The sequence below is a fragment of the Maniola hyperantus genome, chromosome 5, assembly GCF_902806685.2.
Source record: "Maniola hyperantus chromosome 5, iAphHyp1.2, whole genome shotgun sequence".
NCBI classification, from domain to species: Eukaryota; Metazoa; Arthropoda; class Insecta; order Lepidoptera; family Nymphalidae; genus Maniola; species Maniola hyperantus.
In genome coordinates, this window is record NC_048540.1 from 8,574,132 (window position 1) to 8,705,267 (window position 131,136).

The 131,136-nt window shown below is 36.6% G+C and overlaps 9 protein-coding genes across 18 annotated transcripts; 6 read left to right on the top strand and 3 right to left on the bottom strand.

Annotated features, from left to right (window-relative positions):
• Window positions 1–278: 278 nt before the first annotated feature.
• Window positions 279–8,315, top strand: RanBP3 (ran-binding protein 3). 3 transcript variants are annotated; one of them, XM_069498931.1, is made up of 6 exons: window positions 279–327; window positions 793–921; window positions 2,152–2,525; window positions 5,036–5,179; window positions 5,959–6,201; window positions 7,540–8,315. In XM_069498931.1, the coding sequence occupies exons 1-6, from the start codon at window positions 291–293 to the stop codon at window positions 7,915–7,917; spliced, it is 1,305 nt and encodes a 434-aa protein (XP_069355032.1). In that variant the 5' UTR covers window positions 279–290; the 3' UTR covers window positions 7,918–8,315. The 3 variants fall into 3 exon arrangements, with proteins under 3 accessions (XP_069355032.1, XP_034824978.2, XP_069355033.1); XM_034969087.2 differs by having other exon boundaries at window positions 5,039–5,179; XM_069498932.1 differs by lacking the exon at window positions 279–327 and adding an exon at window positions 410–694.
• Window positions 8,316–10,969: 2,654 nt separating this feature from the next.
• Window positions 10,970–14,928, top strand: LOC117982707 (odorant receptor 82a-like). The gene is made up of 8 exons (XM_034969088.2): window positions 10,970–11,149; window positions 11,295–11,424; window positions 11,979–12,183; window positions 12,665–12,934; window positions 13,513–13,612; window positions 13,722–13,826; window positions 14,243–14,398; window positions 14,868–14,928. Exons 1-8 carry the CDS (start codon window positions 10,970–10,972, stop codon window positions 14,913–14,915), a joined length of 1,194 nt encoding a protein of 397 aa, XP_034824979.1. The 3' UTR covers window positions 14,916–14,928.
• An 806-nt stretch (window positions 14,929–15,734) lies between these two features.
• On the top strand, window positions 15,735–45,470 carry Pkcdelta (Protein kinase C delta). 4 transcript variants are annotated; one of them, XM_034969083.2, is made up of 13 exons: window positions 15,735–15,993; window positions 19,321–19,427; window positions 22,733–22,934; window positions 23,684–23,813; window positions 32,523–32,633; window positions 33,764–33,841; window positions 35,763–35,899; window positions 40,335–40,508; window positions 41,667–41,821; window positions 42,550–42,688; window positions 43,119–43,307; window positions 44,034–44,174; window positions 44,849–45,470. In XM_034969083.2, the coding sequence occupies exons 1-13, from the start codon at window positions 15,901–15,903 to the stop codon at window positions 44,996–44,998; spliced, it is 1,806 nt and encodes a 601-aa protein (XP_034824974.1). In that variant the 5' UTR covers window positions 15,735–15,900; the 3' UTR covers window positions 44,999–45,470. The 4 variants fall into 4 exon arrangements, with proteins under 4 accessions (XP_034824974.1, XP_069354643.1, XP_034824973.2 ...); XM_069498542.1 differs by lacking the exons at window positions 15,735–15,993; window positions 19,321–19,427; window positions 22,733–22,934; window positions 23,684–23,813 and adding an exon at window positions 28,517–32,292; XM_034969082.2 differs by lacking the exons at window positions 15,735–15,993; window positions 19,321–19,427; window positions 22,733–22,934; window positions 23,684–23,813; window positions 32,523–32,633 and adding an exon at window positions 28,517–32,292.
• On the bottom strand, window positions 45,288–50,980 carry LOC117982541 (uncharacterized). Its single transcript, XM_069498544.1, has 7 exons — window positions 50,516–50,980; window positions 49,685–49,883; window positions 49,505–49,588; window positions 48,929–49,085; window positions 47,915–48,201; window positions 47,314–47,450; window positions 45,288–46,498 (listed from the first exon to the last, which is right to left on the bottom strand). Exons 1-7 carry the CDS (start codon window positions 50,669–50,671, stop codon window positions 46,292–46,294), a joined length of 1,227 nt encoding a protein of 408 aa, XP_069354645.1. The 5' UTR covers window positions 50,672–50,980; the 3' UTR covers window positions 45,288–46,291.
• Window positions 50,981–52,360: 1,380 nt separating this feature from the next.
• LOC117982708 (pre-mRNA-splicing factor ISY1 homolog) lies at window positions 52,361–59,173 on the top strand. The gene is made up of 7 exons (XM_034969089.2): window positions 52,361–52,560; window positions 53,374–53,396; window positions 54,043–54,206; window positions 56,723–56,926; window positions 57,281–57,430; window positions 58,319–58,410; window positions 58,975–59,173. The coding sequence occupies exons 1-7, from the start codon at window positions 52,558–52,560 to the stop codon at window positions 59,137–59,139; spliced, it is 801 nt and encodes a 266-aa protein (XP_034824980.1). The 5' UTR covers window positions 52,361–52,557; the 3' UTR covers window positions 59,140–59,173.
• LOC117982704 (uncharacterized) lies at window positions 54,244–56,644 on the top strand. The gene is made up of 2 exons (XM_034969084.2): window positions 54,244–55,728; window positions 55,819–56,644. Exons 1-2 carry the CDS (start codon window positions 54,396–54,398, stop codon window positions 56,436–56,438), a joined length of 1,953 nt encoding a protein of 650 aa, XP_034824975.1. The 5' UTR covers window positions 54,244–54,395; the 3' UTR covers window positions 56,439–56,644.
• Window positions 59,174–59,898: 725 nt separating the features above from the next.
• Window positions 59,899–95,503, bottom strand: aux (cyclin-G-associated kinase). 2 transcript variants are annotated; one of them, XM_069498578.1, is made up of 20 exons: window positions 95,199–95,503; window positions 92,943–93,347; window positions 92,744–92,841; window positions 92,290–92,515; window positions 91,118–91,273; window positions 78,689–78,917; window positions 78,491–78,608; window positions 77,498–77,716; window positions 76,797–76,960; window positions 76,138–76,221; window positions 75,285–75,390; window positions 74,670–74,827; window positions 73,611–73,819; window positions 70,851–70,886; window positions 69,391–69,680; window positions 68,699–68,858; window positions 67,896–68,121; window positions 67,043–67,250; window positions 66,608–66,769; window positions 59,899–64,040 (listed from the first exon to the last, which is right to left on the bottom strand). In XM_069498578.1, the coding sequence occupies exons 1-20, from the start codon at window positions 95,329–95,331 to the stop codon at window positions 63,930–63,932; spliced, it is 3,498 nt and encodes a 1,165-aa protein (XP_069354679.1). In that variant the 5' UTR covers window positions 95,332–95,503; the 3' UTR covers window positions 59,899–63,929. The 2 variants fall into 2 exon arrangements, with proteins under 2 accessions (XP_069354679.1, XP_034824971.1); XM_034969080.2 differs by lacking the exon at window positions 70,851–70,886 and having other exon boundaries at window positions 95,199–95,502.
• Window positions 95,504–102,762: 7,259 nt separating this feature from the next.
• On the top strand, window positions 102,763–109,094 carry elgi (E3 ubiquitin-protein ligase NRDP1 elgi). 2 transcript variants are annotated; one of them, XM_034968704.2, is made up of 7 exons: window positions 102,763–103,225; window positions 103,312–103,454; window positions 104,946–105,028; window positions 105,646–105,851; window positions 106,468–106,626; window positions 107,842–107,972; window positions 108,647–109,094. In XM_034968704.2, exons 1-7 carry the CDS (start codon window positions 103,136–103,138, stop codon window positions 108,783–108,785), a joined length of 951 nt encoding a protein of 316 aa, XP_034824595.1. In that variant the 5' UTR covers window positions 102,763–103,135; the 3' UTR covers window positions 108,786–109,094. The 2 variants fall into 2 exon arrangements, with proteins under 2 accessions (XP_034824595.1, XP_034824596.1); XM_034968705.2 differs by having other exon boundaries at window positions 102,764–103,225; window positions 106,468–106,623.
• Window positions 109,095–111,037: 1,943 nt separating this feature from the next.
• On the bottom strand, window positions 111,038–114,670 carry LOC117982599 (uncharacterized). Of its 3 annotated transcripts, XM_069498962.1 has the most exons (5): window positions 114,654–114,670; window positions 114,568–114,601; window positions 114,211–114,362; window positions 112,287–112,409; window positions 111,561–111,777 (listed from the first exon to the last, which is right to left on the bottom strand). In XM_069498962.1, the coding sequence occupies exons 3-5, from the start codon at window positions 114,343–114,345 to the stop codon at window positions 111,694–111,696; spliced, it is 342 nt and encodes a 113-aa protein (XP_069355063.1). In that variant the 5' UTR covers window positions 114,346–114,362; window positions 114,568–114,601; window positions 114,654–114,670; the 3' UTR covers window positions 111,561–111,693. The 3 variants fall into 3 exon arrangements, with proteins under 3 accessions (XP_069355064.1, XP_069355063.1, XP_069355062.1); XM_069498963.1 differs by lacking the exons at window positions 111,561–111,777; window positions 114,654–114,670 and adding an exon at window positions 111,038–111,227 and having other exon boundaries at window positions 114,468–114,593; XM_069498961.1 differs by lacking the exon at window positions 114,654–114,670 and having other exon boundaries at window positions 114,468–114,593.
• Between the last annotated feature and the right edge of the window lie 16,466 nt (window positions 114,671–131,136).

A 131,136-nucleotide genomic window follows, 5' to 3' on the forward strand; every position in this document is an offset into this window, starting at 1 on the left:
AGTAGTACATGGAAGTTCTTTGGTTGAACCGTACTTTTGAGATAGCAGCTGACCCATTGATTTGAAATGGAGCGTGAGGTGTCATTTTGTACGGACTATAGGTATACTTCTACGTGGGAACGCAATGTTTGAGATGTTTACAATGTTACCCGTTACGACTTTGAATTGTTCTTTGACTTTTATTTTTTTTATTTTTGACCACAATTTTTTTTGACATCCAGACATCTAATAGGTATCTGTGGTATCTATATTGTCATTTGTCAATGCTGAAGCCTGAAAATCTATAGTTTATGGTTAAAAATTTGATGATGGCAGATGCAAAGCAAGGTACAGATTTAATTACTAATTTTATATAATTTTGGCCCATATACCACCGGAAAATTTCGTCACCTCTAAAGCCTAGTTATATTTCGTACTTAAGCAGTTCATTAAATACTGATAAATGAACATTTATTGCTCAAAAAAAAGCCAAATAACCACACACTATATAAATACCTTGTTTAACTGCATCAGCATTTTTTTGTAGTATTCACTTATTTCTTTGGATAATACAAGTTGAAGTTTACCCTGTGTCTATTTTCTATAAGTTCTATAGAAGGATGTATTTCTTGTTTCTCTCGTCACACATAGTTTACACTTAACAATAACAAAAAGGTAGGCCACAATGGCCACAGCATTATAATGGATTTGAAAGGTGAAACACTAAATTGTAATAAAACTATATGATTCTATTTTGTTTGGTATTGTTTCAGCTGTATGTTACATGTAATTAATAGAAAAGTATTTTTTCAGGTAAAACATCTGATGATTTTTGTAATGGAGCATCACAGCAATCTCGTGTGGTCCTTGCAAAGCCCAGATTGGAGTGTTTTGGGTCCTCCAGTTTCGCATCTAGCTCAAGCAAAAGTTGTAACCCTTTTGGTGAGTAAAAATCTTAATATAAAAACAAAATCAGGAAAATTATATAAACATGAACAACGTCATATAGGTATGACAGATACAACTCTTGTATGAACCTCTTTCTAAAGGTTTTTTTGCCCATGACTGCGAACTCACCTGGTGGTAAGTGATGATGCAGTCTAAGACGGTAGCGGGCTAACCTGGAAGGGGTATGGCAGTTTTTATCAAACCCATACGCCTTTGGTTTCTACACGACATCGTACCAGAACGCTAAATCGATTGGCGGCACGGCTTTGCCGGTAGGGTGGTAACTAGCCATGGCCGAAGCCGAAGGTTGATGTACAATATTTCCTGGTGGCTACTGTACTTTATTTTTACAATTTTTATAGTGTTTTACTGTACTGTACTTTATTGTGAATAGTGATATGGAGTACTTACCTATGTCATAAAATTATTTTAGGACAAAAATTAATTTTGGATTTATTTTGTTTTGTTTTTAGTATGCATGATATTTTAAATTATTAGGGACCTTCAACAGGTTTGTCGAAGGGTCTCTGATGACTTGTGACAGAACCAAGACTATCATTATCGTGACACTGGGTGGGGACTATCATGAAGAAATGGAGAAAAGTTTACAGAATGCTTTAAACTTGAGTGTTGTGTAGCCTGCGAGTGATTCTCTAGCTCAGTGTCTAAAACTGAATTATAGCCACTGAGCTCATGTGAACTCAGTTGGATCTACATTGCTGCTTTTTTGAGAGATATTAAAATAATTTTTCATAGAAATAATACTGGAATTGAATAGCATTAAAGAGAGAATTCGCATTTTTGAAGAGAAAATTTCTGAAGGCACATTAGGCGAATTTGGGATGAGTAATAACTTCAAGGTTGCATCACCTACATGCTTACTTTTGGCTTTGTAAAGTTAATCTTAACTACTGAAAAATAACTGCATTCTAGGGATGATTTGTGGAAACACGTGGCTGGCGCGGGCCGTGGCGCGGTCGAGGTACGGATCAAAACATCACGAACATTTTATATGAAGCAGTTCATGCTTCACCGGTGGCGTCTGCGCACGGACATGTGTTGTACATAAATCATCTTTTTCTGTTTGTATCCAGCACCTTCTGGGAGTCGATTGATGTTGTTTGTGGACCATGTGTATTCAGCTGCAAAAGTGGCCATGCCAGCTCCTCAGAACCCCGATAATTAGTATGACTACATACATACATACCTATAATTTTATTGCAGGATCATCTGTTTTACGTCCGGCACAACTACTATCAGGAAATAATCCATTTCTAAAAGTTTCTGAAACAGACAAGTCTAATAAAAAGAAAGATGCAGAAGGATCTCAGGAAACTACACAAGAAGCAGAAGCTCCCAAGTTTGTGCCTCTTGGCACCACAAATGCAACACCAAGAACAACGACGTCAGTTCCAGCTCCTGCTCAGCCCCCAAGCACTTCCTCTTCAGGATTCATTTTTGGTCAGAATTTGAGTGAGAGGGTGGTCATTAAGGAGACAGTGAATAATGGAGATGCCTCAGTTGACCATAGCTCTTCAAATGGTACATCTGAATTATTATTTACAAGTGCTGCTGCATCTGTGAAAGAAAATAGTCAGGTTTGTCTTTCATATTAAATCATTTTTAACCAACTCCCATAAAGAAGGTGCTAATCAATTTCGCCCATTTTAAAATGTAAGTGTGTACACCGTTTTTTTCGAGGTTTTTAGATCAATTCACAAATTTGTTTTTATCAACAGGAGAAGTTTCCGTGGTGTCCCCATAAAAATTTCTGGTTCCAACTCTTTAATCCTGATGCTGCGGGGTTACTGCCCGCCTAAGTTATCAAGATTCAGGAAATGTTCTGAATAGGGAATTTATATTGTAGGTACCAAGCAACAACTTCATGCTTGGACTCTCAAGTCCCAAGTCCAGGGTGCAGGGTATAGCACTCCTAAACTATAGTGATTTAGGAACTGCTGATGTTTTTTTTTTTTTTTTTATAATTTATTTATTCATAATAATTTTACAAAGTTTCCTATATATCTATCTCGCCAAACTGGTGGGCCAGTTTGTTGGCGAGGTGGCGCTCTTAATACTAAGTACACAACTTACTACTATATTTCCTTAATGCTATTCATACACCTATATCTATTCTTATAATATAAAACTGTACTACATACTAATTTAAACCTACCTACTTCACTAAAAGATAAACTAACACAATTGAGTATACTAACAACTTACTAATAAATAACCAAAGAAAACACAAAAACAGAAATAAATAATTAAGAAGCATGATAGTCAGTTAGAGAGTCCCCAAGTAAGTGTTTCTTTAACCTCTTCTTAAGGACTCCCTCACTGAGCCTATCAATATCCTCCCCAGCCCAACCGATTGCATTAAATATTTTAGGAACTAAATATGCGCTTATTCTTCTACCGTAGTAGTTATACATTTTTGGCTCTACAAATCTCACCTTCCTATTTTTCCTAACATTATCCCTCATTTTAACCTTTTTTTAAAAATTTGTTGAGAAAAAATTATTTTTTACTATTAAGTATTCTACTTTCCTGTTAACAGGTAAAATTTTTAAGTCTTTAAAAACACTGTCATATTGCCCTTTGTATTTTTTCTTCTCTTTTTTTCCTAAAATATGTTTTAATAGTCTAATTTGTATTTTTTTAATTTCTGTGAGATAGGTACTAAATGTTCTGCCATAAATACTCAAGCCATAACTAATTACTGAGTCTGCTAACGCATAGTATACTATTAGTTTTGTCTGTTTACTTAAGACTCGGTCTAGGTGGTAAAATTTGCCTAGTATCATCTTAGCTTATTGCACACAGCCTCTATGTGAGATTTCCAATTAAAATTTCGATCAATGATCAAACCTAAGTACTTATAACTATCTACATATTGTAGCTGTGGACATACACACGAGTCCTTAGCACCATGCAAGCAATCATAACTGTGGCCAACTATACCAATATCTTTATACTGAACCATTTTAGCCCGTCTGTTGTATGGCGAGTATATATGCATGCCTTTCGTCTTTTCCATATTAATAATTATACCATTATCATGTGCCCATTTGATCACATTTTCAAAGTCTGACTGGATATAGTCACGCGCCTCGCTCACGTCCGTTGACGCGTACAGCAGACACATGTCGTCAGCATACATATATACTCGACATTTTTTAACCACATTTACTACACTATTAACGAGCATCAGGTAACCCACTGGCCCGTATATTGAGCCAGTCGGCACTCCTAGGGTTACATTCCACTCGTCGCCCTGAGTCCCATCAATATCGGTGCGTATGGTTCTTTCTGACAAATAATTGCGGAACCACTCATTGGTGGGACCAGCAATGCCACACTCCTGCATGGCCAAGAGTAGCACTTCCTTATCCAGCGTATCAAAAGCCTTCTTATAATCAATAAAGATAGCTAAAATTTGCCTACCATTATTTAAGTTAGCATTTACTTCGTCTGAAAACTGAGTGAGGGCTGTAACTGTGCTCCTGCCTCTCCTGAAACCGTGTTGTGCGTCTGTCAATATGTTATATTTTTCTAAGAAACTGATGCAATATTATTTTAATTACCAAGCCTAGACTACAATATCATTGAACTGCGGATCCCAATTCCTCAATCCTGATGCTGCAAAATACTGAACTCCTAAGCCATTGGGATTCGGGAATTTCTGATAGTGAATTGACATATTAGGTACCAAGCAACAGTTTCATGATTACACTCCAAGTCTGAACTCCTCAAACGTAATGATGCACAGCACTCCTAATCCATAAAGATTCAGGAACTGTTTGCAGTGAAAAATATTGTGAATGCTGAGCATAGACTATGTTATTGTATATTTATCGTTTTATTGACGTAGTTGTTTTGCAGGATGGTTTTCGCACAAATTATTATAGCGTATAACTCAGCTTGGAAAATGGATGCATAAGCACCCAGGTTACGATACAGTTTGACCCTGGGCTTCTCCATAAATTCCATAGCCTATGTCCTTGCTTGACTTTGAACCATCGGTGTATCATTTAAGACTGCCCGATGGCCAAGTGATTTTACATGTGGCTAAGTACACGAGTTTTTTTTATTGTATATTTCTTAGCAGGAAGATGCAGCAGGAGGGAGCGCAGAGGGCGAGGGGTTGGCGGCGGCGGCGGCAGAGTACGAGCGCTCGCACGCACGGCCGCCGCCCCCCGCTGCTTACTGCGCTATGACTGGCGAGGAGGACGAGACCAACGTGCTGCAGGTGTGTATATGCATGTTGCTTACTGTAGCTGCAGGAGGCTTCAACTTTAGGTATATTATACTATGTGCTAATAATAATCAAGAATTTTCAAAGTTTATAATAAAGTAGGTAGTAGGGGCTAGGACATTCAACTCTCGTAAAACTGCCATTTTGGACTCATTATTTCGTAAACACCACTTTTTTTGCAATTTTTTTGTTTTTAGAAATAAATAAAATAGCTGTAACACAGAAACGTCTATGTTTTACCATTGACCTTTTTTTAATTTATTACGAAATAGGCTTGCGGCTGAGAACAATCATGCCTGCAGCACGCTTGCCTAGAAAATGCCTATTTACTCTTGCATTGTTAATGGTTTTACGTGGCAGTCAACACAGACGCCGGAAGGGCATTCCATACCTTAGCGATTCGTATTAAAAACGTTATGCCACCGAGCCGGTTGGATGTTGACCACATATGGATGCCATCGTTCACGGTTTCTCGCCGGCTGGAAAGCCCCGCCGCAAATGCCCACACTTACATTGGTTGTCACGAGCCGCGTCCGAGTGGCTACGTTTAAATTAAAACCAATGGCGTTGCTTGATACCCTATTTTGCATTTGTCGACTCAGGCACGCTCAAGTGAGAGCAAATACGGGTTCGGTAATAACGCCACAATTTTTAAACGTATATTCTCGCACATGGCTCGTGACAGCCAGTGCTTGTGTGGGCATATGCGGCGGGGCTAAAAGAGGAACTAGGTTGTGAAGTTCCTGAGCACACAAACGGTATGCACTATGCAGATATCGTGTCGGCTATTCGCGTGGGAGAGCGGCAGCTGGCGCGAGCGCGGGCGCGGCGTGCTGCGGCTCAACGACGCGGCGGGCGGCGGCGGCGCGCGGCTCGTGGCGCGCGTGGCGGGCTCGCTGCGCGTCGTGCTCAACACCAAGCTGTGGCCCGACATGGTGGTGGAGCGCGCCGGCAACAAGTCGCTGCGCATCACAGCGGCCGATGCGCAGCAGCAAGTCAAGCTCTTCTTGATCATGGCGAGTATTTTTTTTTAAATTTCTTTATTTCAACCAAGTAATAATTGTACATTTTTCCGCTTGACATCCAGAAACTCTCTTGAGTTTATGTGGATGTTGCACATTCCTCTTATATATACTGAACTAAGCTAGATAATAACAAGGTACAAATCAAAACTGAAGATGAAATCGATGCAATCGTAATATTAAGTACTTAAACAGATACTTCATGATATATTTTCCATCTGTATACCATGAATTCATAAATATACCTGGATTGCTTACTCGTAATATCTACTTGAATGAAAACCTGCTTATCGTTATCGCACTTCACTGCCGAGCGAGAGCGAGAGGTCGGACCTGACTGCCGTAGCAAATAACCCCGGATATCTAACAAACTATAGTCTATTCATATAAAAAGACTAGTCCTGACTGACTGACTGATCTATCAACGCACAGTGTAAATCGTTGGGTAAAACAGTAATTTCCTTTTATGATGTAGGCAGTCACTAAGAAATGATTTTTGGAAAATCCACCCCTAAAGTGGTTAAACAGATGATAAAAGTTTGTTTGAAAATCCGTCATTATTCAAGTTATATCTAAAACAAAATGTACTTGGGCTTTCGGATATGTCTCGGTAAAGTTTGTTTGAAAATCCGTCATTTTTCAAGTTATATATATTTTTTTTTTTAAAGAATATTAGCCATATTAAATGACTAATATTCCCCTGTCCTCTCCAACTAAGCGTCAGGCTTGTGCTAGGAGTAGGTTGAGCTATTGAGGCTCTGAATTATTCTGGCTTATATTACATATATCGAAAAAACCGACCAAGTGCGAGTCAGGCTCGCACACCGAGGGCTCCGTACTATAGACGTATTTCTTCGACATTTTGCACGATAAATCAAGAACTATTATAATAAAAAAATATTATAATATATATATAAAAATAAATAAAAATCTGTTTTAAAATGTAAAGTCATAATATGACACCCCACCTGGTCTTACACCACCAATCTTACATTGAAAATTGAAAATACTAATTTTTGTCATCATGTCATTGTACATTTGTCATGAACACATTTTAATTTTTTTTTGTGATGTAGCAGCGTTGCTGTTTCGCGCAGCCCTCGCGCTAACCCGCTGCGGGCGAGCGCGGGTGACGTGCGAATGTGCGAGGCGTTTGTCGCCTCATACCCCGTTTGCCATCTCAACCTGTTGCGTACTATAATATCTAGAGGTCATTACATCTCCCCTACAACAAACTCTATACATGAACGTAACGTTTTACTAAACATCCTTTGTATACATATAAGTAAATAAATAATTGGCACTATATCAATGGAATGATTTTTTTTTTAGGGGGCTCCAGGAGATATCGTACAACTGTGCAGAGCGCTTATGTCGCGAATCTCGCTCAGCAAACGCAGTTCAATAAGCTCCAAAGAAGACGAGAAGTCCCAGCGATCTGCCGAGAGATTAGAAGCGGCGGCCGATGAAATCGATTACCTTGAAAAGTCAGTAGACGACTCTAATCAAGAGGATGACGAGGAACAATCTGTCGACGACGCTCCGGACAGCAGGCACGATGACAGATTAGAATGTATTGATGATAAGACTGAGGATGTCGATAGTACGAATCAGGAGGTAGCGGAAGACAAAGAAACAAATGCGTTAAAACGAAAAGAACCAGTCACAGACGAAACTTCACCTAAGAGACATTGCCAGGACAATCAGTGAGTGTGATATTCAGCCTCAGTGTAAAATTATGTGAATTAAACTTGAAAAATAGAACTTTATTTAATCAATTCCTTGCAAATCTGTATTTCAACGATGTGATGAGAGTAGGAATATTTATGATTAAATTAATAACTTTATCGTATTGCAGCATTGGGTTAGTATTAATAGATCGATTGATGTATTGTTATTTTTTCTTCGTCATTTGTAATATTGTTTGAGTATGGAAAGAATTGCAATTATAGAATTTTACAATACTTATCTAACAAATGTTTGGCTTTAACACATTCCAACGACTGTGGAGCGAATGCACTAAATATTTGATTCGGCTGGAGCTGAATACCAAATAAAATATACATGTGATTTATTTTCTCAAATATAAGCATTAAAATGTTCAATAACTTTTTTATTTTACCCTTCTTATCGATAAAATTTTAAACGACTCGGGTCTGATACATACCCAAGGACTGGAGATGAGTTGATGTACAGCGCCTTTTTTTTGTAACAACTTAGACAAGTGTTTGAAAGTATAATGAAAACAATATACGACTCAAAGGACGAGTGGTACGCCGCGCGTCCTCGCCTCAAAAGTAAATAAAGCTTACAGTTATATAAAAAGATTCCACCACTCTCCACTCTGCAGGTGTGCATTGCGGATAATTTGGATAAATTAAATTTTACTTTGGTAATGTAACTAATCTAAAGTGGTTATGTATGCATATTCAAGGATAGTTCGTAAAAATGACTCCTCACGCGCCATTTTAACTCTATGGGTCAACTGTCATGTCGAAAGTACTGTTCACCTTAAATAAGGACTAAAATCGTACTTTTGACATGAAATTTGAGACAAAAAGTTAAAATGGCGCGTGTGGAGTTAAATTTTACGCATTATACAGAGCGTGACTTCAGTATGTAAGGGCATGCGCAGACAAGGGACTATTGTCCGAGGAGGACAAGTCCCTCATCTTTTACTACGTTGTTTCGCCGTATACCAGCCAGCGTATATACTTGTATACTATTATTATTATAATTTGTGTCCATTTTTTATGAGGCCCATAGTTAGCGACCATGTCTCGGATCCATAATATATGTCATCACTGGCAAAACGCACTGTTCGAAGACTGGTCTTCAAGCACTGAAGAATTTCGAAGCTGATTTTGAGGAAAGCTCAGAGTCACTCAGCGGGTGATGGAGAAAGCTATGCTTGGAGTTTTTCTACGTGATCAAATCAGAAATGATGAGATCCTATGAGAACTGGAGTAACCGACATAGCTCAACGGGTTGCGACGCTGAAGTGGCAATGGGCAGGGCACATAGTTCGTTAATTCGATAGACGTTGGGGGTCCCAAGGTGCTGGAATGGCGACCTCGCACCGGAAGATGCAGTGTTGGAAGACCCCCCACTAGGTGTACGGATGACACCAGACGAGTCGCAGGGAGCCGCTAGATTCACGCGGCGCGGCGCAAGACCGTGGCGTGTGGAAGTCCCTACTAGAGACCTATGGTCAGCAGTGGACGTCTATCGGTTGATAATGATGATAATGTATCCATTTCATTATACATATCATTTCAGTGGCACAGTCCGTTGCCGTAAGTGCACTGCAAGTGCCCATTATGCACTGGCAGCTAGGTATTAAAGTGGGTTCCGCCCAGCGACTGATATACAGACAGAAACATAAAGCCAATATCAAACAGAGGCTAGGTACTTGGCTGTTAATTATTTACGAACATGAACAAGACATTTGTGGGGTGTCAAGTGCTTATTAACTTAACGATACATTAGCGAGAATTCAAACTGTCTGACGGTAATTAACTGCTTTCAATATAAACACCTCCAAAGTCTTTAAAAGCCTAATCTACAGGCTGTTATTTTTACTGACAACTGGCTCAACCTAATGGACAACCTAATACCGACTAGGAAAAGACTCAATTGACGATAATGAACATTTGAAAAGATCAGGGCTGCAGCGGTTGTTTACCATGTCTCCCTGTCTTAGCTGCTGCCTTGACAAGGTTCCACAAGCCCAATATTTTAAAGTCTGCTTCAATGGGCCTCCCCCAGGTGCTAATTGTACGATCTGCGGGATGTTTTGCTAACTCTGTGTGGTACACTGAATGATAGCCATAATATTTTAAACGCGAAAATGTGTTTGTTGGGTTGTCCTTCAATCACGCCGCAACGGAGGAATGGATTGACGTGATTTTTGCAAGGACAAACATTTTTTTTACGTCACTCAGAGGAAGTCGCGAGCATCATAGTAAATAATTATGGTTTAATAGAAGAAGAAGAAGAATAAAAAATATTGATTTTTAATGAAAATGTTTATTTAACAATTTATGGTGACAGGAGACTTCCTTGCTTAGCTCCAGAAGTTATTTTAATAGGGGAGCTCACTGCCCCATCGTGTACAATCCGGCAAGTACTACAGTGAAGTCGTTTTAGCAAGAACTCCTCGGCATTTTAGGCTTGACCACAAAAGCATTATTTACCAGTCCACGGTGTCTATAGTCCATAAATCAAGATACAGCTTGCTTTATCATTCGACACACTGCTCAATTAGAATCCTCAAAGTATTATGTGGTGAATACACGAATTCTTAGGACCTATAACGCAACCAAACTAAGAAAGGGAAATCGTGTCCGCTATATTGTGACATCCTAGCTAAAAATATATGTGGGTCCGTATATTTTTAATGGATTCTGTAGGGTCCACTGAAAATATACACAACCACACCAATTTCACATTTTGTAGTTACATAATTTTCACAATTTTATTGTACGTTTATATTTAAAAAAAAAACTACTTACCTACTTCACTCTACTCTGTCTCTTTGCGCTAGCCCTTATACTAGGTATAAGTAATATTTCTGACTTAACCACAACAAAACATTACAAGTATTGTTTTTTGGAGCAACCTGTATAATCAGTAAGTGTCATCAAATAATTCGGAGGCTATAAAATCTGCAGCTTTGATTCATTATATTGCGGCTTGCCTGTGCACCTTCGTATTTTATGTCTAACAAAAATAAGTAGGTACCTCACAATATTCTATTAAGATGTTTGAAACGTTCGAAGCATTTCGAACCCAGTTCAACACATTATCAAGAGTTGGGTATTTTAAAATCGTCACGCATCCTGTAACTAAATGGAGATATAGGCTTCATTACTGTTATCGCATCTTAGTATGGATTGCTGTAATTACTTACAATTTACAACTCCTACTTCTTTCTATTCAGGCAAGTCATAATTTAATAAAAATCTCCACAGTGCAAAAGAAATTTTGAGGGCGTGCTTGATAAAAGCTGAAAGTTTGTAAGGTGGTGTTCATTTCATACCTAGAAGGTAAAATACCTAGCTGATAAAAACTCTTCCTATTTGTAGAACCTGGACTGCACTGATCGACTCTTGGGAACCTTATTCATACTTCTGACCACTTTGAATACACTTGGAAAACAAGCTGCTTTTAATTTGAAAGTTAAACGCATCGACAATATTATTGACGTAGTTAAGGGTAAGTAGGTATCTAAGTATCTTTGAGGGAAAAAAGTGAGATAGCATCCTTAATGCTTTTGGGTCTTAAATGCCGAAGTACCTAGTTAATTTTAATTAGGTAGGTACTTGTCTTTTCCAATCACTATGGAACGAAAATTTTAAAGTATAGGTAAATACATCCTACCTATCTACCTACCTATCCAGGAATTTTCATTTTTATCTAAGAGACAACTTATATTTTACTTTCTTACATAAATCTTTTTCTAATGGGCTTCCGAGACGGCCAAGCGGCTTGACGTTAAGCACGTAGATTTTTGCTTGAACCAAATATTTTGACCGTTTACAATGTTTGCTTACTGGTTGAGTCAAGCATTTACGTGCTTAACGGTGATACATGCGATTTTATATTGTTTGCTTGACGCGACATTCGGACAGTGTTCGAGATATGAGAAAAGTGCGTGCACAAACACAACTACGTGCTTGATGCCGCTTGACCGTCTCGGAAACCCTTTACAGTAGTTTAGTTATACATTATCTACTTACTTTATACGTATCTACTTCATGATCTTTTAGGTTCATATTTTGCACCTAAAAATTCATTCCACGAAGACATAGCAAGGGCTAATGCAGTATCGATGACTCGCCTCCACAAACTTTACTGTATTGCTGTAAGCATTTGTGGTGTTCTATTTACTGCTTATCCTCTTATAAATAGAAGTTTGGGACAAGAAGATCAAGTTCCAGGATATTTCCCTTTTGACACGAGTAAGACACCAATGTAAGTTAAGTTATTATTTAAATGATTTAACGCATAGTTTCTAACTAAACGTGTGCCACCGCAAAGTAGGTAAATATTAAAACTCTTAGTTACAAATGTCCCTTCTATGTTACCTTACAAGTCAAATATTAAGTACTAGCTGATGCCTGCGACTTCGTACGCGTGGATTTAGGTTTTTAAAAATCCCGTGGGAACTCATTGATTTTCCGGGATAAAAAGTAGCCTATGTCACTCTACAGGTCCTTAACTACACCCATGCAAAAATCACGTCAATCCGTTGCTCCGTTGCGACGTGATTGAAGGACAAACCAACTGACCAATAAACCAACAAACAAACACATTTTTGCATTTATAATACGTATGGGTACTAATGTCTACTACAATGGATGGTCTCAATTTTTTTTACAAAATATTTTGTGCGTGATTAATAAATTATTAAGCAAGTATATCCAATTTTTAAAACATGTTGATTTTTTTTCAGATTTCATATAGCCGTTGTGTACATGAGTGTGCTTATTACTTTGCAAGCTTACGGCCATGTGACGATGGACTGTACAATCGTAGGATTTTACGCACAAGCTAAAACTCAGTTGCAAATCCTTAGACATAACTTTGAACATTTCGTGGATGAATTTGAATCTGAGGAGAAAACTATAGATCACTTTAAATATATTGACCAAAATGAAAATCATAAGCGAGCGTTGCAGAAGAAATTCGTGCACTGTTTGGATCATAACGAACTTATAGTTTGGTAGATATTTAGATTACCTGCATTGTTCACCCATATCTTACTTAGGAAGTACGTTTACATCATTTAAAAAAACCTCTAAACTTAGATAAATATGATCTCCACTGCGCTCCGACCGTAGCAGAGACCAATCATTTTTTTTCCTTTGTTTTAACCAAATGATAATTGTACATTTTTCCGCTTGACATCCTGAAACTCTCTTGAGTTTGTGTGGATGTTGCACAATTCTTCTTATATATCTAAAATACTGAACTAAGCTAAATAATAAAAGGTATACAAATCAAAATCTGAAAAAAAATCGATGAAATCATAATAATATTAGGGAATGCTTCTAAATAAAAAAAAATACAATTAGCGATGCTACGGCGGTGGCCCAATAATTAATAACTACCTACTTACATTGCCTACGAGCTCTTGAGCCATTGTAGCTTGTAGGCAGCTAGTGTAGATAGTCTACAGCCTCTACGGCGAGCTCTACGTATCAATAGTTACAGGCCTACGTTTTGTTCACGGTTTATACGAAAACTATAAAAATTAGCTTAGTCACTTTTAAATTAGTTTCCTGAGCTTGTCTGTTTCAGGTTCGCAAAGGAAATAGAATCTATTTTCGGTGAAGCGATGATATTTCAGTTTTTTGTTATGGTCTGGGTAATATGTATGACCACGTACAAAATTGTTGGGGTAACACACTCATCTTATGTACTTAGTATTATTATGTAGAGTATACTTAAATATACCTTTTTTTAACCGACTAATAATTCAAAATTGTACTTAATTAATTTCGTTTTAGCTTTCCGTAATGTCCGCAGAATTCATTTCGATTGCAATGTATCTTGGGTGCATGTTGGCGCAGCTTTATATTTACTGTTATTATGGAACACTTCTGAGGGTAGAGGTAAGGGTAATTATGTTTTTAGTATCCCGTTGTAAGTTCTCAACATCACTTTCTTACCATAAAACTTACGTGCAAAATCTCAAGTTTCTCTCTCAAGGAACTCTTCCTTCGTACAAACGTAACGCTAAAAATATGCTGCGTAGGTAGGTAGGTAGGATGCAGCGAGTAGGTATAATGTTTCGCAATGCGTTAAGCTTTGTGTGCACCAAAGAGCCCGGCACACTGTGTTTCGTTAATAGGTGCCTATGGGCTAGGTATACGTATAGGTCTCTTCATTCGTATTTTGTACGCTGCATTACGTTCACACGTAAAAAGAAAGAAGTACCTACCGACTACCCGGTATGGGGCATGTCTGATAGGTAGCCGATGACCAATAGGTAGGTAGGACTCTGAAACTAAAATTTTAACTCTTGCAGAGTGATCTAGTAAACGACTCCATATATCAGTCAGGATGGCAGTCCCTCTCGCCTGCGTTCCGTCGTCAACTGTACATGCTTATGGAAAGATGTAAACGGACGCTGGAGCTTCGCACCGCTTACGTCATACCCATGTCACTGGATACGTATATTTCTGTAAGCATGCCTAATTTTCATACTTCAACTACGAATTTCAGAGGTTTACGTTAAGGGCCCTCTCTCACTTTTCTAAGATTTCAAGCTCCAAATTTACCATCATAGGACGAACTTTCATATAATTGAATACATGTTTAAAATAAATCGATCTTTCGTAAATTTCGTTGATTTCGTTAATTTCGTTTTATGCGGCGCTCCAGCGTCACACTGCCTTGATTAACGCTTAGTATGGTGAAATTAAAAATGTCACTAAGTACCTACTTACCAATAAATGAAAAACAAGCTGTTGTACTTAAAATTCTTAACTAGGAACAGCGCGAGAGCTCTGTGCGTGCGTTTATTGTTTAGTTGTGATTTATATATTTTAGTTCTATTGCGTTAAATATGATATTAACAACATCATGAAACCCATCCCCATTGACTCTAATACCTACTTACCGTATTTTAATTGTTGTTTTTCGGTTTTCAGATTTTGAGATCATCTTACGCACTATTCACAATTTTGGATAGAAAATAGATCTAAAATACGAACAGCTGTATATCATGTGACACGTGTGATGTATAAGGTACTTTAATTTGTTGTTGAGTTTAATTAAATTAAAACAGATCCATAAAATTGGTTGTTGTTTCAATATTTATCCCAAAGATGTTATTATAGGTAAGTACAATAACATTCTAATAGGAAGTTCATACATACCTATGTAGGACCTATGTCCACATAATTTGACTGCGTGTGATTTGAATGATTGTTACTTACTACAAATGTAAATAATTTAAACATATTATTAAACAAAATTGTATAACATACGATGAAAATCTCATTAACCATTGGTTTTTTTATGACAGGCCTGAAAATGCTTCAAAACGTTTGAGAATCGGACAGGAACTGTACCTATCTACTGATAGGAGATGTACGAATATGACATAATGTTCTTTAAAACTTCGACACTCAGTTAATGATCAGTTATGATGATGAGGAATGATGATGTAGGTATACTGAACGCTTTATTCTTGGTTTTATTGCTTTAATAATATAAAGACTTCAAGCAATTTAATAACTTCTTCAATGTTATATCGTCTTATGTCGGAATCTGAAAAGAAATAAACATCTGGACGTAGCGTAGGTAGGTAGGTACATATCTACTAAAAATAATATATCCTTTATTCACCACTGTATTCTGGACTCTGGTACTCTTGTAATTATTTTAAGCGCATTTTTGTGTATCGCTTAAATTCTCGTAGAGCGAATGCGGCCGATGACTGTTGACTCACGGACTCCGGCAGACAATTCAGGAACCCACCTCTCTTCAGTGCTCCGTACGTCGTAAGTGCCGAAAGTCGTGTAAAAAGTGTATCCGGCCGCAAATAGCTCGCGTGGAATTTCGTTTATAAATACGCAATTACGGCGGCGCGGCGGTTAAACCGCACTCCGCTGCAGAGGCAGAGTTCGTGTCGGTTCAGGCAGCGGCGGCGGCGCGAGCGACGGGCATGCGCGCGCGCCGATGATATTTACGGGCGGGGGGGCGCGCCGGCGCACCTCGCCCGCGCCGCCGCGCACGCGCCCTCCCGCTTACCAGCGTCTTTATGCTGAAAATGTAAGTTTTTCGGATGTTTCAGTGTCTTAGTAGTTACCATTTATTATCTTTGTAGGAAACTCTTCGTAGCCCTGAGTAGGTAATAGGTATCTAAAGATAGATTCGAAGTACATAGATTGGATATGGGGATTTGCATAGCTTGTAAATAAGTATTTATAATAGTAGGTACTACGCTACGCGAGTATAGGTACAGCATAAGCATAGAAGTACCTATAGGTATTGTGTGTACCAACAGGTCTGATGTAAATATTTCCACAAGCTTTGTAACACGCGCCCGTTAACTGGTATAAATTATGACAACACATAGTACACGTACCTACTACATAATATTATATCTAAACTAGCATATGCCTGCGACTTCGTTCGCATGGACTACACAAATTTCAAACCCCTGTTTTATCCCTTTAGGGATTGAATTTTTAAAAATCCTTTCTTAGCGATAGCTATCTATCTGCATGACAAATTTCAGCCCAATCCGAGTCAGTCAGTCAGTCCGTCAGTCACATTTTCCTTTTATATATATAATAGATTATGCCACGTACTCGAATCTAGAGAAAATAAATTCACTAAATCTATTGTAAGTTATCAGCGGCTAATTAAGACCGTCGAAGGCCCGGGCGGCATTTTTAAAGTTAATTGCCAGTGTTTACAGTTAAGATTTTGTTTGTTAGTATTGTTATTGTATCCACCACCCCAATACTTAGGTAGATAATTGATGCTACCCAATTTGATAGAGGCTTGTCTTTAACTTTATCATCTTACTTTTCTCAAAGCAATAATATTCTTAGTCGTGACAAAAACTGTCACATCTATTCATAAGTCATAAGGTCCATCCCCTTTTAGGTAAAGCTTATTTGAAACTAAGGGTCATAAATTATATTAGGTACTATAATATAATTTATATCCCGTAGTTTAATAAGCTTAAGTAGTAGATATGTATATATTATAAAATATTCTTCTATAACTATTGTGATGCCATCTGATTAAGTGGAACAGTCGAGTGGAGAATTGGGTAAGAAACTAGAATCAAGGTTGAGTGGCGTATATCGAACAGTAAATGCATGGATATAAATAGAGAAACAGCACGCTTAAACGTTTGATGGGATCGTATGTAGGTATGTTAGGTATCTACTGTACCCTTAGAACGAGGTCCGAGGACGACATCATGATGGCGTTAATAGATTTCGAACATTAAAATGAAATGAGTGAGTGGGTACCTATGTAGTAATCATAACTTGTGAATCCGGCGACTAAACAAAGAGAGCCTATATCTTAGGGGCCACCTAGTGCCTTCCCAAACATTAGGTAGTAGGTACTTACCTATTTAGTAGTAGGTAAGTATTTAAAATTAATTTTGAAAGAAATTTTGAAATCACTACCCATATTATTCTAAAAGCGAAAGTGTACAAGTATTAAATAAATCCGCGACAGATGGCAATCGGCTTATGAGGCTTGGGGACGCCCCGCACGGGTTAGCACAGGGGCTGTGCGGTTGTGCGGGACGATCCCTCCCCGATTGCCATTTAGACCTGTCGCGACTATAGGTGTGGTCATATATACATATACATAATATGAATATCTATGATCCAAACACGGACGTGTAACGTACATAAATTGTATATGGGGATCACTTTTGAGGGCAAAACTAGAAGATTTAAAAAAAATCAGCAACCTGTACCTACCGTGTGACATATCAAATGAAAGGCCTTGTTGGGCGACAATACATTTCAGCCACTAGTGAGTGAGTGTCAGCCAATCAGAGGTGATTGCGATCGTAGGGATATCTACTCGTGTGGTCACACTATAGCTGTCAAACAACGGCGCGGGCGCGGCTCTAGCATCAATGAGCGTGGAACAACGTATACCGCGAGAAACAATTTTTGACCAAACCTTATATTATGCTAGCGGTAAACTTACCTTATAGAATGTAGAGATGGGTAGGTACATAGAGCTTTATTACGTTACATGAATGAAACACAATACTGCGAATGAGTCACGGATCGCATCGACGCAAACTACTCGCATATGTCAAGCAAATCCGCAATACGTCTTGTATGCCATTCGCATAAACCGTAGCAGATCGAATCGGACTCTTGCCAGAGAATTCAAGAAAAAGACCTTGAGGTGGCGACGTTTTCTTAGCGAAAACCGGCAACTAGTTGCTAATCTACGGTTGTAAGGGTGGCACATTATAAACAAAAAATAAAATAAACAAAAAGAGTGATATGTAATTTGGCGATGTGTCGAGACGTTTTCGAGAATGTCGACTTTGTTACGGGTACGTTAGCGGATGTCACTGTATCACAAGTCTTTTTAGATGTTCAAACTTTTAACTTATCATATTGTAAAACATCAAGAAGATATTATACCGAAGTTGGTATTATACAATATACATGTAGGAGAAACCGGCTTTACTCACGTATTTAGTAGACGTTAGCCCAACTACTTAGTTTCGAATCCATCCGAAGTTGGTATTTGTGCGATTACCAGGTAGGTACTTTACTTGGAAGCTGAATTTGCTCAGACTTGGTAAGAGATAGTTAAAATGAGACAAGTTTATGTCATAAACCTGTCTTATTTTAACTCTATGTATTTACCTAAAGTCTGATCAAAGTCAAAATAAGGTACAAGCTTAATTTCAGTAAGAATAATTGGCTCCATATTATACTTATTTTAAAATATCACCTCATTAAACAAGATAATAACTTAATTAGGAACTATAGTTATTATCTTTCTTTTAAAATGAATTTAATCTACTGGCTTTATCAATCACGTAGGGTAAAGAGCTTCCGAGACATGATCAGAACTGAGAATGTTGCTAGTTAAGAAAAACCAGCCAAGTGCGAGTCAGACTCGCGCACTGAAGGTTCCGTACTACAATCGTACACGGCATATATATCGATATTTTTCTCGATAAATCAAAAACTATTATGCCTAAAAATAAATAAAAATAAATCTGTTTTAGAATGTACAAATAAAGCCCTTTCATATAATACCACACTTTGAAAGTTGAAAATAGCAATATTTGTTCCATGACCACAATAATTAATTTTTTTGTGTCATGTAACCACAAATTCACGGTTTTCAGATTTTGCCCGAATGTCTGCTATAAGACCTACCTACCTGCCAAATTTCATGATTCTAGGTCAACGGGAAGTACCCTATAGGTTTTCTTGACAGACACGACAGACAGACAGACAACAAAGTGATCCTATAAGGGTTCCTTTTTCCTTTTGATGTACGGAACCCTCAAATTAGGGTTTTGGATTTATTCCGTGGTTTAACGAAGAATATAACGAATTTAACGTTTTGGTCGGGTGGTTTCAGTGGTTTCCGGGCGCGGGCGGCGCGCGCGACCGCGGCGGCGAGCCGGAAGTGCGCCGCTCGCGCGGCAAGCGCATTTCACAGCGGCGCGGCGCTATCAAGCACCTTAAGTAAGCTTTTTTGACATGAATTCCCTTCAAGCCATGAATTTCTTCAACGACTTAGAGCTTAGAGCCATTACGAACGGTCGACTAGTCGCCCGGCAACTCAGTCGATGGTGACCAATCCTCAAATTTAACGCAAAGTGCCGCGCGGAGGCAGCGCAGCTGCAGCGCTTTTTTATAAATCCATATAAATAAAAACGTGCAACTGCACCGCTACAGCCGCGCTGCGGTCGCGCGTCAATTCATCGATCGGAATTATACAAAACAGCGCGACCGTGCTGCTGTCGCGCTGCCTCCGCACGACCACTTTGCGGTAAATTAGAAGGCGTCCTTACATTTTACGTAAAAATTTATAGTCTTTACCTAAACATTCTGAATTAGACACATCCAAAAATGTTTGGTAAGTATATTTACAAATTCACTTTCAAGAGTCCGAGTATCCAGATCATCGAAAGCAAAATTAGAAGATTGAAACATTGTTTACATATCATGATTGAATGGTAGATATTTTTTACGTTCTTAATTTATTTTCAAACTAGATGATGCTAGCTGATGCCGCGACTTCGTCTGCTTGAATTTAAGTTTTCTAAAAACCACATGGGAATTCGTTAATTTTCCGCGATAAAAAGTAGCCATGTCCTTTCCCGGGATGTAAGCTAACGCGCTGTACCAAATTTCATCAAAATCGTTTAGACTGTTGGGCCGTGAAAAGCTAGCACAGACAGACAAACAGAAAGACAGACACATTTTCGCATTTATAATATTAGTATGGCAGTATGGATAGAGGTGCTTTCCTTGCATGCTTCTGCGTGCTTATAGGTACATCTGATCTGATTTTCAGTTTACTCACGTCTGATTTAGTCTTCATAGTAGGTACGTACTTTCAAAGGGATGAAGCCTAAGTATAGAGAAACACGGAGATACACTTGATGTCTCCCTTGATATTTCTAAGGCTTTCTACCGGATCTGGCATGATGGCCTTCTTAGCAAGCTTCCAGCTAACGGTCGCCTACCGCGCTTGTGTGACTGGATATCTAACTTCTTGAGTGAACGTTTCTTCCGAGTAGTCGTTGACGGATGCTCGTCGGATCTTATGGCCATTAATGCTGGTGTTCCTCAAAGGTTTGTCCTCTCCGCTACACCTTTCCTTTTTTGCTGCATATTAACGATCTGTTGCAACCAGGTATCGTTAGCACAGACGACAGAACTGTAATAGAGAGTTACATAAACAGTTCATGTGCTAGTAACTCAGAAATCATTCGAACTCAGAGAGGCGATGGTACAGCGGTTAAACTCTTTCTTGAAATATGTTTCAGAATGAGGGGATGTTAATTTAGTTGAGTTTAACGCTACATAAACCCAGGCGTGCCTGGACACAGCTAAACGGAGTCCTTTCACCTTGACTCTAACTTTCCGGGGTATTTCTGTTACCATCACCGATCATATTGATCTCCTACGTCTTGACATTTCAGCCAATATCAACTTCGGAAGTTCTATCGAAGCTAAAGTCAAGACTGCTGGCAAAAACCTCGGTATTCTTAACAACAAGCAGTACTTCACGCCCCACCAAATGGTTACCTTATATAAGGCCCTGGTCAGGTCGTGCATGGAGTCCTGCAGTCATCTTTTAGATGGCTCCGCTAAGTACAAACCAGCCGCTTTAGACACCGTTGATCGTCGAGCTAGGAGATTTATAGGCGAAGATTCACCACTTCTGGGGAAGCTTCAGAGTCATGATCACCGCCGCAAGGTTGCCAGCCTATCGGTGTTTTACAGGATACATTTTGGAGAGTGTGCTCTGGAGCTGTTCGATCTTGTCCCCCCTCACCTTTCTACCACCGTAGAACCTATGTCGTCAACATTCCATCTAAGCTTTGCGTCATCATTCCTTATACGCATGCCTAAGGTCTGGAATGCTCTTCCGAGATCAGTGTTTCTTGCCAATAAGGAGAATCTTTAAGACAAAAATAAATAGGCACTTTCTGGGCAAACGCGTCCTATCTTAGCCCACATCATCACTTCTCATCAGGTGTGATCGTGGTCAAGCGTGCGCCTATAGTGAGCAAAAAAAAGACATGTAAAGGTCCTATATCTTTTTCTACCTTCTTTAGTGGTATGTTCTCAGTGCAGTGGTTTCAATGGATGGTCTGGTAGAGATCACTTTAGTGATTAGGTCACCTTTTGTGAACCTATCTTATCATCATCATGATCGACCCATGGCCACTACTGAGCCGGGTCTTCTCTCAGAGTGAAATCAAAATCAAAATCAAAATCATAAGCCATAGTCTGCCACGCTGGCCCAATGCGGATTGGCAGACTTCGCACACCTTTTATAACATGGAGAGAACTCTCAGGCATGTAGATTTCCTCACGACGTCTTCCGTCACCGTTAAAGCAAGTGATATTTAATTGTTTTTTGAAAATGCACATAACTCCGCAAAATTAGTGGTGCGTGCCCGAGTACGAACCCCCGACCTCCCGAAAAGAAGGAGAACGTCTTAACCAGTAGGCTATCACCGCTACAACTATCGTATTCTTAATACCTACCCTATGTTATTCTAGTGACTTTTCTTGTTTGCAATGAGATAAATACCAAATAAATAATTACAAAAAAAAATAAAAACCGACTTCGTTACACAAACACTAAAAATTTAAAAATAATTTAATTTATTACCGAATATATTATGTATACAAGAGTTAATATAGTTCCATAATAATACTTTTTGGTGCCGGTGCCAATTAGCTTTAGCTGCGCGAATCGTCTAGACTTCATATTTTTATGGGACTCCACAATGGCACCTCATTGGCACCGACCCCAAAAAATATTATTATGGAACTATATTAACTCTTGTATACATTATATATTCGGTAATAAATTAAATTATTTTTCAATTTTTAGTGTTTGTGTAATGAAGTCGGTTTTTATTTTTTTTGTAAAAAAAATTTATTTCACAATTTTTAGTAGCCCCATGGAATTATGCTATGACTGGTTAAAAATCTACTGTTTACTAAGCTATTACACTGATCGCGAGCAATTTACTCTTATCCGTTGAGGAGTTCCAGTATCTATCTTCAAAGATGTTCATCAGATCTTCACCAAATTGAAATGGGACCAACTTTGAAGTATACCCTTTCAAACAAAAAAAGAATTTTCAAAATCGGTCCAGGCGTTTTCGAGTAATCGGGGAACATACATTAAAAAAAAAAAAAAAAAAAAAAAAAAAAAAAGATTCCGACGAATTGAGAACCTCCTCCTTTTTTTGAAGTCGGTTAAAAATTCTTTTTATTAAATTGTTAAAATTTTCTTGCAGAATCCATGAAGTCAACGGTCATCGTTTCGTGGCGAAATTTTTCCGGCAGCCAACATTCTGTGCATTTTGTAAAGAATTTCTATGGGGTTTTGGCAAGCAGGGATACAGGTGTGTCGTGTGTCAGACCGCAGTTCACAAGCGGTGTCACAGCAAGTTGCTCGGCAAGTGTCCCGGGTCTACCGCCTATTCGGACGCTACTGTGGTAAGGACAATGAACTTACCTCTACATATGGTTTTGTAGCGCTGAACTTGGACAGCTGAAATGTGATAACGACTAAATATAATCTAAGTATATAAATATAAGAGAGAAGATATTTTGTTTGTTTATCCATACTAAGTAATATTATAAATGCGAAAGTGTGTCTGTTTGTCTGTCTGTCTGTCTGCTAGCCTTTCGCGGCCCTACCCTAGGAATATAGTACCTATATCATGTTCCAACCGAGCGAAACCGGATGAATTAGCTAGTATAATATAGAGCTGTCACCTATTCTTTCACTTTTGGATCCAAAGTTTAAGCAAATGTACCTATACTTACCTATAGAGCCGTTGCCGGGAGTTGATTTTGGGGGTGATTATTTATTTATCGACAAAGCATTGTGCAAAAGCCGCGAATGAGATTATGCTCAGAATGATCTAATATATCTAGTAGTCTATCAACTGTAATCAACATCCTTAACGATATTTAAAAAGCAAAATGCCAATTTACCGTAAGTAATAGCTTTGTAGGCCGCAGGCACAGAATATTTATATATACACAGATACTTATAAATAATAATAGATACGTTTGCAGTTCATTTGCAGGTAAGGTAGCTAATTAGGTAAGAGTAGGTACTTATTTCGTAGCAGGTAGGTACGTATAGTAGTACCTACTATTGTGTTAAATTATATTGTGTATGAATATCCTAAAGCATATTTTTAAATATAAACTTATACTTAGTACATTTATTGCAGTATTTAAGGGAGAGGTTCAAAGTGGATGTACCGCATCGTTTTCGTCCACACCAGTTTATGTCACCAACATTTTGTGACCACTGTGGTGGTCTTCTCTACGGTTTCTTTAAGCAAGGCCTTAAATGTGAAGGTAATTATTTATTTATAATATTTTGTTCATAGTTAAAATTATGTACAATACCTACTTATTAGGTAGAGAAAATTGATCAGATATGGAGAGTCCGCGACTGATCGAGATTGCAATCGGGGAATGCGGCGGTGGGACGCCCCGCACACCTGCACGTCACCCGCGCTCGCCCACACCGGGTTAGCGCGGGGGCTGTACGGGTGTGCGGGGCGTTCGCTCTCGGATTGCCATATCGACCCTATGGTTACTCTTTCTTAACTGTTTGAATCGCTGGTTCAAAAAGCGAGTGTAAAATATTTTATAATATTGCCCAAGTGTAGTGCAGTTTTGACTAAGTTTGTAGGTTTGTATACTTATTGTCCAAGACCGGCCACAATCATAAGGGAGCGCTGAAATGTAGGAACTAGGAACATTTCAGCGCCCCCTTAATTTATGATGTTGCCCGATGCAGTTGCACCGCTTGGACCACCTCCAGGCCCACCTTGACTGGGTGAGCCGTGAATTGGTCTAACTACAGTACGCGACAGGTCGAGATCGCAATCGGGGTAGGGACGTGCCGCACACCTATAAAGCCCCTGCGCTAACCTAGTTTGGGTGACTTGCGGGTTTGCGGGGCGTCCCCTCCCACATCATATCCCGATTGGCATCTCGATCTGTCGCGTACTGTACACCACAAGGTTTGAAGTTTGAACTATTGTCAGCGAAAATGAGGCATGTGCATTGTGCAGTGTGCACAGGCATACTTGTTGGATAGTTAGCGCTTGCATCTAACACAAGTTGAAGCGCCCCATAATAACAACAGACAGATAGACAAACAAACACACTTTCGCATTTATAAGTAGTATTTATACTATGCGAACGTAATTGAAATTTATACGATAATTTTTTGGTTGTCTATACATACATACTATATCTGTCCTATATGTGTACAATATCTGTACTATATGTGTACTATATTATCTGATTAGTATTATTGCATGTAATCTTTCTGTTTTCTAGTTTTATGAAGCTACGTTTGCGTGTATTTTGTGGTGTCCACGTAACAAGTAAAGAAATTGTGCGTGAAAAAAGCATGTGCATGTTCTATTTCTGGCATGCACTAATGGACAGTTGACACTTGACAGTGTATGACATAAGTATAGGTACATAAGATTCTCTGTATTGCGTGTAAGTACTATCCATTCATCTAAAGTACTATCCAACACATCTTAGTTTCTCGTTTACCAAAGGTTGCCTGGGAGATTGCTCGGTGCAATAAGGCCGCCTTTGCATACAATTGTTTTTAGATTTTAGTTTCCTTGTTTTTGTCTTGTTTTGTTAAAGTTTTCTATCTATCTATCTATTCCATTTCCAAGAGCTCACTGCCACCTTGTGACGTGAGATGCAAGGCTAGAATTTTGTGGATACTTTATTGTGAAGTAAGAATCTTTCGTGACCTGGAAACCCGGTTAAGCGCGGTTGCAAGTTTACCCACTTAAATTTTGAAAATGTGATTATATGGGTTCCGTACAAAAAACATCCGTACCAAATAAAAAGAATATGGTGATATGGTGCGACTGTCCATCCGTCTGTCACACTTGTTTTATTCAGTAACTACTTTACTATTTTAAGTTATCGACTTGAAAGGAACCGTTTTAATTAATGCTTTCCCAATCTTATTATAGATGAAAGAATTCAAAAAATATTTGCAAAGTGAATAAGTGGGATAGACATTAGTGGCCCATGGCAAATCACTATTTTGATTTTTCCCAAAATTGCTGTCGCACCTTGAAACCTTTATAGATCGATGAAAGTCATTTAGATGACCACGAAATAAAAGTAAGTCACACTGGGGCCGATTCTCTAGTACACAATCTCTAAACTAAACTAAATTAACAGGTCTAAGTCTAGTGCTTTCCTTTTCCGCAAGCAACATTATGAAAGGGATAGCAATAGATTTAGACGTGATATTTTAGTTTAGTTTAGAGATTGTGTACAAAGGAATTAGCCACATTTTATGTTTAAACCACCAGTTTTAGATATAAGTTTTCCAAGTTAAAGATTTATGTATTGCTTATAGATTTTTGTTAAAACGTTAAAAAAACCATCGAATAATTTCTTATATGACTAATAAATAATACAATTCGTAGATATATTGAGTAGGTATGTACACACTACGATAGTAATATATTGTGTTTCATCTATAGCAATTTTTGGACAACAGCGCAGTTTGAACGACCGTCCACACGCTCAAGTAAAACCATGCTAAGTCAGAATTGTGCAGTCCAATCTTCAGCAGGTCGACGAAAGTAGAAGCCGCGCTTTTAGCTTGCCCAAGATACCGTGGTATCATCCATACGCACGCGCTTAACTGCGTAAACTGGCTTGTGCAGGTATTCGCGTAATATGGAGTATGTAGCTAGCCGGAGCTTAAGATATGCATATAAAAAAACTGTATGCGACAGTATTATAATCTGTATTCAAAGGCAGTCATAATATTATCTATATCTATAAAAGGAAAACCCTGATTGTTCTATCAACGCACAGCTCAAACTACTGGACGGATCGGGCTGAAATTTGGCATGCAGATTTGGCTATTATGACATCTGCTAAGAAATGATTTTTGAAAATTCAACTCCTAAGTGGTAAAATAGGGGTTTGAAATTTGTGTAGTCCAAACGGACGAAGTCGCGGGATTAAGCTAGTTTTGAAAATAAAAATGCATCTTGTATAATATGGTAAGTAATATTTTTACTCTGGTAAGTCTGCAGATCTTGAAACTCTAGAAAGAATAATTCCATATTTAATACCAATTCTCGCACACTGTCATAGCACAGGTAATATAATACAATACTTTTGTAATATCGCTGTCCTACAGCACGCGGGAACTTATATTCCCGAGGGGCGGAGAAAAAGTCATAATTTAATAGATAGATACATAAAATACCTATCTGCAAAATTCTAGCCTTGTTTACCTTGTCAAAATTGTAGCTCGTAGGCAGGGAGCTCTCACAGTAAAGGAGGAAATATGGAAAGTATTTGCAAAAAATAAACGTGGGCTACTTTGACTTTTAATACTTTAGTTAGTCTTTAAAATAATTACGTAATTGAGAGACCAAAATCTCCTTTATATTTATTTAGACGATTGTTAATAAAAATCGCCTTATTCCGTCGCGTCGTTCGTTAGTTTAATTCATTAGAGCCTTAATTATATTGCGGCGGAAAATATTGTACATAGACCTTTAGAAAAGGATAGACCGATAAAATGTCACATAGGTATGAGTGACAGAGACAACGCTATGAAAGCCGAAATCGCATTCTGAAAGTCGATGCACAATATTTCTTGTTGGCTACTGTACTGCCTACATTGTTGTGTTTTCTAATAAAACACAATGATGTTAAATATGTTTTTAATGTTTGTAATCTTTTCTAACGATATTAGAATATTATTTCGTCAAGTGAGACGTAGCAAAATTTTTAAGTGAATTCGAATTTTTCTAAATTTTCCAAAGAAATTCTAAAAAATCGATGACATCGAAGCTAAAGTTTGACAGTACGGAATATGCGGAATTTTATAGTACGTAGGTACATAGAGTTAGTTGCACTTCAACCACTGAAAATTAGCATTGTTTGCGTCTAGTAATGTGCGATCAGCCTAATAACATCAGGTATAATAACTATTCAAAAGCGCTTTGAATAAAATAATAAACAGTTTCTATTTCTTTACGTGGGTGGATGAGGAAGGCGGAGGATCGTGTGTGGTGGCGTGCTCTTGGGAAGGCCTATGTCCAGCAGTGGACGCAAATAGGCTGATTGATTGATTTCTTTACGAAACTTGTACTACGCTTGTCGCTACGCGGGTACTAGCTACGATCGTAGCACCCTAGTAGCACCTTAGTTATGCGTAGCGTATCCGTAGTCTCTCTCTACAAACTGCCTACGAACGTACAGAGTAAAATTGAGTATTTTTTACAAAATACTGCTGTCTCAAATTATGTCATATTATTCAAGTATTATATTAGTAATTTTAATATTATTTAATTAATACTCAGGCTTAGGACAAAAGCAATTTCCATATCGAAATATTCTTTGTAAGGATTATTAAAAAAACTGAAGTATTCACAGATGAAAAGCTTTGAGATAAATTGTTTGTGAATACAATTTTTGTTCAAAATTTGGCACAGAGATAGCTTGCATAGTGGGCCGTACATAAGAATCTTTTATCCGGAAAAATCAATTCCTTTCCACGGGTATTGAAAAATCAAAATACACGCGGATAAAGTCGTGGATGTAATATTAATAGTGGTTTATTGAAAACCTAAATATATACTAGGATCAACTTTTGAATGAAAACTTCATTGCCAAGTCATGTTTGTTTTATTAATAAAAATGTAAATTCACGAAGATTTATCTATTACAAAAATTACTATTTAAAATATCTATTTAAACTATACCTACTGCTGACGCTAAAAATAAAGATTTCGTGTTATGATTTATTTTCGTCTTTCTATACCAGAGACGAGCCAACAAATGCATTAAGCTGTTTTTAGATAAATAATAATTTAAAGCTAAACTTCAAAATTGATGACTCATTATTTTAATAGAAAGTATTGAGATTTCGATCCAGACATAGCAAAAAGTACTTACAATCGATATTTTTACGTCATCAATCAATCATATTAATGGTTAGCGAGGCGGGAATGAAGTGGGCGGGACGCAGGTGCGCTGGCGCACGCACTTCGATCAGTCTGAACCGCGCGCTCGCCCGACGGCGTCGTCGGGCTATTTCGCGTGTTTGTTATTTATCGCGTTACTATGCCTCTGTTTTCCGATCATAAAAGCAACATGTATTACAGTGGATCTTCATCTTATACAAGTTCACCGTATAGTTATAGTAGTGCAGCTTCTCCGTTCGGATCTTCGTACAGTGCTTCTTATCTCAACCCCGGTGGAAATTACAGTTCTCATTCATCTCTTGGAGGCTACTCTCGCACGCCGCTTAGTTCACGATGGTTAACGAGTGGTAGTCGTGCGTATTCGCCGATGTTAAGTCCTATCTCCGAAAAACGTACCTCAAGCCCGGTAAGAATAAATAGTCCTAGAAGGATCCCTATCTCAAGTAGAAGTTATGTGCCATCCACATATACCTCACGGCCTATTAACATTAATACTGCAGATATTGACGTATCTCGAGACAAATATCGTAAGAAATTGCTAAGTTCGAATTCGACTTCACCAACAGGGTTGCCACCAAGACGTGAAAGTCCCTTAATTAATAAAGAAAATGGACATGACAAACCTGATACTGGCATTGATACGTCACCTGGTCCTCGACGATCTACCATCAAACGCGATCGGGCAGTTGTAAGATTACACACTGTGAAAAGAAAAGAAAGAGATTCTCCACGCAAGCCTCTTGAAGCACCAAATAATGTCACTAATAATGATTCAACAAAAACAGAATCGAAAAAATGGAGAGAAAAATTAGCTGATGATTTGACATATAAAACACAAAAAGAAACGAAAACATTGGGAGCTAAGTTAGTAGAAAAATTTACATTGAAAGAAAAAGTTGAAGATGAACATAATAATTGTACAAAAATGTCTCCAAAAACTCACATAGATAATGAAAAATCTTCTGTTCAGTTAAACGATAATGATGGAATAACTTTAACAAACAAGTCTGTGGATAGACGTTGCTCGATGGAGCTTCTGGCAGAACAAGCTTCTTTATTGGATTCATTAATTAGGAGAGAGAATTTAAGTACTGCATCTTTAGATTTAAGTAAAGTTGGAGCTAATGACAATCTCACTACTGATATAAACTTGGAGCCTGAAGATAGTAAAATAAGAAAATTATCACACCAAGAAAATCGCTTAACCACAACACAATCAGATCACTCTTTGCATAGTCTCCTTACATCAAAAGACAATATGGAGCAAATATCTTCAAAAAGGAGGAGCTTACGAAAATGTTCCTCTGGTGGTAATATCCGTAAATTAGACTGTATCAAAGAAATTCCAAAAAGAGTGAAGGCTCCAAAAGAGGAAGGGAATTTACTCCCTGCTGAAGAAAAGATAGACATATATAAAATATTGAAACCTAAAATCAAAACAAAAATAACATCAACGGTAGAAATTACTTCAACAACTCCTCAATTAAAATTTATCGTTGAAAATGTTACTGTTGAGGAAAAGTCTCGGGCATGTAAAAAAGATATTATATTTAGTAGTAGAGTAGACGAAGCCCCCTTAAGTGAAATCTCAACTGAAATCGAAAGTCGCAGGAAAAGTGTAAAGTTAAAAAAACAACTAAAACCACAGGTAGATATCCAAGTAGACACAAGTATGGAAAAAGTAGACCATAACATTTGGAAAGATAAGAATTTACCAAATGCAAACGTTCAAATAACAAAAGGGCATAGAAAAAGTATAAAATCAAAAATTAAGGATAAATCTACACCCCAAGTAGATACTGGTAATTTAACATCCCCAGAACCTGAAGATGGAAACTTTTGGGACAAAATTGGAAAAAGAGAAACAATATATTTAATTAAAAGAAAACAAAACTTAGAAGAAGCTAAAGAACAGAGTAAACGATCATTATTTTGGTTCCCGGAAGAAGAAACTGATAATATTAAGACAGAAAAAAATGAAATTGTAGCTAATTCGCTATTTGAAGAGGTAACTAATGCGAAATGTGTAGAAACAATTAAGGAGATAAACGAAACTTCTACACCAATAAAAGGAAATGAGATTTTAAATGGACCTATAAATAAATTGGAAGAAAAAACAGATTCTGAAATCGATATTCATGATAAAAAATTGTCAAATACTTCCATTGTAAAAGATATGAATTATTCCGGAATCATTGAAAATACAGTTTCAACACATGTAGAGGAAAATGAAAATATTTTAAGCGATAATAAAGTTGTTGCTACTCCTGACCTTACAAAATCTGAAAACTCAATTACTAATATTATTATGTGTAAGATTAACAAATCAGACAAGAATAGTGAAAAAGAAAACACTTATGTAAATAATTTATTAGACATAAATAATCAGGAAATAGACTGCGCAGAAGGTATCGAGAAATTCAAAGTCATTTTTAATGAAAATACAGTAGAAGACACTACAAATGTCACAAAATTGATGTATAGTAAGAGATCCAATATCGGAGAGCAAAATAATAGTTTATATAAGGAAAGCATTGGTAAAAATCAAAATATTTCAGAACCACACGTAAATTTAATGAATTATTTAAAAGAAAAGACTAGCAAATCAGGCGACAATAGTAAAAAAGAAAATATCTATGTAAATAATTTAAAAGCCATAAATAATCATGAAATAGAATTAACAGAAGATATCGAGAAAACCAAGATTATTTTAAATAAAAGTATAACAGAAGACACAAAATGTGTCATAAAATCGAAAGACAGTAAGAAACCTAATATTGGTGAGCAAAAGAAGAATTTAAATAAGGAAAAATCTATCAAAAATCAGAATATTTTAATACCACAAGCAAATTTAAGGGATGCTGTGAAAGAAACATTAAACATAGGTAATGAAAAGGAGTCGAATAATACATCAAGTACTTCTCAACATAAACTCGCGCAAGACTTAATTATTACAATGAATTTAGAGCAAACACCTGTTATAAGGTCTGATATAGGCCACGAAACAAATTTTAAAGCCGAGTTTGAAGAAGTTCCTACAGTCCCGATTGAAAATAACGCTGGACTATTTCTTGATACTACGACAATCAATGTTTCTAAAAATTTAAACATTCTTGAGACTAAAACTATCGAATCTTCAATTAATAAATCATCAAAGAAGACAGATGAGGTTAGTCGAATTACTGAAATTGTTGAGATAAAAGCAGAGCAACCAGATGTGGTATCGACTTCTTCAAATTTACCAAAAGAAGCGAGTGTAATAATTGAAAATACTGTTATGGAAAATAAAAAAGATGGTAAGGCAGAACCAGCAAAAACAGATGACAAAATAAAAAATTTAAACTTGATAGTTGACCAAAATAACGAAATAAAACCAGAAGAAAGATCTATAAATATAGAAGAAAAAAATACTAGCAATTTACGAACACAGGAAAAGGAAACAACAGAGACAGAAACAAAACCTGAAATAACAGATAAGCCAATTTCACCTACGGACGCATTGAAAGTGTTTGCTAATAAGAAACCTGCTAAAGAAGAAAAGGCATTGAAAACACTTATTGCTACGCCACGCCCTCTTCAAAAACGAAACCCTCAAACAGTTCGTTCTTCTTCTTCTTCTTCTTCTGAATCATCTGACGACGATTCATCGGAAGATACAGATGAAAACGGGCATGACGATGAAGGTGAATCAAGATCGAGTCATGCTTCAGCCGAATATCACGAATGTGAAAACAATCCTGATGGAAGAACATCAACGGGCTCTGCTGACTCTGGCTTTGATTCTTCAGCTCCAACATCGCCATCAGGTTTTCTGCACGCTAAAAAAGGTAATGTCCAATAATATTATGTTTATTACTAACTTGTATATTAATATATATACCTATATGTATATACCTACTAATTTGTAGGTACACACCTATGCACGCATGCTTTGCACGGCTTTAAGCACATTATAGCACCTACACAGGAAGGGAACTAGCACAAAGCAAGCGTCCAAATATTAAAATAAAAGAGTCTAAGTAACTCTTAACCCGCAACATGGCTCTATTTGTTGTAGACTGCGATGTTAACTGTCATCGAAAATGTGAAAAATTAACGGCAAATTTGTGTGGAGTGAACCAACGACTTCTTGTGGAAGCTTTGGCATCTCGAACAACATCAAAAAAAGGTAGGAATGTTTGAAATATGTAACAGATATTCAATATTGTACAAAAACAAAATTAAATAATGATTGATTGGTCTTATTATGTCTTCTATGCGTATAATAATTTATTCCATAACAGTTTTGGATAAAACATGTTTGTTTATGTTATGGCGGGCCGCGTGGGCGCATTATGCGGCTGCCGCTCTCTGGATAGAAGCCAGTACCTTCCTGCTCACCTGTACTGTACAGAATTAATAGAATCGTTGCAACTGAAATTAACAAAGACCTTTCTATTTTTGCTAAAGCTACATACATTTTTACTTTCCAAATAATTACAATAATACTCAACTTAAAATGCAACCGTTTTTTAATGTATATGTAATTTAATGAATTTGTTTAGAATCATATTTTTATAAAACTTGGGCCGTAATGATATTCATTTCCATGCTACGAATTGGTCAGCATATTTTATGACACAGTTAGATCAATCATCGTATACAATCAATGCCAGCCCTTGTAGTTCTCGAGAGCAATCGAAAGTTACGATGATCGCCGATTTATTTGGCGGGGCTTCAAACATTAGGTACGTAGATATTTTTATCCATCCAGACTGTCGCTTCTTTGTTGGCATTGCTCGGTGGGAGTTTTGTTTTACGGCGATTTCGGGATGTTTGACTAGATCGTCGATAAAAAATCAAACATATTATTCAAAACAGTAAAAATACAAAGACCAAAATATTTTGTTAAAGACGCTATTGTCGGGTTACCTTGACTTAGATAAACTTTTTTATAATAACTTGATTTGAATAATGTAATTTTTTTGTATGATTCTGTTGGTGGTTCAATTAAAAAAACTTAAGACTTAAGAGTTAGAATTTATGAACAGTTTACGTAGTCTCACTATGTCCATAACTATTTGAGCTTATGTTCATTTGAAGAGTGTACCATTTTTTATTTTATTCTAGAGCCAATGTTATGAGTATCTCAATTATAATAATATCTAGCTAAATACTTATTATACAAGTGCTTAAATAGTACTTAGTCGTCGTAAGTTGTAACAACGATCTCCATGTAACGCAGGCATGGTGATTATGTAATAATTTGTATGCCCTTAATTGTCGTTGGGCAGTTAGTTTTATAGTATTTATCTGCAGGTGGAGACAGTCCCAGTACCTCGGCAGGCGCCACAACTCCCCAAATATTTACCCACGACGTCTTGGAACAAGAGTTGGGTAAGAAAAAATACAAGTCGGAGAAATTTGTCTCATCTGGGTGTCCTTTAACTCTACATATTTTCTTCTTGCAAATGAGCTTTGCTTACACTGCCGCCTTAACTCCATAACACGTCTCACAAAATTCTATTATTCTATTTAACAATTTACTAAACATCGCGCCATCCAATTTTATTTAAAAATCTCTTTATATAGGTACCTAAGTATATTTTTCTATTTCTGTGAAACGTCAGGTTTATTTTAGTACATGCAAACAAGCTACTCGATAAACTCTATTTTAAGAAGAACTTTTAGTTCGTATGTAATAAATTTATGCTTCCTGACACAATTGGCAAAAAGCAAATTGTATTTCGAAAGCGGCTAAAAATAAAGACGCTAACAGCACTTTCTCTTGGGGTGCTGCTGTTTCTCATACCACATCATTTCCGCATTCCTAACACTGTTGTGAAATTAAGTATAAGTAGGTATCTAAGTTAATCTAAACTAATATCGTAAGAAAGTTCAAGTATATACCGACATAATTATATGTTTGGTATACATAATAGATATGTTAGGCACTTTTATTAAAATAATTTTACTCTCTATTGGAATGAAGTCGCAAAACAGTTTTTTTTACTCAAGTTGACGTAGGTACGTACTTTATTTTCATTGGTTGCAGTTTGCACTACCTAGGTAACTTCGTTTGTATTTAAACCAAATATACAAACGAAATAAAGAGCAAGGTTTTGTGAGAGCGATCGGAACTGAAAATGTTAAACACACAATAGAATCTGCTTTACAAATTTTCGGTTGTAGTCATGGATGTAGGAAGTAATGGGTAGAGTTACCTATAGTTATGATGACGTAGCACCACCGTAGCACACATTTTAATGGCATTAGATGTTTCCTACGTGCAACAAAGTTAGGAGAGTTTTGATTTTTTTTTTAATGATGTTTGCTAGTATCTTAGCCCTTGTGTTTATTTAATTTAAAGCACAGTAAAACTCGTAACTGTGTTCACTGTCAATACAAAGTTTCACATTTTTAAAGCTACGGATGTGTAGATTTAATTTCGTCATATTTTTTTGACGTGGTTATCAGCTAGTTTACAGATGAAAAAAGCTCTTTATTTTTGTAAAGAAACTTCATATTTTATACCTTCTGGCATCACACCTGGTTTTCTTCGAAAAATATAAACAAAATATTTTCCCTGACTAATTTTATTAACCCATTTAATTAAAGTATTAAGACGACCTTGATATTGCATGAACCCGGTATTTTTAAAGAGCACGTGAATCTTCAACATAACTGACAGCATAGTGCTCGTGATAAAGAATCATAATATTATGACCTTCTGGTTTTATCTTTTTAAAATATGAAAATCAATTATAGTTCGTGAGATAATTTACATACTTATAGGTGCTACGTTTTCGAATTAGTATTTCAAACACAAATTGTTTGTTTTCTGTGACATTATTTTTCTATATCTAGGTATACCTAGAACTACAACTTACAATCAATTGCAATCAATGAATAGAAAAGGACTTATGAATATTAAATCCCACTCTGCGACTTCAATATTAGGGATGTACCTATACCTACACTGAAAAAACCATAAAACGATTTATTTTTCTATTTTTAACCGACTTCCAAAAAGGAGGTGGTTCTTAATTCGGCCCCTTTTTATAATATACTTACAAATAATAAAATTCTGCCTTAAAAAAACTTTATTATTAATAATAATATAAACTTACATACTGAATTATTTGTTATGACGATTTTGAGTGCGTTTTCATAAAAATAAATATTTTCACGACCATTGATTTACTATTCCCGTATGAAAAATATACGTTATACTAGTTTCCATCGCCGGAGATAAATTTAACAGAAAGTAGCACTTGTAGAACTTATACAGCATCTAAAATAAATGAAATCATTACAGAGCATTCAACGGCTTACGACCTGTTCCGGAAAACTGGCCGTTTCACGCCTCCTGCCAGAACCATCCCACGCTTCAGGAAGTACACAATCGAAGATTTCCAGTTTATCAGGGTTTTAGGCAAAGGAAGCTTCGGTAAGGTGAGTAAACCAATAGTCTCTATAGTATTTACCATTTTTTCATGAATTTAACGTGGTTAAATAGTGTCTGGTATTTTAAAACTTTTTCACAATTTTAACTAATTTTATTACATAGACATTTCGCATTTCCGAGATTCACAATAGGCTGTGTTCTATCTAGTTCCCACGGGAGATGTGAAAAACTAAATCCACGCGGATTACGTCGCGGGAATTATTTAGTCTAAACTATCGAAATTATATTCATTGTAAATACTTATAAATGTATGACGGCTGCTAAATTCACGTGTTTGTCGGAGTATGTCCGACTACTTTCAAACCAGTCCGGGCTCACGACGACGCAGCGCCAAAGAGACTAAAAAGGATCCCAGATAGTTGAGCTAATTCCGATAAACAGGTGAGTTTAAAACTCTCATTACATAATATTTTATATTTATCATCTAGTTTTTTCATAAAAATACGAACCTACGCAGCATTGTATTTTCGTCTTGTCGACGTTTTGAGCTGTTAGGTGAACATAGAACACAGATATTTCAAATTAAGTAAATACATGAGACTAATTTTTTCATTTTGCTGTTGACCCACTTGTACCTAAACAGAAGTAGGTAAGTGCGATCTTCAACGTGTTGAGGCGTGTCCACTGAGTAGTTGTTTCCTTTATCTTTAGGCGTGCCGCACGTATACCTACCTGCTTATTTAATTTATTTAATTTTAGAACTCTTTAGTTTTATTAGGGTGTCTTTAAACTACCCCCGAATTCAAAACACTTGTACCTACCTAATCCAAAACTATCAAATCATAAAAAAAAATAACACAAGATTAATTGAGGCTGACATACATAAATGTAAAAAGCCTGTTGATAAAAGATTTAAAAAAGAAGGTGAATTAATACAAGAAAATGCTACCAACTCTTTCATTTTTTTATGAATGTTACCTTGAAGGCTTGGTCCATCTGGCCTGGGTAAACACATAATCTGTACAGATCTGAATCAAATATCAGATACACGCTAATTTGAACATGCCAGAACTTCTATCTATCCAAGTAGGTAGGTATAATTAATTACACTTTAACAAAGGAAATTTTGTTTTTCGAGGATTTTCTCTTCATTGATAAATAGGTAAGATGATTTTTTTGTAAGTAGATATGGTCATTATTAAATCTAGCACTTTTGTATGTGTGATAGTAAGTATTTATATACCAACAAAATGTATGCGAACATAACGTTCTAAAAATATATATACAAAACATAAAGCAAGGGAATTTGCCAAGAAAAAAACTGGCTATCGCCTACAACAAAACACTTTTGTTACGAATTTTAAGATTATGAAGCTGTTGAAAGATACGTCTATTCCATCTGACGCAAACCGAAAAGAACATTATCTCTCTACTTTTGTTAAAGTATAAGTATGTCTGTTCACGTAGAAACCACTAGACAGATTTGAGGAGACCCTGGGTCCAAATCTTGTACAATGTTTCAATCAAAGTTCTAAGCATACGTTCTCGGCTCCACGACGCACGTAGGCACTTTGACTCCTCAATACCTATAGCCGACATAATAATATGATACCATCAAAGTCAAATTGGTCATGCTGTTTAAAAAATATTCTTTTAAAAGAACGACCTTAGGGCAAAGTTTTTTTAAAAGATGTCTACTAGCACACGACATACAGCTGATGATATAGTTATTCCTTACGTAAATGATAGAATACATTAGGTAGACGTGAATAGAAAGCGATATTCCGGATCAGTTGTAAAATAGTCCCATGGCCATAAGGTTGTATTTTAGGACGTTTTTTGTTCTTCATTTACATTAATGACCTTCCTTAACTCGCTAGGGATAATTACAATCAGTATGGCTTGAAACTCACAATCACAAAGTTTTTTTCTTCTACGGTGTAAATAATCCGTTAATTTTGAATAAGGTGCTGGATAAAATCTTACAAATATTTGCTTACCTAACCTCTTTTCGTTCGTTTAAATGTAATAAACATGAAAAATAATGTTTAGTACAGCGGATATGTACATTTCGTACCTACTTACTAAACTATTTCATAACAGGGCCGGTGACAACATTCTATAACGATAATAATAAGTCCGTTTCGACTTGGTCTCGAGTCTCGGTTGCAGGAAATGTCAAATTATTATATTTATATCAAATGTTTGAGTACGATGAACCTGATTAAGAACAGTGTCAGTGGGGCACATCAATAATACATTTTTATAACAATTATTTACTTTTCAACTATTTTTCGTGTTCCGAACTCAAAAGATAAAAGGAAAAGGAAATCATCTCTGTATGTCCGTCACTTAGGTAGTAATAGTGAACACTGATCGTGCAATAATATTTATTTAATTTTATTAGATTACAAGTTATTCCTTGACTGCGACCTTATAGCTGGTGATAAGAATGCAGAGAGACGGAAGCGGACTTAGAAGGGGTATGGCAGTTTTTATTTAAACAAATACTACCCCTTTGATTTCTACACGTCATCGTACCAGAACACTACGGTATTGCCGTGCATAACTTTTGTGTTTAAGTCGGTAAGCCTTTGATAAGCTGCTGCGTAGATAACTAATTCGTAAAAATTGCGTCGAATTAAAAATCTCGTCCTTTTTGGAAGTCACTAAAAATCTAATAAAATTCCAGATCGTTAAGGTCTTACGTAAGGTACCTATCTACTCAAATCTCTATAATTTATATCAGCACAGTACCTACTAATGATATGATTTATTTTTCTACGTAGTAGTTCCAATCGACCACGTTACTTGTGACGTGCAAAAGTCGTGATAAATGTGATTAATCCATATGGAGCGTAAGCTGGCAGAACATAATGGCATCTTGCCACTCGCTGTCTCCTTTACCTGCCCTGCAAGTATTACAACTCTAGTCGGGCTATTTCTGGTGTCGACATCACTACTCACATTTAAAACGTCGCACGCCACGTGTCATCGGCCTCGTGAATACAATAGATTAACCATAACTTATTAAAAATAACTACTATTTGCACAATTCTATTTTAAGGAAATAAAGGAAAGAGATTTTATATGGTGGGATGACTTGGTAGGCGTGCTAAATAGTCTTAACAAGACGGTAGGATCAGAGTGAACTAGAGTGAGAGAGCTCTCGGTTTGATCCTGAATCGACATCTGTCAAAAATGTTAGAGGTATTTGCATGGATGCAGGAAGTAACAATTTGTAATGTACTTCCTAATTCCATGGGTATTTAAGCACCAGGGGTGACGTTAATAAGACTTATTAGGATATTTAAAACACTTTGTCATGCTGCCGACGGACGGCTCTGTCACATACCTAGTCGTTTCATAGCCTACATTTGACGCCTGCCAGTGTAGGTGAAGCCTCGTGGTTTTGTTACAAGTTTCATAACTGTCGTCAGTTACTGTGGTAGGAGCATAAGACGTGATGCTGTGTTATTTTTCTTCTTTTTTTTAAATTCAGAAACTAAATCTAGAAGGCTAAATCGCTTGACTGCACTGCACGGCTTTGCCGGTAGAATGGAACCAGACCAGACATTTAGAAATTATAAAATTCCGTACCCCTGCCAGGAATCGAACCTAAGACATCCCACTAATAAGACCACAGTGCTTACCACTGCGCCAGGGAGGAGGTGAACTGGCTTTTAAATTGGTTTAATTGGCCTTTTAATTTAAATTGATCGCATTACTAAAAGCTATTAGTCTTTCTAGTGGACAATCCTCACGTAGACAGCAGGGAGTCTTTATGTATTTAGACAGCTAAACAATGTACCTAACTGTGTTTAGCTAATTATTTATTAAAATCAGACCAGTTCCTTTATCTAATAAGACATAACTGCCGAGTTTCTCAACACGACATAAACGTGTTCCCAGTATCTCGATGCTTGGCCCAAATGCCTTTGACGCCGAGCCAGAAATACGGAGAAAGCTCCCATTTATTTCGATTAAAACGAAAATTACGAAAACATCGCACATTTGACAAAGTACATAATATTTCCTGCTAAATAAATCAAAACTGTAATCATATTTCACAAAAGAGGCCATCATGTTCTAATGACCAATACACCTATAATTACTATTCGGGGAGGGAACGCCCCGCACACCCACACAGCCCCCGCGCTAACCCGCTGCAGGTGAGCACGGGCGACGTGCGGGTGTGCGGGTCGTCCCCCCGCCTCATACCCCGATTGCCATCTCAACCTGACGCGGACTATAGATTCTAGACTAACACTTGTGGTGTGTGACACTAGTCAAATTTATTCTTATGAATTTAGGCTTATCATCATCACATCAACAACCCACCGCACGATCTCCATTTGGCTATAGTCTACCACGACGGCCACTTCTTAAACTTTCATTTGAGATAAATTTCTGTTTTGTTGACCACCATATGTAATTATTACATTTAAAATACTATGCTTATCAGTTATCATTAAATTACAGGTAATGTTAGCAGAGCTCCGAGATACAGAATACTACTACGCCGTGAAATGCCTGAAAAAAGACGTCGTATTGGAAGACGATGACGTTGAGTGCACTCTCATCGAGAGGAAGGTCCTCGCGCTCGGCACCAACCACCCTTACCTCTGTCATTTGTTTGCAACTTTCCAGACCGATGTAAGTTGCCTATCTTTCAGCCGCTGACTGATATTAAGAACTAGCGGAAACCCGGTGTATGCTACTACGCTAAAAAGCCAATTTAAAACCATTTTCACATTATTGCCTTTATAATGAACGGTTTGGGGGCACATCGGTTGGTTGGTTTCAACGTCGACTTTCCAAACCAAACATTAGAAAGGCAATATAGGTACGGAATTTCAGCAGTGTAGGAAAACGAACCGTTGCTAAATTGGTCAAAGTATTCCAACCCTGCCTATGGGATGATATTTTTTATTTTGTTTATTTGAAAGTAATCAACTGCGTAAATACATAATTATTATTTAAATTTAAATCTAGGTATAACAGAAGGCCAAAAGAGATTACTTAAAATTATAATTAAACTATTTTAACAGAATAGAGTTAGAATAAATGTAGGTATATACAATAATAAAATAAAATTACAATCATAATAGGATAGTGGTTAAGACTTCACCGTACGAGGGATTTTTGAAAAATATCTATTTAATTAATAATTATATATATGTATTTTGAATAGGGGGAAACATTATCGATATAGAACACAAAACAATTTTTTTTGGAATTTTTGTCTGTCTGTGCCCTCTTCAGGCGGCAAATTACTGAACGGATTTTGATGAAATTTAATACAGTAGTAGCCGATAGTCCGGGTTAACATATACGGTAGTTTTTATCCCGAAAAAAATTAAGGATTCTTCGGGATACGGGATCAAATTTTTTACCGATTTTACTCCCATAACTCCGTCAAATTTAAACCGATTTTCATACTGAATTCTTTTTTTTATACAAAGTTTATACTATCATGTTTGTGCCATGTAATTTTCATGAACAGTTTCGAAAATAGAGGACGGAACTCCTCAACACGAAACAGCAAATCGATCGCGCTCACTATAATATCTCATTTCTTCTTTTAATAATATCAAATTTTCATTTCTTCCCTATAACTTAGTAACAGGTTTGATTCCGGAAAAAAAATTGGTACGCACCTTTAGTGCAATTCAATGCGGGTTTTATTAGTATTCAGAACATTTCAAAAAGAATCATTACCAGGGAGTTCCCACGGGATTTTTAAAAACCTAAATCCACGCGTACGAAGTCGCGGGTATCAGCTAGTAAATAATAAATACCGTTTGTTTTCAGTCTCACCTGTTCTTCGTGATGGAGTACTTGAACGGCGGTGACTTGATGTTCCACATCCAGCAGAGTGGACGATTCCCGGAAGTGAGGGCGAGGTTCTACGCCGCCGAAATAGTGTCCGGGCTCAAATTCCTTCACAAAAGAGGAATTGTATACAGGTATACCTAATTATTTATTATACCTGAGGATTTTTTTAACTGATTTAAATTGAGCGCTGTGGCCTTAAAAGTGGGAGGTCTCGGGACCCGGGTTCCATTCCTAGTACGGGCAATTTGGGAGTTTATAATTTCTAATACCTGAGGTCTGGTCTGAGTAAACTTCGGCCGCAGCTAGTTACCGCCCTATCGCGATAAAGGGGTATGTGTTTTATAAAGCTGCCATATCCCTTCTAATTTAGCCCGCTTCCATTTAGACTGCATCATCACTTACCACCAGGCGAGATCGCAGTCAAGGGCTTACTGGTATTGTAATAAAAAAATATCAACCCGACCTGTTTTTTTTGGTGATGTCACATGATATTAGAATCAAATCTGAATCGATTTTTTTTTCTGTTCCGTCCGGATATACCTTCCTACCAATTTAAGGGCCAAAAATCGGAGTCTACCTATACCTAATATGATGACATTATGACAGCCAAGACTGCGACACGAGACTCGAGATAGGAACCATACCTAAATCCAATAATCGCGCACTCTTGTATAGACATCTATAGAAAGCAATTCTGGGGAGTGACGATAATTCCACCCTGATTCCTACCATAATATTATACCTACCAGTCTCTTAGATTCGTATTCCGTTGCCATCGCGTAGGTACCTACCTCAATATGGGTAGGTAGCTACTATAAAGTAAACGGACATTTAGACTATTTCGCAAATAATTTTAAAGGGATTTGAAACTGGACAACATTCTGCTGGACTTTGACGGCCACGTGCGGATAGCAGACTTCGGCATGTGCAAGTTGCAGATATACCTGGACAAGACGGCGGATACTTTCTGTGGCACTCCAGACTATATGGCTCCTGAGGTAAGGTTATTATTTAGTACGTACAATGACCATCAGTAAAACTTGCCACAGAACCTTAAAGAACATCTTATTATTAAAGAGGCCCTTTAAAGTTAAGAAGTCTTAATATTTAAAAGTGGCGCCTGCCTAATGCAAGCGGATGTTCATGGGCGGCACTCACGGCAGTAAGGGTGCCTGCTCACGTTTGAATGCCACCCAAAGCCACCATGATCCAAACAAACGTTCCTCCCAGTGTTGGGGACAATACGAAGAGAAGCTTTCAGAGTTTATAAAATAACGAAAATCTGGCAAGCGCTGGCTGTGTCTCCCTATTAAGATTGATAAAAAAAACATTTCGATAAAAGATGTAGGTACCTAAATTTTAGGTGTTTTAGACCGTAGGTAAAGCGAGCACAAAAATCTCACTTTGTTTAACGTTTTCAATTTACAGATAATCAAAGGTCTGAAATACAACCAAACCGTGGACTGGTGGTCGTTCGGTGTGCTGTTGTATGAAATGCTAATCGGCCAGAGTCCGTTCAGCGGCTGTGACGAAGACGAGCTATTCTGGTCCATCTGCAATGAGATGCCGTCTTACCCGCGCTTCCTGTCGCCGGAGTCTTTGAGCATATTAACTAGGGTAAGTAAGTGGTAAATGTTAGGATTTCTGCGACTAGATTTGTAGCTAAAAACCTATCAAGTGCGAGTCGGACTCGCACACGAACGGCTTCGTACCATCGTACAAATCGTATTTTTTTAATTTAAGTGTAATTATTCACGGCTTTCGATTTTTTCCCTTTACTTGTGCTATAAGCTTGCTATACCTAAGACATAACATGATACTAGGTCAACGGGAAGTACCGTATAGGTTTTGATTTCCTCGACGGGTCTTGAAAGACGCTACAGACAACGAAGTGATCCTATAGAGTTACGTAAAGGGTGAATAACGGCACCCTATTATTTCCCTTGAGATATGAAACCCTAAAAAAATAGCACCCGCTAAAAGCGGGATATCTGGCATTAGGTAGGTATATTTATTCCAGAGAGATGCCTACATTTAATGATTTGTTCAGCCGTTTAAGGATTATCAGATCTTTTCTAAGCCGGTGAAGTGATTTCAGACATACTTATTCAATTGTAGTAAGTTAGGGTTAGAGGGCGAGTAGTAAGATGATAATTATGGTAACCATGACCTGATGCTACCAGGACAGCGAGCATGACCTTACGGCTCATGTCCCGGTGCCGTGTTTGGGCTCGTTGATTTGATTGTGACGAGTAATTGGCTGACATTGACAGAGTTTTATGAGCAGGAAATCGGTTAGTTTAATTTTTAATTTTCAGATGTTTATTGAGATAATACTTTCAGCTGCTGGATAAAGATGCCAAGACGCGACTGGGCGGGCCAGAGTGTATGCACGGCGACATCAGAGATCAGAAGTTCTTTGAGCAAATTCACTGGGATAGACTGGAGAGAAGGGAGCTAGAGGCGCCATTCAAACCTCGTGTGGTGAGTGTGAAAAGGTTTTAGCAGTTTCTGACTATTCTAACCTTAATTACGCATGGGCCGTGAACGCGTCGCGCGAGACGTCATATTATGGCCACGTCTTTGCCCTCACCCGCTAGATCTGAAGATTTTAAATATTTGTTCTTCATATACGTACCTAGAACCACGAAAGCTAACGGAACTCAGTGCGTACTTAGTAGTAGGTACCTACGCACGCTGAATTTTTCTTCGGAGTCTTGTCCGCGCAGATATTATGATTATGAAGCATCCTTGACAAATCAAATACCTATTAAGAATTCCTTACATGAATTTCCTCTAATGGACTAAGAGCCAGTGCGTGCCAGACCTTCGTTATTTTATAAAAGCCTAATTTTTTTTTCTGCCTATTGTTCTCAACACTGGGAGGAACGCTTGTTTGGATCATGGTGACTGGCAGATAACAGATAATAAAGGTGTAAAAAGTCTTACAACAATACGCAGAGCAGCCTTTATAAAATAACGAAGGTCTGGCACGGCACGCGCTGGCTATTATTATTAGTCATACCTAGTTGCTATTATAATTATTACCTATACTGATTTATTTTCAATAATCATCTTGTTAGAATTCTGGTAGATACCTAATCAATATAAATGATCCTAAGCAAAACGTTGAACTTAGGTACATATTATTGTTACAGAGGCATCCAATGGACACGCAGTACTTCGACCGAGCGTTCACCGGCGAGCGGCCGCGCCTCACTGCAGTCGAACCACAAGTCCTTCGCTCTATGGACCAGGAACCCTTCAGAGGGTTTTCCTATACAAATCCGAATGCTACTGACCGCTAAAATACACCTCAAAATCATTCATATTGGTTTGGATCTATAATTGACACCGTGGCGTACGGTCAGGATGAAATATTGTACGTTGTACGAAATGACAGAAGACAGGTCGGATTTGGTTTTGTGTCGCTGTTCGCGAACTACCGCTAGACTTTGTAACAAAGCTGCAAAGTGGATTGATTGTTAATCAATCAATTTTTAGAGAATTTAGGATATTTCAAGGGCACAACTTGTTTAAATTCGACAAATAATGACTTTACTTAATGCCCAAAATGAATGTAATAAAACTCGTACATATCAATAAATTATACAGTGTATATTGTGTCTGGTACACACTATGATCGTAAGCGAAAATATAATATTATTAGTGTTTATTTAATATTTATGATGTATCTAATAATGATGGAAACAGACATCGAAATGGTTTTACTCAGATGTATCTTTTCTGTAGAAAATAAATGTGTAAACCCAAAGGTTATGTGTTTTTTTTCAATATAACTACCTACCTACGGCTATTAGGCATAAATATTGTGTCACAACCATTTTCAGAGCTATAAAGTTGTTAGAATAGCTATAGAAAGTTTGTTTTACCGATACATACATTACATACCATACTGAAAATAAGCTGTCTGTGAAAAATTCTGTTTTGTACGCGACAGGTCGAGATAGCAATCGAGAACGGAACGCTCTGCACACCGGCATAGCCTCCACGCTAACCCGGTGCTGGCAAGCGCGGGTGTGCAGGGCATCCCCCCGCCTCATAGCCCAATTGCCGTCTCAACCTGTCGCGGACTATACATGATCTAACGACCGAAATTGATAAAATGAATCAGTTTATCTGTAATCTGTCGATAAGTTACGTAGTTACGTAGCTCAACGTTGTTATTGCTCAAAAGATATTATATATTTTTAACAAATAACAAGGTTGCTAAGCAAATTATCAACAGATTACAGATAAGTAGGATTGAAAATATATATTAAAATTAAAAAAAACGTACAAAATATATTGGCTCTAAACCTACAGTAGGTATCCGGCAGGAAATATTGTACATCGACCTTTACATATTTTCGGCTTCGTAGAGCGTTATCTCCATGAATGTTATCTCTGTCACTCATACCTATGTGAACGTATAGTCGGTCTCAACGTCAGAGACAACGCTCTGCGAACTCTTTCTAAAGGTCCATGTACAATATTTCTTGCCAGCTACTGTACTATGATTTGGTATAGATTCAACTTATTAATTACTTAGTTAATTACAATATCACACACATGAGATCGCTGATACCGTAGATTTTTTGTCATAATAACAAAAGTTCATATACATTGAACGTCGTTGACACAAACAGATGATGTCCTGTAATGTCTTCGTATATGTCAAGTGAAGTTATACTAAGGCTTGATTCTGATTGGTTGGTTTTGCACAAGTAATCTTTTAAATTCAGCCTTAGTTCAGGAAGGTCTGCCTCGGATGGTTCCATAAATTTTATAGTAAGATAAATATTAATCTGTAAACAAAAAACCGGTCAAGTGCGAGTCAGACTCCTGCAGCGAGGGTTATTTTTTTCGACTCGGGTAATTTTTTTCGACATTTTACACGATAAATTAAAAACTTTCTATGCATAAAAATAAACAAAAATTTTAGAATATACAGTTAAAGCCCTTTCATATGATACTCCACTTGGTATAGTTATCTTACTTTGAAAATTGAAACACATTTTAATTTTTTTTAATGTAACCACAAATACACAGTTTTCGGATTTTTTCTTTACTTGTGCTATAAGACCTTTATAAGACCTACTAACCTGCCAACTTTCATGATTCTAGGTCAACGGGAAGTACCCTATAGGTTTTCTTGACAGACACGACTGACGGACAGACAGACAATGAAGCGATCCTATAAGGGATCCTTTTTTCCTTTTGAGGTATGGAACCCTAAAAAACATTGTTAGTATGTAGAATTTGTTTACTTAACTAAAACCAATGAAACTTTGAAAACACTAGGAACGTCCGGTCCAGTTAGCACTTTGATAAAAAGATATTTGGTTTTAGATATTTTTCGAGTAAGTCAAAATTCACAATTAAACTACAATTTTCTCTTATTTAAGTATCCTTGCTCGCATGTCCCCGTTATAATCAGCACGCTTAACATGCACACGAGAAAACTTTGTTTAACCGATTTATATGAAAGGTACAGAGATATGCTTACTTCCAGAATGGGTCAAGTTTTTATACCAGAAAATCAAAAAGTTCCCACGGACTTTTAAAAACCTAAATCCACACGGGCAGTCGCGGGCATCAACAAGTAAAAAATATTACTTACCTTTCCATCTACAAACCCTAGGATCAACATATATCCATGTTGTAAAATACATGTGACCCCATATCGAGCGGTTGTTACAGAGTGATTATGCTTGCGTTCGTGAACTGCAACGTATTGACCAAAGTCTGACTTTGGAGCTTAAAAAAAACAATTACACATTTAAAAACAAATCCTATTACAAACTTGGGAGATAAGGGAAGGTATTTTACGATCGTGTTGTTGCTTGCCACCGCGCTGTGCCGAAAGATAAAATTAGCTTAAGTTTGTTACAATAATTTCTCATTTGTATATCTGATTTCTTTTGAGAATAAAATTCTTTAACCACATTTTTAAAAAAAACCTACTTAATCCACACGGACGAAGTCGCAGAAAAAGCTAGCTCATAAATCTAACTACTAAAACTGACTGACTGACTGATCTATCAACGCACAGCTCAAACTACTAGATCAGAATATCAGAATTAAATACAACAAGACATCCATTAGGAAAGGATTTTTGAAAATTCAACCCCTAAAGGGGGTATAGGGGGTTTGAAATTTGTGTAGTCCACGCGGATGAAGTCGTGAACATATGCTAGTATTTATATTAAAAAATATTTTACCTGCAAGTAGTAAACTGTACGGATGAAATATACATGGCTTCCATTTCTGATACAGTTTCGGTATATTAAAATGAAAGACATTGACAAGCATTTTGCATTCCGTATCAAGAATTAAGACGGTACCACTTTTTAATAGAATATACACATTTTTCTTGAAAATATGTAAACTACAAAATGGATGGATTCCGTGATATTTTGCCATAGCCTTGGTTTCCCAACCAATTTCTTTGGCTGTGTGCATCCACAGAACTTTATTGCTATATTCGTAGCAAGAATCCAAATGGACTCTGAAAAATATACAAACATAAACTATACTCCACAATATAGCTGACACTAGATGATGCCCGCGTGGATTTAAGTTTTTTAAAATCCCGTGGCAACTCTTTGATTTTTCAGGATAAAAATTAGCCTATGTCCTTCCCCGGGATGCAAGCTATCTCAGTATCAAATTTCGTCTAAATCGGTTGAAGCAGCTAACAGCTAGCAGACAGACAGAGAGACAGACAAACAGACACACTTTCGCATTTATAATATTAGTATGGATTTCAAATTAACATTTGGAAATTCTAATTCTTTCTGACACCTCTTTATTGGCACACTAACTTTTGCCAGCGACTTCGTCAGCGATACTTATTTATAGCGTAAAGCACTCGGGTATAATGTAATGTGGCTATTTATCAGTAAAAGAATTTTTTGAAATCAGCTGATTTCCTTTCTCTAAATCTAGGTAGGTACTCATCTGAATGAGTAGATTTGGAAACTACCTATAGAGGTAAAGTGTATATTATATATACATCTAAATATATAAAAGGAAAAGGTGACCGACTGACTGACTAAATGATCTATCAAAGCACAGCTCAAACTACTGGATGGATTTATTTTCAGTTCTTTGAGTATGGAGATGTTTGTATGAAATGTGGTCAGGTTTATTCTTAAGAGGTGTCTTCATTTTGCTTTACTCCTTTTACTCATTATACCTACAACTTATACAATTTGCTTGAGCAAAATACTTACTTAAATGAATCTATATCCTCCAATATAATTTTCTTCACTTTTTCAGAGTCAACATAATTGGTATACAATTTATTGGTGAGAGTCAGTACAGGTACCTTTCCCTCCGATGCCATTGACAGTTCAACAATCATTGATGATGTTTCTTCATATCTGATACCTATAATTTTATATAAGTAAAATATCAAATACATATTATATTATTTTTTAAATTTTAAATAGAACAGATGGGAATAGCATCAAGACTGTAGTAAGCGTAAGAAATGAAACAAGTCTTTTTAGGACTACGAACCCAGGTCTCTGCAGCAATTTTAAGACTATTTACTACTAGCTGATGCCCGCGACTTAGTCCGCGTGGATTTAAGATTTGAAAATCCTGTGGGAACTCTTTGATTTTCCGGGATTAAAATTAGCTTATGTCCTTCCCCGGGATGCAAGCTATCACTGTACCAAATTTGGTCAAAATCGGTTGAACGGGATGGGCTGTGAAAGGCTAGCAGACAGACAGACACACTTTCGCATTTATAATATTAGTATGGATTTTAAATAATGACTAGGTGTTTAACAGCCAACACTTACATGATTTGTCTATTACTTTTATATTTTCAAAATTAGCTATATTAAAGTATGTTACAGCAATATTAGTCACTACTATGAGATTATCTGAAACAAAAATGTCACAAATTATTTGAATAAGTTTGTAGGTAAGTTTTATTGAGTTGGTATAAATTTATTCTCATTACTCATCAAATAGCATACCTTTATGTACATATATATTTTTAATACTACTACTATCTTTGTAGCAATGTCGCAAATTCACATTCATATTATTACTAACATAAAACCATTGCTGTGCAGTAAGAAATTGCTCTCGCCATCCCAAGTTAGTCTTTTCTGTGAATGTAACACCTTCATCATCTATGGCATTTTGAACCATTACCCTCCATAGGTTAGCATGCTGTTAATATAAAAATAACACTGAATGTCCTGCTGACTGAACTGACCTAACAATGGATAATCGTAGACCCAATAATATTAGTTTGCAAGAAAATACTAAATGCAAGTGTTTCAGCCTGTTTGTTATCTTTTCACAGCCTATCCGTTTTAATTAACTTTGAAGAAATTTGGGTATAAAGATAATTTGCATCCCAGATGTGAATATAGGGTACTTTTTATCCATACAAATCAAATAGTTCCCACATGATTTTTAAAACCTAATTCCACACCACACAAATGAACTCGTGGACATCATTTTGATGCAGAGTTAGCTGGCATCTCGAAACTGACATAGTCTTCCTTTTATCCCAGAAAATAGAAGTTTCCATAGGAATTTTTAATCTCAATTCTCAATCAACACAGATGAACTTGTGGGTAATATCTAGTTAATAGTATAGTACCTATAGATAGTCTACCAATCCGCACATGGCCAGCGAGTAGACTATGGCCAAAAAATGGCCTTCCCACTCTGTGAGGAGACCCGTGCTCTGCAGTGAGCCGGCGATGTGTTGATCATGATGATCATGATCTTGACCAATAATTAATAACTAAGAAAGACTAGGTAAGTACCTACTATACTGGTATAATACATACCTCACAATAGTATACAACAATATTTCGCCAATAAATATTTACATTCATACAATTCAATAATGATTTTATGTCTAATTGTTTGAACACTACGAGAAGGACGTCAGCTGGGCAGAATGCCCAAATGGACTTGCACTTGTGAGCCTTATTCAGCGACATAATATTTTTATGTTTACGCTTACTCTCTCGTTAGAGTATTCCTTGCATAATTTACTCAACATTCAACAAACAGTAAAACTTTAAAAATTGACTTGTAAATGTTTAGTCCAAATTACTGTCCAATAATTTTTATCTTGTTGTTGTTTCTTGCTTTGCTTTTGCCACGCATTTTTACTATGAATTTTAATCTTATTAAAAAAAGTATATACATAAATGCATAAATATATATATATTTTTTTTACGGCCCTGGATATCAGTCTTTTAAGGTCTAAAAGTATATAATCTGAAAAAATCTGAATCACTACCAAATAATCACTACGTTTAAAGAGACGAAAAATAATTTTTATTACCGAATATATTATGTATACAAGAGATAGTATAGTAATAATACTTTTTCGGGTCGGTGCCAATTAGGTGCCATTGTGGAGTCTCATAAAAATAAGAAGTCTAGACGATTCGCGCCGCTAAAGGCAATTTAACATATAAAACAATTTGATGAACATATTGATGTTTAAAATAAAAAACAGAAACACAGATTTTTTTTATTTTATCTGCTAGCTGACCCAGCGAACTTCGTACCGCCCGTGGACTGAGTACAAAAGCTAGACGAAGGAACGTTTGCTTTCTCATTCACACTAAACAGAGAGCACAGATAAAGTTACTAATGTGATAAACAGAGACGCAGCTAACCTATTTTTTGTCCCTTATCGTGTATCTGGTTTTTTTCAAGAATACATACAAGGAATGCAACTTTAATTGCAAAACAAACATTGTAATAAATTGTCATGCTATTCATCGTTACGTCGTGCTACCGCTATCTCATACGCGGTTACACAGTACTTCAATCTATCTTTATTACTCTATCAACGAGTATAAAGTAATGTGTGGCTTCGCCTGCTTGGCCATGGCCACAGAGTACATGGCCATGCACAGATATGTCCAGATATGCAACTAGCGTGGCCCCCTCAGTCCCTCTCGCTCAAGCAGATTTTCTTACTTGTGAAATGTCATTCCTTCTACACTTGTCAAATACTCACGTACAAATACATTTTGACAAACAAAAAAAAGTGGGCACGATGATAAGGACAAAGCATATGTTTGCGGATAACTGTGTAGACGGCTTCTTCGCAATCATACGGAAAAGGATCGCCTCAATTAAAAGTAGGTTGGAGAGAAGTCCTAACATTATCCTGAAGGTGATAGCAGACAGACAGGACAGCGCTCTCAAGGCGCACTGGATGTCTGCATTAGTTAATAAGTATATTAATTATATTAACTAACATAGAATAAGTTTCTTACTAACATACATTATATTATAATATAGTTACTAACATAGATTAAGATGGTTACTAACATAATATTGTGGGCCTTGATGTCTGTGAAATAAAGATTATTTATAATCATTTTGTCACGTTCTAACAAGAGCTTAAATGCATTTAGCTATCTCGCTCTAACAGTAAGTATCACAATAGGGCTACTTCTAACAGTCCTTATTCTGAGGCTAAAATGCATTTAGCTATCTCGCTCTAACAGTAAGTGTCATAATAGGGCTACTTCTAGCAGTCCTTATTCTGAGTGGCCATGGCCTCAGCCTCGCACTGTGCTCGCATCAGCCAATGCCAACGTCACATTGACAGTTTGGTTTCACTGTGGTTCACAGAGTACTTTTTGCTGTGGTTTCACTATTTCGTCGGTGGTTTCACAGAAGAGAAAAATCCGAGGAAATTTAAATAAAATGATTTGAAATCAAGATATAAAAAACTAAAAAGTATAACTTTGAAGCTTTTGTACAAAAATTGTTAAAGTATACCTAATATTTATATACTTGTACTTCGAATTTGTACCTACCACAAAAACAAATATTTTAGGCCCATTTATAATTAAACATGGTAAGCATTTCTTAAAATTGGTTTTCCTTTTCTCTAATATATTGCTAAATTCCCTCCACACCTCCCATTGCAACTTCATTCGGGTCCCCACTAGAGTTCAACATGAGTATATTCAAGAGGTGGATCAACAAATTCCTTAGCCAGCATTGGTGGTTTCTCTCCTGCTGCAATTGTTCATGGGCAGCAGTAATCACTTAAAATCAGGTAGCTGGCCTGCGCGTTTGCTGGCTAGTTAATTAAATAAAAAAAATGTTCTTATTTTTCTTGTTTTACCAATAATATTAAAATTTAGGGCCATAAAAGCCTGTTTTGTATTTCCTAAGTTGACATGAAACCTTGTCATAAATTAACATTAGTTCAATAACTTAGGTTTTTGTGAATTTAACCAGCATACCTCTTACTTCATAGCAGCTTGTTTTTGCTTATCTATATTAATATTATAAAGAGGCAAAGTTTGTAAGTTTGTTTGGAACTACTGAACCGATTTTTAAAATTCTTTTACCAGTAGAAAGCTATATTATTCCTGAGTGACATAGGTATATTTTATTTTCAAACAAAATTGAGATCCCTGTGAAAATTATAATAAGTGATCCGATCACTGGTTCTAGAAACTTTTTAAAATGCAATTTCTCTCCACAACATTCATTAAAATTGATTAAAGATTGATCATTGTTAAAAAATCAAAAATCTATGCCAAAATATTTGCAGAACAGAAAAAAAGCTAGTTTGAAGTACTTTTCTTGCTTTTAATATAACAGCAATACAAGTACTTCATTTAATTTCATATTTTGAAGTGAATTATTTTTCTTGCAGGCAAGAAATGCAGAGAAGGCAATGTAAGTTGTTATTATGTGAATATAAAATTAATCATATTATTTCACTTAGTTTAGTTTTAATTGAAAGAAAAGTATTTTGATTTACTTTGTTTGCAAACTATTAAATTAATTCCAGGTTCATTGACACTCTAGATGCCTTAGAAAGATTCTTTATTTGTTCAACTTGGGAATTATGTTATAAAATTATAAATTTTAAAAAGGTCTGGTAGGGTACTACCTTAACTGAATACTAGCTACCTATTCAGTTAAATAAACTGGCATAACCCCTTCAGGTTAGCACACTATCATTTTAGATTGTTATGTTGTGCTAAGCCAATGGGGTAGGTGTGTTCTGCACTACTTTCGCAATCGCTTCGTTCATACATTTTTAGTGTACGATTAGTGAAATCTCACGCTAGCCATACACAATTAAGTTTACCGTCAAGCAAACTTGATTATGCATGGCTAGAATTAAATCTACAATCAAATTAGCTAAGACAGGCCTGTTTGTAGATGCCCTCAGGATGCTACTGCGACTAGCTCAAACCATGCGCACCAGGGTTGTGCATTATTTGCACAAATAAGTGTAGAAGGGTGTACACATAGGTTGTCTCAGTCTAAAGGTTTGCCATGACATGTTCACAATATTGACAGCACACTATTTTAGGACAACATTAGCAAGATGGCGTGCAGCACAAGTTCAAGAAGCTGGTGGGCAACGGGAACGCCGGCCGTACCTGGCATCAGAGTGCAACGATCTGCCACAAGCTGAAAAATGGAGGCTCCAAATTGTTAGAGAGATCGCGAAAAAAGTTGCACAGATTCAAAATGGTAAGATATTCAAATTATATGTACATAATTCCAGATATGAAATTTAAAAAAAGTAAGTAAGTACCTATTTTAAATTTTGATATAAGAATCTATTAGGCTATGGTGAAAAATAATCGTTCATTAACATTCAAAATTATGTGAAGTCTCATTTTATAATATAAAAAACTGAAGCCCTTATTTCAATCAAAAATGGATAAGGAACAAACTGCACTTCCAAAACCATCACTATATGTAAGGGAACCAAGCTTACAATCTCAGAAGACTCTTCCGATATCTCCATTACCTAATGTGCCCCAAGAAGGGTTAGCAGGCTCACATACTCTAAAACTTCCGTCAATAGTGCCTAGTCAGGTACGCACGTCCCCATTTATTACAACGTCAGCATCGCCCGCCAAAAGTTCCAATCAAATATCTTTAAAAAGTCAAGAAAGCATTAAAATTAGGCCCCAAGAAAAATCGAGTATTACTGAAGAAACCAAGATAGCAGAAAAATGGTTACCTAATTCTAAAGAACAGATACATGATGTTAAAGTAAAAGATACAGTTGAAGACAATTTATCTACAAACATAGTTGACATAAACACTCCTGTTTTGCAAAGCAACATAGATAAGATTGCAAATATGAGCAAAGTATTAACTAATGAAGCGAATTCTTTAAGAGAATCCATTAAGTCTCTGTCTGAAGATATTGTTCGTACAAAACAGGAATTATGTATTGTAAAAGAAGAAAATGTTAACTTTCCATATCACCTTTTTCTTATTGAAATTATAGTTAATAAAATTTTCATGAAATGTGACTGCTGTGAATTGGAATGCAATAGCCTAGTTATAACAGCAACATTTTTGGGAAAACAGCCAATAACCTTATATGATCCTTCATATGAAAAAATTGATGATTTTAACCATATAAATGTTGGAAAATCAGCACTCTTTGCAATGACATATGATAAAATATGCAGCATTAAGGAATTTACTATGAATTTACAAATAAATAAACAACCTCCTTGCTCGAATTGTGTTACAAAAATTGCCGAGTCTAAAATTGACTACACACAAGAATTTTTAGAACTTCGAGAAGAACTATGTAAGAAATGGACAGAAGAACAACCAAATGATAATATTATGTGTACGACATCCTCTCCTCTTGCTAAAAACATGTTTTATTTGTCATGCGGCGACATTAATCATAGTGAGTCGATAGGTATTATTGAGCTCACGACTAGGATGTCTTTTCTCGGTAAAGAAATCACTACTGCTTTTAGCACGCGATCCAAGCCCAAATGCACTACACTTTTGATGAAAGAGGATAATGGAATGACAATGTACTCGTGTCAAAATGTTGAAATGGATAGAGAGGGTAAAATTCTTTTAGATGAAAGTAGTTTAAATAATAAAAAGGAAATACTTAGGAGTCCTCATACAATGTCTGAAAGGCGATCCGAAAGCCCCACATCTCAATTCTCAAGTGGACGTGGGTCAGTAAAACAATACAGCACAAACTGTAAATACCATTATAACCAAGGTATAGTTTCTACTTCTCTTTAATAGTCTTTTGAAAGTTATATTTACTGATATTTATAAAGTCAGAATAACTAAGTTTATAAATTTTCAGACTATGGATCTAAATATGATGAAATATTCACAAAAATGAATGCTAATGAGTTAAAAATTAGAGTTCCAAAAACGACTAAGCTGGAACGAATAGGAAAATACGATAAAATACAAGATATGTGTACATGCGAGGATAATCCTCACAATACTGGTGATCAAATACAGTTCGAATTACCTCAAGACTTGTGTAATCCAGATAAAAGCCACACCTCATATACATCAAATTTGAAATATACATACAAAGGATACAACAAAATCGGTGAAAATAAGGAGAGAAAAATAATCAACGTCACTCCATCGAATTGTCCTATTCCGGTTAACATAGAGAAGCAAATTAATCATCACAAAGATGTTTTTATCCTTAAAATTGGCAAGAAACTCGAAACCAAGGATAAAAAAACTGATCTGGAAATTGAACTGATTACTCCTAAAGCTCCATGCGCTATTCCTATCGAAAACAGTCATATTTCCCAACAGTGTAGTTCAAGTACTTTAAAGGATAAGTCTTTGAAAGCTCATAAAAAGAAAAGCAAAAAAAAAGTAAACAAAAGTAAAACTAGTTTGGTTAGTAAAAAAGGCAAGAAATGTGGGGTAAAAAAATCTAAGAAAAATAACAAATAACAAGATATTTTTAATGAAATAATAATAACTAAACTAGATTTCGTAAACTTCCTTTTTATAGGTAAAATAACTGTTAGTACGTAAATAATCTCAATAATATTCTTCTACATAACAACCTTATCTCGAAACGACCTTAAAAGTTTTTTTATACACAGAGGAAGTACTGATATCCAAAGTAAGAAAGTTTTTCAGCTTTATAGACTATTTAATAATCGATTTATATTTCAAACATTTTTTGAGTTTTTTATGATTGATGATTTTATGAAGCTGCAATTTTATTTCAGCCGGTCTTGGAGAATTCAGAATAAGAGACTTAAATGATGAGATCAACAAGCTTATGCGGGAGAAACGTCACTGGGAAGTTCAAATAAAAGCACTCGGGGGGCCGGATCACGCACGCGTCGGACCCAAAATGTTGGATCAGGACGGGAAGGAGGTGCCAGGGAACAGAGGATACAAATACTTTGGAGCTGCCAAAGATTTACCAGGTATGATGAACTAGCTTATTAGTGACATCTGCTAAACATCTACTGACTAATCTGCTAATTGAGGTCTGGTACAATGTAGGTTTTTCAAACTGCCACCACCCGTCCAGTTTAACGCGTTAGCATCATCATATTATGGTATCATGTCATTAATCAAGCGTCTAATGTATGTATCATCGATTGAAAAAGAAAACCTGGGATGTCGGTAATTTTTATAGAATCGCGCTGCCTAGCCAAAGAAGGTTCACTATTTCTATGCTCCTGATCTCAAACGTCCGTGAAGAAGTCTGCTATAGTAGTAAAGAATAGGTGCGTGATTTTTCTTGAACTCATCCTATATCATTTATGGCCGTGCAGGGGTCCGGGAGCTGTTCTCGCAGGAGCCGCCGGCAGCGCCCCGGCGCACGCGCGCAGACCTCATGCGCGACGTGGACGCAGACTACTACGGGTACCGCGACGACGACGACGGCCTGCTGCTGCCGCTCGAGAGGGATGCCGAGCGAGACGGTAAGACCCGTACACTACATCATCGTCGAATCGTATACTACATCTGTAGCTAAGCGAAGGTCGAATAGGTGAAGGTCGAAGGATGACGGAGCGAGTCTTCTAGCGCAGCCCATTTATATAACTTGATCTTTAATCATTATTGACATGATCATCTAAGATTAATTCATACCCTATTTTTATTAGGAAATCTAGTAATTTTAAATTTTGTTTCAAATGAATAATAATGGAATTTTGAAAGGCATTCTGTATTCGTATGTTACGGATAATGAGCCACTTGAAAAGTGTAAAGTAGCCAATAATGCAGTTTATTAATGAAACAGTGGCCCGCAGATTAGTAGGCACAATAAAAATTGCAATATAAGATAATGTCAGTAAATTTAATGGTTCGGCGTTTTAATTATTCGGCCTTCGGGCGTGATGAAAAGTGGCAAAACATTTTTGACCAGATAATAGTGTAGTGGGTTAAACATTTCCATCGGGTGCGTCTCCCGTTGAGCTTTCCCATTGACGGTAATACCTATAATGGTAATGCTTGTAATTTATACTGCGACTATTCGCGACCGAGAAAACGCTTGTTTATTTCAATAATATTCTCGACTCAATATTATAATACTGCCTGCTTTGACAGTTATTTGTCTGAAAGATAAAGTTTCATTATGTATGTCTTATTGTGGCTGTTATGTTGAAATTTGAATTATTCAGTTTACGTACATATAATTTAAATAAAAACGTGCAATCTCAGTATTAGCATTGAAATGGGTAATGGGAATAGTGAGAGGCACCTTTTCCGTCTACCGACAGAGAACATCTACTCTAATTGAGGGTGAATTTTTTAATGTGTTTTTGAATGTTATTTCAACTAAAACTTAATGTTTTTCATTACTTTAGCAATAGCCAGAGCTGTTGACGAGTGGAAGAGAAATAAAGAAGAAAACAAAGATCAAGATGTGCCAGAAGAAGAAAATATATACCCTGAAGATGTAAGATTTTTTTTACTTTAACTGTTTAAATATATAAAGTCCCGCAAATTGCTATTGCGCTGGAACCATGTCTCATTAACATCGAAATGACGTCATTTTGACGTCATTTGACGTATATTTAAGTAAAAATGTACCATCAGCTTCACGCATCGGCGAAACTTCATTCTAGTGCTGACGTCACTAAAATGGCGGCCAGCACACGCATTAGCAATTGCGGGACTTATACATAATAATATTTTTAAATAGTAGATAAAATAGATTCATAGACTGGCCACCCTACCTGTGAAATTGTGAATTATGTTTTTTGTAAATCTAGTGGGAACTCTATGATTATCCGGGATAAAAAGTAGCCTATGTCACTCTCCAGGTCTTTATCTAACCCATGCAAAAAATCACATCAATCCGTTGCGACGTGATAAGGGTACTGATTATAATGTTATCCATGTTAATTTTGCACATCATAGCAGATTGTGGCTTGAAACTGTATTTTGTAAATAATTATATGATATGATAAGATTCTGATTTAAAAAGCTAGTGTTAAATTATATTTTGATGTCTTTCCAGCCTAACGACAAAAGAATAGAAGACGAAGATACCAGTGAACCCACAGTGACCTCCCACGTCGCTGTCCCATCCCAGAAGGACGTGGAAGAAGCGCTGCTCAGAAGAAAAAAGCAAGAACTTCTCGAAAGATACGGTTGCTTAGATGTGAAAATGGAAGACAGCTAACATTGACAATAAATATAATAACTACATAAGGTTATCATTTAACTTTATCTTATTTAACCCCCACCAAACTAGGACTTGCTTCTGACACAGAATCCATATCCATAGTAATATTATAAATGCGAAAGTGTGTCTGTCTGTTTTGCTATTTGCTGCATGAAGGAGAAATATAAAAACCTTGGTCACAGGAAATCCTCCCAATTGTGTAAGAAAAACGTATTCATCGTTGTCGTAGTCTTTAACAAATTCTGAAAAATGTAAACAGCGAATCCATCAATCTAAGGGCAGAATTTGCTGTCGATTACGATGAATATGTTTTTACACAACTGGTTGGGCAGGTTGATAAACTCTGTTGAATACCTACGGAGTACGGAGTAGTTATGGTTAAAGTATGATAATGTGGCTAATTCTGTACTAATCACTAAACTAAATTGACAGGTCTAAATTTAGAGGTATCCTTTTCTGCAGGCAGCATAATGAAAAGGATAGAAACACATTTAGATTACGGTAGCCGGCAGGAAATATTGTACATCGACCTTTAGAAAGATATTTTGGCTTCGTAGAGCGTTGTCTGTCACTCAACCCTATGTGACGTTTTGTCGGCCTTAACGACAGAGACAACGCTTTACGAAACCGCTATCTCTTTCTTAAGGTCGATGTACAATATTTCCTACCGGGTACTGTAGTTTAAGAGATTGTGTACAACAGAATTCGTCACTTTTGTCAATAGCAGGTAAATGTATAAAGAAAATACCATCCAAATATATGCCATTATCATTTATTATTTTTTAGAACATTTCGTTATTGACCAGACATAACATATTATACTAGTTATCAATATTCAAGCAAAAATATACACACAAATAAAATTTAAAATAACAGGTTCAGTAATACTTAGTTTGTAGGCCCCTAGCTAAAGCGTCTAAAACAAAATAATCTAGGAACAGTTGCACTGGCTCAACGATAAATAATAAGTTCACTAGAGGTATCCAAACTAAAACAATGTTTTCTGTATTTTAAATATGGAGAAATAGTCAAAACAAATCTTTCAAACATAAAAAATGCGAATTTTACAGCGGCCTATTACTCAAGCACAAGTCTGATTTGCTGATCAGCAGACTCAAAAGTTTTTTTAAAATATACTTAGTCATAATTATTATTTTGAAGAAATGTTCACACTGATATACTTACTGCGATTTTGTAGAATACACAAAACTATCGTAACTTCTCCATTCATCCAAATATTTCTGATCAAGGTGCAAATAAACTAGTATTGTTTAAAGTTGTGGTATGTTACAACCAGACAGTACTTACTGATGATTACAAGCAAATCTGTCTGGCGTGATGATCAACCGATCAGGGGTTCTATTGTAGTGTAAGTTTTCACGTCTATGTAAACAGTGCCTAAATCTGTCATTTAGTATGTGCGGAAAGTTTTGTGTCCCTTTCCCGTCCACACTAAATGACAGATTTCAAGTACAGTTAACGTTAACTTGAAAACTTACACTAGGGCCTCGGAGCGCGGTTCAAGCGTCTGCGTGCCACGAGTCACGACAGACTAGTAGCACGTCTTCATATTCAATGAGCCCAATCGCCTCCTTTTGCATTACGCTACATTACAAATTTACAACACAGTTTAGTTTGTCTGCACCTTCAGTTGTAGAGATGAGGATTAGAAACTATTTGAGTACCATAATCGGCAGCCGACGTAAATAATTGACACTACTTATTTTCCGTGGCCATTTCTACATTCAGGAATGTGTAAACTTAACATAACTACTACAAGACTTACATAATTAACAAAAAATATCGTTTATTGTTTTCTACCCATTTCCATTTCGCTCGTGTTACAGTATCATAAATAGGTAGGTATGTACTAAAATTCAATACATTATTTTTATCTAAACTGAATGAAAGATACGAGAATCTTATTATTACTCCACCATTTTATTAAATTCTGTTCATGTGTGATTTCCTACACTAATGCTTAAGCCAAAAATACAAACAAACATTCGTTTACCATGTAAGTACTATCTCAGACTTTGTCTACAAATAAGTTAAACTTTGTTCATTATAATAAAAATATAAAGTTTTTTTCTAACAAACATAGCCATAATGTAGAATAGAATTTGTAATTTTTTTAATATACATAATTAATGATAATAATAATAAATAATAATGTACCGTAGATACCTAATGAATTGCACTGCATAATATTCATGGATATATTCGCGTTTCAATTTAAATCAATCAGTACCCTTATTATAAATGCGAAAGTGTGTTTGTTTGTTGGTTTGTCCTTGAATCACGTCGCAACGGAGCAACGGATCGACGTGATTTTTTGCATGGGTATACTTAAAGATCTGGAGAGTGACATAGACTACTTTTTATTCAGGGAAATCATAAAGTTCCCACGGGATTTCCTTACTCCTCCTCTTCCTAGAACTCATTATAACGAATTTAATATTAAAGCGCTACTCACACAGAAATTATTCGGCATGAAACCCACACTCGGCATTGCATTGTACGTTTCCAACTCACCCTAAGACCATTTTCAATATCAAAAGCAAGTCCTGCATGACTAACGCTCTATACCACAATTTGGGCATTTTATTTAAATAATCGGTCAAAGTATGAAAATAAAAACTCTTTACACTTAATTACATCTAACTGCACCTAACTGAATGTCAACATACTCATAATATGGTGGCCTCTAGCGCATTGGTAGCACAAAGCCCGTATTCCGTATCCCGCAGGATCAATATAAGGAATCTATGGGATGCAAGTTACACAATATTATAATATTATAATGGAAGTATCAAACGTAGCAGTACTACTATTACAGCTTGATTAACATAAAACATTTCGAGACATAATTTTTTTTCAAGCAGGCAGAATAAGTTGTCCATTCACCATTCTAGAGATGATAACAAAAGACTGTTGATGTTGAAGTGCGACCAATCACGGCTCCAGCGCCAGAGCGTCACGAGTCACGACATACCCGTCTGCCGTCTATATATGCCTCCTGGCTGCTATCTATAATCTAAAAGGCGGTTAACTGCGTAAAGTAGTTTTTGCGTTATCGCCAAGAAACGTGGGAATTTACAAAAACAAATGTTTCTAAAATAATGTCAAGTAGGACCAAAGTTTTAGTATGGTTCCATGTAGCAAACTTTTTAAAAACATCAGTTTTTCTAAATTCCTATTTTTTTGTCGATAACTCTTTAACTATTTTTGCAGTTAACCGCTTTTTAGATATAGGACGGCAGCAGTTTGAATATCCTTACAGCACAGCACAACGAAGTAATGTGTTCGAGCCTCATAGCCGCTACATCATTTCAAATTTCTCTATGGCACAAACAGTTATGAGATTTTGACATTAAAAAATAAAAGGGTGCTTATTCTTTTACAATTTTTTACTCGCCGTATTTACTGGTAGAACATAACTATCACTGAACACTAAGCACAATAATCAAAGATTAAAAAATACTTATTGGAATGAAATTATTTTAATTGTAAGCGCCGCAATTCTAATTATTATTTTATTTCCTAAAGTGATTTAGAAAGAGAAAAAAGTAATTGCCAATTGGATTGATAATAATATCTAACTAACATCATGTAACAAAGCTATGAAGCATGCTTACATATAAGAACACTGTTCACCGCGTTTTATCGTAAAATATCCATTTTATTAATGTACTTATGAAATAAAGCGGTTGAAGGTTGACCCGGCTATTATAATTCTGCTAATATTTTATTGTATAATGCTGAAGACACATTATCGAGATGCCGCGAAAGTTCGCATTGTGGTGGTGTGGTCAAAAATGTCACAACGCGTTATATACGGGCGAATTCAAATAAGAATGTTTTAGATTGTAACATGTAGACGATTTTAACATTAAACTAAGTTTAAAGTGACTGTTGAGCATTGTGGGTAATTCTATTGTATAGAATCTCTAAACTAAATTGACGGCTCTAAATCTAGTACTACCCTTTTCCGCAGGGAGCATTCTGAAAGAGATAGCGCTTGATTTAGACCTGTCAATTTAGTTCAGATATTATTTATAACAGAATTAGCCAAATTGTCTATTTATTTGTTAACATTAAAAAATCAGAATCTTCTATCATTTTATTATGTTTGTTTACAAACGATGACATTCTTATTTAAATCTACTTCAGATTTACGCGCACCGGAGGGTTTGGTCACGATAAAGTTCGCTCGCGTAGCTAGACTTTACCGTTTCAAATTAGTAACAACGCAGAGTTACCAAGCAGAATTGAATAGTTAGTAGGTCGCTTAAGAGTTTATCCGTAACGCACTCCTAATAAACGTAATTTGATTCTCATTAAGATATTCAAACTCAACAAAATTTTGCTTTCTAAAAACTAAAATCTTGTGTCTGTGGTTTGCCAGATTTCCTTAAAAATGTGTAGTTTTGAAGTAACACGGGCTCAAAGGTTTACATACAAATCTCTGAGCCTATGTAACGGAACGAAATTACGGAAATTACACATACAGATATTTGCTTCTCTAGAAACAGGTTCTAACCAAAGTTCAAATTTTTTTTTACAGTATTTGATAGGTTAGTACCTATTCAAATGAGAACCAAACTGCGTTTGCTGGGGAACACGCTAGAGGAACTTCTCTTAATTTTTTTACAACTTGGTTCATTGCTGTTTGCTGACCGAATATGAAATTTACATCAAGATCGCGCGTGCTATATTCATACGACATAACATGCCCCCCCAGCATAAAGTATAGATGGTTATGATTGTAACTAGTTGCATGGAGATTACGACTGGAACAGGTTTTGTTGTTTCGCGTCGTTCTCGAAGTCGCTCCACGCGTTGTTCAACTCCATGAATATCATTTTCGCTAAGTTCTCGTTCGGGGTCCCCATTTGCTATAAAATAAACGATAAGTACTATAAATTAAATATCACTTGCTTTAACGGGGAAGGAAAATATTGTCGGAAACCCTTGATGCCTGAGAGTTCTCCATAAGGTTCTCAAAGTGTGTGAAGCCTGACAATGTCAATTTGGTGCCAACTCTCGACGGCTCCCACACCAGTGTGGTAGCTAGCACAGAAGGGCGCGGATATCACTGTAGTGTTACCTTGTCCGGATGTACGGCGAGACACGCTTTCCGGTAGCTGCGCTTGACGTCCGCGGCCGACACCAGCTGCGACATGTCTACGCGCGCCCAGCGACACTCCTCCCACACCACAGTGTGTAGCTAGCACAGAAGCGCGCGGATATCGCTGTAGTGTTACCTTGTCCGGATGTACGGCGAGACACGCTTTCCGGTAGCTGCGCTTGACGTCCGCGGCCGACACCAGCTGCGACATGTCTACGCGCGCCCAGCGACACTCCTCCCACACCACAGTGTGTAGCTAGCACAGAAGCGCGCGGATATCGCTGTAGTGTTACCTTGTCCGGATGTACGGCGAGACACGCTTTCCGGTAGCTGCGCTTGACGTCCGCGGCCGACACCAGCTGCGACATGTCTACGCGCGCCCAGCGACACTCCTCCCACACCACAGTGTGTAGCTAGCACAGAAGCGCGCGGATATCGCTGTAGTGTTACCTTGTCCGGATGTACGGCGAGACACGCTTTCCGGTAGCTGCGCTTGACGTCCGCGGCCGACACCAGCTGCGACATGTCTACGCGCGCCCAGCGACACTCCTCCCACACCACAGTGTGTAGCTAGCACAGAAGCGCGCGGATATCGCTGTAGTGTTACCTTGTCCGGATGTACGGCGAGACACGCTTTCCGGTAGCTGCGCTTGACGTCCGCGGCCGACACCAGCTGCGACATGTCTACGCGCGCCCAGCGACACTCCTCCCACACCACAGTGTGTAGCTAGCACAGAAGCGCGCGGATATCGCTGTAGTGTTACCTTGTCCGGATGTACGGCGAGACACGCTTTCCGGTAGCTGCGCTTGACGTCCGCGGCCGACACCAGCTGCGACATGTCTACGCGCGCCCAGCGACACTCCTCCCACACCACAGTGTGTAGCTAGCACAGAAGCGCGCGGATATCGCTGTAGTGTTACCTTGTCCGGATGTACGGCGAGACACGCTTTCCGGTAGCTGCGCTTGACGTCCGCGGCCGACACCAGCTGCGACATGTCTACGCGCGCCCAGCGACACTCCTCCCACACCACAGTGTGTAGCTAGCACAGAAGCGCGCGGATATCGCTGTAGTGTTACCTTGTCCGGATGTACGGCGAGACACGCTTTCCGGTAGCTGCGCTTGACGTCCGCGGCCGACACCAGCTGCGACATGTCTACGCGCGCCCAGCGACACTCCTCCCACACCACAGTGTGTAGCTAGCACAGAAGCGCGCGGATATCGCTGTAGTGTTACCTTGTCCGGATGTACGGCGAGACACGCTTTCCGGTAGCTGCGCTTGACGTCCGCGGCCGACACCAGCTGCGACATGTCTACGCGCGCCCAGCGACACTCCTCCCACACCACAGTGTGTAGCTAGCACAGAAGCGCGCGGATATCGCTGTAGTGTTACCTTGTCCGGATGTACGGCGAGACACGCTTTCCGGTAGCTGCGCTTGACGTCCGCGGCCGACACCAGCTGCGACATGTCTACGCGCGCCCAGCGACACTCCTCCCACACCACAGTGTGTAGCTAGCACAGAAGCGCGCGGATATCGCTGTAGTGTTACCTTGTCCGGATGTACGGCGAGACACGCTTTCCGGTAGCTGCGCTTGACGTCCGCGGCCGACACCAGCTGCGACATGTCTACGCGCGCCCAGCGACACTCCTCCCACACCACAGTGTGTAGCTAGCACAGAAGCGCGCGGATATCGCTGTAGTGTTACCTTGTCCGGATGTACGGCGAGACACGCTTTCCGGTAGCTGCGCTTGACGTCCGCGGCCGACACCAGCTGCGACATGTCTACGCGCGCCCAGCGACACTCCTCCCACACCACAGTGTGTAGCTAGCACAGAAGCGCGCGGATATCGCTGTAGTGTTACCTTGTCCGGATGTACGGCGAGACACGCTTTCCGGTAGCTGCGCTTGACGTCCGCGGCCGACACCAGCTGCGACATGTCTACGCGCGCCCAGCGACACTCCTCCCACACCACAGTGTGTAGCTAGCACAGAAGCGCGCGGATATCGCTGTAGTGTTACCTTGTCCGGATGTACGGCGAGACACGCTTTCCGGTAGCTGCGCTTGACGTCCGCGGCCGACACCAGCTGCGACATGTCTACGCGCGCCCAGCGACACTCCTCCCACACCACAGTGTGTAGCTAGCACAGAAGCGCGCGGATATCGCTGTAGTGTTACCTTGTCCGGATGTACGGCGAGACACGCTTTCCGGTAGCTGCGCTTGACGTCCGCGGCCGACACCAGCTGCGACATGTCTACGCGCGCCCAGCGACACTCCTCCCACACCACAGTGTGTAGCTAGCACAGAAGCGCGCGGATATCGCTGTAGTGTTACCTTGTCCGGATGTACGGCGAGACACGCTTTCCGGTAGCTGCGCTTGACGTCCGCGGCCGACACCAGCTGCGACATGTCCACGCGCCCCCAGCGACACTCCTCCCACACCACAGTGTGTAAGGAGCATAAAAGCGCGCGGATATTCTCTTTCTTGCCCTCAGTCTGTAAAATATTCAGTTTGCTAAACAACTTTGCTAGTGAAGTTATCCATTGCACAGATGGTAGGGTTAAATCGACTTGTCTTTTGCGAATGAATACGTCTAAGTACACTGATGCACTTTCAACTTGCATTAGACGCATGCGCTATTGCATGTATTGCTTCGGCAGCTTACATGACGCAACCTCTACATTGAAAGCGAACCAATGTACTTAGATCCATTAGCCTATCCAGTCCATAGTACATAGAGATCTTCGTGACTCGTGTTTGTTACTTACCCAGTCGTGGATCTTCAACTTGTCCGGATCCATTTCCCTGACCATCTCCTCCTTCCTCATCGCGTTCATGGTGCGCGGGCCGGCCTCGCGCCTGGCGAACTCGTAGCCCTGGCTGCCCAGCAGGTCGCCGAACACGTCCGCTGGCTTTTTGCCTTTGTCCTCTTGGCCGGGCGCGGCTGGCGGCTTCGCTGTTTCGAAGTGGGTTCGGCTGTGTGAAGAGTAAATTAGTTTCTCTCTCTCTCTCCACATCGTATTTCTCATTGCCGAGGGTCGTAACCTCTAGTATTATTTATTTAATGATAAACGTTTCCTTAGGGTAATAATGCGGTGGATTTGCAAATCCTTCCGCATACGTCTCAACTAAGAGAATGAGATGTCGACTCTTTTTAACATTGGTTTGGATTAGTTAACATGCTCTACAAAGCACAGATGAATCGAGAAGGCCAAATTCAGACAGTTCGGATTCAAAGTTGGTCACCCATTTATTTACCAACCGGGTTCAACTTTGCATAACTTTAAAACTTAAACAATAGCACGACGTCGTCTCATCACCGGTGAACTACAACCGGCTACGGGAATTGGCGCACCATTGGCACAAGAGGCGAAGCAGCTCGGAGCGTACAAGTGCCAGGCAGGAACCGCAGTCCGCACAGGAGTAACAGCGGGCATCGCTCATCCCACTGTAAGTGCCGTGAATAAGGACAAGGAGACAAGGAGGAGAGATAACATAATTTATAGGAGGGAAAGAGGAGAAAGGTACACCAGGTAAACGCAGAGCAAGTACCGAACGCGATTCAGCCTATATAACCGAGAGGTTGGTGGGGCCACGAAAGGTCGTGGGTTGTCCATATACCTGTAATCGGGTTGATGCGCCGCCGGCGAGCGGGCGGGCGTGTGCGGCTGGTGCGCGGGCGTGTGCGCGGGCGAGTCTCGCGGCGTGACCAGCGGCGTGGCCTGTGGGGTCACCAGCGGCGTGGCCGCGGGCGTCGCGCTCGCCAGCCCTGCGCCCAACATACCCAGCTCTGCGAACGGATCCCGCTTGTTCTGGGATTGCTCCGTTGGTATACTTTGTGGCCGCACTGAAGAAAATCAAGTACTTAATAATTACTGTCAGACAACGCGCAGCTTAAACCGTCTAGGTCTAGAAACATGTCAATGGATAGAAAATCCTTATTATTAAGTATATGAGCACTAAGAAAGGATTTTCGAAAATTCACTCCTAAGGGGTTTAAATTGGGGATGAAAGTTTACTAGGTACGCATACAATCTGAGAAAGGACTCGCCATATTTGCTCTCATCATCATCTCAATTATCATGTCATATTGTGCGCGTTATATAGGAAGTAAGTCATTTTAAAGTAATTTTTTTTTGACAAACAACAACGAAGCTATGTACCTGATAGATTGATTAATTTCGGCAGTTAGTGGCTTTGTTTAGCGTGAACAATACTAAAAAGTATCTAAACGTTTTGTCATGTAGTCAACAGTGGTGTCTATTCGGTTGCACACACTTTTAAACAAAACCGTGGTTAAACAAAAGTAGTGCTTACCCCTTTCCGCAGAGAACAACGTGAAAATGATAATACTACTTCTTAACCTGTGAATTTAGTTTATTTTGGATTTTTGGTACAGCCGAATAGGCTAAACATAAATTTACCATCTTCTTTGATCAGCGGAGTCAGCAATGGCTCTTGCTTGGGCAGCGGATCGTTCAACCCGAATGGATCGAAGGTGAGAGGATCGCCCGAATTCACGACGTTTGACGTGGAAGGTGGCGGCGCGGGAAGGTCACCGAAAATCGACTCGGACGAAAAAGGCTGAAAATGTTTTATCTAAATATATAAAACAGTAAAAGTAAAATTTAACAAGTATAAAATTATCCGGGATAAAAAGTAGCTATATCCGTCTCTGTGATGCACGCTATCGCTGCAGATCAAATAGGAATGATGCCCGCGACTAAGATATTCGGTTGGGATAAGGGTTTTTAATAATCCCGTTTGAACTCTTTGATTTACCGGAATAAAAAGTGTAGCCTCTGTCCTTCACAGGGATGTAAGTTATGTCTGTACCAAATTGCATCAAAATCGGTTAAATGGATGGGCATTGGGCCGTGAAAAGCTAGCAGACAGACAGACACACTTTTGCATCTTCTAAATATATAAAAGGAAAAGCTGACTGACTGACTGATCTATAAACGCTGAATCTATTGGACGGATCAGGCTGAAATTTGGCATGCAGGAGGATTTTTGAAAATTCTATCCCTAAGGGGGTGTAATTGGGGTTTAAATTTGCGTACGCGGACAAAGTTGCGAGCATAAGCTGGTTTATAATATTATAAGTATGGATTACCTGCGGGTTCTCCGTCACTTTGCCAGTGCGACCGAGGAAATCGCCGAACGATTCTTCAGTCGGTTTCTCCATCATGCCAAAAAAGTCGAATGAGTCTTCACCCTTCGATTTTTTATTCGCCGGCTTGGATTCCTGTTGAGATTGTTTTTCCGAGGCAAGGTTTAAGAAATCCGCGGTGTTCGCAGTAGGGATCTGTATGTCTGTGTGCGGAGGCTGGGGGCGATGCGGGGCGGGCGGCGCGGGGCGCGGGGGTCGCTTTTCAGGCTCTTTTGGGGGATAGTCCGCGGTAACTGTGGATTGATGAGTGGAAATGCTAGAACCCAGAGCCGTAAAGCCAGTTTATAAAGAAAAAGATGAATAGAAAAGCCATATACGAAATGAAAGCAGTAGCAAACTCCAACATATCCTTCAAAATTCAAACAGATTTTCACAATTTCTTTTAAATCATTCATTTTCAGGGTTCCGTACCCGAAGGGTGCCAACGGGATCCTATTACTAAGTCTCCGCTGTCGGTTTTCGTCCGTCCATCTGTCAGTCAGCGGGCTGTATCTCGTGAACCGTAATAGGTAGAGAGTGAAATTTTCACTAAAACAACAAACAACAAAAATTTCAAAATGGTTGCCATGAAAATTTAAAAAATTAAAGTGTTATATTTTATTGAACGATGGTACGAAACCCTTCGTGTGCGAGTTTGACTCGCACTTGGCCGAGTTTTTTCGTTGTAAATGATAACGCATTTCGTCAACTCAGATATTATTACCCTTATTATAAATACGAAAGTGTGTTTGTTTGTTGGTTTGTCCTTCAATCACGTCGCAACGGTGCAACGGCTTGACGTGATTTTTGGCATGGGTATAGATAAAGACCTGCAGAGTGACATAGGCTACTTTTTATCCCGGAAAACAAAAGAGTTCCCACGGGATTTTCAAAAAACCTAATTCCACGCAGACGAAGTCGCGGGTATCAGCTAGTCTAGAATGATTAGTGAAATTCAATTGCCATGCAAATATAATGTAATTAATTAATTATTATGCAACATGCAGTAGGTACTTAAAGGATAGTGTAAGATGATGAATAAATAGAAAAAGCTTAGTTTTTTGTACTATGATTTAGTTATAAATAGAAAGTAGAAAATAAACGTATTAGAAAATATGGGTACAGTTCTTGCAATTCACGAAGGCTACTGAACTTTACTTGTGGTAACCTCGTTTACATGGTCATTGTGTAAGTGTGCGTGCATGTCGGACAATCAGTCGCGAGCAAGCGCTGCCAAACGCACACATTTAGTGTACCTTACGTATAACCGATACGACTTAAACACAAGCATGAGTCAGTGGCCTTCGTGAAATGCAAGAACTATACAATTGTGTACAAAGAAACAAGACATCAATAAAATACACACTATAATATCTAATTCTAGATCTACGCACAAATAGGTAGGTACATAATATACAACATACTTGAAGAAGGCAATGCTGGGTCTCTTCGTAGACTAGCTGCATAAATACATAAACATACAATATTAAATACACAAGCATCATAATGTACAAAAACATATTCTAGCTATTACTGTACAACATGTACTAAAATGTATACTATAATATCTCTATATATAAAAATAAACGAACTCGACTAAATGTGTTGCTCATCGCAAATCTCGAGAACAGCTGAACCGATTTTGCTAATTCTTTTTCATAATATTCCTTGAAATACGGGGATTTTTCAACCGGAGAGAAAAAAATTAAAAATTTGAATCGACTGTTAGGCGGTACGAAGATCGCCGGGGCAGCTAGTTAATAATAATTATGACAGAACAAAATAGTTGTGCCTTTCTTTCCACCTTGAACTCATCACAAAGGGGCTTATTTCTAATAAGCCGGTGTTAGCGGTGTTACTCCCTCGGAAAGTCAAAGCCATTGGTCCTGCATTGCATCTGATCTATCTCCGGTCGTGTCGAATTGCCGTCCAATCGGAATTTGAAGGGAGATAAAAGTGTAACTGTGTTTGCGCATACATTTGTGCACTGTAATATCTCCTGCGTAGTTGGTAAGTTTCCGTTAATCTTGTTGCCGTAGCCGGAATTCAGTCAAGGGATAAATATTTCTTAAAAGTTTTCATAAAATCTGTCTTTCTCTCTGCATCGTATTACTCATTACTTAGGGTCGTGACCCCTTTTCATTATTCATACATAGTAAAAGTGTACTTGGGATGACACTGCGGTGTGTTAGGTGTTAGGATCGGCAAAGTCGGACACCCATTACGCAGGGCGATTGTCTAAAACCTGCATCAATCATTATTATTTTCATCTTGGTGCGAATTGCGTGCTGGGGTTCCTCGAGGTGGCGTTCTCCTTTACTCTTTGCTATCTTCATTAATTCAATTTCCCAAATCATTACTTCTCTCTATCACATGTACGCAGACGATCTCCAAGTGTACACTCAGTCAACTCTCGAAGACTTGCCCTCTGCTATTTGTACTATTAATAGGGATACTGGCGGCTGTCAATGGAGTAAGAGTTATGGTTTAAAAGTGAATCCTTGTAAATCCCAGGCTATTATTATTGGTGGTGCTGGCTTGATTTCGAGGGTTGATTGAGATAATCTACCAATACTTACATTAAATGGTGTTGTTATACCTTATAGTGCTACTGTGAAAAATCTCGGTGTCTACTTGGACACTACTCTCTCGTGGTCTCATCAATTAAAGGAACTCAGTAGAAAGACCTTTGCTGCCATGGGTTCTCTCAGGCGCCTACGTTCTTTGCTTCCCATTCCTACTAAGATTATGTTAGCTCAATCTTTACTGCTCTCTATTCTCGATTATGCAGACGCAAGCTACATTGATTTAACCGAGGACCAACTTAATAAACTTGAGCGAATTCAAAACCTTGCTATTAGGTTTATATTTGGCTTGCGCAAATATGACCATGTCTCCGAATTTCGTTCAAAGCTCAAATGGTTACCCATTCGCTTTCGCCGGAATCTGCACATTGTTTCTCTTCTGTACTGTGTATTGTTCAATCCAATGACTCCAAGTTATTTAAAAGAAAATTTCAAATTTCTAGGCCATGACAGACCAGATAGAGTTTTACGATCAGCGGGAAAACTCATTCTAGCGCCACCTACACATCGGACAAAATACTTTAAGAATTCCTTCACGGTCACTGCTATCTGTTTATGGAACGAGCTTCCCTCGCAAATCCATCGTGCTGAATCCCTTAACAAATTTAAAATTGACGTCAAAGATCATTACCTATCTCTTTGCTATCATCAGTAACGGCATAGTTTATTATTGAAATCTATATGTGTATATATATCTATGTAGTCTTATGTATGTCTATTATACTTTATTTGTATGTATTAGTGTATTAACAATATGTATTTTATATTCTTATTATATGGTTTAGTTTATTTAGCTATTGGTATTTAGGTTTATTTTACACCACCTCCCATTGTCCATTTGTTCGTTTTTTTCCCTAGCGTTAAGGTTGTCTGGAAGAGATCGCTATTTAGCGATAAGACCGCCTTTTTGTACCTACTTATTAAGATTTCTTTTTGTAACCTGTCATTTGTGTTTCTGTGGTGCAATAAAGTATATACATAAATACATACATATTACAATCTCAGTTGTTCTGAATGGCTGAATTTGTGCGATTCTTGTTGCAACAATGCATTGTGGCCAATAGTGAACGAGCATTAACCAATCAGAGATGATTGCGATCGTGACATTTTAGCTGTCAAACAACCGCGGTAGGGCCACTGTTAGCGATCGAGGTCAACGTTGACAATGACAGCTACAATGTCACGATCGCAATCACCTCTGATTGGTTGACGCTCGCTCATTATTGGCTGCAAAGCATTGTTGCAACAAGAATCGCACAAATTCAGCCAATCACAACAATTGAGATTGTAATAATGATTGATGCAGGTTTTACGAAATTGACCTACTGCATCTTTGTTATGCACTGTCATAACTACGTCACACGTATCCCTCGTTTTTTTAAATAATAGACTAGTGCTTGGCTGCAATCAGACCTGCTGGCAAGTGATGATGCAGCCTAAGATGGAGCGCGCTTGCATAGAAGATGCAATGATTCTTTCTTGACTGGAAGGTACTCGTATTAAAATTGGAGGGGAAAACTGATGCTGGAAGCGCGTTCTATAGCCTAGCGGTTCGAATTTAAAACGAGGAAAGGTTCGTAAAATGTATATATAGCTTACCAAAGTTGTCAATGGTCTCATCTCTCTCCAGCGTAGTAGAAAACAGCACGTCCGGTGTCCGAATGGGGAACGAGTGATCTTCTTCCCAGATATCGCTACGCGGCTTGCGTCGCTCCCCGTTCTGCACCACGAGGCTGATTACTACCGACACGTTCGAGGAGAAATGCTCGTTCACTGCACTTGTTTCATCTATACCGTCGATTTCTGATCTGAAATATTTTTATTTTATTGGTTTGCCAACAGATAATACACATCTAAAATAAAAAATACAATGCACAGAGAAAAAAAATTGCGTAGGTACTAATATTATAAAATCGAAAGTGTGTTAGTCTGTTTGTACGTTATTTTTTCACGGCTCATCTGTTAAACCGATTTTGAAGAAATTTCGGGCAGAGATAGGTTGCATTCCGAGGTCAGACATAATCCCGGATAATCAAAGGCGACGGCCAGCATGGGTACGTCCTAATGTAGACGCTTTTTTTTCTTTTATTCGCTATAGGCACACCCTTGACCACGACCACACGATTGACGACAAAGCAGGACAAGATCGAAAGGCTCCCGATCACACTCTCCGAAATAGAATAGAATAGAATATATAACGCGTAAAATTTCACTCCTCACGCGCCATTTTGACTGTTTGTGTCAAATTTTATATCAAAAGTACGATTTTAGTCCTTATTTTAAAGATTAACACTACTTTTGACATTACAGTTGACACATAGAGTTAAAATGGCGCGTGAGAAGTCATTTTGTACGGACTATAATATATTTTTATTCTCTATGGCACAAAAACACGACTTGCGAAACTTTAATACCGAGCGTATTAAAAGATACCATTGAGCGAAACAGAAGCTCAAAAGTATTCGCAAGAGATCGTCTATTAAACAGAGCCAGTTGTCGCAACTGAAACTGACGACGGCAGTCTCGTTTTATCTAAACCCGAGATCTTGAGAGAGGTACAGAAGTTCCATGGACAAGTTATAGACCACCACACAAAAGCCTGTTGAAGATTTGGCTAGAGATCAACAAGACAAGAATAGACTACTGCGGAGTTGGCACCTGGTGAACTTGATGACATGCTGGTCGTAGCGCAGGAAGCCGGTGTGGAAGGCGACGGCCAGCATGGGCACGCGCTGTAGACGCCCCAGCTGCTGGCGCGCATGGTACAGCACTACTGTCACATCACCCACCACTGTACTGTCTAACGGCAGAGTTACCTGATAACGGACAAAACATGTTCCTTGTTCAGAAATCACTGATTCCATTTCAATAATATTTACTTATATATTATGATCTCGAAGAACGTTTGCTTTTCTCTAGTTAATGAAATTGTTTACAAAAAGGGACACGGTATGGGTAAGCTACAAAAATTAAGTTGGCTTTCACACAACATTCTAACACCATCCTTGGTGACCATGTGCGATCTTTAGTATGGAAAAGATTTGAATCTAATTTCATTATACAGGCGATGATAAAACTGGAATATATTATTAGTAAAATTCTAAGTAAGTAAGGTTCTTGATCTTGTACCTACCATTCTTAATATTGTATATGCTTATGCCAACAAGCACGCAAATTGTTCAAGATCAAATCCATGTATGTGTGTAACTAGATGATTGAAAAATAAACGTTTTATTTATTTATTTAAAATCTACTTTATGTTATTATTCATACCTTTCCTTCAGCCATGTTGTACATGTGCATACTTTCATAACTTCTTAATGGAGGTGAGATCAGTCTATCTTCATTGAAAACTTCAAGAAACGGTCTGCAGCCATCTCTAAAATACAAAAATAAAATACTAAAAAATGACACGAAAGTAAAACTTTACTCAAAGTATTTTCAATTTCGTTAGATTTACATTTAATCCTGGTCATGCACACCGCGACGGCAGCCAGTTTATATCATTCACACTCCTTAGTAATTACGCAGTGTGACGTGCTTTAAACACTTCCTTGTATAATATATGACAAATCTTTAGGAAACTCTGTTGCGATATGTTATGAGAATTAGGGCCCGCGCAGACTGGTGGACGGGACGACAGAGGATTTTAAATTTATAAATTGAATATAATATTTATCCAATCGAAATCAGTACCCATATTATAAATGCGGAAGTGTGTTAATTTGTTGGTTTGTCCTTCAATCACGTTGTAACCGCGCAACGGTGCGACGTGATTTTTTGCATGGGTATAGTTAAAGACCTGGAGAGTGACATAGCCTATTTTTTATCCCGGGAAAACAAAGAGTTCCCACGGGATGTTAAAAAACCTAAAGCCACGCGTATGAAGTCGCTGGCAACTACTAGTAAGGTAGTTATTTCAATGCTCGGTCCTCCAGAGAAAACTGCGCTGCGACACTCCAAGAACAATCACCGAGCATTTAAACATTCACCTTATTTCGATTGGATAAATATTAAATTCAATTGATTAATTTAAAATCTTCTGTCGTCCCATCCTGCAGTCTGCGCAGGCCCTTACTCTTCCCTGCCACCACGCGTTGTTTGACCAGGACTTAATTATACATACCTGGCTTTAGTAAACAGTGGTACGGGTTGTACGGTAAGTGAAACCAAAGACACGGGACTAAAATGCGGGAGAATTGGTTCTGGTCTGAAACAACACTGTAAGCTGTATCATATTATAACAAAAGGTATAAATCATTTTACTAAAATAATCAATAGGTTTGCGATTTTAAACAAAGCAATCAGGATATAATGGCTCAACCCTCTATTATTTTATTAGACTCCAGATGGACTCCAGCAATGAAAACCTCATTTGACGTAACGCTTGTCGAGGTCCTTAAATTACATCCAACTTCAAAACGCAACCGCAATCGCATTTTTCATACATTATTTTTCATAGATAGTGTAAATGAACTGTCAAAATTTATTTTTGTCCACATCGATACTTTATTGAATGTCTCAATGAACCGTGCTACGAAAACCATATTTTGACATTGATGCAGTCATTGAATGATTGATGCAGGCGATTTGCAATCAAGCTGCAGTTTGATAAAATGAAAAACCTTAAAAAGCGAAATTTTCATAAGCGCTACACAACATAGAGTTTAAATTTAAACCATTTAACCCGAAGCTACTAAAGCCGGTATTATGTAATTTAACCCTGCACTTTGACGCAAGCGGGCCTAAGTAGTTAAAATAGTTAAATGACAAGTTAGTACCTACCTAATAATATTGCTTAGATAGTACAGATATCGGAGTTGACTGGGCGGCATGTTGATGGGTGCTCGCTTCACGCCAAATATCTGCAGGGCATCTTCCGGCACCGTTACCAGTTTCGCGTACATCAGGAGACCGCACAGCAACATACAGGATCGCAATTTACCGTCCTATAAAACATGAAAACGACTCTCTAAGACAAGTCAACGAAACCAAACTCGAATGACTTACTGTGAGGCATTGAGCAGTCCCTATGGCCTTCTCCCACCTTCATACCGATGCTAAAATGCCCGTTGATAAAATTGCAATTATTAGAAGTGGGTGAAACATAAACTATTCAATTAATTATTATCTAACGTTGATTGTGGTTACGAAGGCAAAGCTAAATAAAAGTGAGTAGAAATGAAGGAATAAAGTTAGCATAACACTGTCTCTGTTACGTAATCCCATACAAATGATAGAGCCCAAAATCTCAGCGGGCATTAACCATTTTGAGTTCAAAAATTCAATTAGAATTAGTTCGAAATTCAATTAGAAAACAAAGTTTCGTATCGTTTGTGATTGGTTGGTGCCTCAAAATTGTTAGCGCCCACTGAGATTTTTAGCTCTATCATTTGTATGGGATTACGTAACAGAGTGTGCGCTATACTAACTTAATTATGCGGATAGGGTAAATGAAATAAGCGAACGTGAGTCAAAATGTTTACCTGACAAGCGATCACAAGCGCAGATTTATCATCCTTCCCCAAATACTGATACATGTGCTGTAAGAGCGCGTAGTAGGGCGCGAGCAGAGGCGCGCGGTGCTCGTCCAGGGGCCACAGCGACGTGTCCGTGACGAGCTGGCGGCGCGGGAAGCGGGCGCGCGCGTCGTGCACCGAGTACACGCAGTACTTACCGCCCGGGTGATGGCTCTCTAGGTACATCTGTACCACAATACGTACTGGATATAGCAAGCGCTCAAGGCGTGCAGACGCGTGCAAAGATACGCCCCGGTGCATCATCATCAACAACCGATAGACATCCACTGCTGGACATAGGTCTCTTGTAGGGACTTCCACACGCCACGGTCTTGCGCCGCCTGAATCCAGCGGCTCCCTGCGACTCGTCTGATCTCGTCCGTGCACCTAGTGGAGGGTCTTCCAACGCTGCATCTTCCGGTGCGAAGTCGCCATTCCAGCACCTTGAGACCCCAACGTCTATCGGTTTTACGAACTATGTGCCCTGCCCATTGCCACTTCAGCTTCGCAACCCGTTGAGCTATGTCGGTTACTCTAGTTCTCCTACGGATCTCTTCATTTCTGATTTGATCACGTAGAGAAACTCCAAGCATAGCTCTCTCCATCACCCGCTGAGTGACTCTGAGCTTTCTTATGAGGCCCATAGTTAGCAACCATGTATGTAATTATATGTGCCTAGCTGATGCCCGCGACTTCGTCCGCGTGGAATTAGGTTTTTAAAAATCCCGTGGGAACTATTTAATTTTTCGGGATAAAAAGTATACCCATGCAAAAAAATCACGTCAATCCGTTGCACCGTTGCGACGTGATTGAAGGACAAACCAACAAACAAACACACTTTCGCATTTATAATAAGGGTACTGATTTATATTGGAAGGTCACAAATATGTATTTAGTTTCACATAAACTAATAACTAAGCTAGCCATTGCAAAGCCAAATAAATCACAGATGGGACTTACCCTAACATCTTCTATATGATTAGTTTTATATGCGCTCTCTAACAATTCCGAGGGATAAGACATCACTATTACACGACTTGTTATGTAACTTATATCCAAATCTGCGCGCGCTATGGATCTAAAATTTGAAAAAAAATCCAGTGTAAATACTAATGCCTCATGTAATTTACAAAAAACGAAAATGTGTCGGAAACTCACTGTTGGACCGTGTGCATTACTTTAGTAGAAGTATCCTTTAAGTTTTTCAAAAAACTTCCAGCGCCATCTTTGATTGAAGAGAAAAGGCCTCCAGAAGTGGGCGGTGCTTGTGGGAGTGGAGCGTGGTAGTGCGGGGCAGCCGGGGGGCGAGCGGGCGGTGGGGGGCGCGCCGGCTCCGGCGGCCGTGGGTTTGCTGGCTCTTGGCTATTCGGTACCGCTTCCCTGTTCACTGAAATAAAAAAGGGACGTTAATGATATAAAAGCTGAAGTTTTGATCAACTATTATGTCACGTCCGAACTGACAGGTCTCACCTTGAAACAACGTAACTGCTTTGAGATTGCTGGACAAGAAGACACGTTCTGATCACAAAAATTAATGCTTGAACAGGAGTGTTTTCGAAGCGCGCTCCATACAAACGATTTGATTTCTATTTGGCTATCAATCAATCAAACTCAATGAAATTTTGTAGACACATTGTACAAATTAATACCTGTGTCTGTGGTTTGTCAGATTTCCGTATGAAAATCTTTGAGCCTGTTGTAACTTTGAAACTTCATATTTTTTCAGAAATCTAACAAACCACAGACAGATATATTATCGTGTTTATAAAATTTCATTGAGTTTGATTGGTTAATGGCCAAATATAAATCAAACTCGGTTTGTATGGAGAGTGCTCCGAAAACACTTCTCTTTAAGATTGAATTATTATTCGTCTGTCAGCCCGCACGCGGTTTTAGTGCGTAAAATTGTCTCAATTTTCTTGAGCTCTTATGAGGCACGGACAAACTTGCGCAGCAGCTTGATTTTAAGATACCTTAGGCAGAGTGCGCTTTACTGCGCAGGTTTGTCACCAGAACCTATGAATATTAGCAACTTTGTAAAGGATAATAGTCACAGATTAAAATTAGCCAACCCGGTCGGAACCACTCGGATTAGCTTTGCACAAAAATTCAGTCGGCCGTCATTTTAGGAATAATGTAAACAATTTTTTTTTTAAATTATCCATTAAAAAAACCATAACTATTTATTTGCGTTTACAGCGCGACACGATGCAAACGTTGATCTATGTAAACTTAAAATTAAGTTACTAATAGCCGCACTCAGAGTCGCTAATCGTTACTTGAGATAGACTTAAAACGAGACAGATTTATGTGAGAGTGAGAGATATAGCTGTCTCGTTTTAACTAAACTTAAGAAACGATTAAGCTACTCTGAGTACGGCAGTTAAAGTGTCAAATATTATCACTTCTTTCATTTGATATTCTAGTCATTTTTGACTTTTTACATGAATGAAATGGTTGTTTTGAATATCTTCATTAAGTAAATTTTTATCCATAGATGATGTCTTTGTCATAATACAAGATTCTGAATCTATGTAAAATTATTGATTCTAATAATCACAATAAATTAAAAATAATAAAATCATTTATGTTAACGGTCAAAACAGAGTAGCACAAATTCAGAATTAATAGTGTTGGTTGCGTTAATATAATATATTGGGCATTAACATAACTTTTCATATTTAGCAAATATTAATAAAAAGAAACGATTTGTCTTTTAAGTCTATATTTATTTCTAAAATTTAATATAATTTACAAGTTTATAACTTATTTACTAGTAGTAACAAAAATATTGCTATAAGTTATACATTAACAAGTATTAAATTAAGGCCTAAAATTTGTGATGGAATATTACTTTTAGATATCGCTCAATTAGTGGTTATTGCATTAGGTAATGAATATATATTTGTTATAAGAATTGCTAATGTATATATCACCTTAAACAATTCCTCTATTTATTTCGAAAAATATTTTATACCCTTCAGATAATCTCTCTTAAGACATTTTAATCAATTTACATTATTAAATACAACAATATAAATACGAGTACATACATTATTCATGTAAAAGTTAATGGAATGTTTGTTAGCTAACATAATAATATTATATTTTTAATTGCCAAACACGAAAAAAGGACAAAATATCTACTACTCTATTCTAATGAAAATATAATTACAATTATGTATATTAATAAAAAAATATAAATACCTATAAATGAAATAACAGCTATACATTACTTTTTAGAGGAATAATTTCAAGTGTGTATTATATTTTAATGTTTCAAGGAGACATTGAATGTCGCACATTTATTTAAAATTGCCGCAGCCATTTGCTTTACTAAAAACCTGACTGTGGTTAATTCTGTTGTCTACAATCTTGGAACTAAACTAAATTGACAGGTCTAAATCTAGTGCTCTCCTTTTCCGCAGAGAACATTATGAAAGGGATAGCAAAACATTTTAGTTTAGAGATCGCGTACAACAGTGATCTGTTTATGATTAGGTATTCATTTCCATTTTCTGCAAATATTACCAATCTAGATAGTGAAATTCCTAACAGACAGACAAATTAACGCACAGCTTAAACAGGTGAGTCTACTCTAGACTCTAGAAGGATGAAATTTTGTATAGGAGCATGCCAAATTTCAGCCCGACCCATCCAGTAGTTTGAGCTGTGCGTTGATGGATCAGTCAGTCACCTTTTCCTTTTATATATTTAGATTCACAAATTGTAGGTTGAAATTGAATAATAAAATATTGTCAATTTTAATAACTGCACTAAATATAAAAGTCTCATCAGATTACAATGGGGCCGATTCTCTAGTACACAATCTCTAAACTAAACTAAATTAATAGGTCTAAATCTAGTGCTCTCCTTTTCCACAAGCAACATTATGAAAGGGATAGCAATAGATTTAGACGTGTCATTTTAGTTTAGTTTAGAGATTGTGTACAACGGAATTAGCCACAATGTCTTCTTTTTAACGCAGTATAACTCATGAAAATACCTTTTAAATCAAATTAATTGTAATTCACAACCTTTTGTGTCGTTTGACTGTCCTAAAATATAAAAAAAATATTTCTTTCGCATGTAGCGATTTATATGCATGATTAAATTATTAGTAATAAACTAACGGATACCCGGCGTGTGCTATTACACTAAAAAAATCACTAAAACCATCTTCGCATTATTTTAAATTTTAGCCTTGATAATGAAACTGGTTTGGGCCACATCAGTTGGTTGGTTTTAAAATCTATGACGGGCACAGGTAGAAACATTTTTTGTATTTTATATATTAAGATTCATGGTATGCTAAAGTTTCAGAGAAAGAAAAAATACACAAAGCAACCAAACCTATAATATACCTACACTTTAATTTGCACCCAATACTGTATGCAACACATGTTGTGTTGTGTAGTATATATATATATATATATTGTATGTAGCCCAATACAACGAATCTATTTCAGCATGAACCTAACAATAGCGAAACTTGTAATTTTATGATATTTTAATTAAGTATATTGTAAAATTGGTCCGTCAGGTAGGGCTCAGGACGGGAGGGTGACAGTTGACGTAAAAATCGAGGAAGGTTACCCTCCTACAAACCGTACCTACTCTCCTTTTTAGTGAGTCAGGAACCCGAATACTAGCTACCTACACAGATCTCAAAAAACCTAGAAGTACAGGGAGCTCAAGTTAGCATATAGACGATGAGGAGAACCAGAAGGCTTCTAGCTGCCAACATACTCAGTTACGCGTAAGTTACTCCGTGAGCACCGGATTTCCCGTTTTAGATTTGCAACAAATTGTGCATCCTGGACACAGACGGACTGGAGTAGCGTACTTTCTCTGACGAAGCTCTGATTTTCTCCGAATAATTCGAATCCGGCGGGCGCTACCAATACCAAGAGGACGCTATGCAAATCTTTGTTCTGAGGAAATCCATTCTATATGGGTGAAAAGTGGGAACAACTTGAATCTTGAGAGATTTTATACCTAGTTTATAAGTTGTAACAATCTTTATTTTCATCCACATTATTTTATTGAATACTGTTAGTTTTATTTAAATAGATGATTTTTATGTCTACACTAATATTATAAAGAGGAAAACTTTGTTTGTTTGTTTGTTTGTTTGTTTGTTTGTTTGTTTGTACTGAATAGGCTCAAAAACTACTGGACCGATTTTAAAAATTCTTTCACCATTCGAAAGCTACATTATCCACGAGTAACATAGGCTATATTTTATTTTGGAAAAAAATAGGGTTCCGTAAGATATTTGGGTTTTTCGGACACAAGGTGTAAAAAATCAACCAGAAAAGTTACTTATTTTGCGTACGCTGCCTAAACTATAAAAGATAGAACCATAAAATGTTCTAATTAATTGTAGATCTTATAAATATCTACAAAAAAGTCCGCGACACACTATACCCATCTATGTCGAGTGAGGCACAGCAACCATTTTTTTATTTAAAAATCTTGAATTTTTTTTGGACTACATTTAAACGCGTTTATTTTACTCATGCTATTAATCCTTATCAAAATAAATGATTTCATCACTAAGAACAGTTTATGGAGATAATATTTGGTCTTTGAATGATTAAAATTGGACGTTTGGTTTTGAAGTTATGGCGAAATTAAAATATTACGATTTCTGCTGCACGGCCCGTTGTATTATATAAAGAGGTAATGTCGTTAAGTTTGTTTGTAGGGGGTAATGTTTAGAACTACTGAACCGATTTTAAAAATTCTTTCACCAGTAGAAAGCTACATTATTCCTGAGTGACATAGGCTATACGGGATCTTTAAAAACCTAAATCTACGCGGGCGAAGCCGCGGGGATCAGCTAGTAGTTAATAAATACCTTCATAAAAAGTCAAAAGCTGATAAAATATGCTTTTAAAATGGTAATTAGTAATAATAAGTATTTTATTTATCAATTAAAACTAATCAAAAGGCGTAATGGTAACTAAAAGACTATCAAAATTCTAAGCAGTAGGTATAGGTAAAGTAAAATTTTTAATTTGTACCTGTGTATTAAACCCCCTCCCTATCTTTACTGTCTATATTAAAATTGCTAAAGTTCGAAGTACAAAGATCATATTATATCAGTTTTTTTTAATTGTAAGTGAAGAAAACTGTGAGAAAATTCCTAATAAATTAATATCTTAGTTTTTCACATAAAATACAAAAATTGAAATTAATTTACCTTGAAAATCATAATTTTTATAAACTTCCTTTTCTTAATAAATACCTACCGTAGTTTTACATTTCTCTCTGCGTTGTGTTTCTCATTGCTTATGGTCGTGAGCAGTGACACCTATCCATTGATCACATACATACTTAATGTTAGGGATTTTCTTGGGATGAAAATATAAGTAGCACATCAATACTAATATTATAAATGCGAAAGTGTGTTTGTTTGTTTTTCCATCCTTCACGCCCTAACTAAGCAACCAATCGACTTAATTTTTGGCATAGAGATAGTTGAAAGGATGGAGACTAACATAGGCTACTTTTTATCCCGGAACATCAAAAAGTTCACGGGAATGTTAAAAACCTAAATCCACGCGTATGAAGTCGCGGGCACCAGCTAGTAAAGTTCATAAAATGCTAAAGATATTTTAAGGCAAATATGTATATTATACATGACTACTTTTTAACTACCTACCACAAAAAATCTGCTTGGTGAAAATTTGATACTTAACACATTAAGGTATGTATGAAGTTTATAAAATTAAATTGAGTGTCATAAAATATCCATATAAAATAGCAATAATATTAGTCAAATTATTGTTAGTATATGTGAGGCACGACATAGCCATTCTATTTCGTTATTCGTAGCGTAAGTATAGTGTCCACACATTTATTCATATTTTCAAAACAACAAACTTTAATAACTTTGTTAAATCAAGGTAAAAATATTGCACATTTAAAACAATTAAACCTTTCTTCTAAGTATTCGTCCTCAATTTTTTTTGTTGATAGGTAACTAAATAAGTAATCGTGAAACAAGCTAGCTAAACAAGTTATTTAATCATTTTAAACGCATTGGGTCTGCAAATGGTCAACTACTACGACTTAAGTAATATGTAAATACAATAAAATAGGAATACTCGTGGTTCTTAGTAATTATAGACATTAAAATACCTATATACAAGAAAAGCTATAAAAAGGCTATTATTGATGTTTTGAAAAAAGGAACAATTAAACGATTAAAATTTTTCAATTCACTTATGTAGAACAGTGTTATGATTGTATTTTTGTATTGAACGTCTCCCTTATTTTGTAAATAATACTTTTATTTTTATTATCGGCCCCACTATTAGTTGTTTAAAGGGGATCGCCCGCGAATGGGCCCTCTTTTGTGGCATCGTGTCAAAACTTAATTTTTTTTTTTTTAAATGTGTTAATTACGATTATAATAATATGTTTTATTACGACTTTTCTTTCACTCTATCATTGAAAATATCCACAATTACAGTTAGATTTGGAAACATCCATTTATTTTGAAGAAGTATTAATAAAATACCAGCAATATCAGCAACATAAAAAATAAGATTTCTTTATAACCAGGGTGAATAAATGGAAATCGTTTGCAGAATATAAAAAGGTAATTATTTGTGTACAAAATAAAATTAAAACCATGGTCACCATAACAATTATATTGGGGGGGCCCAAGCTCCTAAGAAAATGGGCAATCTCCTGTTTATGTATAGTTTAGTCGTTTGTTTGTATTTTTATATTATTATAGTAGTTTGTTTATGTTGTGTCGCCCTAGTTGTATGTAGTAAGCTGTGGATAGTGTAGTGGATTTCATATTTGTCAATTTTGTTAGATTTAAGTCGTACCTAGTTTTAACATTTAATATGTAATTGTTTACTGTCCCAAATAAAATAAAATAAAATAAACAAATTTTGTTAGTTTAAATTATGATAATAGGTAGGTACTTACCTACTTGTTTTTGTCTTTTTAATGGAATGTTTTTTTTCTTTTGTATTTAGGTAAGACTAATTCAATCTTTTTATTATAATTGTCTAATAGTAACCTTTCGATGCAACCTAACAACAAAGTACTTACTTAATGATATACTAGAAGTATCTCCTATTATTCCAGGAGAATAGATCGAAAGCCAATAAACAAAAACAAACGAATTAACATAATAAAAAACGAATTATATAAATGTAGTTTCTACATTCAAATGCGTTTTAGACAATTAATTTTCCTATACCTACTATTAAAATATCACAACACGATAAGCCTAAAATTTAAAAATTAAAATATAAACTAGTATGATAATATACAGATTATATAAAAGCATTAAATCGCGCTGAGCAGTAGCCATACAGCATTTAGCAACCATTGTACAGTAGCTATTCCAAAAATAGTACCGAAATAATTGCCTTGTTTGACCTCTTTTATGAAATGTCAAGTTAATGAAAATTAATTTCATTATGAACTCGACTATAACCCGCGCATAAAGGATCGAAATGATAATGGCGGTTTGTGTATTGCAAGGTTACCAGAAATGTATGTAATCCACATCTATGCTATCCTGTTTGTCTGTCAGCTTTTCACAGTTCATCCGTTCAACCGATTTTGATGTTTAATACAAGAGTTAGCTTACTACCGAGGATAGCTATAGGCTACTTTTCATCCTGGAAAATCAGAGTTATTGAAATATGAGTTTAGATAGTGTATGAAACTCTGCATAATTAGGTATTAAAACACTCGTTTGATAATAATGAAAAACTCACACTCATGTTTTGATACCACCCATTATACTACAGTTTCATAGACTACTATTAACACAATTACCAAATTGGCTATTATACCTACTCCTAAGTTTCTTGCATTTCTGGTAATATATTATATAATACCTACATGTTTCTTTTGCATACATTATGGATGTGTCATATGTGTGAGTAAACAGGCATAGCGTGTGATTGAGAGGGCATTATTATCACCGCCATTTAGTTGCAAAGGTTAAGCTAAGTTAGTTGGAAAAAGATATTATATATTTTATATAATATATAAGTATATAACCTATTTAGCAAACATAATCAAGATCACTGCATTCATTACACATATTATGTGATTAAAGATAGCTTTTTTATAGGAAGGTATAGCTCGCGACAGGTTGAGATGGCAATCGAAGTATGAGGCGCGGGAACGCCACGCGGAGGAATCCACACGTCACCCGCGCTCGTCACTAGTGCGGGGCGTTCCCTGCCCGATTGCCATTTCAACCTGTCGCGTATTGTACCTACTGTGCTACTTACACTTTTGAAAATAGCTGTAATTCCAAATGTTCACTAAATTAATTTTTGGTGGAATAAAATTGAAAATAAAAAATTGATTTCAAATTACTCCTAATTTATTATTTATGTAATGAATAGTAGGAATAAAATGTCTGTCGTTAACGAAATTATTACTACCAACTTTATGTAAAAAGATAGCGTAGTTTTGCTCTGCATGCATGGTATTTAAGTTTACATGTGGGATAAATATGTTAATAAACAAAAATATTACAGGATCACATATTGGATCAGTTTTTACAAAATCTACCTGTAGGTCGGCCCTTTAACTAAGAATTAAAGGGAGATTTAAAATAGGTATATGTTGCAAAATCTAGGTGTCTATTACCTATCATTATCTGTTATCGGTCTTTGGCACATGTAGCAGGAAGACAGCGCGATATAGTAGCGTATAAATACTAATAAATAAAAACAATACTCATCATTGCGAGCATATCCAATATCTCTAGCAAGCTTTCAAGATGCGAGTGGAGTCCAAGGATTCATGCGCCACGGGTCATTTAAATGAGAAAACAATCGGGCACCCGAAAAAGTTGAAAACACCTAAAATGAAAAGAAAACGTGATATGTATGGAGATAAGTCAAGGCGTTATTTTGAAAGTCACGTGCCTTTAGATTGGATTAATCAATTAATACAATATTTCGGTTATTATCTATCAGAGATTTATTTTTTCCGGTAGTTTTGGTATTTCGTTCAGAAAACCGAAACATTTCAATTTGTAAACAAAGGTATATTTTACTGACGTACTTTTTAACTTAAAATTTTGCACACTAAATTACTAATCAATTTTATTGATTGAAAATATAAGAAACTAAAGGCATGGAACTCTCAGCTTAAATAAACAAACATGCAATGATGTAGCTCATTCTAACGGAACAAAGAAAAGCTTTGACTAATAATACCTAAGTAGGTATAATTACATGCAAATCATACTCAAAATTTTAGCCATATGGAATTTGAAAAAATTGCAAATTCTGTTGTCAGATTTAATTGGCCTATTAGATACCATGACAATTTATAAATCATTCTATTAGTAACCTACCTAATTAATACATCTATATCAGGAAACCTTGATTTTGTGATAAGATAAATATACAAACAAGTAGGTAGATACGTGCAAGAAAACCAATAACGCAATCACAACTTTATAATCAAAATTCACCTGAATATATACCGCAATCGTGCTTGATGTTACTACAGTGCCTGATTGTTAATACAGAATAAGCAGTCCCATTACAAGCATCAACATTACAAGATCACATTATGAATGAATGATTTTTTAATGAGAGTTATAACTGGTATGTTAGTACCTACTAGCCTAATTTTAATCACAAAATGTCAAAACAGCCTTGTACTGATATGTACCTTAATCAAACAAAATATTATAAAAAAAATTAAAAAGTGTTTATAATGTGAAAATTAGGAACTCAATATAGATATTTTCAAGATTTTTTTAGTTTGAAAGCAGTCAAGGAGCGTACGGTCTAGTTGTGACAACGCACATAAATCGATGCAATTGTTAAGAAATGTCGAGAAGTCGGTAACTGGATGGGTGGCTGACTTTTTAGATCCAAAAGCCTTTTAGTTTCTTTCGTGCTTCGGAGATCGAATATTATAAGGGCCGAAAGAGAAGCTGCTTGTAAGCGGAAGGATTTGGTAACCCACCGCGTTAATAAACCAAGACAAAACAAACCTCGTAGCTTGTTTTTAAGTTTATGTAATTCTTATTTATCAGTCACCAATACATCACCTTACAAATTCAACAATCGACTATCACAAGTGTACCTATATGTTATACCTATCTTGAATAAATCCTTTGAGAATTTGAATCTGAGTTTAATATTATAATATTTCGACAATGAACACCTACCTTAACAGTTCATTTTTCATATTACCTATGTTCTGATCATATCTGGGCATGTTTCTGGTCTAGGGCTGTGTTCTTCCTTGCCAATAATATCTATTAGCAAAATTGGTACCAGTCTCGCAGAGTAATACTATAGTAAGAAGGAGATCAGAGATACCTACCCAGACTTTTTCACGAGAAGAGTTGATACAAGCCCTAACAGCTAGTTTGAGCATTAACAGTGCAAAGGTATCAACAGGCTTTAATCAATTTATCGTTACAAAAGATATTAATAACCGTTATGTTGCGTAGTTTATCTTAAAACAAGGCCATACTTTAACAACAACTAATATTACCAATAGATTAGTAAAAACATTCATGCATTCACTACTAGGTACTTGTTAGGCCCTATCTAAACTGTTAAGGTTTTAACAGATTCTTAATACAGCAGATGAACCACTCTTTAAGGAATAGTAGAAGTATAAAAGAACTCATGGTCTTGAACAAACGTAAAATTTAACTATATATTAACGTATTATGTAAATGTAACAATTAAATGCTGCTCAGTGCTCACTTGATACTGATACTATAAAATGAATAATTTTACAGGAAAAGTCTGAATCGGAAGTCAGAAAGTAGTCTTTTATATGATCAAAGTTAACAGATATTTCAAAAATGTATTAATAATTCTTTGTAAACATTTTTGAAGACATGTTAGAAGTTCTTCATCTTTCCTATAAAACATTTCGTAAATGTTAATAACATAATATTGTGAAATTAGTAAGCGTTATTAATTTATGTTACCTGAATTGTTAGTGCAAAATGCTAGCTTAAATTTTAAAGTTACCCTTAAGTTTTCCTTGAAATCCACTCAAAAGTATTCCTCTTACATTGTTATTCGATGAACTGTCTCATAAATAAAAACAAACCAATAATGACAATATATATCAGTTTATTTCCCTTTACCTTACATTGATATAAATAAACAAAAATGAGTTATGAATTGATCCGGCAACTGAGTTACACATCGAAAGATTGCCAATAGCTCAATATTTGTATAAGCGACTAAATAAGGACAAACGAATATGGAAACACGTAGTATATGCTCTCCATATATACATCTCCATTGCTTAAATGTAATATTTCTCATTTTATATTGTCTTCATAAATCCATGATTTATGTTATCGTTTTGTACAATTAATAAGCTAATAATTATTATTATAATTTTACCATCGACTAGTAATACACAAATAGAATGTGTGACAATTCACAAACTTTTAATAGTGCCGATTGCAAAGCCACCTATTGTTAGTGCACTTTTAAAATATTTTTGGCTTCCCAGGTGTTAGTAGCGAAATATAAACGACCAGATGGTAAATGGATATGGTACTTTTTCAATTGTACACAATTTCTCTGAACAAAAGACAATAATAATAGTTCTAAATGTAGTGCGATTTCTTTCAGTCCCTTATGGAAAAACATGGCAATACTTAAGGTTAAAATTGTGTACGACCAAATAAGCCCCATTGCATATTCAAAACCTATGTTTCCCCTTTTGTTTTAAATATAAAAAACACTTGAATGTTATCTTATTTAAAAGTGTAACTTATGAACAGTATATTACCTTTTATTAGTGAAAAAAGTGTTTAGGTTATGAATTACGTATGTGATATTTATATTTATGAAAATATTATTTCTTAGAGATTACTTTAGACCTACGGGAATGTGTACATGGCTTGATTTATAATAAAATAGTGCAATTAATATTATGTAACTAGCATATCATAACTTATAGGTACCTAATAAGTAAAAAATGTACACACTTTTTAAATGTGTACTGTCTTTTTTGGTCATAAAAGTTTTTTTTTAATTTAATTAAAGTAATTTAAATAAAATTGAAAGAAGAGATATTCCTTTGATTCAAACTGAATTCTCATCAGAAAATCTTTGCAGTTTGCTTGTTTATGTAAGGCAACGCAAAGAGTTAGTAGCTATTTTCCTTTACAGAAATCATAATTCGCATTAATGTAAGTAGAAAGTAAAAAAATGGTAAAAGTCAAATAAATGCTATACTACCTTCTCAAATGGCCAACAATTTATCCAATACATTTCTTACCTTTGGCGATGTTCGTTTTGGCGGTAATCAATATTTAAATGCAAAGACACTGTACAATCAGGTATGAAACTCAACCCAAAACAAATCTCATGAGAAATATAAAAAAAATTTGAGTGTAAAAAGTCAAAAAATGCTTGACCATTTTTAGCTCGAGTTGTAAATGCAACAGAACAAAACAATGGACCGGTCGGGTGTGAAGTTCTGCAAATCATTTTGGACACTTAAGGCGCTTCGTTTATCACAAGAACCGACGGGCCGCGGCGCGTTAAGATATGGTAGTGTAATATTTACTTGACTTCTTATTACCTGGCGAGCTAGTGGCCACAGATTGTTCAACTTTTTTACGCTCAAATTTGAGTGGTTGCTTGAGATTGATGTTGTTGGACTCCGCTATCGCCGCCAGCCGCTCCAGCACGCCACTGATCGCCAGCCGCACTTCTGGGTTCACCGTCAGGCAGCCACCTGTGGACATGTCCTCGCATTACCCACTAGCTCACGCTCTCAGGCGTTTGTTACAGACAAAGTTTACATGCAATTAATATTTCAAATTGGCAGACCCAGTTGACGTGTGACCTAGTTATGAAAACGCATATTCAATTACAATTGTTGACCAACGTTGACCCAAGTCGGAAACTGGATGAGGTCCTACTCTGGAGGTCCTGACCTTTTAGTTTTCTGCGTGCCTCTGAGAGCATGTTAAGCTGTTGGTCCTGCTTATTATGACTAACATCTGAAAATAGCTGCATAAACCTAATAGCTAAAATGTCTTTCTCTAACGATCTAGTAACCCACCGCATTGTCATCCCAAGAATACTTCTTCTACCTAAGGGGCCACAACCCTCAGCAATGAGGAAAAGGAGAGAGAGAGAGAGAGAGAGAGAGAGAGAGACTCAGTGTTTTGACCTGTACATCAGTTGGTCAGCTTCTCCTTCTTAATAAAAATATTAGGAATTTTTGATAGTATCATTTTCAGGTGAATTGCCGGGCTAGAAGAGTCATCGATAACGAAGCCTGATCAATTCCAAGTTGGTATTCCATGAGCATAATATATTTCGGAAAGTAGGAACTATTCTTCCCAGTTTCCTCTCGCTTTTTTACTATCGGACCTCAAGGCGTCGTAGGTATCTGCATCTCCACAAAGTCGAAACTCTCCAGACTCGTACAAAGTGATTTGCTTCCTAGTTTCTAATATGCACTTCAAGAATATGGCTATCACCTATACTTACTGGTATCTTCAAAAGAGGAGTAACCAGGCAAGCGCGCTCCAGCTTAGGCTGCTAAACAAACGTTAAACTCGTTAACCCATACAAACGCATGTGGTTAATGTTAGTTTAAACTTTGTTTAGGTTTTTGTGGTAAGACCATTAAAAGCCAAAAAGTAACACTTATTAAAATTTAGCCCACTTTGTTTTACTTTAAAGTAAGTTATACATTAAATAATAAAAGATTCTTTCAAATATTGACTGACGAAAACTCACTTATAATTTCATGGAAACATTTGTAGCGTTGATCATTAGGGTTCAAGTTGTAATTTCCATTCAGAATTGCCAACTTAGCAGAGTCTTCAAACGGATGTTGCATATAGCACAGTGTGTACAATATACATCCTAATGCCCAAATATCAACTGCATGGTCTATTTTACGATTATCCCAAGTATCTAGCATCTCTGGGGCACGGTACATTGGTGTTGTGAATTGAGCCAACTGAAAAAATTTGTTGTTACACAAAATCAATATTCACTGTTTTGATTTAATCATTTAAACCATATTTTGAATAACTACTACTTACTAATTGTTATAATGAAGTCTAAGTTAAAGTTCACGACACAATTTCAGTGAAAACAAACAATTAGTAATATTAAAAATACATCTAAAAACACAGAATATATATAGTACTAAACGTAATTATCTAATAAATTAATTTATTCTTACATTTTCCTCCAACATATTCCTTTGATTTGCACTCCAAGAAGGATTAGGAGCAAACACATCTGTTGTGGCAGATCCAAAATCACACAACTTAATTGTACCTGAAATTTACATTAAAAAATAAAAATTATATCACACACAACACTCTGATGCTCTGTGTCAAACAATCCTGCAGAGATAAAGGCTTAAGGCACTGACTTACCTTCATTCGATATTAAGAAATTTTCTAATTTGAGATCACGATGTGCAATAGGAGGCACTTGCGCATGCATATGTTGTACTGCTTTACATGTCTGGTAGAATACCCTTAGGATTGTAGGAAGTGGGAATGCTTGCCCTCTATTTTGCAGTGCCTCCATTAGGCTTCCTCCACTACACAGATCTGTCAATAGTAAATACTCCCCCATTCCATGGCTTGTTTTTGTTTTATCAATAAATGAAGCAGCTATATATTTAATTATGTTAGGATGCCCAGATAGCTTCTTTAATATGCTAATTTCTTGTATAATATTTTTATTAGCTTGTTCATCAGCAGCCATTAGCCTTTTCAAGGCATATTCTGCTCCTGAGGATACATCTTGAGCAACAAACACAAATGCAAAGCCACCTGTAATAACAGATAATTGAGAAGTGTTTTTATAGTTAATCTAATTATGTTTAAATTAATAATAAAAATAATCTAATAAATAGTTTTAATTAGATTTGATTCAATAATTAAGATATGAAATAATAATACTTTATCAATACTGGTATGGAAAAATGTGTCTGCCTGTTGTCCAATTGCATAATTTTTTTTACTCAATAGAAGAAGTATGCAAGGTAGTGCCAAGATCTCATTTAAGGATAGATTGCATGATTTCTAGGGGTTTAATAGTAAAATAATTAATTTGTATGAAACTGGAGAACTGTACATCGAAAAAGCCGCAGGTTACCTACCCTTGATCTAGATGCATGCAAAATGTTAGGGTATTAATATATCTAGCTTCAGAAGTAGATATCTATTGGTCTCCTCGCTATGTTAAGTTGAAAACAAATATCAGCTATGTTTTTACAAATAAAGAAGTACAAGGTATTTTTTTTTTAATTTATAAACTTGCGCTTGGCTGCAATCAGACCTGCTGGCAAGTGATTATGCAGTCTAAGATATAAGTATAAATGTGAACAGGCTTTTTCATAAGAGGTTTTAAGAAGATGATGTTTTAGGAACCTGATAAACTTAATATGTTGAATACTTTCTTTTTTATTCTTATTGATATGCAGGATTTGGCAGGACTATTCTAAGGATACTTCAGACAAATAAACAATAAAGGACTTTTTGGTGTGGCTCATAACTTGGTCATCTTGCTGTATGAAAAACTAGTAACACTTGTTTTTGCAAGGGCTACAAAAACAAAGTATTACCTAAATAAACCCATGTGCATGAACATTATCATTGGAAATCAGAATATATGACTAAGTCATTTCCTAGATCCCATTATTCATAAGAGTGTTCATGCAATGCAGCAGAATGCAGACACTTTAAGCAGGCCGAAGTGTGTTGTGTGCTGCATTGCAAAAACTCACTCAGGGAGTAAGGACTACAAATGGGTGCCAAATTTGTTGGGCATATTCCGATAATAACTTACAATGTGTTTAGACATTCATTGGCAATGTAAAATAACATTTAGCATCGCAAAAGAAATATTTTGATTAAATATCCTAGATATTACTTTTAAGATGCAACATGACATTTTATGGTAATTGCTCAGTGTCGGACGACCTCCAACCCGCTGGACTGACGACCTTAAGAAGATAGCCGGAAGTGAGTGGATGAGGAAGGCGGAGGATCGTGTGTGATGGCGTGCTCTTGGGAAGGCCTATGTCCAGCAGTGGACGCAAACAGGCTGATTGATTGATTGAGCTCAGCTGTAATCAGTTTTTTCATAATATCTTCTCAATTGATAAATAGATTGTGGGTGTAGAACATTTTCAGAAAATATAACTAATTATGAATCCTAAAAATGTAAAATATTTACTTAAGTATAAGCAAGATGACGAATTATGCAAAATAATTAAATTTCAGAATAAATCACTACGCACATTTTAAATGTGAAAGTGTGTCTGTTTGTTGGTTTATTAGTTTGTCCTCCAATCACGCCGCAATGGAGCAACGGATTAGCGTGATTTTTTGCATGGATAACTTAAAGGCCTGGGAGAGTGACATAGGCTACTTTTATCTCGGAAAATCAAGTAGTTACCACAGGTTTTTTTTAAACCTAAATCCACGCGGAAGAAATCGCGGGCATCAGCTAGTAATATGTAGAATGTTAATTGAGTTTTTATTTCAAAGGTTTCCACGAAGCAGGAAACCTTAAACCTAAGACAATGAATTTCGACGCCCCCAATCAGTAGAGTACAGTGACCCAATCACCAAATTAGAATATAACCAAATATTTACTTATATTGGAATACTGCTTACCTTCTGCGATGACTTTTTTCACTCTCAATTTCATGTTCCCTATTTCAACAAATTGTCCAACAAAATCATTATCGCTGCCACCGTTGGCACCTCCAGAGCTGAAGTACCCCATTGCAGACTTAAAAACACTCATGTTGACCACTGATTTTCTTAACTTATTTTTAAATCACAGGATTTACAAAATACATATTGTTAACAGCTTCTTCTTGGATACATCACCTAAATAAAAAAGAAAATCCCGACGAAAACGAAATAACTTATAAAGAAATTGCAAAATTTCCTTTTGACGTTTGGCAGATAAAAGATAAAATTATGTTGCCCATGTTGCCATTATGCAACTAGTAAAAAAGTATTCTGTAAAAAACTGGCAAGGGCCAGATTCAAAAAGACTAGAACCGAGAGCTGCAAAGCGAGTTAAAAAGTTCTAGTTCTGTGCCCTGTTTATATATCGTAATGTTCTCTGTGCTGTTTATCAAACATTACAAGTCTACAAGCTCACAAGTTACAAGTTCAGCACAGGTTTTGTAAATCCTTGAATCCTAATGTTTCACCTTCAATTGTTTGGCAAAATATAAGAAGGTTTAGATCTGCTTTTAAAGATTCACAACAGAATAAAATATCTCCAGCTCTAGCAGAGCAAATCATGGATCGTTTGGGTCCTCCTTATGTACCTGAATGTCCCATGGCCTTAACGCCCCTAATAGTATCTAATGATAATTATAATAATGTAGATTTGAATTCGCCATTTACACTTAACGAATTGAAAGGCGTACTGTCATCGACTAAGGATTCAGCACCAGGGGAAGACGGGATTCCTTATTCCTTCTTATCGAATCTTGACGACAATATCCTCAGGTACTACCTTTCTTTGATCAACAACGTTATGATGGCGGGTATCGTCCCCGAATCCTGGAGGTCCCAAACTTTGATCTTATTACAGAAGCCGAATAAATCGAGTTCAGATCCAACATCGTATAGGCCAATAGCATTATCGTCGGTATTAGCTAAAACTGCTGAACACCTCATTAAAATCAGGCTGGAATGGTTTTTAGAACATAATACATTATTATCAAGAAACCAGTTTGGTTTTAGGAAAGGTAAATGTACCCTTGACAGCTTGAGCGTTCTTACCACAGACATAAGACTAAGTTTTTCTAAAAATGAGTCTTTGGTTGCTGCCTTCCTAGACATAAATGCCGCCTATGATAATGTAAATATCTCGATTTTAAAAAATAAATTGCTAGCCCTGAATATTCCTAATTTATTAATTAATTTTATTGTAAATATGTTGTACGAAAGATATATAAAGTATTCGTTAGATTCGTCTGAAAATGAAATTATATATAGAACTGTGTGGAAGGGTTTGCCACAAGGCTCTGTTTTGAGCCCTATATTATATAACATTTATACTTACGATTTGGACATTTCTGTTAGCAGATATGCAAATGTGCTTCAATATGCAGATGATTTGCTTTTATATGTTGCTGGGCCATCTTTGGATAATATTAGTGAATTGTTAACTTTAGCGTTAAATGCTTTAAAGTGTTGGTTATATAATAATGGACTAGATTTGTCACCATCTAAAAGCTCTGTTGTAGTATTTTCTCGAAAGCGAAATCTCCCATCTCTTCATATTAATTACAATGGTATTCTGCTAGCAGTTAAAGATAAGACAAAATTTTTAGGCGTAATATTAGATTCTAAACTTACTGGAGTTCCTCATTTTGAATATGTTTCATTAAGGTGTGAGCGAAATTTGAATATTCTAAGGTGCCTTACAGGAGTATGGTGGGGTGCACACCCTTTTACAATGAGATTGTTATATAATGCTTTAATAAGAAGTGTTTTAGACTATGGAACATTCTTATTACACCCTGGTAATACAACTGCAGCTAAAAAGCTGGATATGATCCAGTCGAAGGCTTTGAGGTTAGTTACAGGTGCGATGAAATCGGCTCCGACAAATTGTCTTCAGGTGGAATGTTGTGATCCGCCCCTATATATGAGAAGACAATTCCTCTGTGATAAATACTTTTTTCGTACATTACAGCTAAGTTCCCATCCGTTATTTTCAAAAGTACGACAACTTGCATATCAGGTTGATACCTGCAATTACTGGACCCATAAAGACTCTCCATGTCTTGTAAAAAGTCTTAGAAAATATGAAAGTTTGGGAGCTCCCACCCATCGAAGTATTACTCTTCCTCTATACCAGCATAACTACAAAAGCCTTATTGCTGTCCCGCAAATTAAATTCGATATAGGATTAAAATTAAAAGATAACCTTAATCCAAAACAGGAATTTACTAACATCGTCAATAATAAATGGCCCGACAGGCACTATGTGTTCTCAGATGCTTCTAAGCATGAGGATAAGAGTTGTGTTGGGGTTGGGGTATATCATTCACAATATAAAGGTATACAACAAATTAAACTTCCACCTGAAACTTCCGTTTACACCGGTGAATGTTATGGTTTACTTAAAGCTTTAGAATATGTTTTAATTTTAAAGATACCGAAAACCATAATATTTTCTGATTCCCGCAGTGCTTTAGAAGCTATTAATAGATTTCCATTCAAATCCCATAAACAGTCTCCAATTGTTTTTGGGATTAGAGATCTTTTATATAAATGTTCACAGAGAAATTGCGATGTTGTCCTAGCTTGGGTACCAAGCCATGTGGGCATTCTCGGAAATGAAAGAGCTGATCAATTGGCAAATGAGGCTATACGCATTGGAGATACTGTCCCATACACCAATTATTGTTCTGACCTGATAAATTTATCCAAAGTATATTTGTATGAAACCTGGGATGGGGTATGGAATAACGATAGTTCAGTAGGTAAACATTATAGAAAAATTCAGACGTCCATTCCGAGAAAACCATGGTTCAGTCGATTAGTTTTCTCCAAAACTGTCACCTCTGTTCTGTGTAGAATACGCTTGGGTCATGTTTGTACACCAGCCCATTTGTACAAGATGAAAATTGTTCCCGATCCTTACTGTTCCTGTGGGGAGTATGGGGACTTGAACCATATTTTCTTTGCATGCACTTTGTATGATCGGTCTGCCTTTCTTGCTCATCTCGAATCATTGCATATACCATTTCCTACATCTATAGTTTGTTTATTATATACTAATTCTTCAAATATTTATAAAGTTCTAGCTTTGTTCCTAGAAAAAAATGATATCAAGTTATAGTATATATGTGGGTATATTATTATTAGATTAGTGAAAACCTTATCCTTTTCCTTTCAAATTCCAAATCCCGATTTTTCAATTTTATCCATAGTTTCCCTAACTTTAAACTTTAATAAATAACAAACCTGACATTGGCTAATCTGTGTAAAGCCAGAAGAACAAAAAAAAAAAAAAAAAGTTAGGGAAACTATGGATAAAATTGAAAAATCGGGATTTGGAATTTGAAAGGAAAAGGATAAGGTTTTCACTAATCTAATAATAATATACCCACATATATACTATAACTTGATATCATTTTTTTCTAGGAACAAAGCTAGAACTTTATAAATATTTGAAGAATTAGTATATAATAAACAAACTATAGATGTAGGAAATGGTATATGCAATGATTCGAGATGAGCAAGAAAGGCAGACCGATCATACAAAGTGCATGCAAAGAAAATATGGTTCAAGTCCCCATACTCCCCACAGGAACAGTAAGGATCGGGAACAATTTTCATCTTGTACAAATGGGCTGGTGTACAAACATGACCCAAGCGTATTCTACACAGAACAGAGGTGACAGTTTTGGAGAAAACTAATCGACTGAACCATGGTTTTCTCGGAATGGACGTCTGAATTTTTCTATAATGTTTACCTACTGAACTATCGTTATTCCATACCCCATCCCAGGTTTCATACAAATATACTTTGGATAAATTTATCAGGTCAGAACAATAATTGGTGTATGGGACAGTATCTCCAATGCGTATAGCCTCATTTGCCAATTGATCAGCTCTTTCATTTCCGAGAATGCCCACATGGCTTGGTACCCAAGCTAGGACAACATCGCAATTTCTCTGTGAACATTTATATAAAAGATCTCTAATCCCAAAAACAATTGGAGACTGTTTATGGGATTTGAATGGAAATCTATTAATAGCTTCTAAAGCACTGCGGGAATCAGAAAATATTATGGTTTTCGGTATCTTTAAAATTAAAACATATTCTAAAGCTTTAAGTAAACCATAACATTCACCGGTGTAAACGGAAGTTTCAGGTGGAAGTTTAATTTGTTGTATACCTTTATATTGTGAATGATATACCCCAACCCCAACACAACTCTTATCCTCATGCTTAGAAGCATCTGAGAACACATAGTGCCTGTCGGGCCATTTATTATTGACGATGTTAGTAAATTCCTGTTTTGGATTAAGGTTATCTTTTAATTTTAATCCTATATCGAATTTAATTTGCGGGACAGCAATAAGGCTTTTGTAGTTATGCTGGTATAGAGGAAGAGTAATACTTCGATGGGTGGGAGCTCCCAAACTTTCATATTTTCTAAGACTTTTTACAAGACATGGAGAGTCTTTATGGGTCCAGTAATTGCAGGTATCAACCTGATATGCAAGTTGTCGTACTTTTGAAAATAACGGATGGGAACTTAGCTGTAATGTACGAAAAAAGTATTTATCACAGAGGAATTGTCTTCTCATATATAGGGGCGGATCACAACATTCCACCTGAAGACAATTTGTCGGAGCCGATTTCATCGCACCTGTAACTAACCTCAAAGCCTTCGACTGGATCATATCCAGCTTTTTAGCTGCAGTTGTATTACCAGGGTGTAATAAGAATGTTCCATAGTCTAAAACACTTCTTATTAAAGCATTATATAACAATCTCATTGTAAAAGGGTGTGCACCCCACCATACTCCTGTAAGGCACCTTAGAATATTCAAATTTCGCTCACACCTTAATGAAACATATTCAAAATGAGGAACTCCAGTAAGTTTAGAATCTAATATTACGCCTAAAAATTTTGTCTTATCTTTAACTGCTAGCAGGAATACCATTGTAATTAATATGAAGAGATGGGAGATTTCGCTTTCGAGAAAATACTACAACAGAGCTTTTAGATGGTGACAAATCTAGTCCATTATTATATAACCAACACTTTAAAGCATTTAACGCTAAAGTTAACAATTCACTAATATTATCCAAAGATGGCCCAGCAACATATAAAAGCAAATCATCTGCATATTGAAGCACATTTGCATATCTGCTAACAGAAATGTCCAAATCGTAAGTATAAATGTTATATAATATAGGGCTCAAAACAGAGCCTTGTGGCAAACCCTTCCACACAGTTCTATATATAATTTCATTTTCAGACGAATCTAACGAATACTTTATATATCTTTCGTACAACATATTTACAATAAAATTAATTAATAAATTAGGAATATTCAGGGCTAGCAATTTATTTTTTAAAATCGAGATATTTACATTATCATAGGCGGCATTTATGTCTAGGAAGGCAGCAACCAAAGACTCATTTTTAGAAAAACTTAGTCTTATGTCTGTGGTAAGAACGCTCAAGCTGTCAAGGGTACATTTACCTTTCCTAAAACCAAACTGGTTTCTTGATAATAATGTATTATGTTCTAAAAACCATTCCAGCCTGATTTTAATGAGGTGTTCAGCAGTTTTAGCTAATACCGACGATAATGCTATTGGCCTATACGATGTTGGATCTGAACTCGATTTATTCGGCTTCTGTAATAAGATCAAAGTTTGGGACCTCCAGGATTCGGGGACGATACCCGCCATCATAACGTTGTTGATCAAAGAAAGGTAGTACCTGAGGATATTGTCGTCAAGATTCGATAAGAAGGAATAAGGAATCCCGTCTTCCCCTGGTGCTGAATCCTTAGTCGATGACAGTACGCCTTTCAATTCGTTAAGTGTAAATGGCGAATTCAAATCTACATTATTATAATTATCATTAGATACTATTAGGGGCGTTAAGGCCATGGGACATTCAGGTACATAAGGAGGACCCAAACGATCCATGATTTGCTCTGCTAGAGCTGGAGATATTTTATTCTGTTGTGAATCTTTAAATGCAGATCTAAACCTTCTTATATTTTGCCAAACAATTGAAGGTGAAACATTAGGATTCAAGGATTTACAAAACCTGTGCCATCCTTCATATTTCTTTACCCTAAGTAGCTCCTTAGTGGTATTGGCAATTTTTAAGTAGTTATCAAAATTTTCATCCGTCATATTTTGACAAAATTGTTTTTCTGCTGCTTTCCTTTCTTTAACAGCATTAGTGCACTCTACATCCCACCATGGTGGAGATGGAATAAATTCCATGCACTCACCCCTTTTTACTGGAAAAGTTTCATCTGCAGCTTCAATTAAAGCTGCAGATAAAGCTTGTGAGGATTCTAATATATTCAAATGACTAATTTCAGGTAAATTATTGATTTTCATTGAAACTTTACACTACCACTCCTTTCATACTGTCATTTGATGTTTTACGTTGCTAGTAAGATAAATGTGAATGACGTTTGGCCTATGTATGATTGCCACTATGATGTAATAAACCTCGAAAATAGAATACACATCACTGATATTAAATCCAATTTAGACTTCCTATTGTTCATTGAAGAAAATTGTAAAAATCATTATAGGATATATTCGGATGGTTCTAAAAATGAGAACTTTGTAAGTTCTGCTTTTTATGATTCACAGTTAAAAAAATGTAGATCATATAAATTAAACTCTGACTGCAGTGTGTTTACTGCTGAATGCGTTGCCCTGTTCAAGGCATTGGAATATATCAAAGAAGAATTAATGTTTAAAATGAATAACTATGTTTTAATAACAGACTCGAAAAGTGTTCTTTTAGCTATAAATAATTTTAATTTTAGTAATTATAAATTAGTTTATATTATTTTCCAAATTAAAAATGTACTACTTAATTTAAAACAAAGGGGAATTAATATAGAATTTGTTTGGGTACCCTCCCACAGAGGCATAACAGGAAATGAAGTGGTTGATTCTGCTACAAGAAGAAGTAATTTTTATGAAGACTGTTCAAGTAGCATCAAAGTGCCATTTACGGATTTATGCAATACAATTAAAATAAGACAAAAGAAATTGTGGAGTGAAGTGTGGGATGTGACTAATAAAAATAAAGGAAAATGGTATGCGGAAATTCAAAAGGAAATACCAATACAACCATGGTATTTCAAAACAAAGTGTGAATCTAGAAAATTTACATCATTAATGAATAGACTGAGATTTGGTCACTGTCTGGTGCCAACACACCTGAATAAAATAAAAATACTAAACAGTAAAAAATGTAACTATTGTGAATATGAGGAGGCTGATGTTAATCATATGATACTCAAATGTCCAGCTTTTGGCATACAAAGACTTATATTAGCCAGTGATCTAAACACTATAAATATGGAACAAAAACAAAAAATTGATTTTCCCCGCCATGTAAAGGACTTGTTGTGTAAAACGTCATATTTTAAGTCTATTTTTAATTATATAAGTAAGTAATACTATAAATAAAGTGTAAAAACGTTAGACTAATTAGTTATAAGCAATTTTGTATTTTTAGAATAATATTTAGTTATAAGCAATTTTGTATTTTAGAATTTGTAAATTTTTGAAAGGCCTTAAAGGAGTGTTATCCAGGGCCGTAAAATAAATTAAAAAAAAAAAAAAAAAAAAAAAATAAGCACACATTTATTTTTTCATTGTTTTATCATAGTCACATCATAGTTTTTGTTATTAATAATTTATACTGCCTATTTGTTTTCCCAATTCTCCTTGGATTTGGTAGGACAAATCTATAGATTGAATGTGATAAAAATATTTTATTGTGTGTTGACTGTTAACTCTAACAATACGAACAACCGATGAATGTCTCCCAGGCCTAAAACCAAGAATGGGCTTTGAAATCAAAAGGTTTCAAGGTGACGTCGACGAAGAACTCATTTGTCCAATCTGTTCAGGAGTTTTAGAGGATCCTTTACAGGTATGTGTTATGACATATGTAAAAAATAAATGTATTATCTACTTAACCGTTAACCCGAATCAATGTTTCCATTGGGGTTGTTGTAGGCACCAGCTTGCGAGCATGCATTTTGTCGTGCCTGCATAACAGAATGGATTAGTCGTCAGCCCACTTGTCCAGTAGACCGGCAGGCAGTGACAGCTAGCCAATTAAGACCTGTTCCGAGAATACTTCGTAACCTACTTTCCAGGTATGACATTTTGTAACTGCTGTGTACTAGGGTACATCAACTTGATTCTTGCACATTAATTTCAGGTTATGGATATTATGTAGCTTCTATTAAACACAATATTAACTGCGGCAAACGAATGTGTTATGTTTATTTTGCTTAAAATTGTTACTTTTAGTTAAAATAAAGTGATTATTTTAAACTACTTAGTAACTGTTTTCTTTTTAAAAGAAAATACTGTATTATATAGTATACCATGGTTGAATTTAGGTTTATTATAGGCAAACTAGAAATCCTAATAATAGGCTTGCAACTCCTGTACTCCGTCTCAAGAAAGTCTGAAACTTGTTTGTGGGAACGAGTAAAATCTTATAATAAAATTCCATAATCAATTATTGTAGATTTGCCTTTATCCAAGTTCGAAAAATCTATTTAAAGTATGCTCCTTAAAAAAGTCTTACAGAATAATAATTGGCGATAAAAGATGGAACTATGGATGGATGGATGTGGGACTGCAATTACTTATGTATATAGAATAATTTTGTAAACTGAAATTTGCTGGTTGTTCTTGTTAGGAATAATATTCCAAATCAGTGATATTTCAAAAGCATTTGTAAAAGTTTATTTAAATAAAAAATCTTTCTTTTTCTACCTATTATTATTATTATTAAGCCCTTATTTTCCTTATCAATTAATATTATTTACAGAGTTTCTGAATCTATTCTAATACCTAATCTAATTCTATTTGTTAGCATGTTAATCAGTGATATGTTGATGTGTGTGTGTGTGTGTGTGAGCGTGTGTGTGAGCATGTGTGTGCGTGTATAAGCGTATTGTATAAATGTGTGCGTGTGTATTTATGATTGTAGTTGTGTTTATTTGTGTTAGTAAATTAGTAGTTATTTACATATTAATTAAATTTTTTGCACATTTGCTTCTTTATAAGTATATTGATTGATATGTTTTTTGATAAGGATCCCTCATTGGGTATAGGCCTCCTCCAGTTGGTGCCATTTCTCTCTATCCTTGGCTTTTTTAACCCAATCATTTCCTGCTACCTGTGCTATATCGTCAGACCATCGCGATTTTGGTCTACCTACTTTCCTTTTGCCTTTTGGACCTGGCCATTTGGTTGTTTTTAAAGTCCATCGGTCATCTGTCAGTCTCGAGACATTTTCTACCTATACTAATACAAATTTGTAAGTTTGTTTGTAGGGGTAATCTCTGGAACTACTGAAGCGATTTTGGAAATTCTTTCATGAGTAGAAAACTACATTATTCCTGGGTGACATATAGGCTATATTTTATTTTCAAAAAATTAGAGATTTTCATGAAAATTGTTTTATTTTCAAAAAATTAGAGATCCTCACGAAAATTGTATAAATTACTTTGTATGATCTCTATAATGTAGACCCCCACTTAGAAACAATTTTGAGAAAATTCAAGAAATCGAAAAAACTATATCTGCACAATTGAGCTACTTAACTAATACTGAAATGTTTACATTTTCAGATTATGTACAAGTTGTGATAATGCGCCTCATGGATGCAATTCCGTATTAAAACTAGATTCATTGGCTTCACATTTAGTTGAATGTATGTATCTACACTTTTAATATTATTATAAAATTACTTTATCACCTATTTTATAGCCATCCTTTCTGTTAATAACTGAACTGACATTGCTTTAAAATAATTATTTTGAATGTATATTTGCATCTTTCTATGGTGTAGACTGAAACTTTTTCAGTACAAAATTGAATAGTCTAGACTATTACTGAGAGAGAGAGAGCCATCATGTGCCAGACCTTCGTTATTTTACAAAAGCTGACAACCCCCTGCCAGATGCTCATAAAGGTTACCACGATACTAAGTGTCTGGCAATGCATGACGTGATTTCTAATGATATTTTGAAGAAAATATGAAAAAATTAAGACTTTATACTTTGATGCAAGATTTTTTACACCTTTATTACCTGTTATCTCCCAAAGCCACAATGATCCAAACTTCATAGTTGCTGATCGTTCCTCACTGTGTTGGAAGCAATATGCAGAGAAACTTTCAGCTTTTATAAAATAAACGAAGGTCTGGCACGCACTGGCTCTTAGTTCAACCGTCATTAAGACTACAGTTTTGAGTGACTTTTATGTGAAGCACTAAAAGGCACTAAAATTAATTCTTTGACAATCTAAATTATATTTTGGATGTGACAGGTGAATTTAATCCCAAACGGCCGGTACCGTGTGAGGCAGGCTGTGGCTTAGTAATACCTAAAGATGAGTTGAGCGATCACAACTGTGTCCGTGAGCTGCGCGCCCTCATAACCTCTCAGCAGGGCAAGCTCAATGACTATCAACAAGAGTTGGCTGAGCAACGCCTCATCATCAATGAGCATAAACGTGAATTGGCTTTGCTTAAAGTAAGTACTGAATTCCCTTATAAAACATTTTTACCTGACTACGGCAAAGCCAAAAGGAAGGGTCATGATTTTGGCAGTCTATGTATATATGTTTGTATCTGTGTGTTCCATTAGCGGTTAAACTACTGGGCCGATTTTGACGAATGAGGTGTCAATTGATTCGTTGTTATGGTCCAGGTGACATAGACTATATTTTATATAAATAAAATCGACCTGACGGATGTTACGAGTACATCCAAAAAAGTGGGGGTCTCCAGAATTTTTTTTTGCTATTGTATCAGGTGGGATATCAAATAAGAGTTCATAAATATAAATATAGTACAATGTTTAAGTACACCAAGCGACACAAAAATAATTTTACTAAGTCTATCTATCACTATCTATCTGCAGTTTGCAGGTAGTAGTCAGGTTGTTTAACTGTGCTGTTTAACTTTATCTTGTACATTGTGAAATAGGCTTGTTCTTGGCAACAATCATGCAATGCATGCAATAACTCATTCACTGTCCGACTCATCAATACCCAACCCAAACTCTTCCATTTATAATGTCCCATGAGTCCTAATTGCCCAATAGTTAAACTTTATGCTTGGTGTTGAATTGATGAATGTTTTTTTAGGAATTCATGCGTGCGATGCGGGTATCTAACCCGGCGATGCGTGCTCTCGCCGATCAGATGGAGCGCGAGGAAGTGATCCGCTGGGCCAACTCGCTGACACGCGCGCGCGTCACGCGCTGGGGCGGCATGATATCCACTCCCGATGACGTCCTGCAGGTGGTAATATAGCAGCGGCCGAGCTCGCCACACGCCCCGTGCGGTGTGGCGAGCTATGCCTACAGGTCCACACTGAAACCAATCTGATCCAACTTATATTATTAATGTAATTTTTTTCTTTAAGCTGGTGAATTAGTAAGTTGAATTGGGATTAACTGAGATCTTCCCACATCTAATAACATTTAAAAAAATGTTTCGGTTTGAATGTTATCCATACATCCATCACCCATATTATTTCATTTTATGTATCCTGCTTAGTATTAACCACCCTCAGTCATTTAGAGGAACATAATAAATTCACAGTATGATGTAACTTGAAACTTCTGTTAGTATTTATGGCATAAATAAATTGAAGTCCTAACAAATGAGTTCAAATAATAAATCTGTGGATTTGATTGGTAGCAGTGGTGATGACCTACCCTAAGTTATTGTCTAATCTATCTTTATTAACTAATTTATGCAATGTTGATATTTCCCAAAAATCGTATGGTGTTTTTTTTTTCAAATAATAATGTTGCTTAGTATAGTCCGTATAAAATGACTCCTCACGCGCCATGTTAACTCTGTGGGTCAACTGTCATGTCAAAAGTACGGTTCATCTTTAAAATAAGGACTAAAATCGTACTTTTGACATGAAACTTGATACAAAAAGTTAAAATGGCGATTGAGGAGTTAAATTTCACGCGTTATAACTTATTGACAGATTACAGATAGATTATTTTATTATTAACTAGGTAATACCCGCGACTTCGTCCGCGTGAGTTTTGATTTTTAAAATTCCCGTGGGAACTCTTTTATTTTCCGGGATAAAAAGTAGCCTGTGTCCTTCCCCGGGATGCAAGCTATCTCTGTACCAAATTTCGTCAAAATCGGTTAAACGGATGGGCCGTGAAAAGCTAGCAGACAGACAGACAGGCAAACTTTTGCATTTATAATATTAGTATGGATTTTGCCCATAAGCCTGACCATATTATGCTGTAGACTTGTGTGAAGTTTCGTCTTAATCAGTCAAAGGTTTGGACAAAAAAATAGTGCAGACAAACTGTTATGATTAACAATAGATAGGGCTGACTTGCCCTGGCTTCACTGAGGTGGAATTTCTAAGAATATTTTCTTATGGGGTCTTCGTAAAGAGAGCACTCATCAAGTCAAATTCACACGTCAGATATGTCATATTGTAATATTATAAAAATACAAGTAAAGTTAATTTCAAAACAGATGATGATCAAGAGAAGTTTGTCGGAGTCTGGCTGCCCTCCCCACATTATTGACGACTTGATGGAGAACTGCCACGAACGACGGTGGCCGCCCGGCCTGTCGTCGTTAGAAACAAGACAAAATAATAGAAGGTATGTACAAGAAGTCAAAGCAAAGGGTTGTCAAGTTTATTGATCATCGTCAATATCAACCGACAGACGTCCACTGCTGGAGATCCACTCTTGTAGGGACTTCCACACGCCACTGTCTTGCGCCGCCTGAATCAACAGACTCCTTGCGACTTGTTTGATGTTGTATGTCCACCTACCTAGTGGGGATCTTCCAACGTTGTGCGAGTGCTTCCAATGCTCCTAGTGCGAGGTTGCCATTCTAGCACCCAAAAAGTCTATCGGTTTTTCGAACTATTTGTCCTGACCATTGCCACTTCAGCCTCCTAACCTGTTGAGCTATATTATGAACTCTGAGCTCTCCTACAGATCTCTTCATCTCTAACTTAATCACGTTGAGAAACTCCAAGCGTAGCTCGATCGTCTGCTGAGTGAGCTGTGCAGCAGTTTGGGTGGGTTAGGTTAGGCTCCTTAAAGGAAAACATGTAGAAATGGGTCGGACGGCAACGATGCGGCGAGCACTTTCCCGTCAGTATAACGTCCATTGGACACGCCTTTAGTCGACGAATTTTCATATAATAATATATATTTTTTTAAATAAAATGTATAGGCAGGAGGATTTTTTGTGTTGAAATGCGGCCCGACCCGACCCGCCTGGTGGAAGTTATCCATTCTAATGCGTTATTATGATTTCACAGGCTGTATGAGAAATATGTTTGCAAAAGAGTGCCTGGGAAACAAGCTGTTCTTGTGCTGCAGTGTGACAACACACATGTCGATGATCACATGATGGTGGAGCCCGGCCTTGTCATGATATTCGCTCATGGTATTGAATAGCAGGATTTACGAACTTATGAGTGTGCTTAGTAATTTTATTATTATTTTAGAATGTAATTACCGATATGATATGGTACAATATAAGTAGTGATGGATTTTTTAAATATTAATTAATAAATTTCGCTACATTGTGAAGGTATGATTGTGTTTTGTACGTTGTATTCATGGCCGTAGGCAAAAGGCAGGCCTGAAATCATAGACTGAAGCGAAATTATTTTTAAAATGTCACGGCTTACAAACGAAGTGCAGCTTCACCTATTTTTTTTAACCACTAAAAGTGCTTTCGTGATTCCTTTCGTTAAAGATTGCCTGGAAGAGTTCACTTTAGCGATAAGGCCGCCTTTGCATGCTACAGATATTAGATGAATGTTTTTTTATATGTTTACTTTGTGTTGTGTGCAATAAAGTATAAATAAATAAAAACAAAATAAAAAAGTGTAGCCAGGTTCATTTGGCTAAGCAGCATTTGCGAGTGCTATTTGAAAATTTGTAGATTTGGATTTTTTTTTTAAATAGAAATGGTGAGCAAACGAGCAGGCGGGTCACCTGATGTTAAGTGATTACCGCCGCCTATGAACATTTGCAGTACCAGAGGAACCGCCAATGCGTCTTAAATCATTCTGACTCAACACAGTCTTGTCCATCTTACCCCTAGAGTGTTTCTTTTAAACGCAAAGCCAGAAGCACCAGGTCCTAAATGAACAAACCTATGGAGACCAAGCGAAAAAGGGCGATGGGCCAGCAAAGCGAGCCGCCGATATTCGCAGCGTGAAGCTAAATGAAGGATGACGAAACGAGTCTTCTGGCATAGTCCATTTAAGTCGAATGCAAGCTAGTTGTAGCCGGGTAAACTAGGTGCAGCCGCACTTCGGCTTTCAGTGTCATATACTCAACTCATTCTTGTGTTATTTTGACTATAAGATAAGAATAATTATTACCTACATAAATAGGTATATAAAAAAACTCTGGAAAACCTCTCCTAAAATCAATTCCTGGCTACGACCATGGTTGTATTATTGTTTTCAATCAAACATTCCTGAAGGAATAAGTAAGTAGATGTCAAATAAATTCGAAAAGTTCTCTACAAATAAAGTTCTCTACAAATAAAGTTCTGTACTTATTACTAAATATTGTCATCAGGATTTTTTACTACCAATTCTAGACTAGTGGCTGAGTGCAGCTGTGTTATGTTACAAAATGTTGCGATCGTGCTGTAACATTCAATATAATATCAATAAGATGTATTATTGCTTTTAAACAAGAATAGGTACCTATATAATTCGCTCTGAGAAATTAATTTTAATTATTTTTCGTTTCTATCCAGTCAGTAGTAAAAAAACTGGCCAAGTGTGAGTCAGACTCGCGCACCAAGGGTTCCGTACTACAATCGTATTTTTTCGACATTTTGCACGATAAATCAAAAACTATAATGCATGAAAATAAATAAAATCTGTTTTAGAATGTACCTACATGTAAAAGCCCTTCCATATGATACCCCAAATTGAAAATATTACAATGAAACTTAAAGCTAGACTTATCTAATTACCATACCAATCATGCCCGCGTGGAAAGATGCCAAGAATAACTGGCTGCATTTCCACGCTGTATAACCAGGCTGATCCGGTGCGCAAAAAATGAGCCAGCCCTTTCTGTCACCAGAGGCTATTAATCGCGGTGAAATGTGTCGTAATTTTTTTGCACTAAGACTCCATGGTCCCAGGGTCTCCACGACAAACGGAACGGAACGCCGCTTGCCGTTTTCAGCCATTTCTGCCGCGGCTCTCGGTTTTTATACTGTCTCCCTGATATGACACGGGACCAATGTGTCAACACACTTTGCGTTCCACATTACCGCCTGTCCCCGTTCCCGGGGAACCAGCGTCAATCCATCAGGTCTCTTGCGATCATCCCGACTAATCCCTGCCGGCTCAATGAGCGCAGGAATGTCTATGGTGGCAAGAGCCCTTTTGAACATATCGTTAAGAGAGCCATGCCTAAATTCTACCAGAGCTCCTTTGGCAAGAGAGTCTAGATTTCAAATTTATCAACCTCTTTTCCACACAGACATTTGTGCTGATGGCACAGTGGTGTTCCCAATCTGAGACCTAGACCACACGAAAACTTTCGTTATCTAAAAGCGTGCCGAGATTTTTGGATGGCAAGGCATGAAGCCAGTAAATACCCACAATCCTAATTATATCACATTATGCACAATTGTGCATAATGTGATATAATTAGGAAGTAGTTACATAAATTAATTATTTGCTCGTGTTTAATTTCTTCAGTTTAATATATTTAGATAATAATTCAAAGTAAAAATAATGGTTTTATTTTCCCGAATTTTCATGTAAGTGTGATGGGTGTGGTAGTGGTTGCACAGGTGGTTTATCACCACTGATGACAGAGCCCTTATTCTGTGTTCATCACATCATTTTCCATTTCCTACAAACCAAGATCTACTTAGTAACTAGCAAGTATATTATAGTCTTGAAGTCTCAATCCGGACAAGACAAAAACCAGCCAAGTGCGAGTCAGGCTCGCGCAACGAGGGTTCCGTACTAAAGTCGTATTTTTTCAACATTTTGCATGATGATTCAAAAACTATGATGCATAAAAATAAATAAAAATCTGTTTTAGAATGCACAGATAAAGACCTTTCATATGATACACCACTTGATATAGTTATCTTACTTCGAAAATTGAAAATACTAATTATCATGTAACCGATTTTCACAAGGAAGGAATGCAACTTTAGTTGCAAAACAAACATTGAGAATTCATGGCGTCACTGTATTTCTTATTAATTATTTACTTGTTTTCACATAAAAAACGTATAATACAAATACTGTTGATCGGTTAATAGTTAATACATGACTACTATAAAAAGAAGGAAAGAAAAGTGAAATGTCTACTTAGGAGTAGACATTTCACTACTCTGAGGTTGTGATAATACATTAGGGGAGCTTCTACTACTTATATCCCCAAGTAACATCTGCAACAATAAAATATTAGAGTAGTCTTTATGAATTCAATATTATGTCAATAAGAAGCATGACTGTGAGACAAACGTTTTGGCCCTCACTAATAACAATTTACACAGAATTTAGAAAAAAAAAGCTGAGTGAGTCATAGTATCCCTTTCATAATGAGTATTGTTTTCATTCATCTTGATATTTGATAAATTATCAAAGTTCAGGTCACCAATTTGCACTTGAAGTTAACAAAGATTACCAGTAAAACATAAATAACGTTGAATCTGTTACCGGTATTTCAATATTAACGGTAACTCTGTTGAGTGGAGTAACGTTACGAACATTATACCGGTATTCAAAGTTCTTCTAAGACCATAGCGCTAACTAATGCGCCATTGAAGTCGTCAAATGCATCGCTAGGTATGCACCCTTTCATTGGTAGGTATCCATACAACATAAAGCCAACATAGTATTTTACATGTAACATACAGTCGCACAATTATTATAATAATTATCGAATATTACTTACTGGGTGATTTTCTAGCATCTCTTCTATTCTTGTAGTTGAACCTACTGATACAAAGTAATCTATTTCACTATTATTGTTTTGCAAACATTGTATATGAGTATCTGCCGTAAAAGGAACATGACACTAAAACAAAAAAAATAAGTGTTATTTATACCTACCTACTATATTAATTATCTAAAAACATGATATTAAAGATTGCTTGAGATATGTGGCTTCAGTTTATTTGTACTATCTAAAGGTGGGCTTTCGAGTCGAGCGTCAGTCGAATATCAGACTAATGTCAGAGTGAACTAGAGTGAGTGAGCTCTCGGTTTGATCCTGAATTGACATCTGTTTAATATTAGGTATTTGACCACTAGGTGTGATGTGAAATCAAAGATTTAAAAATATTGAGTAGGTATAATATTTAAAACCCTTTATCACGCAGCCACGACGGCCCACGTCACACACAGTACGCGGCAGAATGTAATGTACATCAGCCTTTAGAATGACATTTCGGCTTTGTAGAGCGTTGTCAGTCTGAACGACAGAGACAATGCTCTACAAATCTGATAACTCCTAAAGGTTGATGTACATTACTTTCTGCCGCGCACTCTACTTATACTACGCGACTGGTTGAAATGGCAATCGGGGTGAGACGCCCCCCACCTCATACCCCGATTGCCATTTCAATTTGGGCCCGCACACCTACCTTGCCTCCCTACATTTGAGGCCTGTAGACATGTGTCCGCTATAGCATAACGTAACTGAAAACAGTTGCAGTGCCTATGGCCATAGCCTCGTACCGTATCGGTATTGTCGTAGCTAGCAACGGTTATCAGTTATCTATGACGAACCACCTGACGATGATGAAACGCTACCAACTGGCAATGCGTTATTTGGTTTTTGGTAACTTAAAACGCAAAATAATTATGCCTTCTCTTTCTTTCCCATACTCAAAGCTGAGAAAGAGCGAATTTTGGCTATCGGCAACTAAGAACATTTCACGAAGATTGATAAACCAAAGACGACCTTATCTCTATTCCGCTAAGGCTTAACTGTACTAGTACTTGTTCATTACAGTTTGATCTATCATTCTTATCACAGTTAAGCCTTAGAGTAATAGAGATAAGGTCTTCTTTGGTATATCAATCTTCGTGAAATGTTGCTGGTTGACTGGACTGTGGCAAACTATCCCTGCAGGTGTCCGCTATAGTTTGACCTATAAAATAGGTCAATGATCATTATAATTAAACTTTGCTGCTATGAACTTAAGGTTGTGATTACTTCACGATATTCATAAAAGTAAAATTGATTTTATTTTAGTGAAATATGCGCGCAATAGCTATACAGACGGTATCGATACGGCAGCTAGCTTAGTTAATACAAAGGAAACCGTTGCGCGTTGCGCACATTAAATTAGTTGAAACACAGCTCTGATACCGATATCCGGCAACTGTTATCAATATCGGTATTGAAACTAAATAACGGTTGGTTAACCGTTGCCAGAAATAGCTGATAATGCCCATCTCTAGAGGCCTGCCTGTGTAGATGAAGCCTCGAGGTTTTGTTACAAGTTTCATAGCTGTCATGAACTGTGCTGTTCTATCTCAGTGTTCTATGCAAATATAGCGAACATCATTCAAGCACAGCGAAAAAAGTCGACCACTGACGCGGCGTCAATGTCGCTCTGCTCGAATAACTATCGCGGCGGCACTCTGTGACGTCTGACACTCGACTCGAAAGTCTACCTTTTAACCGCTGGGTCTCAAAACTTGAAATTTTAATTGAAGGTTCTCTGTTTAACGTAGACCTGCATTAAAGAACGAATGTAAGGAATTACAAGTTCTTTAAAAATCTAAATCTCATATGCGGTCGCAGTGAAAAACTAGGCGTACATTGAAATATGAGAATCTTAAGTTTCATCGTAAAAAGGAAAACTAACCTGTTCAAGAACTTCCTGAAGTGTGCAACTTTCTTTGGGCAATGTGAAAGTAATAAGTCTCTGCTCTCCATTTTGTAAGAAAACCAACATTTTTGCCGATTGCGGATCCGATGTTTTCTCCGACGGTCCACCCATCGATTCACTACTGCTTTCTGTTAACAAAGAACTTATGTTTATTAATTCAAACTGTAGGTAATAAAATATTACATTGTGTTAGAAGAACGGCAAATAGCAAACAAGTTGAGTTAGAAGAATACCCATTAACGATCGTAATATAAATAAATATCTTTATTTTGTCGGATAACATAGGCCCGCAATAATATTATAAATACATATTAATCTATGTATAGTACTAACACATATTCAATGTAGGTACTCTGTGACTAACACCTATTCAATGTACTCTGTGACTAACACTAACCAGGCAGGCGAAACTTTTGTTATATTCAATGTACTCTGTGACTTTTGTATAGCAAAATTTGTGTATGCTTGTCAAAAAGAATGATGCTTGAAAGAGCCTTGAAAATGCATGAAATGACACACCAGCAGGGTTGCCAATTGAATTCGCCCGATTTTGCCTGCTGAGTAGCCTAAATTCGCCCAATTTTTTTTTTGCACAAGTAGTCCAATTCGCCTAAAACTTTGAACTAACAGACCTATATTTTAGACCCAAATAAAGAAGACACGTAAAAAAACAACGTGAAGTGAAAAGTAATATGTTTATTTAATGTAGGTAGGTAGGTACCAATTACCCAACTAACTATAACTTATGGTGGTGTCATATTCTGTATTTACACTTGCAGTGATGATAACTGTTTTCTATAGTTCGTTATACATTGCTACTTTAATTTATCATTCAAATAAAATTTTGTGGAAAATCTTTCAATGGATAAAAAAGCGGAATAGATAATATGGAATTTTCGCAGTGGTCAGCGCTGTGGTCTTATTAGAGGGAGGTCCCGGGTTCGATTCCTGGCAGGGATTTGGAATTTTATAATTTCTAAATTTCTGGTCTGGTCTGGTGGGAGGCCTCGGCCGTGGCTAGTTACCACCCTACTGGCAAAACCGTGCCGCCAAGTGATTTAGCGTTCCGGTACGATGCCGTGTAGAAACCAAAGGTGTATGGGTTTAAGAAAACTGCCATACTCCTTCCAGGTTAGCCCGCTCCCACCTTAGACTGCATCGTCACTTACGATCAGGTGAGATTGCAGTCAAGGGTTAACTTGTATCTAAATAAAAAAAATAAAAAAAAAATGTTTATGTTAATAAAAAGCTTGATGAAGATCATTCAGATACAGAATAATGCACCATAGTTAACATCCAGGCGCAAAAATTCAAATTTTATTTAGTTTCTTGCAAATTTCATGGGAATGAGTTTTGCGAAAATAAAATTTATACAATTAGGTACATGTTTTAACAAAAAATTAACTTAAAAATGCGATAAACTATATAAAATTTGCATTTTGTCGGCTAATTTGGATAAAACACCTTAAAAGATATAATAACCATTCTCAAGTCCAAAACCCGATAACATTGATTAGAAGAGAGTATTCTGATATTTTGATTTTGAACTCTGTCTCTATCATACCTACAGCGTGTTTGTATGAGTTACTACCCACACGAATGAAATTGATACCTGGATACGTGACGTAACTTTCCGTCGCACTGTTCAATTGCGTCATAACGAAGTGTCAATTTGTCCGGCTAATATAAAGTATATAGTAAAAGATTGTTGTGTCAAACGCACAGTATCTCTATCTCATTCCTACAAATAGTAATTGCAATACGTAGGAAAAAGGCAAACAGCACGGAAAGACAAACAACCTGATATTGCGTTTCGTTACAAACGTAAAAGAAATTATTAAATAAATTTTAATCAGGTAGCCTAAAATCGCCCGTTTCTATCTTCCAGGTAGCCTAAATGGCTACTGGTAGCCAATCGGGATTTTTGGTCGCCGATTGGCCCCCCGAGGTAGCTAGCCTAAATGGCGGTAATTCGCCTAATCTGGCAACACTGCACACATCCACAGAATTATAAATCATAAATCACAGAAAAAATAAGGTTATTCTCTGTGACTCTATTATAAAAAAACCGGCCAAGTGCGAGTCAGGCTGGCACACTGAGGGTTCCGTACTACAGTCGTATTATTCGTCATTTTGCACGTTAATTCAAAAACTAAGATGCATAAAAATAAATAAAAATCTGTTTTAGAATGCACAGGTAAAGCCCTTTCATATGATACCCCACTTGATATAGTTATCTTACTTCGAATATTGAAAATCCTAATTATTAGTTCATGACCACAATTTAATTTTTTTTTGTGTGATCTAACCCTAAATTCACGGTTTTCAGATTTTTCCCCTAAAGCCAGCTATAAGACCCACCTACCTGCCAAACATGATTCTAGGTCAACAGGAAGTACCCTGTAGGTTTCTTAACAGACAAACAACAAAGTGATCCTATAAGGGTTCCGTTTTTCCTTTTGAGGTACGGAACTCTAAAAATTACTCTATTGTCATAAAAAGTCAATCAAAATCTGAAATTTCTGAAAATATTTTTATACAAATTTTGATAAATACATAATGGAAATGTGTAGGTAAATAGAGACATAAATCGAGCTTATCGCAATAACTATCGCTTCGGGGGTCGGGGTTATACGGGTGCCAGGAAAAGTAAATTTATGAGAAAACTCTGAAAGTAAAAATACGTAAGTAGTTAGTAATTTATTTTCTACAAGACACTCCTTCATTTTTAGGCTTCTGAACCTTAAAATTGAAGAAACAGAAGCCTTGAAGGATCACTTAGTTGTTTATTCACATGCATGTTAAGACCTTTTTTGGAAGGCCTTGAGGTATTAGGTGTTTATATTGAGTACAAGTCTATATAATATCATCTGATTTCTGCAAAAAGTTCGTAGAGCCACTAAAAGTCATATTCATAGTCCTTGATCATCAAAACTGTATTATTAAATTATACCATTTTAACTTTGCAGTTGTAAGCAATGCGTAAGATTGTTGGGAATAGAAGAATGTATACTTCCTGGTACAGAGACTGCAGAGTCTTTTTTCTTGGACCCCGGTGTGACAACATGAATCCAGCTGAAAGCTCAGCCATGCCTGGTTGTGGTATTTGGATTGGTCTTAAATTAATTAATTTCATATGAAGTTATGGAGTTAAATTAATTAATTTCAAATGAATTGATGTAGTTTGTTAGTAGTTAGGTACCTAATATATTAATATTACTCAAATTAATGATGTTTATTTGAAATTTGTATTTATGCCTTAGATGATAAGTAGGTACCTATTGTCTTTTACTGAAAGAAGTCTTATAATTAAAAATTAATTTTTGTTTCTGTTTTATTTTAAACATCTCTATGTTTTAAACCTATTGAATTTCAAAGAAAAAGTTAGGAAGAACCCTAGTGGAGCTACTTGTTTGGTTATGTTGGCAGTACTGTCTTTCTGACAGTGTTAGTGAATGAATGAATGAATGAAAAGTGTTATAATGTTGGTATTGAAGCATCCAATACAAGCATACATTTTGGGTTTTGTATGAAAGTCCGGTCTCTTAAAACGTGATTATATACTCTTTGGTACTAACCATGTACTAACGTAGTATAGGCATAGGTCATATTATAGGCTAGGAATGTCATTGGAGACCAATGACAATATGCTCAAAAAAGCTAGAATCCAGAGCCGTAAAACTAGAAAAAAAAACCAATGAAAAATTGACAATAGCATTGACACTTGACAATCAAATTTTTGTATGTCATTGGGCCGATTCTCTTGTACACAATCTCTAAACTAAACTAAATTAACAGGTTTAAATCTGGTGCTATCCTGTCCCGCAAGCAACATTATGAAAGGGATAGCAATAGATTTAGACGTGCCATTTTAGTTTAGTTTAGAGCAGGGGCCGGAAAGTCGCTTATTATCACCAATTGTAGTTTTTATTAGCGACATCTATTACTTGGTCAAATGAACTAAATGATTGCTTGCACTCAGAACTGTCAATGTCTAGTGACAGATATTGCAAATGGCTGCCATGTGTGTTTTACAAGTACGTTGAGTCGAGTGGTTTCTCCTTCGTCTTCTCGTTAAATTAACATTTAGCATTGATAAAAGGCATTAAGTGATCTGCAGTTTCGTCGAGTTGAGTTTGAACATGGTTCCTCGCTTGACGATCAACGCTTGCCGGTCTTTTGTGTCTGTGTTTGTAATATTGTGATACATACGCTATTAATTAAGTTTATTTGCGATACAGACGCTATTAGTTAAGTTTATTTGCGATACAGACGCTATTAGTTAAGTTTATTTGCGATACAGACGCTATTAATTAAGTTTAATTGTGTTTATTTGCGATACAGACGCTATTCGTTAAGTGTGTGTTGTGATCATCATGCCGTCCTATAGCCGTTGTGTTTTTGGATGTGTGACCAAAGGTAAGTGAATTTAAGGTTCTCCGATATTACATAAATAAGTACAAATTACTAGCAGTTTGTAATATATCCTATATCACAAGCTAGATTACCAAAACATTAGTAAACCAATAATGAGATGTAGATAAGGTATATACACTAGCTAGCTTCGTACAGATTTTCAAGTCAAAGGCTTTACATACAAAGATAAATTGTATATAATGCGTTCGAACTAAGAAAGGAAAAGTGTTGGCCATATTGTGACATGATCTTAGATCTTGTAAGTTTCCAATTTTGAAAGGCTAATTTTGCCCTAAACTATGCTGAGCTTATGGGGTAACCATAATATTATTACATGACGGACCATTGTTTATTTTCATCACAACTTTTCTTTTTATTAATTTTATGATTGTTTATTTATTCTAGGTGTCACCACCCACAGATTCCCAAATCCTGCAAAGTTTCCAGAGCAGTTTAAATCTTGGGTTGACTTAGTAGGCGAGCAGCTCAAAGCCTTGCCACTTGAAGAGATACATTCAAGAATGAGAGTGTGTGACAAACATTTTATTGAAAGTCATCGAAATCGCAACAGTCGTTTGAATGCTTTGGCAATACCAACTTTGCACCTACCTCGTGAGTATATACTTAAATATTCCATAAATTTTCCTTATTTGCCTTGTTCATTTTACATTTCTAGCATTGTGAACATCGATGTTTTGAAATATGACAAAAAAGTTAATAAGATAGTCTATCATAATCATAATTGTTTATTTATTTTGCTCAGATATGGTAGGTACATGTATATTATTTACATGGGGTCTTAAAAGTTAGGTAATCAGTTACATATCCTGCCAAGCATGGCGTGCAAAATTATTTCTAAATTATCTTCATAAATCATCTAATTTCATTAATATTGCTATGTCATCACTCATCATCATGATCATCATGATCAACCCATCGCCGGCTCACTACAGAGCACGGGTCTCCTCTCAGAGTGAGAAGGGTTTTGGCCATAGTCTACCACGCTGGCCAAGTGCGGATTGGCAGACTTCACACACCTTTGAGAACATTATGGAGAACTCTCAGGCATGTAGGTTTCCTCACGATGTTTTCCTTCACCGTTAAAGCAAGTGATATTTTAATTACTTAAAAACGCACATAACTCCGAAAAGTTAGAGATGCGTGCCCGGGATCGAACCCCCGACCTCCGATTGGAAGGCGGACGTCCTAACCACTAGGCTACTACATCACTCATCATGTAAATGTTTTTAATAATTCAAATGTCTATATCATATATATATATTGTCATTAAAAAAGTCATTAACACTATAATAAGTTTTATACATCTTTTTGAACATTATACATCTTATACATCTTTTGTTTATTTTGTACATATTTTTTAATATCCGTGATAGGCTAACAGTGATGCTTCAACCGAAACTATTTGTCGAATATGATGCAAAGCCTAGACATATTTATTTATGTAATCTATTAGCAAGAAGATAATTTTATACTATGGACATAGCCAGAGAAAACGAAAACTTTTTAGAAGCATCTAAACGAGCCCTGGGTGTTAGTTGGAAACGCTGACCAGCAATAAACTGGTTGCATCTACATGCAACAATAAACAATTCAAGTAAATAACTTAATAACAATTTTCAGACTCACATCCTGAACCAAATGTTAGCGATGCAACTGAAAGTGTCCTGACCGAAGACATCACTGACATTCCGATAGATATGCCCACACAGTCACTAGATCAAGGTATGTATTCAAACACTTTAAACAAAACTGGAATTATCATACAAACTGATTTAATATTACATTAGCTTTTGCTTGTGACTTCATCTGTTTGTTGTAATTCACCCCAATTTCGGAAAATCCTTTTTTAACAGATGTCTACATCATAATAGCTCTCTTGACTCTCTAACGGATGTCTACATCATAATTCAACCTGATCCGTCCAGTAGTTTAAGCTGTGCGTTGATAGAGATCAGTCAGTCAGTCAGTCAGTCAGCTTTTCCTTTTTTAGAAATAAGAAGATAAAGTTTAAATTAATAAATAAAATAATATAATATTGATAAATAAATAACAATTTTCAGACTCACATCCTGAACAAAATGTTTGCGATGCAAGTGAAAGCGTCCTGACCGAAGATATCATCGACATTCCAATAGATATGCCCACACGGTCACTAGATCAAGGTATGTATTCAAACACTTTAAACAAAACTAGAATTATCATACAAACTGATTTAATATTACACTAGCTTTTGCTTGTGACTTCATCTGTTGATTATAATTCACACCAATTTTGGAAAATACTTTTTTAACGGATGTCTACATCATAATAGCTGTCTGCATGCCAAATTTCAGCCTGATCCGTCAAGTAGTTTGAGCTGTGCGTTGATAGAGATCAGTCAGTCAGTCAGTCAGCTTTTCCTTTTATAGAATTAAGAAGATAAAGTTTAAATTAATAAATAAAATAATATAATATTGATAAATAAATAACAATTTTCAGACTTACATCCTGAACAAAATGTTTGCGATGCAAGTGAAAGCGTCCTGACCGAAGATATCATCGACATTCCAATAGATATGCCCACACGGTCACTAGATCAAGGTATGTATTCAAACACTTTAAACAAAACTGAAATTATCATACAAATTGATTTAATATTACACTAGCTTTTGCTCGTGACTTCATCTGTTTGTTGTAATTTATAGCATATAGCACTCAGAGATAAGCAGAGAGAGCTGTGTGTTGATGATCAGTCAGTCAGTCACCTTTTCCTTTTATATATGTACTAGCTGATGCCCACGAATTCGTCCGCGTGGAATTAGGTTTTTAAAAATCCCATGGGAACTTTTGATTTTCTAGCACAAAAAGTAGCCTATCCAATAGTAGCCTGTCCCTGCGATGCAAGGCATCTCTGTAACAAATTTCATAAACATATTACACATATTTAAACATATTATTATATTATAATAATAATATGTTTAAATATGTCTCATTGGCAGACTGCAAAGCTTCAGGTTGGGCAACGCTAGGCCAAGGATTGTGCGCTTTGTTAGGCTGAGATCTATAGATCGTATTTAGACTTTGCTCAGACTTAAGATTGAGTTAAAACGACACAGATTTATGTGAGAGGTATAGCTCTGTCTCGTTTTAACTCTGTTTTAAGTCTAAGCTAAGTCACAGTGCGCTCTATAGATCTCACCCTTGCGTTTAACGGGTGCGGTCTCAGGCTGGCTGGTTGGAGGTCATCGCACACTGCGCTTGCCGATACGTGGTCTCCACTCCAGAACACGTTTTTTTGGGGTTCCGTACCTCAAAAGAAAAAACGGAACCCTTATAGGATCACTTTGTTGTCTGTCTATCTGTCTGTCTGTCTGTCTGTCTGTCTGTCTGTCGGTCGGTCTGTCAAGAAACCTACAGGGTACTTCCCGTTGACCTAGAATCATGAAATTTAGCAGGTAGGTAGGTCTTATAGCAGACATTCGGGGAAAAATCTGAAAACTGCGAATTTGTGGTTACATCACACAAAAAAAATTAAATGGTGGTCATGAACTAATACTTAGTATTTTAAATTTTCGAAGTAAGATAACTAGATCAAGTGGGGTATCATATGAAAAGTCTTCACCTGTACATTCTAAAACAGATTTTTATTTATTTTTATGCATCATAGTTTTTGAGTTATCGTGCAAAATTTCGAAAAAATACGACTAGTACAGAACCCTCGTTGCGCGAGCCTGACTCGCATTTGGCCGGCTTTTTAAATTTATAGACTAGCGCTTGGCTGCAATCAGACCTGGTGGCAAGTGATGATGCAGCCTAAGATGGAGCGCGCTTGCCTAGGAGATGCCTATTCACATCTGCCTCAGCGGCCATCGGTTCTTTCGCAGACGTGGTTAAGCTATCTCAGTCACTTTGATTCTCCGACGGATTTCCTCGTTACGGATTTTGTCCCTCAGAGAGACACCCAACGTTGTATATAAACAATATTGATTATTAATTAAGCTATCAATTATCACTACCCATCACTGCCCATATTATAATGCGAATGTGTGTTGGTTTATTGGCTTGGATCGATGTCATTTTTGCATGGTTATAGTTAAGAGTGGAGAGTGACATAGGCTAAGTTTTATCCTCCAAAAATCAAAGAGGTCCTACGGGGTTAAAACTAAACCCACGCGAACGAAGTCGTGGGGCATCAGCTAGGTGCATATAAATATAAAATATATTCACCAATAAATTATTCAACTTTTTGTTTTGATGTTATTTAAGATGCAGTTACTGGCCTCAAGAACGACCATGACTATTACGTTCGAAGCATGGGGAAATCATCTGTAACCAAACAAGATCGAGGAAAATCGTCTGTGACAAAGAAAAAGCAAGGTAAATAATTTTTGAGTTTTAAATTTTTAGTTACAGGATGTAACAAATGTTACAGGCTAACTTGAACTGATTAAATACTCAAATTATTTCCAGTAAACACACAGTTTTCTTCTTACAGGTTCCAGAAAGAAAACCTTAAATTCATACTATAAGGAGGCAGAAAGAAAAACAAGGAATTTGCGAAGAGAAATCCTCAGATTAAGAAAAAGGTGCAAATCTTTTAAATCTAGGCTTGAAGATGCAATAAAGCTGTCTGACAGCAAGGCATTTCAAAGAGCCATGAGCGATATGACACTACCAGCAAGAATATTTACAACTATGCAGTTCCGAGAGGCAAAAAAGAAGCCAAAGGGTCGTCGCTTCACATTAGAAGAAAAAATTTTATCATTGTCGTTTTACAAACGAAGTCCTAAGGCGTATACTTTACTTCATAAAAGTTTCACATTGCCATCCAGCAAGTCTTTAAAAAATCTTTTAAGTAAAATAAAAATCAAACCTGGAATCAACAAACTAATTTTTAAAAAAATTAACAACACTGTTGCCGATTTGAACGACGATGATGGTCTTTGCATTATAATGTTCGACGAAATGTCAATAAACCCGCAGGTGCATTACGACGCAAATAGCGATGTGTTAAAAGGGTTTTCCACTTTAGGAAACAAAAATAAAATCGCAGACCACGCCCTCACCTTTATGGTCAAGGGAATTAAGAAAAATTACAAACAACCTGTAGCATACTTCTTCACGCAAAATTTAAATAAGATTGAGTTGAAAAAATGCATAAAAGAAGTAATATATCATGTCAAGAACACTGGCTTAAAGGTAGTGGCAACTGTTTGCGACCAAAGTTCGATTAATGTTGGCGCCATTGAAAGTCTGATACAAGATACAAAAGAAAATTATTTTAGAAAAGGAAAAACGTGGCGCAATGACCTGTTTATAGTGGACAAGTCAAAAATCATCCCAATTTTTGATGTGCCTCATTTGTTTAAAGGCATACGAAATAATTTAATAACAAAAGATTTAAAATATATTGATTTCGACGATGAAAATAAAGAGAAAACTTTGAAGTGGGAGTACTTTCAGCAGTTGTATGATGCTGATAAATCACAAGGGGAGCTGAGATATCTTTTGAAAGTAACCGAAGAACACATAAACCCCGATAAAATCAATAAAATGAAAGTTAAAACTGCCACTCAATTACTAAGCCATTCTGTTGCAGTGGCAGCAAAGCATCTGACTGCTATAGGAGAGCTGGACCCCGCGTGTCGCCAAATTACACCGATTGTGAAAATATTAGATAATTTATTTGATAGCCTGAATTGTAACACATTCGGTGTAGTCAATGGCAAAATATTTAGGGCTGGGGTTAAAATAAATTCGCCCCATCATAAACTCTGGCGAGATAGCCTCAAGTTCTTAAGAAATATCAGATTTCTCGAAAAAAAGAAAGATGGTACGAAAATTAGATTAGTTGAGAAAGTAGTGCCCTCTGTCAAAATTTTTATTAAAACTGTTGAAGGAATGCAGGCCATTTGGGAAATTTTGCATAAAAAGTATAGTTTAGACACAATGCTATGCAGAAACTTCAATCAAGACCCCATTGAAAACTTTTTTAGCAGTGTCAGAAGTTTAGGCGTAAGAAATGTGTCCCCAAATACAATTGGTTTTGAGGGAGCTTTTAAATCTCTTCTTTTGAATAATTTTAGTTCATCACACTCAATTAAGTCAAATTGTGAAGAAGATGTTAGTACATTTTTGCAATCTGTAGACTTTTTTGTTAACGAATCCTCTGATTGTACTGATGTAGGAGATAGTGAGAAATGTGAAGAAATACCATTAAATGAGGAGCTCCTGAATTTTGACAATGATGATATTATCATACAAGGCATTGGCCAAAAAACCTATGTTTGTGGTTGGGTTCTTAAAAAATGCTCAAAAATTATAAAGAATTGCAAATATTGTAAAGCGAAATTATTTGCGTCAAAAAATATACCGGCTCATGCATATATAACAGAAAAAGAATATTGCTCCAAAAAATGGCTATGCTATCCTTCAATAGAATGCATAAAATGTTTTGATGAAATTTCAAATGTCACTACTAATAAAAATATCCTCAACTATAGGAACTGACTTTATTCCATTTAGACAATACTTAATAAACTTCAATCTTAGTTCTAAACTATTAACTTCTTCAAGACATAATTATAAATTCTAATTTTCCCTGCTTCAAATCAATAGCTCCGGCTCTTATGGCCGCCATTTTTACATCTCCTCGTAATTCTTTTTTTAAATTCAACTGTAGGCAAAGCAATGTCGCTAACAATCGGCCATTCTGACTTCATGTCTGTCCTCAGACATTCAGGCTCAATTGAAAGAGATTCTCATTCTATAAAACTCATAGTTTTATCTTAATTTCATGATCACTAACTTTTCATTAATCAAACCACTTCTTTGGTTGAATTCGAAAAATTTCATCTTTTCTTGTCAGGGTTTCTTATTTCATCAAATTTATAGTTTTATATTAATTTCATAATCACCATCTTTACTTAAACCACACTATTTCTTTGGTTGATTGTTGCATTCGAAGAATTTCATCTTTTCTTGACAAGGGTTCTCATTCCATCAAACTCATAGTTTTATCTTAATCTCATAATCATCACCTTTGCTTAAACTAAACCGCTTCTTTGGTTGATTGTTGCATTCGAAGAATTTCATCTTTTCTTGGCAGGGGTTCTCATTTCATCAAACTCATACTTTTATCTTAATCTCATAATCACCATCTTTGTTTAAACCAAACCACTTCTTTGGATGATTGTTACATTCGAACTTGTCAGGGGTTCTTATTTCATCAAACTCATAGTTTTATATTAATTTCATAATCACCATCTTTACTTAAACCAAACTATTTCTTTGGTTGATTGTTGCATTCGAAGAATTTCGTCTTTTCTTGACAAGGGTTCTCATTCCATCAAACTCATAGTTTTATCTTAATCTCATAATCATCACCTTTGCTTAAACTAAACCGCTTCTTTGGTTGATTGTTGCATTCGAAGAATTTCATCTTTTCTTGGCAGGGGTTCTCATTTCATCAAACTCATACTTTTATCTTAATCTCATAATCACCATCTTTGTTTAAACCAAACCACTTCTTTGGATGATTGTTACATTCGAACAATTATTTCGTTTCGGCCATCCTTTTCTTAGAATGTCCTCATTCACACATCAGACAGACAGAGACATCAGTTTAATATTCATGATCATTGTCAATGATGCCTAATGGCCGCAATCTAATAGTCTCAGTCTCTTATTATGATCGTCATCATATCCCCAACGCCAAGACATCAGTAAAACATCCATGATCGTTCGTCAATGATGCTTATTATTACTCGTCATCTTTAATTAACTATATCATTTACGCCATGGTGGCCCGCTCACCAACCTGATGGCCGCAAACTAATAATCTCTTTCTCTGATCGTGATCGTCATCATATCCACAACGTCATGACATCAGTAAAATATCCACGATAGTTACGTCAATGATGCCTGAAAGGAACAAAATAAAAACAATTAAGCAGTATCTGAGTTCTTTAAATGTGTAAATGCAGTGTAACTTTAGAGATATACTCACTTATTATTACTTGTCATCTTTAACTAACTATATCATTTACGCCATGGCAGCCCGCTCACTAGCCTATGGTCGCAAACTTAATAGTCTCATTCTCTTGTCATCTTAATCATAATTTTAATCATCATCTTAATCATCATCTTAATTAACTATATCATTTACGCCATGGTGGCCCGCTCACCAACCTGATGGCCGCAAACTAATAATCTCATTCTCTTATCGTGATCGTCATCATATCCACAACGTCATGACATCAGTAAAATATCCACGATCGTTACGTCAATGATGCCTGAAAGGAACGAAATAAAAACAATTAAGCAGTATCTGAGTTCTTTAAATGTGTAAATGCAGTTTAACTTTAGAGATATACTCACTTATTATTAATTGTCATCTTTAACTAACTATATCATTTACGCCATGGCAGCCCGCTCACTAGCCTATGGTCGCAAACTTAATAGTCTCATTCTCTTGTCATCTTAATCATAATTTTAACCATCATCTTAATCATCATCTTAATTAACTATATCATTTACGCCATGGTGGCCCGCTCACCAACCTGATGGCCGCAAACTAATAATCTCATTCTCTTATCGTGATCGTCATCATATCCACAACGTCATGACATCAGTAAAATATCCACGATCGTTACGTCAATGATGCCTGAAAGGAACAAAATAAAAAACAATTAAGCAGTATCTGAGTTCTTTAAATGTGTAAATGCAGTTTAACTTTAGAGATATACTCACTTATTATTACTTGTCATCTTTAACTAACTATATCATTTACGCCATGGCAGCTCGCTCACTAGCCTATGGTCGCAAACTTAATAGTCTCATTCTCTTGTCATCTTAATCATAATTTTAATCATCATCTTAATTAACTATATCATTTACGCCATGGTGGCCCGCTCACCAACCTGATGGCCGCAAACTAATAATCTCATTCTCTTATCGTGATCGTCATCATATCCACAACGTCATGACATCAGTAAAATATCCACGATCGTTACGTCAATGATGCCTGAAAGGAACAAAATAAAAACAATTAAGCAGTATCTGAGTTCTTTAAATGTGTAAATGCAGTTTAACTTTAGAGATATACTCACTTATTATTACTTGTCATCTTTAACTAACTATATCATTTACGCCATGGCAGCCCGCTCACTAGCCTATGGTCGCAAACTTAATAGTCTCATTCTCTTGTCATCTTAATCATAATTTTAATCATCATCTTAATCATCATCTTAATTAACTATATCATTTACGCCATGGTGGCCCGCTCACCAACCTGATGGCCGCAAACTAATAATCTCATTCTCTTATCGTGATCGTCATCACATCCACAACGTCATGACATCAGTAAAATATCCACGATCGTTACGTCAATGATGCCTGAAAGGAACAAAATAAAAAACAATTAAGCAGTATCTGAGTTCTTTAAATGTGTAAATGCAGTTTAACTTTAGAGATATACTCACTTATTATTACTTGTCATCTTTAACTAACTATATCATTTACGCCATGGCAGCTCGCTCACTAGCCTATGGTCGCAAACTTAATAGTCTCATTCTCTTGTCATCTTAATCATAATTTTAATCATCATCTTAATTAACTATATCATTTACGCCATGGTGGCCCGCTCACCAACCTGATGGCCGCAAACTAATAGTCTCATTCTTTTATCGTTATTGTCATCATATTGTCTATTTGACATGGCAACATTCATATCTTGCTATAATATCTTTTGATCATTTCAATAGCTCATAAATTTTGTTTCTTGTATGTCATCAATCTTTCTATTAAACTATGATCTTTAATATGCATTTTAATTGTACCGCATTTACGTTTTGATCATCATTACAGATTCTTGCTGAAACAGAAAAAAAAACAAAAAGCAGCAACAAAATCATCATTAAAAGGACCATAAACTATTGTAGTACTTAATCCTACCTGATTTTGGTTTTAGTTCTACTAAATGTCAACTATTAACTGCTTGAAAGGAACAAAATAAAACAATTAAGCAGTATCTGAAATCTTTAAATGAGTAATAATTATCATAGGGCATAGGCTTACTATAATAATTAAGCAGTGTAACCAGTGTTTTTGAACGTCAGAGTGGGAAATCGGTAGATTGCTCTTTAAAAATCGGTCTATTCGTCGTATTTTGTAATCAAAATCGGTATGTGATTAAAAAAACATAATTATTTGCACAATTAATATTATGATCGGAGTACGTAATAATTGGATCCCGAATTTTGGTATAAACATACCAAAATTCGGGTACCCACCGAGTGTAACTTTAGAAATATAACAGTAAAATATCAAATAACTAGGTACCTACATTATTAATAGAAAGTAATAAAATAGCTTGTTTGTTTAACTTATTTATTAATTAATACCTACCCAAAATATTAACTAAGACTTTAAGAGTACTTATTTGAATTGAAATAAAATTAACATAAAGATAAGAAATTAAATTAAAATTAAATAATAATGTCATCCACATTATAAGCTACACAGGTATCTTATCCCAGGACAATACTTAAGTCTTTTCATTTCTGAACCCTTTCGACTGAAAACACTGTTGAGATTCATGACCCACACGATTACATAGGTTGCATTTTACTAATTCTTTTTTGCATGACGTCCAAAGGTGCCCTATTTCTTTGCAATTATAGCAACGAGCTAAACTTTCTCCTTGTTTTATGGTTTTATCCAACAACGGTTGATTGATGATTCTTTCTACTGATGGATGCTCAGTAGAAAGAAATTGTTTTCTAAAGTTCAAGACGTCTCCTTTCTTAGATGACATCTTACGAAAATAATTAAGCACATCTTCAGGGTCTATAAAGCTTAAGCCCTGCACATTAATTCTTATATTATTATCATATATACCATGTGTTAGACAATCTACTGCTTTAGATCCTACTATGCCACATCTATTGATGAGACGAATCTTATCATAATAATATTCTTCTAGGGTTTCGTTCCGCAGACTTTTTCTTACCAACATCTCGGTAAGAAGATCGCCATAATTTTCTTCACAAGGAAAAGCCTTTAAAAGTTTCACCTGCCACTGTTTCCAATTATATTTAACAGAAGTAAGTCCGTCATACCAATGCTTAGCCTGACCAACCAAACGAGGTAATGCATAAAAACTGATTTGCTTTTGATTCCACCCATAAACAGACGCTGATTCATTTATCTTTCTCAACCAATCTTTCATAGTTTGTGTTTTAGCTTGGGGATCAAATGTTGGTATCATATGTTGAGACCCGTGTCCACTAGGGACTACCTGTTTGCTTTGAGTTAAGCTTTTTACCAACTGTTTCAGCAAAGACGATTCCGTTTTTTCATTAGCACTAGAAGTTGACGTATTTGATGAACTTGATGATGAACGTTGTCGTTTTCGTTTCTTTGATCGCCTTCTGAGCTTGACATTACCAAGTGGTGGTGTTGATGATTTTTCAGACATGGTCCGTGCGATTCAAGTCACGTTGTTACAACAATTTAATATTAATTCAAGAGTAATTCCAAACCTCTCACAAAATAATAAATAAATTATAAGTAATTATCGTAAATTTTCACGAGTAAAAGTTTTTTTTTAAATGATTCCCGCGCATCATTTTCCCGCGCATATATTTTTACAGTTTTTTTTTTTTTTTTCTGTGCAAATTCTCTATGCTCCTTGTTATGGTGTCTCCACACTTGGATAGTAACTGTTTCAAAACACAGCTCAGTAAAAAAAATGTCGGTGATGTAAAATATGAATTATCTAAACTTGAGAATCCTTGCCTATCTATATGCAAACGTCTAGAAGAACTTTTTTTTTTTTTTTTTATAAACCCAAATTAATATATTTTAATAGCGTAGATAGAATAATAGGTAGATGCAAGTACCTACTGTGTAACCGCGTATGAGATAGCGATAGCACGACGTAACGATGAATAACACAACAATTATTACCATTATTTAGTAATCAATATTTGTATTAACCGATCAACAATATTTGTACCGTCAAATCTGGCAACTTTGCCACTTTACACAAGTGTTGACAAGTCGTAGTGCATTTTGAACCAGAACGCTTTATGAACCATTAAAATATGAATGTTGCGACAGACAGTATATATATATCAGAGTGTATAAATAAAATTGATTTTTTAAAAAAATACGTGTATCAAGATTATCAATATCGAAAACAAAACTGGCAAAGATACCTATACCATATGGCAACATTGCCTATTCGATTTTGCTTTCTAAAAATTTGTACGTTGTGTTTACAATATTAGTACAGAATATTAAATAGTAACGATACAATAGTTTAGGCATTTGATCCTCAAGATATGTTTATTATGAAATAAACCACAGAGGGAGTGGCAAAGTTGATCACCCATTCAAGAAAATTTCATAGAAAGTCAGTGAATGTGGTCAGGGTTGACACAATTGAAAAAAATATTTATGTAAGTATTTATTGAATTTGTA

Coding starts and splice junctions, on each gene's coding strand:
- RanBP3 (XM_069498931.1), top strand. CDS start 291: ATGGTTAAAAATTTGATGATGGCAGATGCAAAGCAAG. Junction 922..2,151: donor CAAAAGTTGTAACCCTTTTG/GTGAGTAAAAAT, acceptor ATTTTATTGCAG/GATCATCTGTTTTACGTCCG. Junction 6,202..7,539: donor TCAAGCTCTTCTTGATCATG/GCGAGTATTTTT, acceptor TTTTTTTTTTAG/GGGGCTCCAGGAGATATCGT.
- LOC117982708 (XM_034969089.2), top strand. Junction 53,397..54,042: donor AGAAATGCAGAGAAGGCAAT/GTAAGTTGTTAT, acceptor ACACTATTTTAG/GACAACATTAGCAAGATGGC. Junction 58,411..58,974: donor AAAATATATACCCTGAAGAT/GTAAGATTTTTT, acceptor ATGTCTTTCCAG/CCTAACGACAAAAGAATAGA.
- LOC117982541 (XM_069498544.1), bottom strand. CDS start 50,671: ATGTCGCTGAATAAGGCTCACAAGTGCAAGTCCATTTGGGCATTCTGC. Junction 49,884..50,515: donor TTGTTGTATACTATTGTGAG/GTATGTATTATA, acceptor TTATATTAACAG/CATGCTAACCTATGGAGGGT. Junction 49,589..49,684: donor AAATATATATGTACATAAAG/GTATGCTATTTG, acceptor TTTTTGTTTCAG/ATAATCTCATAGTAGTGACT.
- elgi (XM_034968704.2), top strand. CDS start 103,136: ATGGGCTTTGAAATCAAAAGGTTTCAAGGTGACGTCGACGAAGAACTC. Junction 105,852..106,467: donor GTGAATTGGCTTTGCTTAAA/GTAAGTACTGAA, acceptor ATGTTTTTTTAG/GAATTCATGCGTGCGATGCG. Junction 107,973..108,646: donor ACAAGACAAAATAATAGAAG/GTATGTACAAGA, acceptor ATGATTTCACAG/GCTGTATGAGAAATATGTTT.
- LOC117982599 (XM_069498961.1), bottom strand. Junction 112,410..114,210: donor TTCAGGAAGTTCTTGAACAG/GTTAGTTTTCCT, acceptor TTTTTGTTTTAG/TGTCATGTTCCTTTTACGGC. Junction 111,778..112,286: donor AGATGCTAGAAAATCACCCA/GTAAGTAATATT, acceptor TTATTGTTGCAG/ATGTTACTTGGGGATATAAG.
- LOC117982707 (XM_034969088.2), top strand. CDS start 10,970: ATGTTTGAAACGTTCGAAGCATTTCGAACCCAGTTCAACACATTATCA. Junction 12,935..13,512: donor CATAACGAACTTATAGTTTG/GTAGATATTTAG, acceptor TGTCTGTTTCAG/GTTCGCAAAGGAAATAGAAT. Junction 14,399..14,867: donor CACTGGATACGTATATTTCT/GTAAGCATGCCT, acceptor TTCGGTTTTCAG/ATTTTGAGATCATCTTACGC.
- Pkcdelta (XM_069498542.1), top strand. CDS start 28,605: ATGCCTCTGTTTTCCGATCATAAAAGCAACATGTATTACAGTGGATCT. Junction 32,293..32,522: donor TTTTCTGCACGCTAAAAAAG/GTAATGTCCAAT, acceptor TATTTGTTGTAG/ACTGCGATGTTAACTGTCAT. Junction 35,900..40,334: donor GCAAAGGAAGCTTCGGTAAG/GTGAGTAAACCA, acceptor ATTAAATTACAG/GTAATGTTAGCAGAGCTCCG.
- aux (XM_069498578.1), bottom strand. CDS start 95,331: ATGAGTGTTTTTAAGTCTGCAATGGGGTACTTCAGCTCTGGAGGTGCC. Junction 91,274..92,289: donor ATGTTTCCATGAAATTATAA/GTGAGTTTTCGT, acceptor ACATGTCCACAG/GTGGCTGCCTGACGGTGAAC. Junction 70,887..73,610: donor TGAGACCATTGACAACTTTG/GTAAGCTATATA, acceptor GTATTTATGCAG/CTAGTCTACGAAGAGACCCA.
- LOC117982704 (XM_034969084.2), top strand. CDS start 54,396: ATGGATAAGGAACAAACTGCACTTCCAAAACCATCACTATATGTAAGG. Junction 55,729..55,818: donor TAAATACCATTATAACCAAG/GTATAGTTTCTA, acceptor ATAAATTTTCAG/ACTATGGATCTAAATATGAT.